The following is a 108460-nucleotide window of genomic DNA, read 5'->3' as shown; positions in this document are numbered from 1 at the left end:
CACGAGGTAGAATGTTTTTTTATTTTATAATGTATTTGATTATTATTTAATAATATTATTATTATTTTAAAAGGTTAAACAAAAAGGAAAGAATATTGTTCTTGTGGTGATGAGTCAGATAAAAAGGTGAAGAAGATATTTGAAAAGGAGAGGCACATCAAATGAGATAAGGATTGATTCCTACTAAATAAGTTTTAGGAGAGATTGATTGGCGAAGTCGAGGTAATATTTTTTTCATCATGATCAATTATAGTTTTTTAATTTACCTTCTTATAGAGAAATTATTTTATATCTTTTATAAAAAAGGGAATTGATTGGAGGTTCACAAAATTTTATATGAGAAATTATTTTATATTTTTATTTAGATTTAAATGTAAATGAGCCAAATTAAATTAAACTTACTTAATTAATAATATTATTATCTTTATAATTTGGGGAAAATAAGAAAAAGTCCCAAATTAAGAAAATATACGTTTCTTTTTTTAAAAAAATAAATGGATGTCCCATCAATAATTTTATCTCAAAAATACTCATTAACCCAACATTATTGTAGAAGCTATATAGTAGTTACTACAATGTGGATTTACACCATGTAAAAGCTACCAAATAGCTACTACAACATGTAAAAGTTATCCACAGTTGTTACAATATGTTTAGGATTAGTTTAGAGTTTATGATTATAGCAACTACATAATAGCTTCTACAACTATTTTAAAGTGATTTCGATGAAATTTAATTAATTTTGATCAAGTTGATAAATAATATTGTGATGTAATATTGTTCAGAGACTCTAAATCTTAAATCCTAAACTCTAAAATCACTTTAAAAACATTGTAACAGTTACAGAATAGCTTTTACATATTGTAGTAGCTATTAGATAATTTCTACACAGTATAAATCATAAAACTTAAACTCACCATAAATATGTAGCAACTATTGGGTAATACGTTGTAGTAGCTATTTGATAGTTTCTACATGTTGTAATAGCTACTAGATAGCTTCTACACGTTGAAAACCTAAATTCTAAACTCACTCTAAATACGTTTAGCAACTATTCGATAGCTTCTACACGTAGTAACAAGCTATTCAGTAACTTCTATATATTTATATATTGTAGCAGTTATCGATAGTTGTTAGAACAATGTTGGGTCAAGGAATATTTTCAAAATAAAATTATTGAATAGGCATCAATTTGACTTTAATTGAAAATGGGGTGCTTATTTAATGATTTTGTAAATGATGGACACTCATTTAATTTTTGTCTTTATAATTTAGAGCTCAACTAATATCATTGATGTACTTTATATATGAGTTAATGTCAAATCTAACACAAACAAGTTAGTTTGGGAGCAATTGATTCCAATGAGAAGAGATGAATCATGATTGATTTAGAAATATGTTATGCTAACTTAACCAAAGATATAGTTATGATAAATATATAATACTCTAACTGAGTTTTGATATTTAACTTAACCTTGAACTAAGAACTTTTTTGTAGAAGAGGTGAATCATTTTTTATAATTGATCAAAGTGTTGTTTTGAGTTAGAGTTTTTGATCTTTGGCCTTGAACTAAGAAATATTCATATAGGTTAATTGCTATATATACTTATACACGTTTTATAGTTAGAAGAGGAATGATTCCATATGGTTTAAAAACACAAATAGGTATTTGATTGTGAAATTTGATCCATATATGTTCATGTAATAGTTTTAAACAAAATTATTATATAAATTTAAATGGGAAAAAAATCAAATGGATGTCCATCATTTGTAAAATCATCAGATGGACGCTCCATTTTCAATTAAAATCAAATGGGCATCCTTTTAATATTTTTATTCTAAAAATACCCCTTGACTCATCGTTGTTGTAACAACTGCCGAATAGCTTGCTACAATATGTAAAAGTTATCTAGTAGCTTGTACAACGTGTTTAGGGTGAATTTAGGATTTATGATTATACTATGTAAAAACTATACAATAACTATTATAACGTATTTAGGATGAGTTTAGGGTTTATGATTTAAGATTTATACTACGTATAGCAGCTACACAGTAACTACTGTAACATATTTAAAGTGAGTTTAAGATTTAGTATTTAGAATCAAAATGTTATTTATCAACTTAGATAAAATTATTTAAACTTTTTCATCAAAATCACTTTAAAATAGTTATACAACTATTATGTAGTTGCTACAACCCTAAACTCACCTTAAATACGTTGTAACAACTATTGAGTAGCTTCGACACGTTATAGCAGATATTGAATAGCTTCTACATGATGTAAACCATAAATCCTAAATCATAAACTCATCCTAAATACATTTAGTTGTAGCAGTTACTCAGTAGCTTTTATACATTGTAAAAAAAAATGATAAATCCCAGTCAGTCTCATGGACTCAATCCCTGGGAGTGGCCGGTCCGGTCCCACGGAAGTTTCCCACCGACCACCAGGGTAAATCGGGAAGCGCATACGGCGGCCAATCCAGATGCCCAGCATCCTTTGATTGTGTTCCCCATTTGGAGGAAAAGTTTTTACACATTATAGTAGTTACTAGTAGTTGTTACAATAACGTTGGATTAAGAGGTATTTTTAAAATAAAATCACTAATGAGGTGCATATTTATTTTTTAAAAAATATTTATTTTGATATATTTTTTAATTTGGGAAGCCCTTCTAATTTTTACTCAATTTAAATTATAAAATTATCTAAACAGAAGAAAATGAAAGATACAGAAAAACTCTAATACGAGTTTTATAATATGTTCTAAAGACGACGCCTTTTGACTTTTAGTGAAAATGCTAAAAAAAATGATTTTTTTTGACCATATAAATGTATTTTTAAAAAAATAATTTTAGACATTTAAATATACCATTAGGACCATTTATTAAAATATTATACAATTTTAGAAGTCACATCAAGATATTCTGAAATTTAAATTCTAAATTTAAAAGAAAATTTTTAATTTATAAAAACACCACAAATTTTGTCAACTTGTCACTTTCACCCATCCACAAATCTATAGCTAACTCGATTAGTTATAGATGGACTAACCACGAGGGCAATTAGTTAATTAAATGCCTTTTTTCACCTTTTAGCGCTACTTAATATGTTTAATCGCATATACACCCCTTAAATCCAAACATACGAGGGCAAAAATTTAAAGGGCACTATAATTATAATTTTCTTCTAAAGGCATCCTTTTTCAACAAAAATAAAAAGTTACCTTACCTTATTTTTCATTCTAAAAATATTTTTATTTTAATGTCATTGTAGCAATTAGGACGTACTTATTATAATATGTTAAAATCAATTATTTGTTAATTTAATTTAATAAAAAATATTGTACGTAGAACATTATTTTATTAAAATTATTATTATAGTTGTAGCAACTATTTATTGTCTATTATAATGTAAATGATTATTATAATAATATAACAGTTAATGAATACCCTAATGGATTTAGGGTAAATTTGATCATGTTAAAGAGATTTTTAATCCAATTTAAATAATTTTAATAATTTTTTATATGAAAGTGTTTCATATATAATATTTTTTTAATCAAATTGAATTGATTTATTTTAATACATTATAACAACTACTTTATAATTTTTTTAATGAAATATAAAATATATAAATACTATCAAGAGATAATATTGACCAAGGTAGCTCCTCATGCCTAATGAATTGTCAAGTTCAAGTAGGTGCCTAAGGTCAGATATACATGTGACTATAAATCTTAAATATCAATTCTGTAACAAAACGTATATCATCAAATAAGAACGGAGTCACGTGTTAATCTACCTGGGCTTTAGCCCGAGGAGGGAGGGGCAACGACGTTTAGAAGGAGGTTACAAGTTAAATATGCGATGGGAGAAAGGAAAAACGTGAGAGATATAGGAAGGCAATCCGAGGGATTTTGTTTTCGATTAGCCTTGGATCAACCCGTATAGGATATCCACTCATATTCGATAAAGTATAGATCTAAATAGATGTCTAACATAATTGTTACCTGAGGTATTATTTTATTTTTAAAAAAAGGTATCTTTTTAATTCTTCCTTAAAAAATTGTAATGTTTATTGAGGGTAAAATTGTAATATAGACAAATAATAAGTAGGCATGCGTTAATTTTCGCTGTAAAGGGACAGGCTACTCCAAAGACCCCGCTCCGCCTTCGCAATCGTCCCCTGCTTCATGAGCTGGTTAACTTCTCCATCTCACTGCCCTTCGAAGCCACCCAACCCTCGCCGGATTCCACCATCCCCTCGACCTCGACCGAAGCTCCTCACTCTCCCTGATGGCAGACGTCGAGGCTAGCAGGGGCGGCGCCGGCAAGCGTCGCGGCGGCGGCGTAGCCCATGGATACGAGGAGCAGCGCGTCTGGACGCCGTGGCTGGTGCCGCTCATCCTTGCGGCGTGCGTTGCGGTGTTCGTGGTGGAGATGTACGTAAACAACTGCCCCGCTCACTCCCAGCCCTACGGCTCCTGCTCCGCCCGCTTCCTCCACCGCTTCTCCTTTCAGCCCGTCCGCCAGAACCCCCTTCTCGGCCCCTCCGCGTCCTCGTAAATCCACCTCCTAAAAGTTTGGATTTTTATTTCGTTTTGGGTCGCGCACATCGCGATTCTCCTTTCTGCGCTATTAAAACGTGTTCTTCTGATGAAATTTTGCGATTCTCCTTTTGCTCCAGTTTGGAAAAAATGGGGGCTCTTCGGCGGAGCAAAGTAGTCCATCAGCATCAAGCTTGGCGGCTTGTTACCTGCATCTGGTTGCACGCAGGACTCATCCACCTACTCACGAACATGCTTTGCCTGCTCTTCGTCGGAATTCGTCTCGAGCAGCAATTTGGATTTGGTATGTGCTCTTTCCAAGTTCAGATTGTTTCTTGAATACATCGACAAAGATCTCTCCTTTGCAGCTCGCATTGGAACAATATATCTTTTATCAGGCATCGGTGGCGCCCTTCTTTCTGCTCTTCTCCTGAGGAATGGCATTTCTGTTGGTGCTTCTGGTTCTTTGTTTGGGCTTCTTGGATCAATGGTTTCAGAACTCATCATAAACTGGACAATCTATTCAAATAGGGTAATTGTCTACCCTAAAAACGTCTCCAGCTTAGCTTGGCACCATGGTCTCTGATCGATTCGATCTCCTTTCGCAGGCTGCAGCTCTGCTGATTCTTATAATCATCGTCGCGATCAACTTGGGCATCGGCTTCTTTCCCCATGTCGATTACTTCGCCCATATCGGAGGCTTCTTGTCTGGTTTCCTCCTAGGTTTCGTTCTCCTAATCCGGCCTCAGTTTGGTTGGATGGAACGCGAGGATCATCTTCCTTTCCCAGCCCAGATTTCATCCAAATACAAAGCATACCAATACGTCTTGTGGTTGATTGCGTTGCTTTTGCTCGTCGCTGGGTGAGAATTCTTCATTGTTCTTAGTGATCATCTTTGTTGTTAGATCCTGCACTTGATGGACTAACACTGCTAGCTAGTTTCTTCTGCAGATTCGTCGTCGGATTGGTCATGCTCTTCACAGGAGTTGACGGAAATGATCGTTGCCATTGGTGCCACTACTTGAACTGTGTGCCGACGTCGAGGTGGGTTTGCGAGGACTGAACAACTCCGGCCTTTCACAGGGTGGAAGGGAACATTGAGGCAGTGAAACTATTAGATGCATCTTTTGTTATAGTTAGATGTTTCTTGTGCATAGCTCAAAATTTGGTTTTGTTGCTCTTTGATGCAAGTCTACCGCTTAGATACCAACTCAATTATGCCCTGCCACTCTTATTTGTAGCGATGCCACTCTTGTTTGTAGCGTGTTGTGTAGTCTTCGATGCATAATTGAGTTGATTATAACGGAACATATTTATTGAAATAGGCAAGGGTCGAATCTCAGCGAAGCCGAGACAATGTCTTTCTCGTTGTGGTCAATTGCAATTTTTCGATTTACTTCCTCACACATGGTTGTGGGACCGATTATGTGGGACAGTTGGATGGCAGATTTCACCTTTTGTTGAAGTAGCATGTTGTTTCATTTCAATAATGTTAGTGATGCAAGGGTGATACATGAAAAGTCGACCTTTAATGGATCATAATTTTTGACTCGGATATCAAAATGAGACACGATCAATTGCTTATCGAAGTTCTTTCAAAGATCTTTATTTGGTATTTGATAAAATTCATACCGATCTACTTTCGCATCCATCTGACATCGTTTAGTGCTCCATTTGCGGTTACGAATTTATTTTTTATTATTTATAGTAATTTTTTATTTTAAAATTTTTTATGTATTGTTGATTTTTTCAAGTTATAATTTGATTTATAATTTATTTATATGCATGTTTAGTCATTTAGGATTAGTTTGGATAATTGAATAAAATTTTTATTTTTTTGACAAAATTCTAGAGATAGTGTCATCGCGACTTTCTCTTTGTTTTTCTTTTTAATTTCTTGAATTTATTTTCTCCATAATTTTCTCTTATTTTTCACTTGCAAAATAATTACTATTATCAATCTGACATCAAAAGAAGAAGAAGAACAAAGAAGAGGAAAACAGTAAGGAATAGGGCATGACAACCATAACACATGGTTAAATTGTGAGGTCATAGTTGTGATGACCACAAGCAATTTGTGGCTTGGTTGCAAGCTTGCGTCCGCGGCAATCAAATCAATCTGGCCACGAGCTTGCGGTTGCAATGACCATGAGTGATTTTGCGACTTGACTATGAGTTGTGGCCGTAAAGGTTGCAAGTGATTCACGACCAATGATAGTGATAAGCTTGCGGGCGAAATGCCAACGATTGATAGTCAAATTGCAAGTGCGCGGCGGTCACAATAGTTGCGACAATCAAGATGTTCATTTTTAGGATTTAGGATTTATGGTTCATTGGATTTACAAAGAGAAAGATTTCGTTTTGCTTGATTTTGGACAGATCAAATAAGTCAAAAATGAACCGCAAATGAATTTAGAATTTTTATGTTAAGAATTAAGATTGATTTTTTTTTTAGAAACAAATTAAGTGGGATAAATAATAATAATAATAATAATAATTAATATTTTTTAGGCATCCTCTAATTCCACAAATTGTGCTACTATTGGACTGTGCTTGGGCCACGTAGGCCCAAACTAGCGCTCATTAAATTGGAAAGGGCTCTAACAACGTCAGTTTCGAATTCGGTATTCCATTTGTTCACCAAGTGGGGACCACACCTCCATCACTCGAGAGACCTGGGCACTCCATTGGCGGTCAAATCGACGGTCAGATAGCTACCGACGGTGGACCGGCGTCACGAGCGAACTTCATCCGACGGCCTGTATCGATCCGATCGAAGTGCATAAATTTAACCGATGGGTTCGTGACCTTTGGGTTTTCCATTTTAATCCCTCCACGTCCCTCGCCGCTTCTTCTCATTTTCCTTCGCGTCGCGTCGCGTCGCTTCTTCGATTCGAGCCCTCTCCGGCCTGGTGGTGGAGAAGAAGAGCTAGGGATTCTCGCGTGACGATCGGAGAAGGGAAATAGGAGGCGGCGATGGAGGAGGAGGAGGAGAAGCGGAAGGATGCGGAGGAGACTCTCTACAAGACCAAGGTGGTCCACTTCCTCGGTCGCGAGACCCCGATTGTGCTCCAGAACGACAACGGTCCTTGCCCTCTTCTTGCCATATGTAAGCGCTTTTCCCTCTCTGTGGTTTTCCCTAAACCATCAAATGCGGGCGCCATCGTATCCGATTAATCACATTCTGATTGCCGTCTGGGATGCCTGATGCGGGTTGGTTGTTCTTTTGGTGTGGGTAGGCAATGTTTTACTGCTGAGGAATAATATCAGTTTGAGCTTGGACGCATCGGAGGTCTCGCTGCAGAAACTGCTTTCTCTTGTCGCGGAAAGGTTGATTGATTCCAACAGCAACGTGCAGGTTAAGAGATGGAATTTGAGCCGGTGCAAGGATTTATGCATTTATTTATTTTTTCTAGTTGTATTGATATTGTGGTTGTTTTGTGCTCCTCTGCAGGACAAGGGTGATGAATACGTCAACAACCAGCAACAGAACATATCTGACGCAATTGATCTTCTTCCACGGCTCGCCACAGGGATTGATGTAAATCTGCATTTCAGGAAGTGCGTTGTCACTATTACTAATTTCTATGTATTGTTCTCGTCAAGAAATATTGTTATATCAAAGTTATAATAGTGCATGATACTAATTGTATAGGATTGACGATTTTGAGTTTACCCGTGAATGCGCCATATTTGATCTCCTTGATATTGGTCTGTACCATGGTTGGATTGTAGATCCCCAGGTAACATCCTTGGTGTTCTGGTTCCTTTTGATTCTTTTTTTTCAGTTAATGTATTTGCTAGAAGTTATACACATCACACATGGTTCTGCTATGCACTTGGTAATCTGAGCATGATTGACACAGTAGCTTGATACATCCATCTGGTGTCTTTTGTTAGTCTTTTGCATCCTGGTGATTGACACAGTATGAATTATTATTTCAATAACTTGTTTTATATGATTGCTTGATAATCTATTGAATTTTCAGGTGCATTTAAATGATGCCTTAATACAACTATTTTTTTTAGCTACCATGTTTTGAATAATAATTGACCGTCAGAAGGTTGGTTGTCACATATTAAGAACTGTCTGAATGATGCACAAAATGTTACATGTGTTCTTGAAGTTAGGGTTCTCTATCCTCGACAAAGATTTATGTTGTGTGCGTGTGGACATTTCAGTGTTCTCTTCTCATTTTAATTACAACACTAAATTTATCATGTTTCTTCTTTCCTTACTCTTTTCCTACTACCAAGTCTCCACTTTTTTGCTACTTGAGTTTTGTTTCCTTCACTGTTTTGTTTGCAATGCTGATTGTGTGCATTTTTTTTCATTCTGTCAATTATTTGAATTATGAATCAATAATAGGAATTAGGAACAGGATGTGCAAATGCTAAATTTGTTATTGAAATATTCAACTCAATTATTTTTTCCTACATTTCCTAGTTCTATTACCTATAATGAACAACTTATCTCTAGATTCAGCATCATGCCTGTTTTCTTGAAGTTAATGCAGGGCTACTAGTTTTTTTTTTTCTTTTTTTTTGTGCATGTATACATGTGTGTGTGTCTGTGCGCGCTTGTGCATGTCGGTGTGAGTGTGTGTGGGCAAGCGCATGTGTGTGGGTGTGGGTGCGTGGATATGTGTGACACATGTGCGTGGGTGTGCGCCTATGTGTGCTCATGTCCATACACGTGTGTGTGCATGCATGCATGTGTTCTCATCTGATTTTAATTGCAACACTTTATTTTATCATGTATGTGTGCGTGTGTGAGGGTGCTTGGGTGTGCGTATGTGTTGGTGCTTGGGTGTGCATGCTTGCGTGCATGCATGCCGATTAACGACTTAGTGGAACTGTCATTTGCTAATGCTTGGACTGCTTTAACTCCGACATATTCTTAGTTGGTTGACTGGATAAGCACAATGGAGAAAGTTTTGTTTGGACAACAAAAGGAAAGTCCTTGTGACATTTAAATTTCAGCTAAAAAGGATAAGTATAATGGGAACAGTTTTTGTACGGATAGGAAATTCACCAGGACATGCACATTTGCAGCTAAAAGTTGACTCATATCCATGATCCAGTATAATGAAGATAGTCTCACAATATCCATCTTCAGTCATTATCTTGAGAACAACTACCGTCTTGTTGTCATGCTTTTGCATAAATAGCTTCAGATGATTGACAACTCTATCTAGACTTCTACTGTCTTTCTGCACCTAGTTGGATGAAGAAAAAAAAGGGCAGCCCGGTGCACGAAGCTCCCGCCATGCGGGGTCCGGGGAAAGGATCCATTGTACAATGGAGAAAGTTTTATATGGACAACAAAAGGAAAGTCCTTGTGACATTTAAATTTCAGCTAAAACGGATAAGTATAATGGGAACAGTTTTTGTACGGATAGGAAATTCACAGGACACACACACTTGCAGCTAAAAGTTGACTCATATCCATGATCCATCTACTATGAAAATGTAAAGTGCAGTATAATGAAGATAAGCCCCACAATATCCATCTTCAGTCATTATCTTGAGAACAACTACCGTCTTGTTGTCATGCTTTTGCATAAATAGCTTCAGATGATTGACAATTCTATCTAGACTTCTACTATCTTTCTGGTTGGATGAAGAGCAATTCAAAAAAGAAAAACTATCACTGTACAAAGAAAAGTCATGTATATTTCCAGTATATAAGGCTTTTCTATGATTATTATTATTTTTAGCAACATCTTATATTCACTGTGCACTATTAAAAAAAATCCTTTCTTAACATACTATTTTTCCAGTCACTTCTATACCCCTTTGTGGAACTGTCATTTGCTATTGCTTGGACTGCTTTAACTCCGACATATTCTTAGTTGGTTGACTGGATAAGTACAATGGAGAAAGTTTTGTATGGACAACAAAAGGAAAGTTCTTGTGACATTTAAATTTCAGCTGAAAAGGATAAGTATAATGGGAACAGTTTTGTATGGATAGGAAATTCACCAGGACATGCACATTTGCAGCTAAAAGTTGACTCATTTCCATGATCCATCTACTATGAAAATGTAAAGTGCAGTATAATGAAGATAAGTCTCACAATATCCATCTTCAGTCATAATCTTCGGAACAACTACCGTCTTGTTGTCATGCTTTTGCATAAATAGCTTCAGATGATTGACAACTACATCTAGACTTCTACTGTCTTTCTGCACCTAGTTGGATGAAGAACAATTCAAAAAAGAAAAACTATCACTGTACAAAGAAAAGCCATGTATGTTTCCAGTATATAAGGCTTTATTATTATTATTATTTTTAGCAACATCTTCTTATATTCAGTGTGCACTATAAAAAAAATCCTTTCTTAACATAATATTTTTCCAGTCACTTCTATACCCTTTCCATCATCTGAATATTTCTTGATTTTGTGTGTGCTGGGCTCCTTGCTGTATTGGTTCTACACCCTAATGGTTATTTGTTTGTTTATGCCATTTGGTTGTTAATTCCAATGGCTCTGTGTAGCTTTACTATAATAAATTGTGGAATGCTTGTACTGGTTTAACCTCTGTTATAGATTAAAATTTGTAAAAAGAAATCTGTAAGTCTGGCTAATTTATGCTGTATACTAGGATGTTGACACTGCAGCAGCAATTGGATCAAAGTCTTATAACACTCTTGTCGCTGAGCTTGTTGCTTTTGAAGCAAGGAGATGTGAAGCAGATAATGAGGGCAAAGAGGAAGGAGATTGTGTTGATTTTGTTGCTTCAACTACTGCTACCTTAGGAGTTCCATCACCAAGCCTTTCAAGAGGTAGATCATTTGATGATCATTGGGTTTCAAATCCTGGTGAGCAACCAAGAAGTAATGGTAATATCCAAGAAGAAGAGGAGCTCATGAAAGCCTTAAATCTCCCAAGGGCTGAAGTTTCAGAACCTTCCAGTGCTTCCATGCCTGGTTTAGATGGAAAGGTTGATATTCAAATATCTACTTCTCAAGCTCATGCTGATGCTTTAGGGATACAAGCTACTGATGCACCTCACACCATTCAGCAACTGAGAGGTACAGATGATATCCAAGAAGAAGAGAAGCTGATGAAGGCCTTAAATCTCTCAAAGGCTGAAGTTTCAGAACTTTCTAGTGTTTCTATGTCTGGTTTAAATGGAAAGGAACATATTCAGATACCTACCTCTGAAGCTTGTGTTGATTCTTCAGTGGTGGAAGCTACAGATGTACATCATGAAACCAACCAGTCAGTATCTCAAGGCTGCAATGAATCTCTCGGTTTGAAGGAGAATATGTCTTCAGAAGATGGTCCTTTGATTGCCAATGAAACTACTGAGATTCATAGTGATTCTTTGCTTTTCAATGAAGCTACTGAGATTCATAGGAAGGAGGAAGCCCCTGAAGGACCTCTTGTTTATGAAAGATATAGCAAATCAGAGGAAATTGGTACTGCAATGCCTGACCAGGCTCCGAATGTAGAATCTTCTAGTCTAGTTAGCTCAGACAGGTGCTGCAGCTACCAGGACCTGATTAATGTTTCAGTAAATGGTCCTGGTAGCTTGAGCACAGATGCACCGAGTAGTTTGCAATCCTCAAATGGGAAGGAACTTTCAGAATTTTCTGAGATTTCTGCTTCAAGTATCCAGGAGCATGAACCTATATATGAAGGAGAAGAAACCATCTTTGAATTAGGAATTTTGTCATATGCAAATAGGGAGCCAGTCTATGAAGGTGAGATAGTACTTGCTGAGCAGGCTGAGAAAAAAGAAGACTGCCACACTGTAAACACTAGGGATGTTGTTGATCATAAACAGTGTAAGGCGATTCCTGGTCTTGATTTTTCAATAGATTCTTGTGTACTGTCTTGGTATTTTCATGGAATTCTCAACAATTATTGGTTAAAATTCTATCTAGGGCAACTCATGAAGAATTTTCTAGAACACAATGCCAGTCAATTGACAATTTACGGGTGAAGTTTCCTCACTTTTTGGTGTATAGGTAAATCATATCCAAACTAATTATGGATATACTTATATTGATTTACTGTTTGTCTTTTGTTTCCAGACTGTTTTGCTTGCAAGAAGATCTTAAGGAGAGAGAACTCTGTGTATTCTTCAGAAATAATCATTTTAGCACTATGTTTAAGGTAAGCAAATCAGTGGAGTCCGTGCTCTGTTTCTTTTATTTCTACTGGTTTGCTGATTTTGTAAGTGACAGGTTAAGATAGAGATAAATTTAATGAAATTGTTTTTTCATGACTTTTGACAAATTTTTTTTTTTTACTTCTATAGTTTAATGGCGAATTGTATCTCTTGGCTACTGATCAAGGTTATATGAACCAGCCAGATTTGGTTTGGGAAAAGTTAAATGAGGTATAGTTAGTCTGATGGAGTTATTGATTCATCCTTTTCTGATTCTATTTTCTTATTTAATGGAATATGATCTGTTTATTAATGCCATGTCAGCTTCAATTTTTTTTCTTTATTATATTCTTCAAAAATTATAATTTTGCTAACTTTATTTCTTGTATATCCTGAAGGTCAATGGAGATACTGTTTTCATGACTGGCTACTTTACAGAATTTAAGGTCGACAATCAAGTCCATGACTCGTGGAATGAACAAAGTGCTGTGACTAGTACAGCTGTATGTATTGTATCACCACAATTAGGTATAACTTTGAGTGTTCATTGCAAGTAAAAGTTTTGATCATGATGATTTATCAATATGCAGGATTATCTGGCAGAGCTTGAGAGCTCAGATCCCTCTAGTTCAGCTTTTAGGTATGCTTTCTTTGCTTTTATGCATAAGCTGAATTGCATGCATGCTCTCTGTTTAAAAGAGATAAGACGTCTGTTAATTTGTACAGTGGAAATACATACCACACATCCTTTTTTGAAAGGGGTTTTCTTAAGAAGTTACGGTTTTTAATCATTACTCTAGGAGTAGGTAAAATAAATCAGGATCAATCATATTTGAAACACAATCATTAAAAAGTATATAAATTGGGTGTGGCTAAACCTTAAAGCAAAAAAATATCACTGTGGAACTCATCCACAACACTAACAATCCTACTAAAATTTACACACCCTGGAACAAAACCTTATAATGAGGAAAACTTGTTAAATTTAAAGAATATTTTAAAAGAGGGGATTGGTTCCTTTTTGCTTATCCTACTTTCCTATTTTGTTTTTTGTTAAAAAACTTCTTAAAAACTTGTAAAAGCTTAACTTCCTACTTAAAAGTTTCAAATAAAAAACTTGCCTAATTTTAAATTGCATCTTCCCATCAAGTGGAATTGGATTCTAGCCGAGTTGTTAGCATCTTCAGTTTGGTGCGTCCTTTACCATAACTATGGAATAGAATTACACCATTTGAATCTTGACCTTCACATAACATAATTTCATATTTTCTTTTGGTTGTCCTTTTGATTATCCTTATCCTTCTAAACTTTTAACAGATTGATTTTGACTATATTGCTTTTTTGTCCTTTTTGGCTGTCCTTCCTAGTAAAGAAATGTCGTGACTGATCTAGAAGTAGAAAAGCTCTGTGTCTCTCTTGTAAAATGGCCAACCTATAATGATGGAGGCTCGATCTTCTCCTAGTAAATTAACATATTTTTAATTTGAAAATTGTACTAGCATTTAAATATGTTGAAAACTTAATAAGTAAGCATTAGAACCATATTTTCTAAGAGATGGTGGACTGAATTTAAATTTAGAGAAGTCATTAAGGGATTTCTTGGGCTAATGAATGTATAATGCATGTAGCTGTCCTTTAATCTATGATGTGCATCAAGATATTATTTGTAATAATTCTTCCCCTGGTATGGTCATATATCTCTCTCATGAACACAATAAAATTTTCAATTTGGTGGATGGAAGGAGAGATAAAGGAACCCAAATCAATATAATCACAAGTTATAGGCTCAAAAAATGACTAGGAAGAGCATATACTTGTGGATGTCTTAGCAGAATCTTTGTAAGTCATCAATTGATAAAAGAGAAATTTGTGTTCCTAATTTGTCATTTGTCTATATGACTTGGTTAATCCTTTTGGGGTCTTAGGCAGTCTGATAATTGTAGGTCTATGTCATGATTAATGACATGTGAAATGCATTTTTAAGGTGGTGAATTGTCAAACAATTCTATAGAAGACTTGAAGGATCGTCGGTCACAAGTGATAGATCACTAAAGCGGTATGACTAATGTCATGTAAGATGCTTCCTAAAAGGGGCAGGTTGTTAGGAGGTTCTTTTGGTGTTAAGCACTGGAGCCTATTTAAAGGTTCTTGGGCCTCTTGAGAAAGGGATTAGTCAGTGTGAGCAATAGATGTTTTTATGCAATTAAAATTAGTAGTTGTATTGAATGTTTCTTGATAAGAGCAAGTCATTAGTGAGTTTTTCTCTAATTAAGTATCAAGACTTAATTATTAGGAGTTTGTCTTTAAGAGAGGAAAATCACTAGGTGAGGTAGGAAGCATCTCCTATTGTACTAAGATTAAATCCATCTCTAGGTCTTGATGTTTGTTCTTTTTGCTCTATTTGTGTGACTTTGTAAGGGCTTGTTTGAGTTTCGAATATGATTTGGAAGCCTTTGTGGAAATAACATTCATACTACCATTCTATGTTTTGTCACCACATAATGCATACATATAAAAAATACTAGGATGCTTCCATATGTCATCTAATATGGGTGAGGATAGATATCTTACTGTTAAGTCTGTATTGGTTTATCAAAAGAGTGAATTGTCTAGAGTATCCAAGTTTTTCCTAAATGAAAGCTTGTTTTGCATTTTGATTTCAGAACCTTTTTAAGTAGTTATTTCTCTCATTCACTCATAATAGTGGTGCATTTTCTTTCATTATGTTGGTCTAATATGATCAATAAGTATCAATGCACTCATAATAGTGGTGCATTTTCTTTCATTTTTCTAAGATGATCAATGAGAACCAATGCATAATAGTGGTGCATTTTCTTGCATTATGTGTGATAGAAGATGATAAATAAGTATCAACAATTATAAATTTAAGTAATTCATTAACTAAGGCACAATGACAAAAATATACTGGATGGCGACTTATTATATGAACTAAAATAAGATGAGTGATGGTTGACTAGGTCAAAGCAAAGAAGTTATAAACATGAAGATATATATATTTTTTGATATGGAATGATGTGTTTATCTAAATATGATGGATGCTTTTTGATGAATAAGGTATACACTATATTATTGTGAAACTTTAATTAAATGTAAAAAATTTAAACTAATAATTTTCAAAAAGAGAGGAATGATTATACCAAAGTGATACATGCCCATCTATTGTTGCATTGCCCTATATAATCCTTTTTTCTCATAATTTGAAAGGTTACTTGCATCAAATCAGAAGTTCCTGTATTAGATGCCAACATGGTAGGCCTGCCACTTAATATATCTTTTTTCCTCTAGTTGGTTTTTTTAGAACACAACTTCAATTAATGAGAGGAGGGTGAATTACAAAAGGCTACTATAGCACATGTAGCTATAGTACTAATTGAGTAACCTATACTACGAGAAAGAGGGATCTACTACCGAAGGGTCTTTCTGTGATCTCTTCTGGATCATTGGTCATTGATATTATTTTTAGTGGCAAATCAGGCGAAGTAGGGCTATTGTCTTGTGGAGATGGAGGTTGGGCTGTCGGGTCAACATTTTTCAGGATAGGACTTGACAACTAGAATCTCATTGTGTCAGAGGAGAGATGGGTGGAGGTACTGGATCTCTATTGGCGGCAAATTTAGAAGATGGTGTGTCACTTGGTTTATTGGTTAGTTTGTCTAGATGTGTGACAGGTATTTGTGCTAGGCTATGCAAGATCAAGAGGGTGGTCTTCTCTAGAGAGGGCTGGCAGATCTCAAGTTGAGATGGGATTTGTTTGCAGGTGAAGATGGGAGGAAGTTGTAGGTCCCTCAATACAATATGTTGTTGATGACTCATCTCGTAGATGGTGGTAGCGATGGCAAAGATGCTGTAGTAGTGGTGGCTACATGTGGGTGGTGGTAGGTGAATGACGGCTATGTTGCAATAAATCACAAGATTATACACAGGATGACAGTACTTGTAGGTTACTAAACAAACCAAGGAATGTGGGTTGATGGGTGGGTCGAGGATATTTTGGCTTACAATGACTGTCAAATGAGGTGTAGGTCTCATATGTAGGTGAGATCAGAGTAAAATAGGTCGATTGAGGTGTGGCTACCATAAAGAAGGTGGGGCACTAGTGGAGAAGTTATTGTTGAGGAGTGAAGGAGTTTGTAGAGGTGAGGAAATACACGTGGCGGCAAAGTTTGTGGGAATCAACAAAAATTATCTCAATGAAAAGCTCAAATTTGGTGCCGATGAGATTCTTGTGGAAGTGTCTAGTTTAATGGCATGGGAAAAAATTGACTGAATGCTTGAGTGATTATGATGGTTGAGAATTGTTTCTCTTGCACTTGATTCAAGAAGAGGAAGAAGCAAGATGGTCAGGAGCACAATGGACAGGAGAGGGAACATTGTTGATAATAATCTCACAAAGAATACAAATTGACAAAAAGTTATGAACTTCAAAGATAAATTAACTAGTGTAGTTTGGGTCTCTTTTAAAGGCTCCAACATTGATCTGTTCTCCTAAAAATCGAACAAGAAATAATCATTCCCCTAATTACTTAGTAAACAAATAATTATTTGCTAAAATAACTTCTCACTAAAATATCATATAAGTTTTCCTGTTTTTCTTCACCACTTCAAAATAATACCTTACAACTTAATAAACATTTAAAGTATACACTTCCTATTTAAAACTTTCAAATTTAAAAACTTTCCTAGATTACTCCCTCCAGTTGGGGTATCTGTGCTCTTGTTTGTTACATAAACTAGATTAGTTATCACAAAACAAAATGATTAATACATGATCATGATGAAAAATAAAAATACATTGCTCACAAGCATAAGGAAAAAAGCTTAGGAAAGAGTTGATGAAGCACGTGGGCATCAATTGATTGATCTTCAGAGCGATTGATTGATCTCAGATCAGGACTTTGATAGAGAAAAAATGAAGCTATAGACGATGAAATGAGATCCCAAGAACATTAATGGACTTCTCCCTGTGGAGGCACATATACAAAAACACAGGAAACATATGAAAAGGAAGAACACTTGCTGTGGGGGTCCTATATGAAGATAGAATGAAAGGATGATATAATAACCTTAGAGACAAGTCTCTGTAGTGGGCTGCTGCTTGTGATAACACATAATAGCATTCAGAGAATAGATGAAATGGGAAAAGGAAAGCACTAAGTGAAGGCTTCATGGGCGAAGATTGACAGAAAGATGAGGAAACAGGAGATGAAGGCTGCTGCTTAAGAAGAAATTTAGTAGAGGAGAACAATTTTCAACTGGGACACTCAGCGATAAATTCAAGGTGTTGTCATGGTGGAGAAGAAAACTAGTAGAAAGGAGGCTCCATAAACCAAACAGCATAAAAGGATTCAGCAAATCATTGCTTGCTGTCAAAAAATCATGAGAAGAAAAGGAAAACAAGCAATAGAAAGGAGAGAAGCAAAGCTCCAAGGATGAGGAAAAAGTGAAGAGGATAAGGCGGACCAGAATTAATAACATGTACAGGGACTGCAACAAAAAAGACAGCATGACTGATCCTAAATTTTCAAGCAGCAGAGAACTACCCAAGTTGCTGCTTGGTAGGGCAACAGTTGGAATGTGAAGGTGAAGATTCAACAAAGGGATATCGAATTAGGAAATGGAATCAGAGCATTTGCTGATAATCTGGATTTTGATCTGACAGCCATACTGGGTGATGTGAAATGCGATGATGTAGCTACTGAAGGGGATATCTTGGAGGAATAGTCATATCAGGCAAATAGATGGCAGTAGATGTAGGTGAGCCTGATTCACAACAAAGAAAGTGGGAGATGATGCACTGCTGAAGGCCCATAATGTGGTTGTAGGAGTGGTGCAAGTACCAAGCGTTGGAGGCATTGAGATGAGTGCCAAGATATTCACTGGAGGAAAGGTGATATGCAATGGAGGCTAGGTGGAGGATGATAGAGGGGTAGATTGCAGTTGCAGTGAAAGGAGTTCATCTGAGGAACTCAGAGCAGAAAATGCAATATACCCTACGGCGTTGACAATTGCCAAGTGTCGTGGAGGTGTCAAATGATGGGGGCTGCAATTTAGATTACAGCCACCCTAGAATCAGATTGAAGAGAAAAAACCTTAGTTTAAAAAATATAGCTTTGATAACATATAGAAGTGGTTGAGAAAAATGATGTAAATCATATTTGATAGACAACCATTACAAAGTAAATGAGGCTCATGAGAAACTCCTAAAATACCAACATGAGATTAATAACATATCATAGTTGCATTACAAATTTTCTTACTAGTAAACTTTTTTGCTAGTTTAGCATAGCCTTTTCTTTATGTTATTGCAGTTCTGATTTGCAACTGGCGATAGCACTTCAACAACAAGAGTTTGAGCAGCAGCCACAGCAACAGCAACAGCAACAGCCGCAACAACCACATTCTCAACCATCATCTGGCACTGGCCGTTCAAAGCTTACCACTGGGCCTCCTTCGGTATGTGTGCTTTTTGCAGGCTTGCATCTACTTGATTATATTGTCTAACTATATTATCTACGGGGGCATAATTGTTGATCTTCAATAAACTTAGCATAACTATCTGGTGCTTGAACTTCTTTCTTGTTCTACTAGTGGTTTTGTGGACTGGACTGCTTAGGACAAAATTGGATTCCGACCTTTGTCTAATCAGGCTCCTAGATGGGCATGGATGTCTGAAACTGCTTGGGCTAGTTGTAATCTTGTTGGGTTTATACTAATTTATCTAGCAAGGTCTGTATCTTATCGGACTGAGACCTAGGTTCTATGTTTCATCCTATTAACGGCCAGGGCTTATGCTTTTTCCTCTGCTGAAATATAAAAATGTTTGGTTTGTTGCCCAATCCAACTCCGTCCTCCACTGCGTCTCTTATAAAAATGACTGCAGTTTTGTGGTCAATTTGTTATTTCTAAAGCAATATGTTTTAGTAAAAGCTTCTATGATGATCTGTCATTTGCTTAGTGATTCAAGTCATGGACTACTTATTTCCTACTTGAAATGTATCACTCTTGTTAGTATTCTTGTTCATTATACGCGTTCATCTAAATTATTATATTTTGCTTGTTATTCAATAAACTAGCTAGTTTTTACGGATTAACAAGCTTTACAATTCTGCAGGCGTCCAGGAACTCCGGTGCGTTTCAAAGGAGCGAGTCGAAAACGAAAGAGAAATGCTGCATCATGTGAAGTTCGCAATACGCCATGTTCACTTTTCTCAGTTTTGGTGTAGATAACATGAAGAGAATACTTTTGCAATAAATTGCAAATTTTGTGTTTGACTAGCAATTCTCAGTTTTGTTAGGTCAAATAAAATCAAATAACTTTCGCTTCTAATCACAAAATCTTTAAACAGCTTTATTCTGCATGCTTATTATCAGAATAAGATGTGCAGAAGAGTGACAAAATAGTACTGTAAATAAAAAGATCATATATGCTTGTTCTTTTTCTTTTCTTTTTTTTTTTGGAAAAAACATAAATCTCGGTAGGTTGCAATTTCCAAGGACCTGCTCATGTTGCCCAGATAAGCAAAAAAAAAAAAAAAACGAAAGCAAAAAAGAACAGCGGACTCTGGCGAGTTCGTGATCGCAAGTGAGGCCGCTGTTTGTATCCGCGAGTTGGCTTTGCGGCCGCGTGTGACATTGTGGTGCTGCTGTGAGAGATTCCAGTGAGGCATGGGTAGATGGCACAATAAAAAAAAAATCATAATTTAAGGATAAATTTCACGATGAATTTTATTAATAAATTTATCGTAAAAAATTTTATGATAAAAATTATGATAAATAAAATTTTGTTGTTATTAAGTCGTCGTTAATTTCTGTAATAAAAATTTAAAATTTTATCATAATATTTAACGACGAAAATAAATTTTATTGTTAAATTCGTCATCAATTTACGACGAGCTATGGTTTATCATCAATTGGCAAACCTGAGTTCGTTGCCAATGGACGATGAATTGGAGTTCGTCGTCAATTGGCAAACCATAGTTTAGTGTGATTGCCACAACCAGACTATAATGTTTCATTTGCATCACTCAATAATTCTTAAAATTAGATATATAATTCATTATTCATATTTTCACCGACTCTTGGTACTTTTGTCTCCTCCAACAATGATGCATAAGCAGTAAATATTTGTTCAACTGTTGGAGGAAATTAGAACTTGCACCATTCGATTCAACAATGAAATTCTAACCCGCTGCATCAATTATCATCTTCTAATATGGATTAAATTGATTATAATAACTTTGATTCCCACTGATTATGACTTGTATGTTTTGTCCATAATTCTCATCAAATATGAACGGTTCATCATGACAAGTTCAATTATAGTAATTGGGGTGAAATTAAATCTACAAAGATGTTCTCAAATTTTATCATACTGTAAAAATTTACTATTGTGATATTTTCTGTATGGACATCTTATTTTATCTTCATTCATAAACTCAACGTTACTTGAAGCAAAATTCAAAAATTATTCTAACTCAACAATAAATTTATCAGTTAAACTCCTACGTTCAGGTAAGTTCTTTTTATACATCCAATTTTTTTTTTTACTTTCTATATTGTTCCTAAATCTAAAAATTTTAAAATATTAAAATATAATTAATTCATACTAAATTGAAATAGCTTTTATCTACTACAAATAAAAACTAGTATAGACCTCCTCGTCAATTACATAAACATAATTAATTCCTACTTAATTGAAATAACAAAAATTAATATTCAAACAATCACGGTTATAACTAAATACTTTTCACTATCCAAAAATAACTATAATTGTAAATATACTTAAAGTCGGTGAACAAAGACGAGTATCTCTTCAATTACTTTAAGTCCACATAAATTATAGACTGCACAAACAACATTAGAAAATCAACAATTAAATATAATGTGCACAAAGAAATTATTTTAGTAAACTAAATTAATATCCTAAAAAATAGAAGTATTAAGGCTACTCAAGGCTTAATTAGTTCAGAGCTAGCAAAGTTCACGGCCAGGGATAAGCAAGCAAACATACGAGCTAGCAATCAGTCGGCCAGTCAAGCTTGTGGCCAGCAACCACCGCCCGCAGTTAGTGGCGACCACCAACCACCGCCAGCGGCTAGCGGCCAATAGTAACCAAGGCTAACAGCGAACACCGACTGCGGACGGCCGCCCCTGGCCAGCGGCCCGCGATCTGTGGCCCCTTGCCAACGGACGTCAAATCCCAACCAACGACTATCGGTCCCCGGCCCTTGGCCAGCAGGGGCTAGCCCCCGACACCTGGCCCACAGCGGGTCGTCGGCACCATGCGAGGAGGGGGGAGAGACCTCGATGGGAGAGATGCGACAGGGAGAGGAGAGGAAGAATACCAAAGGCAACGACGGACTTCACTTGTTGGAGAGATCCGACATCGGCACCGACACCAACAGCGGAGAGGCGATGGCGTGACAGCAACATGTAGGGATCCGGAGAGGCTATGCGAAATGGGAGAGAAAAAAAAAGGGACCAAGAGATTTAGGGTTATGTCCTAAATTTAACAACAAAATCACGTTTGTCGTTAAATTCGTCGTCAAATTGGGGATGAATTAATATTTCATCGCACATTCGCGACGAATAATTCAACCGTCGCCGAATTACCGATGAATTTATTTTTCATCGCTAAATTTGTGATGAATATTTTATTCGTCACAAATTAACGATGACGAAATATATTTTCATCGCTATTTGACGACGAATTTAGTGACAAAAATATTTTTCATAACAAAATTTACGATGAATTTAATATGTTGCTAATTCTGTAACAAAGTTATTTTCGTTGTAAAAATTTATCATAAATTTACGACAAAAATATATTTCATCATAAAATTTATTGCTAATTTATGACGAATATTTTTTGTCGCTAATATTCGTCCCAAATTTATCAATTTTTTGTAGTGCAGAGAAGGAAAGAAAAGTTTATTCCATTCGATTTTGAGTGAATAAAAAAAAGTTTAATTTTTTAATTTGTCCGTCTATTATTTTACAATGTGAAAGGATAAACGAGTCAAGTCAAATTTTATAGTATTTTAAACTTATTTGAGAAGGTAATCGAATCAACCGAGTGTAAAATGAATCGAACCATTGAAATGACTTAGTTTTTTTTTTTTTTATGAGTTTGAATTTGATTCACGCTTATTCATCAACATAAATAAATTCTTACCAACTCAAATACTAAACTTATTCGCAAGCATTTAATTCACTTACCATCCTAATGTCCTCTATCCCTTCTCTTACAAGCACTTCCATGAGATTCAGAGACCGATTTAGCTAGAGATATCGATCCTCCCTCCTCCTTCAACCGTTGGCCACCCAGTTTAATTAATGCGCGCAGACATAAATGGATATATAGATACTGTCGTCGCTGTGCCATTATTTTCTGGTCATGCACTCAAATTACGGCGGCAATTCCCATCTCACTACGATGCTTCCTACAAACTCTTCTTATCATTTAATATATTTCATTAAAAAAAAATAGGAACGCATTGCTCGTGTAGGGTTTATTAATTAATTTTTCTCCAAAACTTAAAGCTTTTCATTTCCCTTCTTTAATTTGCCTCATTCAATTAATGCATTGTGCTACGTGTGTGTGTGTCTATATATATATGGCCATGTTCTTAATGAGCTCTACCGATGCGTTCATTGTTATAAATCTATCATCTGAATATCAATTCGGCTACGTCTGTGACGACAAACAAGATGCATTCATGCATGGTTCTCACGCAGTGCTCATTTGGGCTGCACCCCAAGTTTGTGGCTTCTCTCCGCAACAACAGCACCAACCCTAGCAGTAATACCTCGCCACCACTCCCTGACTTTCAGAAGCAGCAAAAAATCATGAAACCCTATCGTTACCATGATCAAGTGAGTGCTTAAATTCGTATATATATCTCGATGTTACAATATTGATACTTCATCTTCGGTTAATATCATATTGTAATAATTATAAATCATAACTACTATGATATAGATAATTTTTTTGTAATCAATATTAGTCAATATTATATTATAATAATTATGATTATTACAATTATGTAATTGTTATTGGGTTGCAAGGGTGCAAACATAGTCTCACATTTAAAACACATGGAAAAGATCATGAGTTTAAAAGGATGAAAAATATCTCCATTGGTATGAGGCCTTTTGGGTTAAGTTCAAGAACAAAACCATGAGGACTTATGTCCAAAGTGGATAATATCATGTCATTGTGGAGATATTTTGATTCCATCGGTTCTAACAAGTGGTATCAGAGCGAGGCCGCTCTTCACCGGACTAACTGTGATTCAGATCTAACCATGTGAGTTGAACCTTAAATAAAGGAAGTGAGTGCTCCCGTGTTTGAATCAAGAGGATCAGACACCAGACAGAAAGTCCTAATTGCGGCTAGGCAGGAAGTTCTAGTAGGTCGGGTGGACTTATGGCAGAAAGTCAGAGACTTTCCGTTTGAGGGGGGCCTATGATCCTTTGTTTGAAGGGGGATTGTTGGGTTGCAAGGGTGCAAACATAGGATGAAAGATATCTCCATTGAAGGGGGCCTTTTGGGTTGAGCCCAAGAACAAAATCATGAGGGCTTAGGTTCAAAGTGGACAATATCAAACCATTGTAGAGATAATTTAATTCTATCGGTTCTAACAATTGTAACAGCATATGAAATCTTATTTTTAAAAACAAAAATGGACCCAGATAGAATGGAACACTATTTTAATATTAAATAAGATTCTAATTAAAAAAATACCCTTTCGATTTTTGCCCTTTTATGCAGGAAAGTTTATGCTCGAGGCACACTGATAAGGTTGAGGAAGTGAGAAGGATAGTCCATGAGACAAAAGGGGAGAAAGAGACACTGCTTTTGATTGATTCTCTTCAAAAACTAAGTGTGGACTACCATTTCGAAGAAGAGATTGAAGAAAAGATGCATTCTTTGTATGAAAAACGGTTGAAGATCATTAATGGTGAGGCAAATAACATTATGGAAGTCAGCCTTTTGTTTCGGTTATTGAGGCAAGCTCAATACCCTATTTCCACAGGTAGGGTAGTTACCTAATATTTAAGTCTTTTTATATATATTTTATAAACATTTTCACAGTATAATTCAAATCTATACAATTTACTGAACCGTGTGAGTAAGTTTCATTATTACCTATTTCACGTATCCAAATTTCAAAATACCTAAATCTGAAGCTAACTGATAGATTTAGAGAAGTCAGAATCACTTCAAATTAAAATAAATATACTCATGAATGCTTCTTTAATGTATTTATGCCTTTGGATCTGAATTCAATAGCGTAAATTGAGAATAGTGAATTAAATTTAGAACATATCTTCAAATTTTTACTTTGCTCATTCAAAAGTTCACTGTTTTAATTTACGCTCGAATTTAAGAAGGTTTCCATTTGATGTGATTAAGATTTCTCTAAGTCTATCAATCAATTTGTTCGAAACTGACTAATAAACCTATACCATTCAAAAATTTAAAAGTTTAATATTAATTTTTTGAATCAAGAGAGTCTTAGGAACCTATCATTATTCTAGATTTTTTAAATGAACTTGTTATAAATTTTATCAAGCCATTACAAGTTTAAAAATTATTATTCTCAATTTATATTATTGAATTCACTCATGAAATAGAGGAGGAGTATTTCGAAAATATGCTAAGCAGTTTAGATATTTTAAAACTTGTGTAGGTGAAATGGATAATAGTGAAACTTGCTCACCCAGTTTAATATATAAATTACCAACTTTAATATTAAATAATACTGAAATTTGTTTGTTTGTCTTTCTCTCTCTCTCAGATGTGTTTGATAGGTTCCTTGATAGAAGAGGAGAGTTCATGGCATCCCTCACAAAGGAGATTGAAGGATTGATAAGTTTATTTGAAGCTTCAAATTTAAATTTTGGAGGAGAATTAATACTTTATAGAGCCAATGAGTTCAGTAGAATCCACCTCAAACCCTACATGACATCTTTGGATGCAGATCTTGCAGTTCATATTAAACAGATACTGGACAATCCATATCATTTGACCCTGGAAAGATTCAAAGCCAGGCAAATTCTTGATAATAATACTTCAAAATTTTATTATAATTTCAATATTGTAGAACTAGGGAAGATGGATTTCTCCATGATCCAATCATTGCATCAAAAGGAATTAAAAGAAGTCTCAAGGTATAGTTCTTGTTTGGAAAGATTTTAGTTTTTTAAGTTTTTTTCTACTTGTAGAAGAGGAGTCTTGGTATAACGGTAAAGTTACTGATATGAACTTGAGGTCACAAGTTCAAATTGCAAAAACAAGTACCGTACAATTGATCTAATATGATTTGATCCTTCCTCGGGACTCCGCACTGGCGAGAGCTTCGTGCACATCAAGTTGCCCTTATTTTCTTCTACTTGTAATTATTTAATAGATTAATTATATAGGTGGTGGAAGGAGTCAGGGTTGGGCCAAGAGCTAGGGTTTGCGCGAGTTCAACCCTTGAAGTGGTTCACTTGGCCAATGACGTGCCTCCCAAATCCAAAGTTTTCAAAGTATAGGATTGTTTTGTCAAAAGTCATCGCGTTTGTTTATCTTCTTGATGATATTTTTGATGTCAAGGGATCACTTGATGAACTCTATCTCTTTACACAGGCCATCGAAAGGTAGTCGTGTTTGATAAACTATTTGTGTTTTGATAATATATGTTTGTTAAGGATCACTAGACCATTGTAGATGGGATCATTCTTCAATGAATTCACTTCCCGATTACATGAGGGCATGCTTCAAGGTCCTAGAAGACACCATCAATGAGATTGCTCGAATTGTGTTCGAGGAACATGGATGGAATTCAATCGAGTATCTAAAGAAATCGGTACGAATAATTCTTTTTTTAATGTTATTATATCTTTTATTATCACTAAAATTTCATTAAAATCTAACTTTTATTTTGTAGTGGATACAATTAAGCAAAGCATTTTTAGTGGAAGCTAAATGGTTGATAGAAGATGAAGTCCCCACAGTTGATGACTACATGAAGACTTCCACTGTTAGTTGTGGTGTTCCTCTTATCTTGGTGCACTTGTATTTTCTATTAGGGCATGGTGTGTCGGAAAATTTAGTAGAGAATCTTCGAAATCTTATATCTTGTCCTGCAAGAATTCTTCGACTTTGGGATGATTTAGGAAGTGCAAAGGTATATATCTAATTTTTATAAATTATATATATATATATAAGAAAATGATGAATTTGTTGTGGTTGATAATTAGGACGAAGAACAAAATGGAAGGGATGGTTCGTTATTGGCTTGCTTGATGAAGGAGAACCCGCATTGTTCGTCACAAGTTGCAAGGGGCAAAGTGATGCAAATGATAGATGAAGCATGGGAGGAGCTCAATAAGGAAAGCTTTAGTCTATCAACATCGATGTTCTCTCGCGATTTCGTAATAGTTTGTTTGAACGCCGCAAGGATGGTGAGAGTGATATATAATTACGATGAGGAGCATAAGCTCCCTATGCTTAAGGAGTATATAAACTTGTTGTTGTTTGAACAAATTTAACGCCTCGATCATAAGCATATTTAAAAAAATTTAGGTTAGCGATTTACTTACGATACTAGCGAGAAATTTATAAGGTGTAGAACATTTGTTCCTTTACACATGTTATCTTCGGTTATAACCCCATCAAACATCGCAATATGCATAAATGTTTTTTTAATATCGATTGTAATGTTATCTTTGGAACATTTGTCTTTCAAAGATGTAATGTATATGCAAGAAATATCAATTGTGTTAATCTATCTAATATATCTAGTCCAACATTTAGGGGGCAATTGTCTCATGAGCAAGCCAACCAACTTGTTAGGTCATGATGTTAAATTAAAGTAATCAAGTCATGGAGGGGAAACCTTGGATAGAGTCCATTCGATAAATCATAGAGTGTCATCTAGTTGTATAAATCATTGAAATAGACGAAAGGGCCGGTATCGGTGTAGTGCATTGAGTTTACTAGGCATTTGATAATTTGTTGTTGAACCTTTCTAGACATGGCATCAAGTGTATTTTATTGAAACTGAATCCTAACTTTTAGAGTTGACACAATACAATATAAGATTGTGTTTGAAACTACTCAACCTTCAAATCTCATCTAATAAGACATTATTTTCGTGCATATCCAAATGCAAACGAAAAATATAAATGTGGATATTAAACCGTAAGCTTTATTTGATTTGGACTTGTTTGAAAAACTCAAACTTATATTAGATTAACTCATTAATCTAATATATTAAAATAAATTTCATATTTAAAACTTAGATCCTTTAAGTCATAGATTAACTCATTAATCTAATAAATTTATGATCTAAAATAAATTTCATCATTTAAAACTTAGACTCACTTTATTTTAGTCATACTAAAATAAAACTTAAAAATCAATGCGCTTCTTTATGTGTAACCCAATAGGTTCTCATAATATTGACAGTGATTCTAAAATCTCATTTTAAAGTCACAAGCAATAAGTGACATTTAATTAGTAATACATCATGACTACTCAAGTGATGAGCATCTCGTAGATTCGACCTAACCTGCCTGTAACTATTTTGTTGTATAACTTAGTCCTTTTGTCTAATTTAGATTGATTTACAAGACAGATAGGATCATCCTCTCATCAATCTATATGTTTCTTGATCTAGACTTACTTAATCAAATAAGTTCAATATCTCATATTTTTTTCCAACGACATTTGAGCACTACTTAATCAAGAGACTGTTATACGAAAGTAACAAATTCTATTTGCATCGCTTGCATCCCTCTGCATAACTTATTGCGTATCAGTAAATGACTTTATAATCAATCTTGTTACAAATGATGTTTGTCGATATTAAAGTACATAACTTCTTATGTAGGAAACCGTAGTGACTTCAGATCAGATGATTATTTATACCAATAGTCACTATGAGAACGTTTATGATACTCATATAACATTCCATTAAATATTCTTATCGCAGATTAATCTAATACATATTCTCTAACATATACTCAAGTGTTAACTTGATATTTCATATCCATAACTTGTAAGATTAAGTCATTAGTTAACCTACATGCTAGTCTCAATGCATTAATATTGTCTTTATCTTTATATATTAATATTTGATTAAGAATAATTAAGAGTAGTATTTTATATATATCTATAGTCTCTTATAATCAATTCAAATAATCGATATATTATAGAACAAAACCTACCACTGTAAAGCATTATTATATTTATTCTAATTTGCACATATTTCAAAACAAATATAATAAACACAATATGCTACCTTTTTTATTAAAATATGATACGAAAATCCCAAATCATTCATCTCATGATTGTCTCTTAAGACTGATACTAATAGCTAGACTGACACTAATAGCTACCTAATAGGCACTTCATCATTTGAGTACTCCTTTGCGGGGAACTCAAGCAACTAACTCGTTGACGTGTTGATGTGCGTCGTTGCTGAAGGTTGAAGCTTTGGAAAGATGGCATATTGCTTTGGTAATGAAGGAAGCATCCAATTCATCCAGTCGTTACGTCGTCTTACTTTCTCACCCTACCAAGAACATATCAAGGAGTTCATGTTCTGGAACATTAGTGCAAGTCTAATAACAATCAGGCAGAAACATTTCCAAAATGAAGAGTAATCAAAGAATCCATATTTGAGATCAAACACTTCCAAAACAAGTGGAATTAATACCTGAATCTCCACGAGTGTCGAATCTCTGAGAGCGTCCACGATAAGGTGTATGTCATTTGTCAATTGTTTAACCTGAATACATTAAAAGCGCGAAACAAAGTTTCTCACCGGAGGAAATAGAATGTTCAGACTATGGAAGCAAATTTCTGTGATAATCATAATGCAAAAGGAATGTGCAATGGGTTTAAACCTTAGATAAACTCCACAATAAGCATACAAATGCAAATAAGTTGCTCTCAATATTACAAGATAGTCTAGGTTTCATTCGGTTATCAAATCTAAATGCTCCATTCACCATGAATAGGAAACTTGTTGAAACTTGAAACTTGTTGAAACTTAATTGAGTTATAAATGATATACTTTATTAGACTAATATATCATAGATAGATAGATAGGTCAGATGATGTGGTCATCTAGATCTTTAAACTCGTATCATCTGTTCGGCCAAAAAACCTAGCCCCAAAGTGGCATTCATGGTATCATCTTTAAACCTTAGAATGTGCAATGGGTTTAAACCTGGAGAAACTCCGCAATAAGCATACAAATGCAACTATAAGTCACAAACATAGCACATTACCAAGAAAGCATACAGTTTCAAAAGAGAAAAGATAACGATAAAGAAACATAAACAACTTCACCATTAATCATGAAATATGGTAAGGTTGTTTGAGTTATAAATATATACAGTATCTATGATATAACATATCATAGACTAATATATCAGGTAGATAGATAGATAGATAGATACTTTAAACTCGTATCATCAGTTCGGCCAAAAAACCTAGCCCCAAAGTGGCATTCATGGTATCATCTTTAAACCCATATGAGAAATGACAACCAAGTGTCTCTAACATGGAGAAACTCCTTAGGAAACAGGGCATAATCGATTCAACTTATCCAACTATATAGAGTCACAAACATAGCACACACCAAAGAAAATTTACAGTGCCAAAAGAGAAAAGATAAGGATAAAGAAACATAAATAACTTCTCATGCAATATGGTAAGGTTGTTTGAATCAATATGGTTTTGAATGAACAGAACATAATTGAAAAAAGAAACACTCACTCGATTAAAGCCTGCAATCAAGGAGATAGGAACCCATCCCTGGTCATCCATGTTCTTCTTCAAGAAAACATCTTTGTACAAGTTTTCATTACTGCACAAGCAACATAGGCATTTGAACAGGGGGCTGCTAGAAGGAAAGTTGTAGCCAATTCATATGATCACCTGAAATAATACTCTATTTGCTTCAGTAGCATAACTCTTGCATGATCCGATTGGTGAGCAATGAGAGGGGCATTTCTCAAGGCCTCACGAGATGGTGGTGGCACATAATACACAGGAGGAGCCTCTGATAGAAGATCACAAGGATCAGAAGAACTATGAAAAATGCATGATGAATTGGAACCCACAGGAAGTACAAGAGGCTGAGAATGTGCTTCCATGCTCGAAAATGGTGGCCATGGTGCTGCTACAGGTCGAGGTGCCTGAATGAATGGCATGAAGTAACCACGTTGTACAGGTTGCAGCATGTTTGTGTGTGGAGGTAGACTCCATCCATGACCTCCCTGGTCATGATCCTGCCGTTTCCCATGGCCTCCCCTGTTAGAGCCCCAACCGCCATTGTTTGCTGTTATGTTTGCCTTCCTGTTGCCATCGTATCTCCCATGGTGACCACCTACGATGCGGTTCCGTGGCACAAAACTGGCACCCTGGCGCTGGGGGAGGTCGTTGGGAGAAGATTCTGAAGCTACTCCCAAACCAATCGGATTCCTCTTCTTCAAGGCGGTGCGTTGGGGTGTTGCAGGTGCAGCATTGGCCGTCATGCCGATGCTGCCGACACTGACGCCGGCGCTCGTCTTCACCGGGCTTGGGGTTGGATTAGGTTTCTGGTGCGCAGGGACCAAGCTCGGGCTGGAGCTGGGATCCGGGATAGAACCCTAAGATCACACAAACACGGAGATTCAGAACGCGACTAGGATCAAGATGGCATCTTTCCTGCAACAGAACAATAAAAACGAAATGGAAGAAAGAAGCCGACCGAGGGTGAAGGGATTTTCGAGGGCGATGGTTTCGAGCGGCCCATGGCGGCGGACTCCGCGAGCGCAGGCCAAGAATCAGCCCCAATCGTAGCTACCCCCTCGCTCGCCCCGTTGGTCGGGAGTTTCCAAGCCGTCATCTTTCTGCCCAAACTGGCATCCTCGGGGCGCTCCCCGCTCTCCTGAGGCGGCGGCGGCGGCGGCGGCGGCGGATTGCCGACGGCGGCGGAGGCGGATGGCAAGGCTGCGCTTTCGGTGGTGGCAGGACGAAACATCTCCGAGGCCGGCGTTCTGGCTGCGCCGCCGCAGCTCTGGGAACCGGGAACTCCCAAACACGAGGAGGATTGCGATCGAATTGGATTACGGAAGCATGTTTCCAAAGATTGGATGAGAGAGAGAGAGAAGCCGCAAAGCAATGGAGAGAACTCCGTTACCCGCGCGTTCTTCTCTCTCGGCGTAGGGCAGATAGACCTTTTCATGATGAGCGTTATTCGGCATCTACTTTATAGTTTTATCTATTTATCTTAAAATATTTTTCACAATTTTCTTTACTATTTTTTATCATTAAATCATAATTTCATTAATTATGATAGGTTTTAATAATTATATTTAACAGTTTAGTAATTTAATTATAAATATTTTATAATTTAACATTAATTAAAATATGTGAATTATATTTATAACTACATGTACTATTAAAGCTATGATCAATATGATAGCGAGTTTATGAGCACCTCTGTATTATGTAAATTCCGAGGACAAATTAAATTCTTTTTTTTGAACAAATCAAACTGAACCAAACTTTTGCTATGAAAATCAAATAAATCAAACCGATAAAAAATCGATTAATTCGATTAATTGTTAAATTAATCGATCTTTTATATTAATCTATCATAATTCACATTAATCGATGATGATATATCAATCGATTGATATTGAAAAATCGAGTCAGAAATCAAAATTTAAAGAATTTTTTTAAATATTGATCTAATTAACAATATTAGCGGATTGCTTATAATATAACAATCGTGTTGTTCGATTTAATTGGTTTAATTATTTTTTAATTTAAAATTAAAATTAAATCGAATAAATTGAAATAATCATGATTTTTTTAAAAATTAAATTTTTAAATAAATTAAACTTTTAAATTTGATCGATTCAGTCAGTTAAACTAATATTTTGCTCTCCTAAATGGCTTGATCACCCCCATCCCATCATAACCTCTAGCTCTCTCCGCAACGGATGATCTAGCAGTCCAGTGTTCTTAGATCAACTGCCTAGTGAGGAAAATTCATTCAATAATTCATCATAGTTATGACTTGATCCTTAGATGTAAAAAACTACATAGACTGTAGCAAAAGGTAAAATACATTGCTTCAACTCAACGGCAACAAGATCGTCTGTGAGGAAATAAATCGAAAAGTTACAGTTGACTACTATAAGGAGAGCATTGCCCTCCCCCATAATCTCTCCATGCAACGGACAATCCAACAGTCTAGTGTTCTTAGATCAACTGTCTAGTGAGGAAAATTCATCCAATAATTCATCATAGTTATTATTTATCCCTAGATGTCTGCCAAACTACATAGACTGCAACAAAATATAGAATTTATCTTTTTACTGTGACAATAGCATTATTTCGATTTCGTCGAAATTGCAATTAGCTACAGTAGAAGAAAATTTATCCTTTAATAATATAGCAAATCTATCATACTAACCAACTTAATCATGCCCCAAAGGCTACATAGACGCACCATACATATATAACAATGATAGGGACTTTATCATCAAACAAGTCCTAAACCCTAAATTGCCGTCATAAATGTAGTGCGATAATAAAACTGATACAATAGGTAAATCAGGAAAAAAAATCAACTGAATTCCAGACACCTAAATTATAAAAAACAATAATAATAATGAATTCTTTAACTATGAGATGGATGGCTGATGCACTCCATTAACCTGTTCTAGTAATCACAAGGTTTTTATCTGAACAAATCCAACTCTTTATCAGGTCAGTCCTCCATGAACCAAACTGACCTGACTCCAAGAACAACAACAGATTATCAGACTTCTTTCTCTTTAATTCTTCAGAAAAAAAAATATATATAAATATATAATATTGAGATATAGAAAACTGATATCCTGCTCGACGGATTCGTACGCATCGGTGCGTGACATCGTCGACCCACCGCCACTGCCGCCGCCCTCACCGCGTCGTCCAACTACCGTCGGTCGTTGGCTCGGACGTAATCGACGTGCCGCTCGTCAGCACTTCGTCCAGCGTCGGATTCCGATCAGACAGTGGTCAGAATCCGACGTAATTTGATCGGAGTACAGTCAAATCACCCACTGTGCCACTGCGGAGTTCGATTGAACTGGATTCCGGTTGAATCGCGGTTGGAATCTGATGGAGGACGAGCCAGCGTCGCACACCGGTCCTTCCTCGTCAATCTCCGACCGTGACTCGATAGGAATCCAACCTGATTGCGCCATTGCCGACCACATAATTTGGCTGTTTTCGATCAAATTACGTCAGATTTCGACTACTATCCAGTCGAAATCCGAGAAGCATCGATGAATGGTATATCGATTACGTCCGAGCTAATGGCTGGCGGTAGTCGGATGGCATGGCGAGGGCAACGGCAGTGACAATGGATCGGCAATATCGCGCATGGGTGTGCACGAATCCGTCGCGCGCAGGATATCATTTTTGTTGAGATATATTCAGTTATCAATAGCTATCAGATGATTCTCCTGAAGCTTTTCACTTGCCTTTCTGTTTCTACTCTCCCTGCTTACATTCCAAGTACAGTCAAAACCATATCCTCCTCCCTCTTCCCTGAACGATTCCTTTCCTCCTTCAATTATTACTCTGTCTTTCTCTCTCTGCAGGCTTTTCAAATTTATTGCATCTCCTCGAGCATAAACAGCAACAGAAGGCACCATTGTTAACCCTGTGTCCTCCTTGTTTTCCATTTCTTTCTTCTTAATTTAATAATTTTTCCCTCTGTGTTTTTTTTTTCTGCCCTTGATTTCAGTTTTGTTGTGGTTTGGATTGCCTGCGCTGGCTTAGCTGTTCGATCGAAGCACGTTAAGTGTGCCTCAACTCTTTGATTCTGTTGCTTTCACGAGATTTTGATGATTCTTCTTCGTCCGCTGGATTTATAGTTTCTTGTTTGGGGAAGAGAGATCGATCGATCCGGCTGGCCATGGACATGGACATGGCCATGGCTGACGACGGTGCTGGAGAGTACTCGAACGCCGGTGTTGCTGCTGAAGAGGTCCATCCATGGATTTCTCCGCTGGCGGCCGGCGCTCGGAACCTGGCTTGGGACCTCCTCGTCGACAACCAGCCTCAACTCTACTCCCAAAATTTCGACTTTTTCAGGAAGGAAGATCTGCACGAAGGCTTCATCCCCGCCGGCGTTAATCCTCCGGCGACTGCTCTGCTGCAGGAGTCCTTGGTGAGCAGTTTGCACCGGGGGAGCCTCGGCGCGGAGTCGTCGGTGACTCGGGAGATGGCGGCGCAGTGCAAGGAGTGCTCGGTGAAGGCGGAAGGCGAGGGGCGAGTCGAGTCCGGGTCCGAGTTGGGCAGCGACGACGAGGAGGAGCAGGGGACGCGGCGCCACGGTAAGCACTCGAAGAACCTCCACGCCGAGCGCCGGCGGAGGAAGAAGCTCAACGACCGGCTCTACGCTCTGCGCGCGCTGGTCCCGAAGATCTCCAAGGTCGATTCTCCTGCGTTTTTTGCGGTAAAAAAACCATTTTTTAGAAGAAAAATCGCGTTTTTATTCAGATGGATAAGGCGTCGATTCTGGGAGACGCGATCGAGTACGTGATGGAGTTGAAGCGGCAAGTGAAGAATCTGGAGGACGAGCTCGAGGAAACAAATCATGACGGAGAAGCCCACGGCAAGCAGGCCGGCGAAATCCCAGCGAATCTGAATGCGTGGATGAGCCAGGCGGTGGATCGCGACGACTCCGCGAACAATTCGAGGATGGTCGCCGGAGACGCAGACAAACCACCGCCCGCCGCCATCAAAAGAAACCATGAAAGCATGAGCAACGGCGACAAGGACCAGCAGATGGAGGTAATCGATGAGATTTAATTTCACAAAAATTGAACACCTTGAATCCATCAAATCGATCGGTTGTTTCGAGCTGCAGCCACAAGTGGAGGTGAGGCGACTGGAGGCGAACGAGTTCTTCCTTCAGGTGCTGTGCGAGCACAAGCAGGGAGGCTTCGCGAGGTTGATGGAGGCAGTGAGCTCGCTGGGAATGGAAGTCAGCAATGCATCCGTTACCACATTTGGCAGCTTGATCTTGAGCGTCTTCAGAGCCGAGGTTTTTCATCTCATGCTCAAAATTGAATCTTTCCAAGATTTTTAGGCGAAAATTTTGATTTTGATTTTGTTTGTTTGTTGATCAAGAACAATGTTCATTTAATTTGCAGAGGAGAGAGGAAGAGGAAGTGGCGCAAGCAGAGGAGCTGAGGGATTTGTTGCTGGAGGTGACTCGAGGTCCGCCCCGGCGGTGGCCGGAATCCATGGAGAACTGCGGCGGCGGAGAGCAGAAGTGCCGCCGCCGCCTCCGCGACCACCCAATCGACTTCGACCACCAACAGTTCCAGTTCCTCCACCATCAACAACCTTGATTTGATCATGCATGGCTTCCACTGTTCTTGATTTACCTTGTTTTTCATTTGAATTAAAGATTGAATAACGAGTAGTTGATTAAAATTGCAGCATGAAACCTTACGTTTTCTCTAATTTTCTTCTTCTTCTTATTATTTTTTACAAACTATTAGTTTTATTATTTATTTAATCCTCATCAATTTTGTGTGGGTGTCTTACGAAAATTTTAATTTTAAAATTCTATGCATTAATTAAATAAGTATTAATATTTATAAAATATATATATATTACTAATAATTTAAGAAGTTTTAAAAATTTTAAATTATCTCCTTAGCCATAAGTCAATTGTGAAAGAGGTTTCCAATCGTTTTTATTTTTTAAAGCATGATTATGACTAATTAAAGATATTTAAAATGGTTTTATTTTCGTTTTTCGATCTCTAATTTAAATTAAAATACGACAATTTATAATTAGTTATATAAACAAAATATAATTATGACAATGATCATCAAGTAATAATAATTCAACTTAGTTTAAAATGAATTAAGTTGATAAAATGATTATCTAAGTTTGATTTTTTTTTTAATTTAAATTTGATTAGAGTTTAATTTGGATCAACAAACTCTTAATTTAATTTATTTAAATATTTAAAATATTTAAAAATTTATTTTTAAACTGATTTGGCTTGTCAAGAATTCGATATTATAAACTTGTGTATTCATTATATATATATATATATATATATATATATATATATATATATATATACGAAATTGATCAGCCGCGCACCTTCCCTACGCGATCCGTCCGCACCTTCTCCTACCCACGCCCACTACCGCCGCGATTTCATCGCCGTCCGGCCATCTCCGGCCGCCGGACCAGGCCCGATCGACGCGCCACTCGTCGGCGCGTCAATCGGGCCTGGTCCGACGGCCGGAGATGGGCGCCGGCGGTCCTTCCCCGGCCGGTCTCCGGCCGGAATTTGGCTGGATTCCGGCCGCGATTTGGCCGGAAACGGCGCCAGTCACTGTGGTCTCGGTTTCCGGCCAAATTCGCCGCCGTCCGGCCGTCTCCGGCCGCCGGACCGACGCCGGTCGACGCGCCGGCCAGTGGTGCGTCGATTGGATCCGGTCCGGCGGCCGGAGATGGCCGGACGGCGATGAATTTGACCGGAATCCGAGACCACAGTGGGTGTGGGTGGGAGAGCGACGGTTTCCGGCCGATTTCGCCGTCGTCCGGTCACCGTCAGCCGCCGGACCTACGCCAGTCGACGCGCCGGCGAGTGGCGCGTCGATCGGGGCCGGTCCGACGACCGGAGGTGGTCGGACGGCGAAACGGGAGCGCCGGCAGTGGGCGTGGGTCGGGTGGTGCGCACGGGTGTCACGCACGGGTGTCGCGCGGGAGATCAGTTCTATATATATATATATATATATATATATATATATATATAATTTATAAATTGGATAAAAATCAAAAGAATATCTTTTATCTCATTTCATTATTCTCTCATATATATTTACTCAAATACCCTTTAATATTATTATCTTTTATTTAATTTCTAAAATAATTAAATCCATTATAACAATTATAAAATCATAATTACTATAACATAAATAAAATTTTTTATCAAATAACTTACCTTTTTAATTAATTAAACATGTAATTCTGCAATAGTGCTACACGCACCGATGTGTCTATTTTTTAGAAAAAGATTGAGATATAGATTCATCCTTGGTAGAGCCATTGATTTAATTAAATCCCTTCCATCAAAATAATTTAAATAAATTAAATTAATATTTTATTAATATATTTTAAAATAAGTCCAAATAAATTGATTAGTCTAAACATGCAATCCATATAGATCGACACATAATGAATTTAAATGAATCATGGATTAAGAATTTGTTTTAATATAAAATAAAAATAAAAAATTTAATAATCGAGGACGTAATTCATTTTATCCGTAATTAAATTAAATAAAATTTTTAATATTTTTTATATTTTTTTATTTTTTATGGATATTTAATTCACTAGTGGAGTAATCTAAATAAAAATTTTAATTATATATATATAAAAAATTTAATATATATATATATATATTAATAAATTTATAAATTAAATTGGATTAGAAGATTTTTTAATTTGTCAAGATGGTATGGTCACAGATATTTTTGATGAATTAACTCGCCTTGCCATATATATTAATCCGTTTGACCAAATTAATCATTGGGTTGGGCAGGCTCATCTCTCTGGAAAACGTATCATTTCCCATTTCCAACACTTGCACGTACGCTTGGCTTTCCACCAAATTTGTCCGGTTGTTTAACTCCTAATCACGAAGTTTAATGCCATTAATCAAGTTTTCATCTCTGATCTGGCATGCGTGATTTTTAATCAAGCAATGGCAGCCGCAGAAGGGACAACAAGAATCTCCAAAATCATAATAAAACAGAGATTACTTACCTGAATTGATCGATCGTGCACACGTTTGCTTCATTTGACAAGTATGAGGAAGGCCTCCTGACGAAGTATAACTGAATTAATTACGATGGAATAGACTTATAGAAAAGGATAAGGATTTGAATCTTGATGAAATAATGATTCGAATCTCGACGAAGACGAACAATACCCTCTTCTGTCGTGATCAACTATAATTTTTCGATTTACTTCCTCACATATGATTGTGAGACCGATCATGTGGGTCCGCTAGGTGACGAATTTCCACCTTTTGTAGAAAAGACAAATATGAGGAAAGGAAGAGGTGACAAACTTAGTTTCAATCCCATCACAAGCAACTCAACTCATCATCCTCCATAATTTACCTTCCTCTCACCTCAAGCATGATTTCACAATGCTAGCACATTCAAAGTATCGAGAGGCTCAACTATCAATTTGGATTAGACATGTCGGATTAGTTCATCCTGTCAAATAATTTAAATGGATTGAATTAAAATTTTATCAATCCATTTTAAGATGAGTTCAGATGAATTGACCACGCAACGGATTTGGATTGACTTGTGAATTAAAATTTTTATTTATTTATTTCAAATCTTCAAATTAAAGAAGAAAACTCATTGAATTAATAGACTTAATCCGTCTAAATTATAATTCAAATTTAACAATTTCAACTTATCAACTTAAACTATAATCCAAACTTAAAATTTTTAATATTTTTTTATTTTTTAACAGGCCAGTAAGTTAGCCGCTTAATCCACAATCCGTCTTAAATTAGATTGGATTAGAAATTGCTCAACTCATCAAATTGATGAATCAATTTATTTCGATCCGTCATATAATAAATTTTTAATAGATTGATATGTCTCACAATGAATTAATCCATTGTCACCCTAACAAAGAATAGATAGAGAAAACTCACAATACCCTAAATTTATGATCATGACGACAGTTTTTCTAAATAGAGAGCCAATCAAAGGATATTGAACGTGATTATAAAATCGATCCCTGACGGTCGATAAAACCGTTGATCAAATTACAGATAATCAATTGGACTAATTAAAATTTATTATTTTTTTAAAGAATAGATAGAGAAGACCCACAGCATTAATGGACACTGCAACAACAAGCAACAAGCTATAAGGTTAAATGAACTAGGTACAGACAAGCCACGTGTTAACTTATTAGAGCTAACAATACAGTGGTCCTTCGGCATGCGTTGTCTTGCTACACGTGTCCATTAAAATATCGTCGTTGCAAAAATTTCCAAATAATATAACAGATATAACGTTATTATTTTTGTTTTTTTTTAAAAAAAATTAAAGATTCCGATCTCGAGATTGTGATTTGTGTTCCCTCTCCGCCTAAAACGGAGTGTCCTCTAGTTGCCTTCTTTATTTTGTGATGGGAATCTCACCCACCTCACCGCCGGTCCATATAAATACCACTCACCTTCCTTTCTCAACCATTACGAAGGAGGAAGCAAATTGAAGAGCGAAAAAGAAGGGTAAAGGCAGGGAAGTAAGGTTACCGCGAATAATCTTAGGGATCGCAACTGACGTCATGGTCGTCGGATTCCGCCGCTCCATCTCCTTGCCAGGGCTGAGCCCTAGCGCCAGCCCCGCCCGCGGCCGCCGCCGCGACGCCCGCCATACGCGCTCCGCCAGCTTCCCCTGCCACTCCCACCCGGCCCTCTCCCTCCTCCACGAGGAGATCCTCTCGCTTCGCGCCTCCTCGGGCCTCGGCTGCTGTTCCTCCTTGTCCGCGGCCTCAGATCTGGAGCGGCTCGATCGCCTCCTCGCGGCCATCGACGGCCTCCTCCGGCTTCCGCAGACCCAGGACCCCCTCCGCCGCTGCGCGGCCTTGACCGATCGCCTCCTCGACGGCTTCCTCCGCCTCGCGGACGCGCAGGGCTCCTTCCGCTCCGCCGTCCTGGCGCTTGCGCAGCACGGCGCGGACGCGCGCGCCGCGGCCCGGAGGAGAGACCCCGCGCGGCTCGCGTCCGCGGCCAGATCGCACCGGCGGGCGGAGAAGGAGATCGCGGGGATCGCCCTGGCGATCAAGGATCTAACCAGATGTGCTCCCACCGGCCCGGATCAGTGGGCGGACGCCGAGATCGCTGGATCCGTAGCGGAGGCATTGGCGGCGACGGCGACCACGATGGCGGCGGTTTTCCTGAGAGTAGCGGGGGCAGCTGCGACGGCGGTCGCCTCGATGGCGAAGGATTCGCGGAGGGGGATTTGGGTGCTGATGAAGAAAAAGGAAGCACCAGAGGCGACGGCGACGGCGAAAGTGAAGGAGATGGCGGTGGAGGGAGTGGAGGAGGGAATCGAGAGGGTTTACCGGAGCTTGGTGAACATCAGAGTCTCGCTCCTCAACATCATTACTCCTTTGTAACCACAAAAGCAGCATTGCAGAGTCGAAAACAAATGTTTATAGCCGATAATTTTTCATCAATTTTGAATTTTTTTTTATTTCCGCTCCTAAATTTTTAAATTTTGAGTGAAATTTATCTTAGCTCTCAAGATATAAGTTTATTATGATAAAATAGATTTATTGAAATGGACAAGGATCGAATCTTGATGAAGTTAAAATAATGTTCTCTAGAGCATTGTAATCAATTATAATTTTTCTTTACTTCTTGATAATGATGAAATTTGTGTAATTGGAAACGTTTGTTTCATGTTCGTTATGTGAATTAGATGAAATTTGTTTTATTCAAATCATTTGGTTGCATTAGGTTGGGCAAGCTATATCGACATAATTCACCATGTCGTATCTAGTAGTCGGACATGGACTTGGGCTTAAACTCGATTAGCCCATACTTGTGTCGACCTAAAGCTCACACATAACAATATTTATGAAAAGAATTCAATGCATTGAATCAAAATCAAATAATATATTTATAGGATCTAGTTATCATTTATCAGTATGGTTGAATTGTATATCGAAATAAAGACAAACAAAAGGCTCACTTGAATCTAAATAGTCAATGGCATTGTGATTTATTTGTCGTTGAATGAAGTTTTTGCAATACAGCGGAAGGTCTTCTGTAGGAGCAAGATGACAATCATCTCGTTTCAATGAAGAGAAGAGAAAAAGGAGCTCGTTATGCCCAAATGAAATTAAGCCTCCTTTTTTTATACAATTCTGCAAAAGTTAAAATCCGTCATCGCAGCGGTCTCATACGGTCAACTCCATGACTATATGTGAGGAGGTAAATCGAGAAATTACAATTGATCATGACGGAGGAGGGCAATATCTCGGCGTCGTCGAAATTCGAACTCTTATCTACTTCTGTAACTCTCCTCTGTCGTAACCAACTCAACTATATCTTGGAATCTCCTCTTCTTATACAAGCTCATCCAATAAGTATCATTCTTTTATTAAGTCCAAGCTCATCTTACAAGTATCATTCTTTTATTAGGTCCATCATTTCTTTTATTAGGTACGTCATTCATTACCATCCCATCAATATTAACGAATTATGTTATAAGATTCTACCCATGTAATCTACATCATTTAACTTAAACTACTTTAAATATATATACATGAAAATGATCTGCCCACGGTGTGCAATTGTGCCTCAGTGAGATTTTTTTCATTTTTTTTTGTTTTTATTTTGACTTATGATTAAACTATTTAAAATTTTACTTCTGGGTTATAGTATTAAGCATAAAAAAAATTCAACATGAAAAAAGAATTTAGATGCATGGTGAGATCAAATAGACTAATTAAAATGATCGAAATGCGTAGGTTAGTCAAGTCACAATGGTCGTTTAGGTTGGTTAGTTTAGTCAAGGTGCTTGATCCCTATCCAAAAGGATTTGTTACGTAATACGAGCAAAACGAGTTATTTGAGCCGATCAACTCAACTAGGTGAAATAGACCAGTTAGTGTAGTAGGGTCAAGTGATAGGTCACTTGACTTAGTCGAGCCGAACGAGCTACATGGGCTCAACATGCCACATTAATTGTACAAACTACATGAACTAATTGGGTCAAATGGGCTTATCAAGCTGCATAAATTAGTTCGGTCAAATGAGTCGCACAAGGTGCTTGGGTTGGACGGGTTGCACAATTGGGCAAGCCAGATGACCAATCGAGCCACATGAGTTGATCGTGACAATTGAGCCATAAGTTGGTCAAAATGGATAAGGCTAATTGGATTGGTTGGGCTAGTCGATTCAGACAATAGATTTAGTAAGTTGATTTGGAAGGGTAAGTCAGTTTAGTTGGCCCAATCTGTCTAGACGTGTCAATCAAACCGATTAACATAGATATATTGGAAGGGTTGATCAATTTTGGCTTGTTAGTTGGTCGAATCAATATGGAAGTGATAGTCAATCCGATCAATTTGAACTTGTCTGTCAATTAAAAAGTGTTGATTAGTATGATTGATCTAATCAGTTTGATCAATCGATTTGAACATGCTAATTGGATTAACTGAGTTGATCAATCCAAACTTGTCCATCATGTATATTGATTGGGTCTCTAGATGTGTCAAATGCACTAATTGGGTTGACCGATTTAGATGGGTCGGCCTATTGATCTTTGAATGTGCCAATCAAGTTGTTTAGCTCAAATGTGATCGAGTCGGTTTGGATGTATCGATCAAGCTGAATTGTTGATCCAAATGTAGTGATTATACAACTTTCCAATATATATACACTGCGGCGGTGATACAATGTGGCCGTAGAAATCCACCTCGTATTCAAGAGCGATGACGTCAAAACATTCTCTTTATTTCCTTGTTGTGACATGACAATCCTTACGGAGAATAACAAACATCAAAAGGTTCACCGGTAGTTGCCCTAGCAAAACCACTCTGATGTCTAAGTCATCATGGTGTTTCTATAGTAGAGTCAAAAGAAAAATACTAATACGAGAGGTTCAATTAGAGAGAGTGCACCTTCCTGCTCAAAGCATATACCTGACCTTTTGTAAGGTACCCCAGGAGATCATGGAAAGGTGGAGAAGAAAACATGTGAGAGTGGGAATCATGCCTCCATATCTATTTGTGTCCTGTTGAACCCGATTAAGACTGGACTAAGGGACTCAATCCTACCAACTCGTCAAGTTAGGAGATCAGACAAACTTGACGGTGCTTGGGAAGTCGGGAGGTCGACGACTCAACTAGTTGAGTCGGCTCGATAGGTCAGATTGCTCAAAAAGTCGGAAGATTGAACAAATTCGACAGTGCTCAGAAAGTCGGGAGATCGACGACTCAACTAGTTGAATCGATTCAATGGATCAGACTGCTCGAGAGTCGGCAACTCAACTAGTAATTGAGTCTGTTCAGTCGGTCAGACTTGACACACCACATAAAGTTTATGTTGATGTTGTCTTAAAGCATGCCACTCGAACTCTTTGTTGGCCGAGCTAACTGTTACATCACCTTTATAAAGATAAGGATGTCAATTCAGATGGGTCGGATAGATTCAGGATAGATTGAAATAAAAATATTATTAAAAAAAATTTCAATCTAAAATCTCTAAATCCGAATCCTGTATAACTTGCCTAACCCAAAAAATTTTTTTAATATTTTTTTTGATAATTTTTTATTTTTATCTTAATATTTTATTATTATCATACTAATATTATATAAAATATTTTAATTTTTAAAATAAAATTTAATTTAATTCATAAAAAAAATCTCTTTAAATTCTAAATCCAAATCAATCCGAATTGGACCTAAACTCTAATCCAAATTTAAATCAATTCAAAATTTTCAACTTGAACTTGATCCGAATTCAAAAAAATATCAATCCTAACTTAAATTTTTTTTCAAATTGAATAAAATCGGATCCGGGATTGGATCAATTTTTGACACGCTTATCAAAGAGGAGTAATTAACTTGACCAACTTCTTGCCATGCAACAACCAAATCTTGGTGAGCCAAAGTAGCCAGCCCTGGTGCATGCACATGAAACACTACTACATCAACTATTCCCACCCTATCTAAAATCCTACATAATCTTCATTAAATATATAAATTATAATCATAATACACGATCGAGATGTTCAGATCAATCTGGGGAAGCAACAAGTAGCTGCGAAAGCAGGAGATAAAGACCCCATTACACACAGTGGCCATGGTTCTTCCCCAAGTCCCTCTCCAATTAGCTTCTGCCCTTTCCACGACGCAATCCAAACTGATCATCTATCAATCTCACTATTAATTATCCACTGACAAATCGATCCCACTGTAAAAGTTGTGCACGTCGAAGCTACACGTCGACGTCGACGTCGACGTCGAGCTGCATGGATCATGCACCGTGGATGAATCCTGGCCGCTCGTTGCAGGTGCCCGTCTCTGTCTAAAATAAATCTTCTGAAAATCAACTTCGCGTCAAATCCAATTAAATACGCCGTGCCGCCGCACGCTCCCGCTCACGTGCCAGAAATCCGGCGCGATATCTATTCATTACGCGATGTTACCACTCGGAAGAAAACGTCAAATAACGGTCGGATCGTTATAAATGAACCCGATACGATGCGCAAGTGCAATCATGACGGAATCGGGATGGTGACGGGGGAGGCGGTATACTGTGCGTAGCAGCGTTACGCACACGTACGGCTGTAACAATAATAGACTACTGTGGCGGCGGGCGGCTGAGACCGGGGTCCAGAGGCGGTCCGGTTCGGTCCAGCTTCGGTTGACAGAGGCCGAAATGGAAAGGCGCATGCGGGCGTGCGACACGCGTCGTGCCGTCGCGTTGCGTGATGATGAGCGCGTCCCTTCGACGGTCAGGATCCTGACGTCACTCCTCTCCGGAATGCGTATGCAATCAACCGTACCAGTCCTTCCGTGCGACTAGCTTTATCATAACCCGAAGCTTAATCTCTGTTAATCACGATTAAGTCTCGTCTTTGAGACATTAATTCGAACAGATGGAGGATCTTCAGCAGTTCCCGTTGCAGAGCCTTGAAACCGAGGGAGAATCCCACCGTGATTCGATCCTCCGGAAGAGGTAAGGAAGATCTGCAGTCACCAGACGGCACTCGCCTCCGCCATTAAATTTGCTCGCGACCAGGATTCGATCTCCAGCAGCACACTCACAGAGGCACCCCACCTCTCTGCGACAATGAGGCAAATGAATGATTCCTTGCGGCAAAATCATTCATCATCGTCCTCTTCCCTCTAATTCCAGTAATCTTCACTCGCTAGGTTACTTGCCTACCTGCTTCATAGCTTCTGGCCTCTAGCATGAGAGTTAATGGCCGCAGAGGAGAGAGATTGCAAGTTCGTAGGCGTGTAGAGGTCGAACAGTTGGATGTGCGAGTTTCTAAGGGATGCTGATGGTCTACACGTGTGGACGACCATGGAGGTCATGATTACCTCGTGCTAAGGCCGAGGCACTCTTTCGCTCCCCTGTTTCTGGTGGAAAGTACGCAAGAGGGTGACATTGCAGTTACGTAGCACGGTAAAGAGGAAGCCACGCCTCTTCTTCTTCCCTTCCTCGGTGGCTTTGTTTTCCTTCATAAATATTAGATAGGAATAAAAAAAAGATAAAATGAGTTTCCTCGATCGAGTCGAGTGCTATATATACGCAGCTTGTTCGGCCTCTGATCCGTGGCACTTCGGAACTTCAGACAGGAGAAGCCATAGAGAATACTGACGAGAAGGGGCGGCGGCTGCAGCAGAAGAACAAGACTAGTTTTACGTGATCGATGGAGGCGGTGATGGAGGCGGAATCGAGGTTCAAGAGAGTGTGCGTGTTCTGCGGCAGCAGCCCCGGGAAGCGGAGCTCGTACCAGGACGCCGCCGTCGAGCTCGGCCAGGAACTGGTGACTCGATATCTATTCAATCAGTTCTCCATGCAAGTAGTTCCTTTCTTTGATGCGTTTTTCTCCGTTCAGGTAGCGAGGAAGGTGGATCTGGTGTACGGCGGAGGCAGTGTAGGCCTCATGGGGTTGGTCGCCGAGGCTGTTCATTCCGGTGGCGGCCATGTGATCGGGTCAGCAAGCAGACAACAGTGTTCTTCAATTCCCTTCGTTTTGAATCCTTAATCGCTTCCCTAAAATCCGTTCCTTTCTCGCCCAGGATCATTCCGCGGACCTTGATGCGCAAAGAGGTAGTCTCAAAATCGAATCTTGCTTCCATTCCTGCATTGTTTCAGTGTCTGTTTTTGTGGATAGTTGACCGGAGAGCAGAGGTTCGGGGAGGTGAGGTCGGTGGCGAGCATGCACCAGCGCAAGGCCGAAATGGCCCGCCACTCTGACGCCTTCATCGCACTCCCTGGTCGGCCATTTCCTTCCGTCCCATACTTCCTGTCATTAATTGACTTCTGCGCTCATCATCATCTTCTTCCTCCGTTCCAATCTCCAGGCGGCTACGGAACGCTCGAGGAGCTGCTCGAGACCATCTCCTTCGCTCAGCTCGGCATCCACCGCAAGCCCGTATTCTCTGTCTCCCCCATTTCCCTCCTTGAATCACTTCTCGTAAGCTTGATTACATGCTCAAAATTTAATCTTGATCGAAGGTTGGCTTGCTCAACGTCGACGGCTACTACGATGCCCTGCTCGCCTTCATCGACAAGGCCGTGGAGGACGGCTTCATCCAGCCTTTCCAGCGCCACCTCTTCGTTTCAGCTCCCAACGCCAAAGATCTCGTCCAAAAGCTCGAGGTGATGATCCATTAATTACCTCTTCGAAGATCCATAACCGCAGAGCTTTTCCCCCTCATGTCGCCCTCATTTTCCTGCTCCAGGAATTCGCCCCCGTCGACGACGCCGTAGTTTCCGAGCTCAGCTGGCAGCAGGAGCAAGTGGGACTCAACTCCACTCTCCAAGCTGAGATCGCCCGGTAGCAAGCGTACAATGTGTTCCGATACTCCGATCATGTTTTGTCCCGCCATGAATCCTCCTTGTTCCCCGCTTTTGCCATGGCAAATACAGTCAATTCGCATGTTCTTCTAGTACTTAACGCCTGTTACCGTATGTTTGATAAAATGCCGCTGTGGGATTGGCGACGCTGAGCTTGGTACGAAGCCATGGCTTCTGATTCATGTCCTGTCACTGTTTCCCACAATTCATCTACGCTTAAAACTGAATCCCTATGCACTGTAATTAACGAAGCTTGATCCCTGCGTGTTCGTTGTCGACCTCGTGGCTCTATAGGTTGTCACCTTGAGCTCGTTAATGGCGGAGCGGTAGTTCCCAGAAGTGGGGAGGCATGGACGGAGGTGGAAGATCTCTGCAGAAGCAGGGGAAGCGCCATCTGTTTCGGCTTATGTTCATTGGTTGAATAATGAATTTATTAATGAATTATATATTTAAATAATATTATAAATTTAAATAGGTAATTTTTTTTAGATATTCTAATAGATAAATGTAAAAGTATAATTTATTAATACACGATTTGTCATTGTATTTAAATTTTAAAAAATGTATAAAAGTAGATTAATTACTTTATAATTATATTTAAATGAAGGATTCTAAAATTTGGTCAATCTCATGAAGAAAAATAATAAAAATGTTAAGATGGATATGAAAAATATTAAATTGGATGTGAGAATAGTTCACTCTATTTAATAAGATATAGATGTAATTGTTAATATTATTATTCATTTTTTTAAAAAAATACTCATAAAGAAATTAAAGTTATTAATTACATTATTTAGAAGATGATATTTACGATGTTGGACATAGTTGAGTTGATTACAATGGAATATAATGGTAGAAGAGGATAAAAATTTAAATTTTAACGAAGTCGAGATAAATACCCTCTTTTGTAGTTAATGGCGGAGCCAATTTGGATGATTTATCCGAGCTGATTTCGAATTATGGATTACACTATCGTAATTCCTTCAATTTTTTCTTTTTTTTACCCATAAATCAAAAAAAAAATTCTTCTTTAATGTTGTCAGGTCCTCGGGCTATAGCTCTCTACAAGGTGGCTCCATCTTTGTCCGTAGTGACAAATTGCAGTTAATTTTATTCATTTAAAAAAAAAACACTCATAAAGAAACTAAAGTTATCAATTACCTCATTTAGAAGATGATATTTACGGTCCTGAACATAGTTGAGTTGATTACAACAGAGTAGAGTTACAGAAGAGCACAATAGTTCAAATCTTGACGAAATCTAGACAAAAATTCTCTTCTGTAGTGGTCAATTGTAATTTCTCGATTTAATTCTTCAAATATGGTCATAAGACTCATCATGTGAGGTCGCTAAGGTGGCGGATTTCATCTTTTACCGAAGAAGATGATATTTACAAATTAATTTTAAATATATAAAATTATAATTTAGAATATTAATATCGTTGTGAACATTATAATTTTATAAAAAAATTAATATTCTAAAATCTCTCTTTTTAACTAGATACTAGATATATTTAAACATTTGTATTAAAATAGTGGCTACTAACTAAATTTTATCGGGCCATTTTGATATTTTTAAACTTGTAAGGAAATATTTTAAAAATGTTTGGGAGCAGGGGGCAAATTGAAAGTTTCCCTGTGATATCAAGAGTACCTTCGGGCCGCCACGTCGGACCCACGCAGCTTCCTCCTATTCAAAGCGGTGTGGCGTTGGCACTTCGAGCTGCTCTGTTTCTGCCCTAAAGATCCAAATCGACGATCGATCCTGCGACCATGTAGGCTTCCGCCAGATCGTAGACGAAATTGGAAGGCTAACAGAAGTCTATAGGCGGATCGAAGGATCTCGGAGTTCGTAAGTTTCCTAAATCCGGTCCTTGTTTATTTCCCTTCGATTTTTCTTTTCGATCCTTCCATTTTCTTCGCAAGGTAATACTTTTAGTGTGATTGAAATCCTTTTGCTATCGCTTGCTATTTGATTTTTGTCAAAGTGGAAAATTCATCGACGTTCAGATTGCTGTTTCTAAACTAGGGGAAAAAGATATTTGTTTTTGTGGATAAGATCAAAGAAATGACTCAGCTTTGTCTTTATCGTTGTCTCTGTCTAAGCTAGGATCATCTGTTTTGGAAGCAATACAGATAGGAATATCACTATCCTAGGGTTTCAGCTGGCATGGTCATTGGGGATCTCTTGAAATGTGAATATTCAGTTTTATTTTTGCAATCTTTTTGCTTGAATTTCGAAGCTTTAGAATTGATTGTAGGACAATCGTTTAGGGTCATTTTTCATGGGGCGTGTTCTTCAAGCCTGCGTTTATGTCCTCTTTGTTGATTTCCATTTCATATTTTTACCAAGCAAGTTTTTGTAGGCGGCAGAATCCTGGTCCGTCTTTTTCACTGATTCTGTACTCTTGATTATTATAGTTGTTATATTCAATTGCTTGCGTTCCTATCGATTGCAGTTTGTGGTACCGAAGTGCAACAGCTCGTTGTGGTAATTTGTGGAGCTTATTTTTCTGTAGTTAATTAATTTCTGATTTTTGTCTTGCTGCTGATATCTTTTCTCTGTGTGTGTGTGTGTATTCCCCTCAGTTTAATCCTTCAGCAGTTCACCATCCTCGTCCACATTGCATATTATAACTCCAGCACAATATTTGCTTCGTTGGAGATACTTCCATCTTCTATTATATCAAAGTTTGTTTTTACGAAGCAAGCCTCTGGTTGAGTAGTCTGATCTTTTTAGGCTGTTTCTTTACACTGTGTTTGCTTGGTTATGGTTCAGGACATTTGAATGGTTGTGCTTATTTTATTTTATTTTTTCATGTTGTTCAAAGTTCAACCATAGTCTTAGATGGAGTTTAACCCTCTCACACTAGCATACATACCTTTGTAGTTTCTTCAGTCTTATCCTAATGCTTATCTATGTTTTGTTTTTAGCTTAATAAGGAGAATGGGTGTGGAAAAACAAAGGAAATTCCTCACAGTTGCACCTTTCAAGTGTGTTTGGTGCGAGGAGCTGAGGTTTAGGGAAGCAGGGCGTGGCTGCATAGCCTTTGAAGCATTTGCTCAAAATGATGTCACCTTGGTTTTCAGGGCACAAGCAGGGAGTCAACATTATCATTACAAAATGGACAATAATCCTAACTATACCATCATTTTGGGAAGCCATAGAAATCGAAGGTTAAAGATCGAAGCAAGTGGAAAGACTGTTGTTGATGTTGCTGGAGTAGGTTTGTGTTCCTCTTCAGCATTCCAGAGTTATTGGATCAGCATATATGATGGCTTGATTAGTATTGGCAAGGGGAAATATCCTTTTCAAAACCTTGTCTTTGAATGGCTTGATTCAGAACCTAAATTTAATGCTCAGTATATTGGTCTTAGTAGCTGGGATAAGCATGTGGGTTACAGAAATATTAGTATACTGCCCATGCAATCACATAACAATGCCATTTGGAGCCACATTGACTACAAAGTTTATGAAGGGGAGGATGATGAGTGCGATGTCACGGAGGAATTGAATCACAACTTAGAAAAGCATGGGCTGATTAACTTTCTGGAGAACTGGGATTTATCTGATTTAATGTTTGTTGTTGGTCCAGAAAGAAAGGTTGTTCCTGCACATAAGGTCATTCTATGTGCTACTGGAGTCTTCTCAGAATTAACTGATAAAAATGTTATAGAACTACCTTTAACATCATATCCTGTTCTGCATGCCTTTTTGGAGTTCATCTATGCTGGACAGACGCAGGTAAGTTTTACAGGATATTTAGGAAATATATTTTGTATTTTTTTCCCTTTTGATCACATGCTTTGTAGTTTTTAAAATTTTTTCCCCCAATTTGACCTAGATTTCAGAATGCGAACTTGGCGCTCTATGGGATTTAAGTGTCCAATTTAAAGTTACAGAATTAGACAAACAATGTGAAGAAATTATGAAGGGTTTTAAGATAAGCAATAAGAATTTGGATTCTGGCAGTACTGTGAAAATCACAAATCTGAGCTCCCACATTCAACAGTTCGGCACCTTTCCTCATGAAGTTCCTCTTGATGTGGGAAAGCTAAAGTATTTCCTTGATACTGGTGAGCATAGTGATGTAAACCTACATATTGAAGGCCATGGCCTTGTTGCTCAGTCACACAAACTCGTGCTTAGTCTATGGAGTTCGCCATTTGCAAAGGTATGTTTGTGCTTTTGACTATTCTTCACTGATAGTTACAACAATTATCCACAGTGAGGTAACCTATATTCATTCAGCCAATTGAGCGTTAACTTATTGATTGCATATTTATATAGCATTTGAACCAATCACTTCAATATAAATTTACTGTTTTTGTTGCAGATGTTCACTAATGGAATGGTTGAAACCAGTTCATCAGATATATATTTTAAGGATGTTTCTGCTGAAGCTTTCTTAGTCATGCTTCAGTTTATGTACACTGGGGTACTTGACATGGACATATTAGAGACAGGTCCCATTCTCATTCTACTGCTACTTCTTGCCGACCAATTTGGTGTTACTGTTCTTCAGCAAGAATGCTGCAAACGTGTCATAGAATGTCTTTCAGAGGTAGTTTATCCTATCTTTCTTATGTAGTTCTACATTTATTTTGTATATTTATTTTTTCCCTTCAAGTTAGTTTTCAAATGAAGGCAAAAAGAGAGCAGAATATGAAACAAGTTGGTGGTTTATTTGAAAATTAAAAGACAATGTGGTAGGTCTAATGTTTCAGACCAACGAAGTTCATTAATTCCCTTATTGTTTGGAAACTGGGAAATTGAAGATTATGTTTGACCAATAAATTTCACTTTGTGCTGATCTAGTGAAATTGTGCTTATGTCTTGTGCTCTTTTGGAACTAATTTACATATATGCAATCCTAGCAATGTCTAGAACTGGGTATATTGGACATGTCTTATGAATTAAGAACATGCTGTTCAGTCATCATGAAAAGTGAAATTTATGGATTTAGTAAAATTGTACCATGGGGTTTTCCTACTCTATTGTTAAGTTGGTAGTTCAGCAAGCATATTTGAGTCGAAGAGTAATGCTATAGTGATCATCCTTTTCAGCAGCATAAGCATCCTAGATTTACATCATGTACCTATTTGATTCATGTCACATAGCCCAAGGATCTGGTGGTGTGGGATATCACAGATGAGGTCAATTCTATTAGCTCACTGCAGAAAATGCAAGATCTTAATCATCTTGTATACATATTATTGTGCAGGGTCGGTGTCATACAACTGGAAATTTAATGGACAAGGCCTCAGAAGATTTTGGAGAAATTGCTAGATAATTGTTGAGACTAACCAATCAAAGTTTGTTGCAGGATATAGTTTGTACCATTCTGCAAGCAGTTTCATCAGTCCAATCATATAAACTGCTTGAAGAAACATGCAAGAGGAAATTTGCAATGCACTTTGACTACTGTGCAACTGCAAGCACTGATTTTGTCTTGTTTGATGAGGCAACCTTTAGGGATATTCTTCAGGTATGTTATGTTTCATTAGATTTACATGTGTTTTAAGTTGTTAACCTGTCGTCTTCTTTAGGTTACATTCCTTTTTAAGTTTTATATTGGATATCGCCATGGGTTCTCTATTATAACAGTCTCATTTCTCAATGGTTAAGCAATACTTTGTCAACACAATCTTCCAAGTGATTATCCTGATCATGAACATCATGCCTTTCTATCTACTAATGTAAAGCATCTGGCCATTCTAGTAATATCAACTTCTCCATCGTTTTGATCCCTAGTGCAATTTATAATGAATCACATTTTGACCTAAACTTTGCTTATGATTAGAGTTAGCCAAATCATTGTTTATATTGTTAAACTAAGAATATCTAGAGCATCTGGCGGATAGTTTCCTGAAACAATCTGAGCGCTGTGAATTTGAACACCATTGGATGCTCCCAATTGTATTGTAAGTTATGGGATATATCTTCAGTTGTTGTATATCTTACATCGAATCAGTTGCATTGTTCTGACAGTGGTTAAAAGGGATTCAATGTAGTGCAACTGAATAGTTAGTCATGGTAAAAAATGATTTGGTTTTTTAATACCTAGGAATTCTTTACTTGGAGAGAAATCATAGAAAGGGATCCCTCTTCAAAGTTTTGGTTATGCTGACATATGAGCTCCTTATCATTTTTTTTGTGATGCTCTTTTCAGCATGCCGATATGACTGTAACTTCAGAAGACAAGGTTTTGGATGCTATATTACTTTGGTGCATGCAAGCCTGTGAAGTATGTGGCTGGGCTACAGTCGATGAACTAATGAGTTCTTCCACACCTGAACAAATTTTTGGAGACAGGCTTCATTCACTTGAGTCTCTGCTACCATTTGTGCGTTTCCGATTGATGTCATCGCTTTTACTTGAGAAGGTATGCTCCAAGTCTTCGAGAATAAATTCGAATGGTTGCTTCTTGTGAGCTATGGGGCTATTTAATTTCAACAGTACACTATAATGTTCGCAGCTGGCAGATAGCAGTCTTAGCAAGCACATTCCTGTATTTCATCAGCTGGTGAGTTATTCATGCAAGTCTACCGGAATTTATTCCATGGTTTTAATTTTTGAAGAAATTTAATGTCTTTATGATTCAAAAGGTGAACGAAGCGATCACAGGAGTGAAGTTACCAGAACTCAGTAACAAGTGAGTTATCTCATCTAGACCTTGTACTTGGAAGTGCAACTCCTCTAGCAATTAAATTTATGTGGTTTTTGTATCAGTGTGAGATTTCAGCACAGACGATCAAGTTACAAAGAGCTTCAATTCATATGTGATGGTGACCGAAACGGTGTAATATATTTTACCGGGACGTCATACGGGAAGCACCCGTGGGTAAATCCTGTTTTAGCTAAGGTATGATACACTACACATATCCCTGTTATATGTGTATGTTGCCTCGACTCACTTCTTTATTTAATGTCCCAGAAAGTTACTGTAACAGCCAGCAGCCCTCCTTCTAGGTACACAGACCCAAAGGCATTGGTATCACGGGCGTATCAGGTAACTCATAGGCACACATAACGCAATCCCTTCAAAGTTGGATCTGCTGTAACTAAGTTGTATATTGGTATTCGATAGGCCACCTCGTTTGCTGGACCTCGGATCGAAGGCGGTCAAAGTTCCTCATGGTGGATGGTAGATATTGGTGAAAATCATCAGGTATTTTTCATAACTCTGAAAGTATTCTTCTGTTCTAAGTTAATACCGATCTTTTGTAGTCTTGATGTTTTTATATTTTGAACTTGTGTTACATGTGTCGAAACATATATAGAGGTATTACTTGGTTCTATTGAGTAGAGAAACTTAATGCCATAATCTCTGTGACGACAAATGCAAACTGTTTAGTGTCGATACTGAGATAGTTTGGAGGTGGAAGGTGGATAATAACTAAACAGAGAGCCTATGCTATCATGAAACCCTTTTAAACATTTTTACGCGCATCACTTCTGCTATTGACTCACTTGCATACTCAGTATTTTATCCACACGAATCATCGGCTTTTTTTGTATGTTTTATGCCCAGCCTATTTTCACCTATCCTATGTGCATTATTCCATTATATCTTCTTATATTTTGCCTACTACTAACTTATTTAGGAATAATGCACATAGGATAGGCGAAGATAGGGCATATAACATACAAAAAAGTCAACGATTCCTGCAGATAAAATACTGCATACGCAAGTGAGTCAATAGCATAAATGAATTGCGTCCGGAGAGTATACGATGTCAGTAGGTGCCCCATCACCTACCTTATGCGTATGTCAAGTCTACTATTTACGATTAACTTCTCAAGTCAAGGGTGTCTACAATAGTCAACAGAGTCGTCACCGGTGTCAGCAATAGCAGATGTTAGGGCCGTATAATGCGTAGTGTCAACGTAATTTAGTGGCATTACAACCACTACCCCCCAAACATCGAAGCCTTTGCTTTATATAGCGACTTCCTGTTCAGTATTCCATTATTGGTTGTGGTCACAAACCTCTAACGTAATCCTTAGCGTTATGTCACTAGAACAACTAGAACAACTCGTCTACTATTGGCGATGAAAACAATCTCTACATCTCGTCTTCTTTCCCCTAAAGGTGGGAGTGCATTTAGGCGTAAAGTGTTTTCTTTCTTCGGATCGGGTTCTTCTTTCCCCTAAAGGTGGGAGTGCATATTTGGCATGCTCGATTGATGCATCTTGCATTCGTTAGTTCGAAACACCCACCGATGTCGCCATCTTTTCTATGCTTCGACTTGTTTCTTACCGGTCTTGAATGTCGATTATCGTTCGGCTCATTGTCTCCCTGCTCTGCCTTCACAGCTGATGTGCAATTATTACAGTGTGAGGCAAGATGGCTCCTCAACGTACATGAGATCCTGGTCTTTTCAGGTAACACTTACTCATACCTTTCTTCTTCGATAATTGCTTCGTTAGGGTAAATGCGAAGGCGAAATCACTGACTGACTAATGTTTCAACAGGGATCCATGGATGGTGAAAACTGGAGTAATCTAAGAATTCACGACGACGAACAAACGATTTGCCGATCTGGCCAGTTTGCATCATGGCCGATAACTGGTTCTATGGCACTGCTCCCATTTAGGTTCTTTCGAGTCATTTTAAGGGGCCCTTCATCAGGTGATGCAAACGTTTGGAACCTCTGCATCTGCTTCATCGAGTTGTATGGCTATTTCATCTGAAGAGAGCAGATTTCAATCGTCATGTCGATCTGAATTGTGTATGAAGGGGACAGAAGAATAATCTAAGTTTCTCTGTTTGAACAATACTAGCTAAGCAAGCCAATCTATGACGGAATAGGTTAATTTATCAGAAATTCATCAGATAAGATGGAATGGACTGACTTATCAATTTGACAAATTGAAAAATCTTTAATCCAATTTTGATGAATTATAAATGAAGTGGATCAATTTATGAATCTATTAAAAAATTAAAAATTTTAAATTAAGATTATAATTTAAATGAGTCAAATTGAAAATTTTAAATTTAAATTACATTTAGATATATCTAAATAGATCAAGTTTATTAATTCAATTTTTTATTATAATTTTAAATTTTAAAAAATATATTTTTAATTTGTGGATCAATTGAAGTTTGATTTATTTGAATTCATTGATAAAATTTTAATCTAATTTATTTTAATTATTTAACGGGATAAATTAATCCGATGAATTTACGATTTTAATATTAGCATTATTTGTGCATAACATTGGTATGTAAATAGTTGGGCATTTTTTTCTAAAATTTTAAAATATTTTAGACATATTTATTAAGGATATACTTCTTTTTCAAAATGTCTTTTTATTTAAACATACTGTATATAATTCTTACAAATCTTAAAAATAGTGTAGGAAAAAAAACAAATAGGAGTTATTTTAATTAGAAATTTTGAAATCCAAATTAGAGAATTAATGCATGGAAAAAGGCATGGTAACTATTGCCTCAGTATCTAATTATCTCAACAAATAAGTTAATATGTAGTTAAGTTCGATAGTTAACTAACTCAATGCGTAAGTTGTTTTAAGAGGTAAGGGGAAGATGGATTTTCAAGTTTCAAGGAAGCTTTGCAAAAGTATGCTTTCATAAACCTTGAAAAACAAAAATCTAATTTAAAAGTAATTTTGAATATAAAAAAAGCTATAAGTAACCAAAAATTTTATATAAATTTAAAATTCTATATAATTATTATAATATATTTATTAATTAACCCTAAGTAATCCTTTGTAATTGGCGGTCTTAGTGACGTGTTGTGATGTTCTGAATTCACTGTTTTTGCAATGCCATTAGAACCCTCAATTTAGATTGAACGTCAATCCCATCAAATAATTTAAATAAATTAAATAAAATTTTATCAATTTATTTTAAAACAAATCCAATGAAACCAATCTACACGGTTTGTGAGTTCAAATGGATCGGCTTGTGACATGCTCGGATTGATTTGGAGTTGAAAAGAATTTTTTTTCAATATTTAAAATTAAAATAGAAAATTTAATGAGCTTACTGATCTGTCTAATTTACAATTTAAATTTAAATTTAAATTTTTAAATTTTTTAAATTTTTTTATTTTTTTTAATGAACTCATTGGCTGACCTATCAAACATGCAATCTATCCTAATCTATCTTGGATTAGACTGTATTAGAGATTTATCAACTCACTAATATGAGGGAATTTTTAATGAATCAATCCATCAGACAACTCTATATGCAATTAAATACCAAACTCAGTTTATTTTTCATAAGATATTAATAAATACTGTTTTCTAGATTTTATTTAGTGTCATATAAAATTATGTTCATAAACAAAAAATTCTGTTGGTCAAAGAAAAATAAAAACATTTTAAACAAAAATGACTACTTTAAAAAGATTAGAAGTTACTTTCTTCGAAGCCTTTTTTTCCTTAGTCAATAAAAATGGTCTTCCCTCTCTAACCTCCACACTCATTCGCTTTCATCCGAGTCCTCCAGGAGAAAAATTCCTCCCACCTCTTAACCACTTGACAGTCGATTATAAATTGATCCTGTAATTTACCTCCCTTCATATAACCTATGGATAGACCATGAAGGACGTTTGAGGTGAGCATAATTACCTTTTTGCTACAATTTCATCCTTAAGCCTTTCAATATCATGAACTAATGAGATTGCCCAACCTACATGCCTTGCCTGACCTACCCTACTCGCCAAAATACATTGACTTGCTTAGACCACTCAACGTGCCAAATGACTCGACCTACTTACCCTCCGAACTGACCAATTTACTCGAACCATCTAAAGTGCCAACCTCAGATAGCCAACCTACCATACTCATTAGGAATGATAATCAATTGGATTTGAGTTAGAATTCATATCCTTCATCTCCATCCCCATTTATCATATTCATCTTCAATGAATATTCAACTTTCATCTCCATCCCCATCAGAGGATCAAATATCCATACTTATACTCATAAAAAGATCAGATATTTTTTATACTAATAAATTTTTACATTCCATCCACCTATTATCATTCAACAAAATCATATTATAATTAACATCATATTCAAAAAATTAAATAAAATAAACATATGAGAGGAGAAGTCGAGAAAGAGAACAAAAATAAAAATATTAATGAATATATATATATATATATATATATATATATATATATATATATATAATTTAATCAAATATTCAAGTCGGATATGAGTAATTTTAACAGATCCACCTTTATATCCAAATCTGAAAATCCTCGTATCTAATTATCTAATTATTTAATCGAGTCTAAAAAATCTCTCCATACCCTTTTTCATTCAAATCAAATATCAAATCCTCTATCAAATTCGGAGGAAATTGTCATCCCTAATACTCACTCAGGCTAAACCACCCCATTTAGACAGCTCAACTTGCCAAGCTCGATCAATTTGCAGGGCTCACTTGACTCAATTGAAACACCCATCTCACTTAGCTCAGACCGTCCAACAACCAAAACTCCTGGCTCGCTCGATCCACCCTATACGACCTGACCTGACCTGACCAGACCTAGCCTGTATACATCACTAATACCACTAAAATCAACCTGCATTCTTTTACCGACCAAATCAATTGGACTGGTGCCCGCTCTCCTTGACCTAGAAACATGAATGAATACGAGTTTAGTTACTCATTTTATCAATCCAATTTAGAACAAACATATTCTCCAACTCATATTAGAGTAAGAGGAAGCATGGATTATTTCGTTTCATTTTACCTAAAACAAATTTACATTTGGAAAAGCAAAAGGTATGCACAGCAAACATTTAACCCAAAAGAAAATGACAAGTCAAGACAATCAATATAGTTAAATGGAAATCAAATTGAGAGAATGTCAAACAATGTGCCTACTAAAGATAAAAGATAGAGATGCATTAGTTGTTTCCACACCAATAGTTTAGACATCAAAGATTATGTATAGAAGAGCTTGTCGTCTCGAGGTGGTTCACTCGATATGCATGTTCAACTACAAGGCTCTATACAAGAGCTTACCTTGCATTTCGATTCATGATCTTTGCGAACCACTCGTCGACTTTGGCATTTCATAACACAGGCAGGCAATACACAACTAGTTTCTTGTCACTTGAATTGATACGTAATAAAATTATAAACAGCTCAAACTAAATTTATGACTTGGGTAACTTGGAAAAGAGAGAAAAAAAGGAGAGCAATTATGGCATAAGATCCATATAAGTGATCCAATAGCTAATCCAGATATAATTAAAAAACAATAATACTTGAAGAAGTTCATTTGATTACCATAAGAACTCCACATTACAGTTCCTAACTTCCATGGTATGTATGAGATGTCCTACATAATCTTGCTGTAATAACCTGGTTATACCATATTGCCGCCTTTTATTCAAATTGAGTTTACCAGGATAACAAAAGAAAGATATACATTACTACTCCATTAGATGGAACTTTATAAAATCAAAATCTTCATTTTGTGTGTGATGCTTTATCTTGAATCAATGTCAGATTTCATTGTATAACATAGTAGGACTGGTTATGACTTTTATGCCAAAGCAAGAATCATATCCTACTTTAGGAACAGAGAATAAGAGGAAAAGAAAGAAAAAAAGTAATATCCCACTGAAAACGAGGAAATAGGATTCTCAACAATCATATCAACCGGACTCCTAACCTTTAGGAGGGATGGTGCTGGAACAAAATTTTAGCTTTGAAAGATTTTTTGTAATAGAGCTACAAAACTTACATCTCTGCATTCCAGTAAGGGATTGGTAGCCTGCAGTTACCTTTGACTGGTATAAATTTACAACAGAGGTGATCCAAACTTCAATCGATCCAGCTGATCTATCGTCTTATCAAGTTCTCTGGCAAAGCACAAAATTAAAGCTTAACAACTCGGAAGCTGTGAGAAAACAAGAAACATGGTTCAAGCTACAAAGCTATAGCGTAACAAATGAAAACACTTCAATAACTGATGCATCTAATCAATTGGTGTATGATCTCTTAAGGTCAATGTATACCCGAGTGGCAATATCAGTATCGGTATTGAAAATTCAGAAAAATTAAGTGTTGCCCGTATTTGATCTGTGGGATAGGTGACATAAAAAAAAATCAGAAGAAATTGAAAAGAACAAAATAAGAATATTTACTAAATAAGACAACAAAAAATATATAAAAAGTCTAAAATTTATGCATCTATATTTAATTAAATACAAATATATAAAAATATTTTTTAAAAATGTTATTCAAACTATTGATTAATTATTAATCAACCATTCGTAAGTAATTAACTTTCAAATTATAAATAATAATTAAAGTTATAACTTAAATTGACTATTAATCCATTGTTTTATTAATTATAATAACTTAATTAAGTTTAATTAACTATTACCTAACTTAATAGATAATTAAACATCATTAATTAATAATTATTTACTAATTATCTAAATTAAATTAAATACCGGATTATGGATTGTGTCACACGTATTCTGAATCGCCTCAAGGAGCTCCCTTCCTCTCAAATGCTTGCTTGAAATTTCAAGGTAAAACTCTAGATCTATCTTTCTATCACTTCTTAGAGGGGTGTTTGAGATATCTCGAAACAAGATCAACATCTGTTGATCCTAATCCAACTCGGCTGATCCAGATCGGGATCGGCCAATGTTGCCAGCCATAGTATACCCATCACTAATAACTAAGAATCATTAACAGGGGGAAATGGAAATGCTTATACAACATTCTTACATTCAACTTTAATGGATTTACTTGTCTAGTTATGGATTCTATCAGCAATCCATATTAACATCTTTTCTCATTTTATGTGAAGTAAAATTCTTCCTCCAATGGAATCTGAATTATGTAGAATTTTTAGTTACAGTGTCAAACTTTTTTCAGTCAACCTTTATCATTCATGCCTTTAACCTAGTTATCAATTCACATTTGTGAGTATCATCTTAATCAATTTTTTTTCTTCTCATTTTACCACAAAGTAGGGGAACCAACTAAATGCTTTCAAATAATAAAATTCTTTATTTCATCTATCCTACTAACTCCACATATCCATGTCATCTCTACCATTGATTTTCTCTACTGCTCATAAATGCTCAATTGGTCATACAACAACCAGTGTTCTAAATGGCAATTGAGGCACCTGCCTAGGCAGGAGGCAGGCATCAACCGCACCGCCTTTATCTTAGGCGGTGCTTTAAGTGGTCAAAGTCAACATAGGTTAAAAAATCCCAACGATGCTTTAGGTGATTTCAAAACAACTCACCTCCTTCCGCTTGGAACCGCCACCGCCGCTATCGCCAACATCGACGTGTCTAGAAGTGTCGCCTGGACCCAGCAACGAGTCCAGACGTGTCATGCGCCTAAAAGCATTGCTCGAGGACAACGACTGGCCCGGAAGAGTCGCCCAAGCCCGACGATGGGCTTGAGACTGACGACGCGTCCGAAGCCGAAACAGTAGTAAGAGTTAGGTTTTTAACTTAGAGTTTTATCGAATAACTTTAGATTAATAATTTTAATCAACTCCTAACTATGATTGAGATAATTTAAATAAATTTAATTAAAGTCAAATAAAATTATCCTATTAATTTAATATATAAATATATTTTAAAAACTATTTATTATTATTATTTTTAATATTTAGATTTTATTTTTTATTTTTTAATTAATATATTTTATATTAAAAATACCGAAACTATATCGGTACAGTACAATACGGGAAAAGTAATGATATTCCTTTTTTTAGTATTAATATGGTGATAAATTTTTATTAATCATCTTGTTAGTTGCATTTATATATTATTTGTATTTTATATAAATTGTATTGTAATTTATATAAAATACAAATAATATATAAATTGTATTGTAATATAGTGATAAACGGTAAGGTTGCTGCCATGTGACCTAGAGGTCACGGGTTCAAATCCTTGTTAAGGCTGCGTACATCCTTTCCCCGGACCCCGCATGGCGGGAGCTTCATGCACCGGGCTGCCCTTTTATAAATTGTATTGTAAGAAACTTATTTATGCATAAACATCATAAAGAATTATGACTATTTATAATATTATGTATAATAAAAAATATTCAACCGCCTAGGCGGCCGAGACAGTAGGTGGCCCCTGACCACCCCGCCACCGCCTACTGCCATTTACAATATTGACAACAACCTTATACAACTTTCCTTTTTTTTTTTTTTTTGTATGTCATTTGTTTATTATGCATGATGAATTTTTGGTGATATCTCCAGCTATTCTACCATCTATTTAGGAAGAAGAGGACAGATTGGTTCTATTTGCTAGAACTCAGGATGGTGATGGTGATATAACTTCCTCTTGAAAAATGAGACCTCCTTTAAATCTTAATGATGTAGGGAGGAGGTTTTTCTGTCTTTTGAATAACAAGAGGTGGAGAACTCAGTTATTCATATTGGTATCAGTATCAGAATTAGATTATCAAAGTATCAGATTGGTAGGATCAACAAAACCCGTATAGTTAGGAAAATTCAAAAATCAAAGAGAGAAAATTATAATACATTTATTTTATATAAAAGACATTTTAAAATTTTAAGAAGAATACTATGTGTTATTACACATCAAATTAAATAGAATGTACAAATAATATTATATTTATTAACATAATCTTGATGAGATAATAAAAATATATTATAATTAATAAAAAATCATGTTCTGAATTCAATAATACCAGATTTAGAGTATATATTTTTTTCAATAAAAGTCATTATTTAATATTCCATTCTACAGTGTAAATCCTTGATTACATTTGGATCATTTTAGTGGAAGGAAAGGGAGTTTTAGGATTATTATTGATCTATAGAGATTAATGTGTTCTCTCTCAATCAATAATATCCTCTTTGATCAAATGTGGGTGAGAGAAAGATGGGTGAGGGATCAGTTCTAGTAACTAGTAAGTGATGTGATTGAGTGATCCTCAAGCTCATGGCAAATCTCTATCTTTAGAGCAAGAGAGAGATGGGTGAGGGATCAGTTCTTGTAAGTGATGGCAAGGGTGAATTAATGACACTCGAGCTCATGGTAAATCTCTAGCTGTGGCAAGACTAAGCAATTTATATAAGCAATAAAAAATTTCTCCTACCCATTCGAGTCATCTAGGAATTAAACTGGGATCAGAAAGAAGGCTTTTCAAAGACATCCCGATTTGACAAATTTTCAACTTCATTGCATCCATTCTATATCTCAATTTGATCAAATTTCAATTGATTCCATTAATTTTCTAATGGAGTCTAACTAATTCCTAGCTAGTTTCTTTAAATCACTAATTCCTAACTGTGAAGTGAAGTAAAATTATAGTTGATAATTGAAAATTCCTATTGTGTATGGTCAATCAGAGTAATTCCCATCAAATCTATACCTGATTATTTAAGACTCCTAGCCTCCTAGATTACATGAAATGTGGATTTCGTTCCACTATAGTTAGGTAAGAATAGGAATTCCAAAAATTTTGAAATCACAAGACGATTTGTGGAAAATATAAGGTTAATAGACTTTGGGGGAACTTGATATATCAAACATAGAATGGAATCCACATCATGTTGAAACATTCAAACTTTCAATGGGCATAAAGTGTTTGGTGCATTAGTATACAAAAAACAAAATAGTCAGACAGAGCACTTTGCAAACCTTGCCAAAGCAAATTCCAACCAAGATAAGCACCATGTAGGCATGTAGTACATTGAAGTCTGCTTTGTAAGTGTTTCCTTCTAAGTCAGAAAAAGAGCTTCCAAGAATTCATCAATATATGCAAGACATGGCCAATGATCAGTTCTTATTCGTACCAACGTGGACGAATGGCCTACTTCCATCTGGAAAAGGAGATGAAACCTGGGTGGTAGGAATATCATAATATAAAAAGTACCCATTGTTTTTTTATTGATAGATGAACGGCGCTCTGCAATATCCTCATCCTCAAGATATGGGAGCTGAAGAGGTACACTTTCAGAATATGGCACCAGAGCAGTAATATCATTGGCAACAGAACACTTAGAATCATTTTCACAGATGATATCTTTAATGATTCCATTACCCATCACTATACTCACAAGTGGGTCACCAACAACACCCACAACATATGGAGCTAAGTGTTGCTCAATATTCTTGACCAAAGAATCCAGATGGGTTTCCAGAAGTTTCACAGACCGTGTGCCATGAATTGCTGCCGCCCCTTTTCCTCCACTAAGAGGAAAGATCTCCCGTCCTGTTTTTTCAGAATTACCACAGGCTTCCCACAATGCATGAAACAGATTATACATATATTTGGACATCTCACACTCTTCAATATCAGGCGGTATACTAACTTTAAGAAACATGTCTTCAATGCCAACTGGAATACTTTGGAGCCTGCCTGAGATAATTTGCCCATTTTCTGCATTTGCCTTTACAGTAACATCAATAAGACCTGGCGTTGGCTCTCTGGGTTCCAGTTCTACTACTACTGAAGCATGGTAAATTGGTTGCTCCTCGGAATTTCTACCCACAGGCACAATGTCTAGTTTGTTTCTCAAAGGTTCGCCAAGAAGAAATGGTACACGAAAAGGTGGAATTGAACCATATGATGATGAAGAAAATGTGACAGTAGTTGCATACATAGCAGGCAAGGTATCCACATCTTCTGAATCAAATGTAGATAAAGCATCTCCCCAAATACGGTTAAATGTTTCAGCATCAAATCTTAATATGCAAGGTATTCTAACCTTGAATGCAGGCATGTGCCGGTAGTCAGGAATGCAGGAGAAGTACTTCCTTAGGACTCCTAAAATCTCAGCGACCTTTGAATCCATCACTCTGAACGGCTCCTTGATTGTACTGATTGTCTCAAAGTTTTTTTCATTCTCCATATCTGCTTGGTGAGAAGGCAAAACACTGATATCATTAATACCAACAGTTTTATTTGTTTCAGCATTATCCTCAACACTTGGTTTTAGCAATACTAATGACCATGACTGTTCGACAAGTGGTGGAACTACCCTGTCAAGGAAAATATAAGAGGAAATGCCACCTGGACTCTTAAGGTCCTCTGAGTGGCTAGAAGAAGTGTGAAAAAATGAACCAGAATGAGGAGATGCAGGCACAACTGAGGGCTGTTCACCAAGATGCAGCATCGGCCTCAGCTTCTTCCCAGGGATAGAGACAAGCATCCGCAGGTAGATCCTGAAAGTGAAAAGAATGCATACACAGAGCATATTAATGACAAAACTATGAATATACATAGGGCATTAACTAGAATAACTGGAACATAAATCTCAGAAACTATACCTTCATTACCTTGCATTGTCACGAACTTCCAAATCTGGGAAGAATTGGCAGATAAATGCTAGAAGGCGTGACAAAGGAAGAAAAACTCTTGAGCTGTGGTGATGTTTAAGCATTATTCTGCAAATGCCCAACACTTTAGTCCCCTGAGACCACAAACTCAAGGCAGAATCTGGACCATGTTTTTCCATTAGAGCGACAATATGACGGGTAAGCACTTCTAACAAACCACGAGGTGGTATTGTATTATTCTCAGCTATCTTCTCAAAAATTGGGTAGTAAGAAGTCAACTGATAGTCCACCACAAGTTTTGGAAGCAGATGTTCGTCAAGTTTGTGGAGCAAGCACTCCCCTATGGATTGGTGAGCCTTACATCCCAACAGCCGATCAACAAATGCGACAATGACAGGAACCAGACCTCGATGCTCCATCGCCAAACTTACCAATTTACTCTGCAGTTGGTCAAGTATACAAATAAGAGCTTGGATATACGAGAGGTCCAGGTTGGGAAAGGGAGCAAGTAATCTATTTCCAAAGAAAGGAAACTATCTCACCTGAAGAGTACTGAAAATGGTAGAATCAACGAGATAATCATACCCACATTCCTCTGAATAATCACCGCGATGTGGAGCAACTCCAATCAAAAATTTGTGAAGCATACGAAAGGTGACTGAAGTCTCAGTGCTCCATGGAGGAAGCCACTGAAAAGCAGAGACACATACCAAACCATCCTGGAAAAGCTTTAATATTAGAGCCCCTCGGCCTTCCTCCTGCCCTTTCTTCCTCATTTCTAGATCATCCAAGTTTGCTGCGATGCGCGCTAAAGCATCAAGCTTCTTAGCTTTCAGAGACAAGGCATCAAAAACTGCAGGGTATAATCTAGGTGCTAGAGGAGCAATATAGTCTTTTCGCTGGCCAAGACGAGGCGACCCAAGCAACCAGTGGAGCGCAAGAATACGAAACGGGAGGGGCTGGTAGGCTTCCCTAGCCATAAGAGCGAGGCGGAGAGCAATGTTGCGCTCGTCCTCACCGGAAAAAGCATCTGGGAAGCCGGAGTAGAGCATGAGAACAACATGGCAGAGGATTGGATGATACGAGTAAATCAGGCCAGAGAACTGCACCTTCAGGAGTGCCCCCAAAGTCGGCACGTACTGCTCCAGCGTGCTTGCGATACTGGTCAAGATAGAGACCAGCTCCATCGTGGCGGCAGGCGTGAGAGCCTGCGGTCGCTCCCAGAGGAATGCGAGGACTCGCTTGATCTCCCTCAAATTCACCTCCGAGGGCTCACGGTCGCGATCGGCGGTAGCATCGGAGAAGAGGAAACCGGGGACGTTAAAGGGCACGAGGGGAACAGCAGTGGAGAGGATGGAAATCGGAGAAGAGAGAAGCCCAGGGCTTAGCACGAGGTCCCGGACGACGGCGGCGAGTAAGAGGAGGTAGCTCTGCGCGACGTGCGTACGCTCGGCCTGGGCGAGGACCCAAAGATGCCCAACAACGTCTTTAAGGAGGCAGGGAAAGGCGGACTCGAGTTCTCGGAGGCACTCGCAGGCGGTGGCGCGGGACTGACGGTCATGGCCGTGGTTGGGGCGGTTGGCGATGGCGAGGAGGATCTCGACTAACGGCTCAAGAAGAGCAGATGAATCGGGATCAAGCGGGGCGTCGAGGGTTGAGATGGAAGCGGAAACGGTGGTGACCATAAACTGATCGCGCAGGGCGGCGGCGGATGGGTCGGCGGAGGAGAGGAGCGAACGTAGGGCGTCAATAAGAGGGGGCAGTGCTTGGGATGGCGGAGGGGCGTCGGACGGGGAGGAGAGGAAGTCGTCGATGAAGAAAAGGAGAAGGGGCTTGAGGTGAGAAGGGAAATCGCGGCGGAGGAGGGAGTAGAGAGCGAGATCGACGAGGGGGATAGGAAGCCACCTGGAGCGACGGGAGGCGGAGCCGGATCCGAAGTCGTCGAAGAGAGACTCCCACTCCTGCGGGGAGAGGTTGGGCGACGGTAGCTGCTTCATCGAATGCTGCTTCTCCATCAGCCTTCACTGATAAACCCTAAACCTGCTCGCAACTATGAAGTGGATCTCGCCGGGGAGGAGGTGGCGGCGGTGGCGGCGGCGGCGGCGGCGGCGGCGGTGGCGGAAGGGAGAGGACAGCGGCACTTGCGACCGGCGAGGAGAGGAGAGGGAGAAAATGGAAAGGGATCAGAAATTAATAGATGCGGATTTATAACGGATCCAAACCCGAACCGTCCGCGTCCGAGGATACGTTTTGGGCCGGTGGGTTGGTTGGGCCGGTGTAGGTATAATCTTAGTTGGTTGGGTTCAACTAGACCAAATGTCCGGCCCAACCGAGTTGCCTATGCTTGAGATTGTCAATGACCCAATTTAGGAGTGTCAATCCGATCCGATCTAATTTAAGATTAAAGATTTTCGGATTCGAGTTGGGATTTTAGATTGGATTAAATTTAGATCATATTCGGGTCGGATTCAAGTTGACTCGGATTTAGGATTTATGGATTTTTTTGAGTTAAATTAAATTTTATTTTAAAAATTATTAGTATGATAATTAAAAAATATTAAGATAAAAATGAAGAATTATTAGAAAAAATAATTAAAAAATATGAGTTATTCAGATTTTTTGGATTGATCGGGTTAGGTTCGGATTTAGGATTTCAGGTTGAATTCGAAGAGTCGAGTTCGGATTAGATTGAGATTGAGATTTTTTTTAATAATATTTTATTTTAATTCGATCTGAATCTATCTGATCCATCCATGATGAATTGACACTCATATCCCAACAAGTGCAGAACTGAGAGAATAAATAGAGTAGAAAAGTGTGCATATTTAATATTTAAATAGATAAAAATTAAAAAAAACATTTTTAATTATCAAAATTCTCTCCTTAAAAAAAAATGAAAGCAACACTGGCATATATTTCAATACTGTTATAATAGCTATTAACACTATAATATATTTTTAAAATATTATATATAAAATACTTTTATATAAATATTTTTTACTAAATTGATCAAAATTATTTAAATTTAATTAAAATTATTTTAAATCCTACATTTTTGAACCAAAGGTAACTCGTGTGCAAGCTCGATCTATGTGCGTCGAATGCCGAATCAGTTGGACTTGGATTACATTGAACCAAACTTTGAATGCAGGACCGATCGGGGGTAAAATTTGCCCTTTTATTCGACCATTTATTGGTATTAACTTAAATTTCATCCACTTCGTCCCCCGTTCTCTTCGAGTAACCCACTCGGTAATGTTAGAACCTTGCATGCTAGAAAAGGAGTTGAATAACTCAAATAACTTCGTTGAGATTGAGCAACAAAAACTTCACTCTACCAAACTTTGAATGCAAGACCGATCGTGGGTAAAATTTACCCTTTTATTCGACCATTTATTGGTATTAACTTAAATTTCATCCACTTCGTCCCCCGTTCTCTTCAGGTAATCCACTCAGTAGTGTTAGAACCTTGCATGCTAGAAGAAGAGTTGAATAACTCAAATAACTTCGTTGAGATTGAGCAGCAAAAACTTCACTCTACCACCCATATTGATTTCCTCTTTCTGAGACCAAATCCGAAGGTGGAGAAACTTTTTTACAATAAGATTATAGAATACAACAGTAAAATAAACCAAAAAGAAGTTACAATGAGTTACTTGAGCGATCTTCTTCTTCAAATGCTTGCAACAACGAAGCAGGTTGAGCTCAAGATCTTTTCAACAAGGAGTTAGAACAAAAATGTTGGCTTGAGATGGGAGTTATGTTGTACCTTCAAATATCAGTCGATTGATATGGTCTCTGACAATTGTTCATGTCATTGAACAACTTCTAAATCTTCTAAAATCTATCTGATTTTGTCATTAATCGACTATTAACAATCAATCGAATCCCACAATCTGTTCAACCTGCTTCTGTGCGATAAATTTTAAGTTGATTTCATTTGTAATTTCAAATAAGTATATTCCCCTATATCTCTGACGAGATTGTCCAACACCTTTATCTTCTTTATCTATTATAAAATAATAGGTGGATAGATTAATAAATTCATCCATGGATTAATTTTTTAATATTTTTTTCATCCGCCTAGGTCGAGCAAAACAAAATTTCCTTTCCTTCATTGTCAAACCTAAACCCTTAGCTTGAATCTCTTATACGCATCAAAGGTAGCTCACAACCGCGAGAGAGACAACTCACGACCAAGGAAGACCTTATTTATGATCGTGAGGCCTTGCTCGCGACCACAGGTGGCCACAGAGCCGTGAATGTAGTCACGAGCAACCTCACTTGCGGTCACGGGTGGGGGGCAAACGAATCAAATCGAACAAAATAATATAAAAATATTGATATCTGCGTTCGAGCTTGAAAAATATATATGATATTTGAATTTGATTCGAAACTCAAAAATACAATTAATTTTGGCTCGAGCTTGGTTCGAAATAAAATTTAAGTGCAAGTTCGAGTTTGATTCGAATTGTTCAAATTTTGATTTGAGGTGAATCGAATTATATTTCGAAATGACTTAAATTCAAGTTCGATTCAAATTATTCAAACTTTAATTTGAACATATTTAAATTAAAATTATATAAAAATAAGTACAATTCAATTTGTGTTTGGCTTGCGAGCGATTCGTGAACAATCAAATAAAATATTATGAGTTCAAATTCGACTTGAAAAAATTAATTATCAAACATGTTTGAGTTTGGCTCAAATTTGATAATTATGAATATGAATCAAATATTTTTTAACTGGCTCGAAAAGCTCGCAAATAGACTTAATTCGTTTGTCCCCTAGCCACAGGGGTTCACTCACGGCCACAGGTGGCCACAAAGCCGCAAGCAATCGCTCGTGGCCATAAATGGGCGAGCAATGCTATCAAACGAGCAATGTGGGGCAGATCAACTCACTAAAAATCCATCATATGGTGGAGCGGGTTGGTCGATCCACCATTTTGGCGGATTGAAAAATCTTCGACCCCATCCAACCCAAGGCCGATTGTGAATTAGTTGGGCTAGTCCACGAGTCCGTCAAAAAATTAAATATATATATATATATATATATATATATATAATATTAAAAATTTTAAATTTGGATTATGTATTAGGTGGATCATGCCCACAAATTTATTAAATTTTATTATAGTTTTAAATTTTGAAAGAAATTTTTTTTCCTAAATCTGCGGGCTAACCTAAGCCCACCACGAGTTGATCCATATGAGCCATAGGCCTACACTGATCAGCACACTTGAATCCTTCTTAAAATGAAATTAATAAAATTTCAATCCAATTCATTTAAGTTGTTTAACAGACCAACCTAGCTCGTGACCCCTTGTGACCACACATAGTTGGGAGTAGCCTTTCTCACGACCGCTCGCGGCAACATAGCCACGAGCGGCGTCGCTCGCAACCACAGGTGCCTACGGAGCCACGAGTGACCTCGCGGGTGGGCCTCGCTTGCAATTGCGGGGCCATTGCCTCGCTTGCAATTGCAAATCCACAAATTTATTTATTTTTTCTTTTCTTTTCCCTTCCTTCTTGAATTACACCTACCTCGAACCAACAGAGCTCTATCATATTTATTTATTTACATTTATTTATTTATTTATACTCAATTTAAAATACAATCGACCATATGAATTACAACATTTGTCGTACATCACATTTATGTCGTACCCACTCCACTAGGGTAAATCGAGAAGTGCATACGGCGGCCAAAAACTAATCCTTTGATTGCGTTCCTCACGTAACTTTGGGCGACAACTCCCTAACCATTGACCCAGGACCACATTCCACACAACTAATACCACGTTTTGGGCGATCCAATTGAGGTCCATTGTATCCAACCAACTAACTCTACGCGCCACCACGACCGCCACGTGGCTCTTCTTTCACCGATTCCGTTATTTTCAAGAAAAACGTGCATTTAATCATTTCGAAAATATCAACGAACAGGGCACACGTGGCCGACCAGTCGACGGTGCAGATACTCCACCACTCACCTTCCCAGAAACAGACACTCACACAAGAATCTAATTTGGATCGTCCCCAATTGTTGCTATAAATGCCCCAAGTCAAGTGTCCGATTAGTGCCATCACAGAGCTTGCAGCAGCCTTCATTTAGACCGAGCATGGCAGGAGGCTGCTTGTTCCAGTTTGCCACGGAGGTCGTGCCGCCGGCGATCATCCCGGTCGAGAAGCCGAAGGTGCCAAAGGTTCTGGAAACAATCGAGGAAGAGGATGCAGAGTCGATCGAGAAGGAGGGTTGACCTGAATTGTTAAAAATTTTCAGAGTTGATATGAGCTTTTGTGTAGTTTCCTTGCTTGAATGGCTTGCTTTTGTGTAGTTTCCTTCCTTTCATGTCTTCTATGGAGTTTTGAGCGCATTTATGTGTTGCGTCTTCTTGACCACTCTTTATTGAGAACTATTAAACTTCCCTAAGGGACTATGCCAAGATGTTAAAAAGAGCACAATGTGAGACGACAAATAATGTTTCGAAGATAAACACCCGAGTGATCGTGGAGAATGAGCTTGAATTCTCCTCGAAATACCATAAGAAACGCTAGACAAGGGGTTCTTGGTTCGACTCGACCAACTTGGCCTAATGCCCTCTGCTTGTCCACTCTATTGCAACTAGAGCACACATTAGGTCAACTTGGCTATCAAGAACGCAACTGAATTCGTTTCACTTGTTTGGGAAGCTTTAGTTTTAGGAGTCGGAAAACTATTAGCCTTCATTTACTCCTCTTATCCTTCGTGGATAAACGGTTCGAATTGGTTGTGTTCTTGAGTTGGCTATCATGATGCTAATAGTATTCAGCTTTTTTTTGGGTTTCCTTCGTGAAATTTTAATTTTTAAGATTAAAGTTTGAATATATAAAATTTAAGTTGAGTAGTATTAGACGTAGTAAAAAATTTATTAGTATTGGGACTAATGTGATGTTAAAGGAGATGAATAACTTTAATTCGTCAATTAGGTTGCACAGCGAAAATTTAAAATGAAATGAAGACCACAAAACAATATCAAAATTATATTTGATTCATAGCCCCTCATGGTTGTTAATCCAAGGCTTAGTCTTAGCACTACCACCACTATCGAATTTTCTCTTTCTCGGACAAGATCTAAAGGTGAAGAAACCTCTTATAATAAATGCTACAACAAAAATTAAAACCGAAGCAAGGAGAATGCAAAAAATTACTTGTAGAAATAGACTTCTCCTCCTTCAAACTCTTGTACCAAGATTGGATGTTCAGCTCAAGAAATCTCATAAAATCAACACCAATATCGAGCTTGACATGAGTGTTGGTTCTGAAACCAAGGATGATTCCCTTCTTATATGAATGTAGATCCAATCACCAATCGAAATTGATGATTCTTAGCAAGTTGACCGTTAACCTTAACTATTTTGAACAGTTAAGCTAGTTCAAAGCTCGAGTCACAGTTTACCACAGTTCAAAATTATTATTATTTAAAATTATAAATTTATTAAAAAAATATAAAGAATGATGTGTACTCATTTAAGTTGCTTACATATCGGTTACAATTTTAAAGGAATATCTCAAATCTTAAAAGTATCATCATCAATACTTCTTTATGTCTCGGATGTTGAAACTTGCTCAGGTTTATTATCGATAAATTAAATATTAATCCTCATTTGAATTGACTATTTTCTTACCTCTCCGAGATTGAGATGATAAATCTTCTCCTTCCATTATAATTGAAGAATTCAAGTAGAAAGCGATCGAGATTTCAGAATTGAGAGATGAAAGTAGAGAAGATGGCGTGGATCAAAAAATAATTAAATAATATCAATTCGTCTCCTCCAACAATCAGAATTGTTTTTACCCTTTCTCTCTAGCTTTTAAATTACACTAGTATAAATGAAAGGTTACAGAGTTAAAAGAAATTACTTACTCTCTTATTCTTCTTCCAACTATTAAGAATAGCACAAGAAAACTATTGATTAGTTATTAAATAATTAACTAACATATAGGATGTTAACGGTTGTAATCTAATTGTTTAATACTTGGTTCTCATACTTAGTCAATGGAATTTTTTTAAACAAATTTTGCATCTATAAAAAAAATCCATGATTGTTGGTTCTCCAGTTAAATGGGTCATTGAATTGTAGATGACCCAACCCCTACTAGACCAGTTATGATTCAAGCTTGATGATCTAGGTCAACGAGTAATCGACCCGTTGACCCAATTATGAGGCCGAATTGAGTCAAGTTATAACCCAATTATGGGCTTGGGTCGGGTTCGGTTAGGACGCAACCCATAGTAGGCCTATATGAATGCTCAATTTAAATAACTTTTCTTAACTTTCTTTAGACATCAGTCGACTAATTAATCGATTGATTTGGTCTGTTACAAATAATTAATTCATTGAAACGATCTACGCACCTTCTGAACCTTGTATGATTTTGTCAATAATTCAAACAACAACTGACTATTACTATTCATTTGTCATCAATGATCTCAATCAATCAATGTAATAGTCGAACCCTAAATATTATGTTCACTTCAACAGTAACAACAATCGATTGATGCCCATGAATAGTCGACTAATAACAATCAATCGAGTTAAGCAGTTGATCCAAAAACTTTCTATTGCTTCATAATCGACATCAATTGATTGATACCTATGATTATTCGACTGATATTGATCAATCAGAATTGGACAATTGATTGAGAAATATTTTATTCTCTTCACCATTTGATCAATTGATTAAATGACTCGACTTTTAGGATTATTGTACAAAGCTCTCAACCTGCTTTTCGAGGTTTTAGCACATCAGTCAATTGCCACACAAGTAGCAGTCAACTATTATCAACCCTTCAACATAACTTGGGGTTTTGCAAACCCTGAACCACCAAACATAAAATCCCCTTCTATTTTATAGTGCATCAGTCGAGTGATACACATATATAAGTCGACTGTTGTATTGTTCTTAGTCATTCTAATAGCTTAGTTCGCCTAAACTTTAACTACTCTTGACTCTCGTTTACCTCATACCAGAAAACCTTGTTCCCTGGACTTTCATGCCTAGAGCCTCTATGTTTCTAGGTCTTCATTTATCCAACACCGATCTCTTGATCTGTCCAATCTTCTCTTCTTATAAAGAATCTGGCTTTCAACTTCCTTAGACTTTATCGCATTGCATCCGATCATCTAACCTACGAGAACTATCTCTTTGTCAAGAATCCGACCTACAACTTTTTTGGACTTCACTATCTTGCATCTGATCATTTGACCTACTAAGGCTTTCTCTTTCACTAAATTAACAATTTATGCACACTTGACAATCAACTTTAGACTCTAATATTTTGTCTTAATTTAAATGTTGTCCATCATCAAAACTATATGTACTATAACACATACATGCATGATTGCACTAACAGTTAGGGCAAGAGATTGAGAGTTTTAAACATTTAAGATTATTTTTGCAAAATAATAGAATGGTTGATAGTGACTTTTTATATAGAATACAAGTAGTATAGTTAAATTGGTGAGAACATCATATGTTCTTTGTAATCATAAAATATCTTTAAAATTAAAAAAATTATAAATTAACTATTAGACCTCCTATATTATATAAAATTAAATATTAAACTATAAAACGAGCATGCCAACAAAAGATAATAGTCACATAAAGATAAATAAAATAAAAAATAAAAATATTAAGGAGAAATTGAGGTGACATGTTAAGGCTGCCTTTTGTCCTCATCAGTAGAGATTATATTACTGATCAAGCAGAACTGACATCTAGTTGTTTCTTGTTCTTTTATTTTATTAGTGAGGCAAGACTAATCAGATGCTCAAACGTGTACCAAGTTTTATTGTACTTTAGTGTTCATCATCATCATTGGATGTAACATGGAATCCAGCAAGCTCTTTGCATTACTTAACTTTTTAAAAAATATATATAATTTATATATAATTAAAAATTAATTTTAAAAATATTCATCCCTATTAAAATTTAAATTATGTATTACACTATCTCACAATTGTGTGTGGGGGACAAGGGGTTGGCTTGTCTCATGATTGTGTATGCAAGCTCCAAAGAGCTGCTGGTGCACCTAATTTAATCAAATAATTGAAGGATTGTGTTGTTATTTGGAAGGAGAAGCTTTAAACTTAGCTCCTTGGTGAAGCAATTTTTTATTAGATATTTAAATTTTACGATCTAACTAATCTTGGGACATACAGTTCTGTTGGGATCGGCTCAATGCGTTGTGTGTATTTACACGTTTCGCAAATGCACTTAAGCTGCACTGAGATCTTTATTGACATATGTATAGAACTATATGAAGTCTCATGACATGCCACTGTAATAAATTAGTTACCTTTAACTAGCATCTACGTTTAACTCTCAACATCAATGACTTTAACCAACAAGAACAGCTGCTTAGTAAATCAAAGAGTTTAAAACATGTTAGTCTCAACAAAATCGATGACGTTTGTGCTCATCAAATCATCAACTACAGGATAATTTCAATACATTCATAATTACACATGTAGAGATGCTTATCAATTGTGATCCAATCATAAATTCTTTCATGCACTATGAATCGTATTATGGGTATTTAATAAATGAATTTAAGATCCAATCAAACACATAAAGAATGTGCACTCAAATAGTAAAGTGCTATTTATTCAATAAATAGTATAATTATAAGATGATTGTCTTATGACACCTCTCGAATATAATAAGTTTGATCTCACATTCCACTCATCAAGTAAATCCAGAAAAGTATAGTAACCTCTGATGTAATGTTCTAACTTCATCAATAGTTCAATTGTCATAAAGGTGTCCTAGATTGTGTTGTTACTTGCAAGGAGAAGTTTTGAACTTATCTCTATGGTGAAGCTTGAATGGTGTATATGGGCAACTAGTGTTTGCAATTGGTTAGCAAAGAGAGGTTGTGTATTTGAAGCTGTCTAAATTGGCTGGTCATTGAGTTGTTGCCTAATTAGCTGAGTTCTTTTCCATCAATCTCCCTGTGAAATAACATAGATTCCCTCAAATAAATTGTTTGACATTATTATCTCTTACTATACACATTAAATTCTAAATCGATCAATCAATTATATGAATAGGATAAATCCACATTGTAATAGTTATGAAATCATAATTACTATAATATTGTAGTAGCTGTCCATGTTGTAGTAGCTCAAAACTTATAGTTGTTATAATTATGATGACAACTACGAAATCATAACTGTTATAATGTAAACTTGTCATATTCATACAAATAATTGATTGATTCAGATTTAATACATGTGGTAAGAGATAATAATGTTGAATAGTATATTTAAGAACAGTTGTATCATTTTATATTTGATAAAAAAAATTGAAAGACGGATGTCACCTGATGATTACATTTTTTTTCAAAAAACTTCACTTATTAACTATATCAAAATTATTTAAATTGTTTCTTAATATAGTGGGTTCTATGTAAATTATTTTTATCAAATTGAGTTTAAAATGATTTATAAATGTATTTTTATAATAAAAAATATGGTGAAGTGCTATTTTAATTTTGCACTTAATTTCAGTAATAATAAAATAAAATGTTGAAAAATTGCTAAATTTTAACAGAAATGTAGTAGAAAAGTGAAATTGGTATGTACGAAAGTAAAATTATATAATAGAAAAGTGAAATTGTTATACAGAAAAATGAAATTACATAACAAAAAAGTAAAATTGCTAGATAGAGGAATAAAATTATTATATAATTTATGATTATTCTAATCGACTATCCACTGTTTTAATATATTAAGATCGACCATCCCAATATAAAATCGATATACTATGATTTTCAGATTTATTTCCTCATAAATCGACCGATCGTGTGAGACCGTTATTATTATTTTTAAATTTATTTCTTCATAGATGATCGATCATGTAAGACCGCTAAATGGCAGAAAATGTAATATCCTTCTGCGTTGTGATCGATTATAATTTTTTAATTTATTTTTTTATAGATGGCTAGGGGTCGGGGGTGTATTTACTGATCACGGACGCGTAGGAAATCGACGCGCAACCGAGCATTTCTGTATATATATATATATATATATATATACCGGATTGTGGCCGCGTCTGGCCGGAATCCGGCCATTGTTGGCCGATTTCAGGACTTCCGGCCGAATCATGGCCGGCACTCCGCGGTCGACTTTTACCGCGGCCGGTCTCCGGCCGGTGGTGGAATCCGGATGATCGACCACCGGACCCGGCGCCGGTGAGTTGCGCATCCATCGGCACCGGTCCGGTGGCCGGAGATAATCTATATCTATATATATATATATATATATATATATATATATATATATATATATATATATATATATATATATATATATATATATATATACATCATTTCGGCCGACCGCTCCGATATAATAATAAATAGCGTTAGCTAACACTTGGAGCAAATCTCTCCCCATTCTCCTTTGTTCTTCTTCAGTTTTGAATCGAAGAAAGGGAGTGATGGCGAATCCGCCATGGAGATTGCGAGCAGGTGGATATGCGACAGCGATTTGGGCCGCCAAGATCGCGTTTTGCTTCCTCGGCGTGCTATTCGTCGGCGCCGCCGCCAGGGCCGCCGTCCCCGCCGCCGCAGCCGCTTTGGCCTCCTCCCTCCCTGGACTCCGGGCGTCCCTCCTGTCCTGGATCCGGCCGATGTACCTCTTCATCGCCGTCCACTTCATCATCCTCGTCATTTGGAAGCTCTCTGATCAGAAGCAGCAGCGCGAGCAATGGTCCGCGGAGGAGTTTGGGGATCCCGAAACGTTCAGATCTTTCGACAATTCGCGTTCTTCAAACATCACTCGTAAGCTCTCCCCGGACATCTGGAGCGACGAGATTTCGCAATCTCCGTCGCCGGCGGCGGTTTCGTCGCCTGATCTCGCTGACTCGTCCCAGTCCGACGCGTCCTGCCTCACCATTGACTCCGTCGAGAGGTCCACCGCCTCTTCCATGACTTCAATCGAGAAGAGCGCCGAACCGGAATCCGATAGAGGAACTACGGTGGAGGAAGAGGAAGACTTGGCCGCTGCGCTGGCAATCGCCGACGTAGAAAACGACTCGATGGAGGCGACTTGGAAGGCGATAATGGAGAAGCCGTCTCGGACAGCTGCCCCGCCTTCAGCGGCGGCGTCGCCTTCCCCGTCGTGGCGGGACTATAGGCGACAAGACCCGCCTCCACCACCGGCAGGTCACGACGAAATGACCCAGCGATTCGACGAGTTCATCAAGAAAAACCACCAGCAGATCCGGTTCCACACTAGCCGACGCCGGTAGTTGAAGAGTGATCATCTTCTCTCCTTCTACTCAGTAAAAGCTTTCTACTGGAAGGAGGCTGCTTGGCTGCTAAAAATCATGTTTTTAAGGTATTTACTGTGTGATTCATCCTTCAAACTTAGTTAAAACCTGTCCTTGTTAACAAGTCCAGAATGATTCCAGAAAATTGATTGCTGTTTCTGTTTTCTTCCTGCTTTTATCTGAAAGTAAGCAGAAGCCTCTTTTGTATTTGATACTTTTGCTTCTTGGGTTTTTCAGGTTTTTCTTCAAATGCAGGGCTGCTTCTCTGAACTGGTGTTGCTGATAAGATTGGGTCGTGACTCGAGGTGATCGACGAGGTGTTTGGTAGCATTCAGAATCATCTTTCAATCGTTTGCTTGGTACTATTCTCTTACTGTCTGCTATAGTTTTGTTTACTAATGTCACAGGATTATTTCCTGCCATTGTTCAGAGTTCATGTGGAATACTGTGTTTGTCGATATTAAGCTCTTTTAGTTTGTGATTTAAATTAATCAATGTGCAGTAAGAAGACCAACAAGACTTGTAGTCCATTTTATTACCTAAATATTTGTTCCATTGACCTAATGTTCATGGTTTTGTGATGCCCTTTGTTTCAAAGACAAAAGAGTAGTCTTCGGGAACAGACTTGTTGATTCTTTAGCATTGACTGCTGACTATTGACTAATCAATGGATGAACAGTGATGTCTATCTGGTTGACCATTTCTTCTTAGGTTTGAAGTCCTCTTGCTATATTAGACAATTAGTGTCTATCACCTTCAAAATTGTCTGATATGTTGAACCTACTCGAGTTAAAGAAACCATAATCCCCTCAATTGTGTAAATGGCATTGCACTTTTACTTGGAAGAGTGGATCTAACAATATCATGGTTCAGTGGTGAGATTCAGGCTCGGAGGGGGAATTGCCACCTCAAGTAGTGGTGGCAATGGTGGTTGGGTTTATCACAATCTTTGATTCGCAGTGAAAGTTCTGCGAGTTCGTCGGATATAGCATTGGCTTGATAGACAATGTTCTGAGAGAAGGATAATTTGGTCCTTCTATTCTTATATCAGAGTTAATAGCCTAAACTAGTATTTACTGATCCATGGAAGATGATGAACTCAACTTTAAGAACAAGAGTGAATATTGCTCTGAACCGAGATCGGTTGCAGTTGAAAATTTACCAAGCACATTTCCTCCATCCAAATGTACAAAGTAGGATGAAGTTAGCTTCCAACTCTCATTCATGAATTCAATGCAAATCTTCTAGTTGCGATTCTGAAATCGCTCTTCTCAAATACTTCAGTGATCTCTGGTAACAGAGAAAGCCCATAAACCAAAACTCGAATTCGTCAACGGTCACTATTTGGATGTATTTTTGGTTAGTCTCGTGTGAGTTCTCGCGCAGACTGTTTCTTTTTACCTTTCCCAGTGGAATCAAAACCTGTGTAAATTAATTCATTAGTTAAGTTTCAGAAGGTCCTAAGCCCCTAGTAAGGTAAGATTGATCAAACAAGTACCTTGTAGGGAACTCGTACCAAACTTCCTTCTGGAGATGTGATTCTGATCGATTGATCACTGCAGAAAGCAATCTTATTTATCGAAATGAAGAGCAGGCCCGCAATAGGACCAGCTGTTGTTGATAGGTAGCACTGGAATGCATGGAGAAGTTTCTCTCCTTTTTCAACTGTGAAACTTTGTCTGAAAACACTCTGAACTCCACCAGCTTGAAGAATTTTTGCTCCCAAGCTCAATTTTCCCTTAACAGTCTCCGAAATCTTGGACCCTAAACTCACTGAAATTTCCAAAAAAAAATCGAAGTTCTAGTTCAATTTGATTGGTTCTTGCATTCCATTTTTTTAATATAAAATAAATAAATAAATTACATACCATGATCTCTGATGCCTTTCATATAGCTGTCTGCTTTTTTAGTGAGCTTGTTCATCCATGCAATTGGTGAATCCAATTCTGCAGTTTGAAATTATAGATTTAGCTTCTCCAACAGAATGGAAGTTCGAAGAATAGCTTCAAGTAGAAAGATGAGTTTACTTTGTTTGTATTGGGCGGCATCGTAAGAATTGGAATGAAGACAGATTCGATTAAGCTCCGAAACAGCAACAGATTTTGCAGCCGCTTCAGCTCCATATCTGACTAATCGAAGAGGAAGCTCTGCAACTTGATCAAGGTTTGTGTGCTTCATTCTGAAGTGAGGGAAAGAAGTTTGAGGGATTCCTTGCTCCAAGACTAAAGGGGAAGATTCCTTTATATAATAAGAAGAAAACTTTTGTACTTTAGACAAAAGCAAAAAATTGCAGTAGTTTAAGAATCAGCATGGAACCTCAGATATAAAGGCATTCTACAGCTAGCAGACAAGAAAAAGAAAAGTGGATCGATCAATCGGTTCATCATCAACTATGGACATTTACGGCGGAAAAATTCAATGAGGTTCCCCAGTTTAGGAACTTGCAAAGAGCACAGCACATTCTTTGCTTAGCTGGAAAGACAAATATTGCTGTACTAGAACCAACAATTCACAGGGATTGGAAGAAGAAAATTCATGAGGAAGCCTTCTAATGGAAGGAAAGTGCACGAGATCACATCGAAGGAAACACGAAAAAGCCGGACGCGATGGAGCACCACATAACTCCCTCTCAATTGCCTTAGGATCCTATCTGTAATTCCAACTTCTACCATGCTTTTCTATCTTGATAACCTTCCACTATGTTGCAGCTTGTCATCTTTTTCAGATAGGGAATGTGCTGTCTAGATATGATCTGCTGGGGGGCCACATTTGACATCCATGTCTGTGCAAAAGGAGAGAGTATCGAAAATTAGGGTAAATTTTACCAGAAACTGCAAAAACAACTACTGAATTCGAACCATAATGCAAGCTTCCCGATATATATAATCTTACCTTTTGAACAAGATCCCATCAATTAGCAAGAAACTCTGAGCCCTCTTTGTATTTGGGTCTGTTGGAGTGGTCCCTTCTTGCAGATATACAAGCAATTCCGATCGTCAATCCGACCTAACTACCAGTTCAGGCTCTTCTCCCTGCAACACAAGTGATGAAGCAGAATCAAATCTCAAAGAGTCTCTTGAGACCCAGTCTGTCAATGAGCTAGCTAAGTTGGCCAGTTCATCAGCCTTGCTGTTTTCTTCTCGGGAGATTACTAACTGAGAATCAGAATATACTTCCACCCGCGAGACTCCCACATTCCAAGTGCCTAAGAAGAAAGTGTTGTGCACCAGACAACTATCATAATCAGAATAGATCCCTTGCAGCTATCAGCTATCAGCCCTTGAGGATTTGATCCATCTCCACTGCTTGGTAGGCTTCTCCGATCTTTGTTCATCGAGTTCTTGCAATTACATCCAAGAAGAAACAACCTGTAGAAGATCCAGCAAGAACAATGGCAGCCATTTGATTTCTGAACAATAGTGAACCAGGGAATAGGTAAAAACAGCCAACAATTATCCAGTTCTATTCATAATGATCAGTGGAAATCATCTCCATGAGCTCATATGCAAACAGTTTGTAGTATTTCAAATGTACCGAGTTGCAGTTCGATCGGTCTACGGTCACCAACAATGAGAAGAAACAACTTCATAACCTTGTTTTCATGGTTTGTCAACAAACAACATCGATCAAACAACCTTGAAGCCTAAATGACTACTGCTGCCTTTTCTGCCATGATCACTGCCACATGAGGAAGATGGGTGGGACTCGAAGCTCATAGTGTTCCTTCAAATCTTCAATAGTTTTCCCAGGCACATCTGCCCGCAATCGACCGAGCAGGATGCTAAAGCATTCTCAAATGCCTTCTCCTCCTCTCTAGTCCAAGATGAGCTATAACTATCTAGGGTTGAGTCAAATTTTATATTGGTGATGTAGGGATTCGAGTTTCCAAAGGTCATAATTTTTATTCGGGTTGAATCATAGGATTTTTATAATATGTCAAATCGAAACTCATTCAGAGATTTATATTTATTATTGGGTGTAATTTGTAACGACTCAATCTTAGGATAACAAAATATTATTTAAATTTTTTTTTTGAGGCTCCAAATAATTTTTGTCATTGTATTAGAGTTATTTTCGTCTTTTGCATCGTTAGAATTTTGAGACTATTTAAACTTTTGTTTAGTTGTTGTTAGGATATTATTTTTTATTTTGAATCAATTTTATTTGGTTAAATCTGACGGCTTATCTTCATTTGATGAATTTAGTATTTTCTCTGAAATTTTATTGTGAAAATGAATCTCTAAAATAATTATTATTCTGTCCGATGTCAATTGTTCATGCTTGTTCAGGCTTGATTTTTATATTTTTAAGTTAATTTAGTTGGTTAATGAATTTAATATTACAAGCTTGTTTATTAGTTTTGAGAATTTTTTTATCTATTTATATAATAAGTTTAATAAGAACTTTATGGACGGACATGATTTATATAAATTTTATTCGTGTATATATTATTTATGAATATATTAACAAACTAAATCTATATATTTAAATTTAGTCATTCAATTAATAAATTATTTAAAGAAAATAAAAACCAGCAATTGCAAGGATTGAATTCAAGAAATAAAAATTATAGTAAAAAATCACAACATGTTTCTACTAAATCAACTTAAGGTGCAAAGTTGTCTAAGATCACGGTGCAATAATTAGGCACTCCAACGGTTAATCAAACATCTAAGATTTGAATCTCAACTATGGCGTACTATAGAATATTTTTCTCCAGTAGGATGACAAACCTAAGATGGTGGCTCCAGATGGCCAATCATGAGTAATTTTCAATTTATCTTGGTGACCAATAACAAATTTTGTAGAGCTCAAAATGTTCATAAGCATAGGAGAATATTCTTTTGTTGATATTATCATGAGTATTAGATATTGGGTCATTCATAACTTTACTATACCTTCCCTATTCATTGTGGGTTGGTTATTCGTGTAGATTTAACTTGTGATGTGTTTGGAAGTCCTCATCCAAACAAGTATTTCACATAGAGCCGACGAGAGATTCCATTGATAATTGAGTGTTTTTATTCGTTAGAACAACTTGATGAATTAAATTTGAATTACAATTAATATAATTTTAAACAATGCGGCGGATAGATAGCAGGGACCACATGGTAGGCCTATGACTCAGTCAACGTGGATCCTGATTAGTTCGAGACGAACTCAAATCTAATCAGACCAACTCTTTTGATTTCAGATCCAATCAACCCGACCTAGGACTTGATCAACACACTTGGGTTGAGTCAGTTAACTCATGACTAAACTTGGGTCCAATCAACATACTCATGGTCGAACTCAACCCGAGTCACATCCAAGTTAAGACCAACTAGACAAAGCTCAGGCGCAACAATGCAATTACGATAGCACAAAATGACAATGCAATTACGATAGCGCGAAGGCACACGATAGTTACAATAGCATGAAAGGACACGACAATTATAATAACGTCAGTTATAGAAAGATTGCACCCTTTAGTAAAGAAGAAAGAGGTACGACCTTTGAGAATCTTGGTCATCCTTTCGATCCCTTCTTTAGCAAAAGGTGGAATTCGCCACTCCAGCGGTCCCACACGGTTGACCCATAACTATCTGTGATGAGGTAAATCAGAAAGCTACAGTTAGCCACTACGGGAAGGACATTGTCTCGACTTCGTCGAGATTCGACCCTTGTCCACTTCAGCAAGTCTGTCCTACAGTAACCAATTCAACTATACCTTGGATGCCTTCTATCCCTATATAAGATAATGGCAGCAACATTAGGAGGTACATTATGATATTGACATTTACAACTTTCACCCCATTACTATTATCTCCTCTAAACGTTGACTTGAGCAATTTATATAATTTTAAAAATCGACCATCAAAATATTCATCATCTTTGAAATACTACATATAGCACCTCAAAGGTATTTGCATATTATTTTCTCCATTTTGTTGAGCTTCATTTCTCTGATTGAAAGAATTAAGATGCAATTAAGATAATATTGCAGACCTTCAGATAAGTTTGAGTATCATTCAAAGAGCATCCGGGGCATAGTTAATTGATTACAATGGGACAGACTTACTAAAGTGAGCAAGGGTCAAATCTTAATGACATCGAAACAATACCCTACTCCGTCGTGACCAATTGCATCTTTCCGATTTATCTTCTCACAAATGGTCATAGGACCGACCGTGTAGGATCACTGGGGTGATAAATTTCACTTTTTTGTTGAAGAGTGTTATTCAAGGAAAGTAGTGGATAAAAAGGATGAGTTTATATGCATTTGATCACCACACCAAAATCCTGTGGAGAAGGAAAAGGACTAGTTCTCATAGATGTTTCTCTTCTGAAGGTAGTGCTTGATACACTAACAAAAATGTCAATTATTGTTGCCCAGAGTTCAAATTCAACTAGGATGAATATCTTAAAGATCGACTAAACTATAATGGTAGGCGAGAAAGTAAAGTCATAAGTCATCTATCTTTAAGATTAGTTGGACGAAACACGAACACTTAGTTATTAATCAACAAATTTTGCTTTTGTTGACCATGCTATAAAATTTAAAATCTTATTGACCCATATTTTATCATATCAAACATTAAAGAATAGAGAAAATACTTTCTTATGCAAAATAATTGCTACAATAAATGATTTTAATTAAAATTTTAAATAATTTTAATTAATTTTTTTTTAATTATATAAAACTACTCTCTTATATAATATTTTTTATTAAATTATATTTATAAAATGATGAAAATGACAAATTGAGTAGTAGAGGATAAGGTGTAAGAGCTTTCACCACTTGATAATTGGTTGGTTAAAGATCCATCTACTAACAAATATATAATCTTTATACTTTTCTAAAGGATATAAATTTCAAATGTATGAACTATTGATGATTTTGGTATTACTATCAAATTCATAATCTCTTCAATTAGTATAAACTAACTTTGAATATATTTCCTCTTCTAAATTCATTACAGAGATCATTAGCTAGTTTATGCTAATGTTTATCCAATGTTTAAGCATCATGGAATTGAACCTATTTACAAGCTCTTTCAGGGTTTAGGACAGCAGCAAACAGACCACTGCACAACAGAAGAAGAAAACCCAAATCTGATGCAGAGAGTTCTCCACCTGTAACTGCTGCCTTTGAAGCCTCGGATTGTTGCCACTTAATGTTAGAACATACTGACGACTGTGAACCCAGGGGAGTATCGCAATCGCTAAACCGCCAACACCGGTCATCAGCGGTGAAGAATTGTAGGCAATACTATCATTGAAGTGGTGACGAAACTGAGACTCTTGTGTCAAATTTCTGGCTGAGTTATTGTGGTTGAAGTTGATGGCAGGACGGAGCGGGACACCTGAATCCACCTTGGCACCGTTATCTCTGCCTCGGCCAAAAAGTGGCACGATGGTGTCCCGAGAGAGGAAGGCCTTGCACACAGGGCACTGCTGGTTGGACATGGTCTTCGCTTGCATCCACTTGTATATGCAAGGCCAGCAATAGAGATGACCACAGAGGGTGACCACTGGATCCACCACCAAGTCTAGACAGATGCTGCAGTCGAAGCAGCTACTCATCGTCGTCACTGGAGCAGTGTCATCTTTGGCATCGCAAGCCGGTGAATCTCCATCCCGAGGCTTGTCTGTTGTGCTGCTGACCATGCAAGCATCAGGACTACATGGCTCAGGAATGTATTCTGCTTCCATTCACACTTCAGAATCCTGAAGAAAGCAAAGGTAACAATCATAAATCAATAAGTTACTTTCCTACAAGGCACAGCCAATTCAAATTGAAGTGGGGGACAGTGATGAGATAAGAAGATAGCATTTGTCTTTTTTGTGGAAGGCAAAGCTAAGTTGTCGGCGAGTAGCAAGAGCTCGCAATCGCTTAAGGTGGAATATGGTGGACCACAGATGAGTCACAACAATCTAAATCCAAGTTCCATCCATGTCTTCTTGCTTTAAAAAGAACATTAACCAATGCATATGGATTACCAATTCAATGGCAAACAAATTCTGGTGAGCAGATTCATAAAAAAACAATAGTGACAAAGGTAGGTCTGAAGCTTATCCAGAGCATCCATATTATTTATTGGCTCAATGAGCACTCATCAATGTCAAACTACAGCATCTTTTTGTGCTCTACGAGGGACTTGCACCTAGAATTGGTTGAAGCGTCAGCATCCAAATACTATAAACCCTAGAGATAATCATTGAAGGAAATGCAAGGTTGCTTTCACTTCATTTTTGTGAACCATGTGAACTAAAATTCAGACTGTAGCAAATAAATATCAAATCTGTGCAAGGTTCCTTTCACTTCACTTTTTTAAGAGCATATGAACTCAGAAAATTAACAAAAACCTGCGTGCTTCAAAGAAAATTCTGATTGTAGTAAATCAATACAGGAATTAAACAATCAGTGGAAGTGACACAGGGTCAGATCAGAGAATGAACTGACAAAGTTATTGTTTTGATTTTTGGTGGGTCAAATGGTTGAACCAGACAAACTATTGTGAATATGGTTTATACTTCTATATCAAACATATAAAATTAAGATAAAAATTGGGTAAAGAAAGATGGAATTTCTAAAACTGAGATTGTAAGTTCTACCTCAAATTAAAAGGCCTTTGGTCAATTATCAACCAAATCAAATAAAATAGGAAAAATCTGAAATTTTCATGGAGGCGATGCCTTTGAAAGGAAAGCAAATCTGATATGGGTATCATATTTCAGGATAATTTCTTTTCAAAGAAGAAAATCTATAGCACATAACTAATATGGATTCAGGACAAGAAATTTTTTGCCAGAGTGAGATTTCCTGACTAGTTCAACAAGCTTTCAGGGGAAGAAGAGCATGGTGGTACATGCTAATCGCCCTGATCACTATCAGAAGCACCAAAAACTCCTTTCCCCCATCGATTATGATAAGCTAAGAAAGAATTAGAATAAATCTGAACAAAAAACAGTCTTTTATAGTTAGTATAAAAAAGGGGGGGCGACAGAGGTCGATGAAACACGTTGAAGGGGAGATTAGAGAAGCAAGGAAGAGCAATCGACATACCTATTTCAACACAAACAACAAAGCGGGCAGATCTACGGGTCCCAGACGATAGCGCCTCGAACGCAGCACTAAATCGAAATCGCCAACTGCGAGAAAGGACCACGGTGCGCCAGCCAAGTGGACGGAGAAGCCGGTGGGAGGCGGCGCCGTCGAGAGGAGGAAGAGAACCAGCGGCGGAGTTGAGCGACAAAGCTGGAGGAGCGCGATAGATATAGCAGCTCTGCAAGCTCGCACTGGCCTCCGATCGGGTCGAAATTTATGAAGGGCACCCTGGATTTACTTTATTCCAGCGGACGCCCCCGGATTTCTTTAATTCCTGTTGGCGCTTCGGTATTTTTTTAATTACCTTCCTTAATTAAGAAAATGTCTTAAATGCCCTTCATAATTTATTTGAAGTTTTTAAAAAATGTTTAGTTTTTCTAGAAATATTCATTAAATTTTATTTTAAAATTATAATTTTAGTATAGTTTTTTATTTTATAAAGGATAAATTATGTTAAAAAAATATTAAAATTTCATATAATGAATAGTAGTTGAGTTAATATAATTTATAATTTACCTTTCTCAATGATAATTGATAGCTTTCTTCTAAGTGTGGGAATCTTATTTTTATTAGTATCAAGGTTCATTCTCAGTCAATCCTAAAATAAAAAATGTAAAAGAGGATGTACCAATTGAAATAAATAAATAAACCTAACCTAAGTTTCACAAAAAGAAAAGCTTGAATAATCTTGCGTAATAAATAGAATTAAAGACTCAGCCCCTATGATATAGCTGAGTTGGTTATGACGGAACAGAGTTACAGAAAAAGGCAAGGGTTCGAATCTCCACGAAGCTTACACAATACTCTTCTCTCGTGGTCAATTGCAACTTCTCGATTTACTTCTTCATAGATGACAATTCCCTTCTCTCGTAGTTAATTGCAGCTTCTCGATTTACCTCTTCATAGATGGTTATAGGACTGACCGTGTGGGCCGCTAGAATGATGGATTTCACTTTTTTACAGAATAGAATTAAAGGCCCTGCCCTTGGCTAATAGTGCAACCGTAGGATATACTATTAACAAATAAATTTCTTTTAATGAACGATTGATCTAAGAATGTTAGATTAATGGGTCATTCACTATGAAGTGCTTCTCAATTTACATTATAGTTGGTGGGAAATTTTAGTGGATCGGATCTGTCACCTTTAGAATTATTTGATGTAAGTTAGATACCTGATGCCAATTAAAAAAATTAAAAAAGTATTCTTTTTTTATTTTTTTTATCAAAAGAATATCGCATCCATCGATCCCTTTGTAAAATGACAATTGTCCACAAATACATTATTCGATAATATTTTCTATATCACATATATTAAATCCTGAACCAATCGATCAATTATATAAACAGGATAAATCCACGTTGTAGCAGTTATGAAACTATAACTGTTACAACATCATATTATTGTAATTATGATTTAGTAGCTGGTACAATATGAATGTTGTTGAACAAAATAAATTCAAATGGTAACAACTACAAAGTTATAATTGCTACAATATAAATATTAGATGAATATATTATATTTGTATTATGATAATTATGAAATCGTAACTACTATAACATAAATGTTATTAAATAGGTTAAATATACATTGTAATAGTTATGAAATTATAACTATTATAATTTAAATATTATTGAACAGGTTAAAGTTCATCCAAACGATTCAAAGTTTAAATTTGAAATCGATATGTTAAAAAATCAATATTAATCTATCAAAAAAATCAAAATTAACTAAATAGTGCACTTAAAGGATAAATTGTATAATTTTATAAAATGTTGATAGAAACAAAAAAACGTGCTTCGTGATTAATTCCAATAAAAAAAGACGCCTTTTGATTATTATTATTATTATTAAATCTTTGATAAGCACGATGTTTCTTTCTTTATTTTTTTCTTTTCATTCGATCCAATAAATAAGACAGGAGAAGAAAATAAACGAAAGGAATATATAATATTTTTTTTCTTTCTTAATATTATTTTTGTTGGCTTGCCAGTCAAACACGCAATCGCTTTGTGTTTTAAAATCTAAAAGTTTAATTTAATTAATTAGATCATTCTAATTTATGAGATTCATTAAAAGGTCAACTCAAAACTAGTTGACCTCGTGAGCAAACAACCATGATTAAGGGTTTATTAATGCACAAGATCTACTCTATGCAATAAAATATAAAGCAATATATTCTAAATTGTAGGTTTATAACTAAATAAGAATACTTATTAAGATAGGAGAGGATGAAGTAATCGAAAATTTTAAATGTTTAAAATTATTTTTATAAAAGATAGAGAGATCAAGAAAGATGTCTTACATAGAATACAAACATGATGATTAAAATGGAAGAGAACATTAGACATTTTGTGTAATTGTAAAGTATATCTAAAATTTAAAAAAAAATAATAAAATAAGAATTAGATATGCTATGTTATATGAAATTGAATATTGGACTATGACTTTAGCTCATAAATATAAGATGAGAGTTGCAAAGATGAGAATATTAAAGTGGATATACGGACATATAAAAATAGATATAATAAAGAATAAAAATTAAAAAGAAAATCGAGTTCCACCTATTGAGAAAAATTTTAAGAGACATTTAAGAGGATACGACTATGTATTTACTCAATCAATAAATACGCTAATTAGACGATGCAAAACTATAATAAATGTGCACAATAAACAAGCAAAAGGAAGATTAACAAATTAATTAGTAATAATAAAATAAATTAAATATATTTAAATATAAATAATAATATAATAGGGGATAGAATTCAATGACATATAATTAATCTCATATGAGAGATAAGACTTAATTGTTATTGTATGCTTCTAACTAAATAAATAAAAAATACTATATGAACATAAAATATGATTTTATCATATGCAATGAGATTTGTATGACTAATAAATTATTGATCAATTTGTTTAGCTCATTGGATTTGAATGACTAGACTAATCCACTTTTTTATTTAAAAAAATCACATGAATGAGATGTGCACCTAATCTCCTATAAATATTTTAAAATTTTACTAAAAATTCACATAAATATTTTTTAAGCAAAACTTCATGATTAGCGTACGACTTAAATGCGATTGCTTTCAAGGATCAATTAAATTATTTAGTGACAACACAAATTGTCAAATTGCAATTTTTTGATAATACAAAAATATACAAATTTTTTTTAATCAAAATATTTAATTTTTACGATGTAATTAATCTTAAAGATAATCAATCCGATCTTATAAAAAAATTTCATATATCATTCAGATAGATTGAGAAACATACTTAAATTTTAATGGACGAGACAATATATAATTTTTTAAAATTTTTTAAATATAATATAATTTGAGTGAGATTTATCCTGATTACTTAGAAAATTCAGTTCAAATCTTACCAACTTATCATAAGATAGGGGCATAATTTTATAATTTTCGGGACATAGTTGAGTTGGTTATAACGGAATAAACTTATTGAAATGTGCAAGAGTCGAATCTCGAAGAAGCTGAGATAATGTCCTCATCCATTATGGTCAATTGCAGTTTTTCAATTTACCTCTTCATAAATGATCATGGGATTAACCGACCGAGTAAGCATAATTTTATACATTAATATATTTAATTAAAATATACTTTCAACCAAATTTAGATAATATCCAACCGGGGACCTAACTCACTTTCCGTAAAAGTTGACGTTGACATGTTGAGCGAAAGATTTTTTTTTTCTAGAAACGTTATCGAGAACTTAGTCAACAATTTGACGACACATGTATTTATTTTGGCATACTCTTATGTTAACTTGTGAGATATCAATTCAAAATAAATAAAAATAAAAAGGACACAAATTAAAAGAACATTTTTATTATCCTTATTCAAAACAAAAAGTCAAAACATTGCACCTAACATATTTTTTATTTCAAAAATATTTTTATTTTAATATTATTATAACCACTACAATCATAACTATTATATATTAAAATAAATCAACTTAAATTTAATCAAAATTATTCCATATAAAATGCTTTTATATTTAAATACTTTTTATTAATTTAGTCAAAATTATTTTAACTTAGTCAAAATCAATTCAGAAATGATTTTGATGAGATTTAAATAAATTTAACCAATTACATAAGAGTATTTTAATAAAATAATTTCTATATATAATAATTGTGATCAAAATGGAGTAATTTTATTCTAAGGTTATTTTTTGAATGAGAAATATAAATTATTTTGATATCATTTTAATAAAAATATTAGATTCAATGTCCTTTTAATTTTTATCTTAAAAATATTAGATTAGAGCATTTGTATGTATATTTATGGGTTGAACACAACCCAATTAAGCCGGACTCTTAGGAGTTATCTGATTTTTTGAATTTACTTAATAGGCGAAATATAGGATCGGATTGTCTATCCCAAGATTACTCCATAAGCGTATCGGATCCCATCAGAATTCCAAAATTAAACATGTTTGAAAGAGAACATTACTAAGATGGGTGATCCTTGGGAAGTCATTGTATTGCACCTACTCTTTATATTTATTTACATTTTGCCCCTTGGGACATGGTAGGTGGTAATGGTAGACAAGACAGTATTTTTTTCCCAAGTAACAAGGTTCAAAATCATATAACACATGCTTACAGTATTTGAATAACTAGTAACGTTGAAATGTCACATCAAAAGCTATCTCACTTCTTGGATTTATTTGATAGGCGGAATGTTGAGTCGGACTGTCCATCTTAAAATTAATCTGTGTAAACTGAATATCTTTCAAGGAAAGATTGGTCCTTTGTAAAAATATCATGCAATCCTTTGAATGATCGTATTGATTTTCATTTAACTTTTTTTTTGAATGAAGTATTGATGAATTTCTATGGACTTTGTTATGTCATGTTGAACTATAAGTTGCTAGCGATTTCTACTTTACCTTTGTTATCACAAAAGTAAGAAAGAAATCTTAGGTTAGAGCAAATCTTGGATATCTCTCACAATATTCTATTAAAGAGTCTAGAATCTTATATTTTAATTATTTTTAAATTAATATAATTTTCAAATTGATTTTTCTATATGAGATTATTTTGGTTGGCTTTATTCATTTCGTTCCTAACTTCTAGATGATTTAATAGGTCAATTTTGATACGGCATCAATTGAGCTAATAAAAAATACGCATCTTTAATAAATAAAAATCTCTATTAAAATTAATATATTTTATTTATTTAAAATATTTATTCTAGTAAAGAGTCTAGAATCTTAGATTTTAATTATTTTTGAATTAATATAATTTTCAAATTGATTTTTCTATGGGAGATTATTTTGATGGGCTCTATTCATTTCGTTCCTAACTTCTAGATGATTTAACACGCCAATTTTAATGCTGCATCAATTGAGCCACGTTGATGCCTAAAATATATCTTAGTTCACGTGCACCTTTTAATTCAAATCTAGCTGATTTTGGAAATCTATCAGTGTTTTAGTGAATTGTTAATATTATAAAATTTTCTAATAAGTGTAATGTGCTTTATATAAGGTTATAACTCTCGCTACCTAACCAGTCTGTTCCATCATCATCGTATCATAATCCTGAGCATCCATATGTATCATTAATATTAATCTTCAATGACAGTTATATGTTCTTAGTTTGAGGGCCAATCCTTTTTTTTCCGAAGTGATTTATCCCAAGTGGTAAGTATGGAGACATGATTCGAGTACTCTTAGCAACATGTACTTGTTGACTGAAGTGTTGTTTCACAGTAGTTCTTATCAACATATAATTGTGCGTCAAAAAATCTCTTACAGGAGTTTTCTGACTATGAAGTCGTTTTAGTAGAGGAGCCGATCACTATAAAAAGTTTACCAAGATAATTTTTTTGCCCCCGGGACATAGCTGAGTTAGTTACGACGGAGCAGACTTACAGAAGAGGACAAGGGTTCGAATCTCGACAAAGTCAGACAATACTCTCATCCGTCGTGACTAACTGTAGTTTCTTGATTTACCTCCTCATAGATGGTCGTGAGACCGATCGTGTATGGCCGCTGGGGTGATGAATTCCACCTTTTGCATAAGAGGACCAATCTTTTTCTTAATTTAGCAATTGCAATTTCTCGGCATAGTTGAGTTGATTACGACGAAGAAGAGTTGTTGAAGTGGACAAAGAGTCAAATTTCGAAAAGCCGAGGTAATGTCTTCCTTTATCATGGCCAACTGAAATTTTTCGATTTATCTCACAGATCATAGATGATCGTGTGGGATCACTGAGGTGGTAGATTCTACCTTTTACTAAAGAGGATCAATCTTGTGAAATTGAAAAAAATATTTTTTTTCGTAGTGAAATTAAATTTCACAATCTTTAGATGATCATCAGACGGATCATATGAGCTAACTCTTTTATCTATAGCAAACGAGCATAATTATAAAGTCGTCATTTTTTCCGCTGGTAGTCTTTTGAAAGCCACAAGGGAGACAATTGGATAAAGTAGAATGCAAATTGTCTATGCCACTTAAAATATGTGGTGATAATGAATGCAATAGAGACTTGTAAAGGTAACTGATTGGACTGAATTAATTCAAAATTTTAATTTGATTTATTTAGAAATTTATTTATTTATTTTTTTAAAAAATATTGATTATTTTGATTAAATTAGTTAGGTTTCAATTTTGAATTTTAAAAATCATTTATTAAAAATAAAAATTTTTTATTTTTTAAAAATTAATTTTTTTTGTATTATCTATATTTTTATATGATTAATTAGGTAAAACATCCACCTCATAGCATCAATGTTAATTTATCGAAGAAGAAATTTTTTTATTCTTATGTATGATTGTCTTTCAAATAATTGAAATAGATATGCTTATATGATAATTTTAGTTTTCAAATAATTGAAAACAAGATATGCAATAATTTTCTAATCCAATCCAAGACTATTTGAAGATCTCTAATTTCTTAGAGTGAAATCAAGAGGAAATTATCATGAATACCTATGAAATGTTGACTAGTGCATCTAGTTCTAGAATATGATGTTAGCAAATCATCACATAATTCGAGTAAAATGTTATTAAGAAAAATGATAAATCCCAGTCAGTCTCATGGACTCAATCCCTAGGAGTGGCCGGTCCGGTCCCACGAAAGTTTCCCATCGACCACCAGGGTAAATCGGGAAGCGCATACGACGGCCAATCCAAATGCCCAGCATCCTTTGATTGCATTTTCCATTTGGAAGAAAATTCTTGTAAATACGCCGTAGCTGAAAATCGAACCGTGGGTCCCTGAGTCACAATCCGAATGTCTTACCGTTGCACCAGTGCCCCGGGGACGAGTAAAATGTTATTAAGAAACATATATATTATTATTATGATGAATGATTCTACAAGCATTTAATAAAATAAGTTTATACTCAGGGGACAGGGCGGCAGCAGAAGTTCAATAGACTAACCAAGCACTTAGGGATGATAATTGTTTTTAAATTTGATAGTGGACCTAATATTTGACACGAATAGAAAAGAATATAGAAGAATTTTTTTAGATCTGATTAAATAATCGAGTGACGCCGGATGGGATAGCGATTATCTCGGAGATAATATTAAATCTGTTGGTTCGACTACGATCGCTGAAAATAATCTTCTAAAATATGTTAATTCGGAAGAATAACACGAAATAGGGAAATAAACGATATTATCAAAATTATTATTAAACCAAAATTTCTTCTCCCCAAATATCAACTCATAAGATGTTTATATAGACTCAAACCTTAAGAAAGATTTTTAATAAAAAGAAATATTTCTTAATCGACTCGAAATACTAAAAAACCTAAACGGACTCCAAATATAAAATCATAAGAAAATTTCTTAACAGACTCGATCTTAAAAATCTTTAAAAAATAAAACTTTTCAAAACTACTTTAAATACCAAAAATTTTAAAAAATACTAAAAATAAAAATTATCAAAACTAATAATAAAATCTTCAAATTCTCCTGCATTAGTCACCCCAGGTTGAAAAGAACTTGTCCTCGAGTTCATAGAAGTATTATCAACATCCTCTAAATACGAACTCAAATGTTTCACATTAAAAACGTCAAAAGTCTTCAAATGACTCAGAAGGCGCAACCTGTATGTATTGTCATTGATCTTCTACAGTATCTCACACGGCCCAATCTTTAGATCTTCCTGCATCAGTCGCCCCAAATTGAAAGAACTCATCCTCGAGTTTAGAGTAGTGTCTGGTGATCGCCCAGGAAGAAGATCATTTGATATCAATTCGGCAAAATCTTCTAGTAGTTGTTGGACTTCAGGAATCCTTGTTGATCTGCTCATGAGTATAACATCAGGAGGCCACGCCCCAAATTGAAAGAACTCATCCTCGAATTTAGAGTAGTGTCTGGTGGTCGCCTAGGAAGAAGATCATCTGATATCAATTCGGCAAAATCTTCTAGTAGTTGTTGGACTTCAGGAATCCTTGTCGATCTGCTCATGAGTATAACATCAAGAGGCCACGGATTGATCATCTTCCTTGTCGATAGTCTCAATCATCCTTTTTCAAGACCCAAAAGGGAGGTTGGTAGCCTTCGAGCTCTTCTTGTCACAGCTCGGAGGGGAATATAATTGTATCAGAAGACATGAACGAATCATGTTGCTAGATGCTACTGTATCAGACGACCCAAGTTGAAAAGAACTCATCCTCAAGTTCAGGATAGTGTCTTCAGAATAAAAAATCTTTAAGTGCTGATGAATCAAAAGTCGTCGTATAAGTGGTGGAATGGGAGGAAGATCTTCTAATATTAACTCAGTCAAATCTCTAGGCGGTTGTTGTACTTCTAATAGAACATAAACTGTATCCTTAGATATCCTGTCATCTAAAATCTCACAATAATTATCATAAAATACCTCGTCATACACTGGCTCCTAATTGACTCGGTCTCGTCTTCATCATAAATTGGATCACCGACTATTTCAATCTTGTCGTCCATATCTTTCTCAAGAAAAATTGTATCCAAGTAAACAGAAAAGAACTTATGACCTTTAAGATTTTGGGCACTACGGTCATAGTGTGAGGCTTCCTTATCTGGAACTTGCCTATCATGATCTTGACCACGTACCTCACGATCTTTAAGATCCTGCGCCGTTAGCTGGAACTCGATCTTATTTTCTTCATGCTGAATGAATTGAGATGTCGAATCAATGCAAGGTGAGACGATGGAGATTTGGACTTCGTTGATAGATGAACCATGCTGCTGATTGTCATCGGACATTTGATCTTCGATCAATGCTTCGTCTAGGTCTATCTCCTCTTCGTCAACATTGTCATAAACTGGATAACCAATTATTTCGATCTTGTCGTTATCTTCACCGCCTCCTATGATTGGACGATCGGAAGAGTAGGACTAATCATATTTGATGTTGTCGAGTTCTGCATCTTCATGGTTGTCCTCTGCCATAGGAGGAAGGCGGTATGTAGAGGTGCTGTGGAGTTGGCGTTCTCTTGAAATTGTAGGTGGTGGGGCGGTTGATCTCGAATTTCTCAAAACCAAACTTGTGCTTCGACATCTCTTCTCGATTGAAAATTAATGAATTTTCAAAAGGAGAATCAAAGAACTTACGACTTTTATGATCTTGCGCCTCTAGACGCTGGAATAACTTTGCGACATGTCTTTATAGATCTTGAAGTATCTCATCTCGAGTGCTATGATCATAGTGCGAGGCTTCTTCAGACGGAACCTGCCTATCACGACCTCGATCACGACCTCGATCCATCGGATCTAAGAGCTGACTTCTACGATCTTGTGCTGTTAGACATTGGTATAACTTTGTAACTTGCCTCTGTAGATCAAGAATCTCGTCTTGCGTGTAACGTTCACGGTGTGAGATTTCCTCTGTTGAAACTTGTTTGTCACGACCACGATAACCACCATGACAACGATCCATCGGATCTGAAATCTCTGATACCAATTGACGTCGGGTGGGATAACGATTATCTCGGGAGCAATATTGAATCCGTGGGTTCGATACGAACACCGAAAACAATCTTCTAAAACCTGTTAATTCAGAAGAATAACAAGAGATAGGGAAATAAACGGCATTGCCAAAATTATTATTAAACCAAAACTTCTTCTCCCCTAAACATCAACTCATAAGATATTTATATAGACTTAAACCTTAAGAAAGATTCCTAATAAAAATAAAAATTTCTTAATAAACTCAAAATACTAAAAAACCTAAACGGACTCCAAATATAAAATCCTAAAAAAATTTTTTAACATACTCAATCCTAAAAATCTTTAAAAAATAAAACTTTTTAAAACTACTCTAAATAAAAGAAATTTAAAAATTACTAAAAATAAAAATTATTAAAATTAATAATAAAAATCTTTAAATTTTTTTTACATCATCGAGTAATTAAGTATTGAAATTTCCGTGTTTGGGTGGAGATTGGTATGATAAAAAAATGTAAAAGAAGATGTACCAATTGAAATAAATAAATAAACCTAATGTAAGTTTTGCAAAAAGAAAAAGTTTCCGGTGAATTAATAAATAAATTTCTTCAGCAGATTAGATCGGTCACCTTCAAAATTAGTCAACGTAAATTGGATATCTAATGTCAATTGAAAAAATTAAAATGCATTTCTTTTTGATTTTTTTTATAAAAAAAATATCTCACCTATCGATCCCTTTGTCGACACAGTTATCCTCAAATACATTGTTCGATAATATTTTCTCTACCACACGTATTAAATTTTGAACTAATATCGATTAATTATATAAATAGCTAGGATAAGTCTGCATTGTAACAATTATGAAATCGTAACTGTTACAATGTCATATTATAGTAATTATTATTTTATAATTGATATAATATGAATATTATTGAATAAAATAAATTTAAATTGTAGCAACTAAAAAAAATACTATTATTACTATTGAATCTTTGATAAGTACAATATTTCTTTTTTTATTTTTCTTTTCATTCGATCCAATAAATAAGATAGGAGAATTAAGAAAGTAAACGAAAGGAATATATTATATATATTTTTTCTTTTTAAAAATTATATATTTTTGTTGCCTTGCCCGTCAAACACGCAATCGCTTTGTGTTTTAAAATCTAAAAGTTTAATTTAATGAATTAGATCATTCTAATTTATGAGATTCATTAAAAGGTCAACTCAAAACTATAGATGACAGCGTGAGCAAACAGCCATGATTAAGGGTTTATTAATGCACAAGATCTATTCTATGCAATAAAATATAAACTAATATTCTAAATTGTAATTTCATAACTAAATACGAATACTTATTTTATATATTAACATAGAAGATACGCAATCAAAAATTTTAAGTACTTAAAATTATTTTTTAAAAGATAGAAGGATTGAGAGATGTCTTAAATGAGAGCAAGATGATTAAAATAGAGGAGAATATAAAATGTTTTATATAATTGTAAGTACTTTTAAAATTTAAAAGAAAATTTTATAAAATGACAGTTAGATTGACTATATTATATGGAATTGAATATTGGGCTATGACTCGAATGCATGAACAAAAGATAAAAATTATAAAAATAAAGATATAAAGATGGATGTAATGACAGATAGATATAATAAAAAATAAAAATATTTAAAAAAATTGAAATTGTACTTATGAAGGGAAAACTTTTGGAGACATATTTAAGATTGTACGAATATATATTTACTCGATCAATAATATTTCAGTTAGTATTAGTACCAATGAAATCAATATATTTCCACAATAGTATGATATTGTCCACTTTGGACCTAAGTTCTCATGATTTTATTTTTGGGCTCAACTCAAAAGATCTCATTCCAATGAAGATATCTTCCATCTTATATACCTATGATTTTTTTTATGTATTTTTAATATGAAACTTTAATTGTATTTCAATAGTTAAACGATTTAAAACTATGATAAATATGTATATTCCACAATGATGATATATAGGAGATATAATTCAATGACGTATAGACGTATAAGGATGATATAATTCATCCAACCTCATGAGATAAACTTAAGTAGTAATTATTGTTGTGTGCTCATAATTAAATAAATAAAAAATATTATATGAACATAAAATATGATTTGATATGCAATGAGGTTTGCATGACTAATAAATTATTAATCAATTTGTTTAGCCCATTGGATTAGCATGACTAGACTAATCGACTTTTTTATTAAAAAATTCACAAATATCCTCTAAATATTTTAAAATTTTACTAAAAATTCACATAAATATTTTTTAAGCAAAACGTCATGATTAGTGTACGACTTAAATGCGATTGCTTGCAAGGATCAATTAAATTATTTAGTGGCAACACAAATGGTCAAATTACAATTTTTTGATACTACAAAAATATGTAAACTTTTTTAATCAAGATATCTAGTTTTTATAATTTAATTAATCTTAAATTATCAATTCGATCCTATAAAAATTTTTTACATACCACTAGAATAAATCAAGATAAATCGAAATCGAGAAGCGTAGATGAGTCTCAGTGGACGATCCAACATAATAATTTTTTCAAACTCCCTAAATGTAATGTAACTTGAGTGAGATTTGAATCCTGATTAGGAAATCAATCTAGAGTCTTACATGTAGGAATCTTTTTTGAAAAATAACAAATAAATACAGCAGAATAAAATCGATCCCTTTAGAGATCCATGTGAATATAATATACATGTTTGATCGAGTTGTTGCCCTTATTGTGCAGTGATCATCCATCAAATGCATAAAATTGACCTCTTGTACTCATCCAATGATTACAAAAAATCATTCATTGAATACCAATGAATACAAAGAGTTATCTAATGAATATAAAATTTTTTTACCTTTTGCTCTCCTTTTTATTAATATTTTATTAATCTTTATTAATGATATTAATCCTCTTTAGTGGTTGTGTCTAATTCAAATTAAACCCAATCTAATAATATAATAGTTGGATTCATTTGAGTCTAACTTGGATTAAACTTAACCTTTTAATCTTATAGTCCATCATATTTTAGTCAAACTAAAATATACTCATTTACAAATCAATATGTCTACAATCTTCCACTATCAATTCAACCAATTGATATGTAAATTACAATCTAATACCCTAAATCAAAATATCTCCACAATGGTATGATATTATCTACTTTGAGTTTAAACCTCATGATTTTATTTTTGGGTTCAACCCAAAAAGTCTCATACCAATGGAAATATCTTCCATCTTATAAATCCATGATCTTTTTCATGTTTTTCCAATGTGGAACTTTGATTGTATCCCAACAATTCTCCTCTCAAAATAAATGACCACTGGGAGCCCCCTATCATGGTCCGGGTCCGAACTCCCCATACTAGGAGCCCCTTACTATTATCCTCATGGCTCATGGTTCGGGTTCGAACTCTCCTTACTGGGAGTCCCCCTACCATTATCCTCATGGTCCGGATCTGAACTCCCCCTACTGGGAGTCCCTCTACCATTATCCTCATGGTCCGAGTCCGAACTCCCCTACTAGGAGCCCCCTACCATTATCTCTATGGTCCGGGCCTCCCCTACCTCCTTCAATTTTCCTGAGGGTTTGCACATAACTCTATATAGACCATGACTTTGATACCACTTGTTAGTATCGATGAATAAAAATATTTTCACAATGGTATGTGTCCACTTTGGGCCTAAGTCCTTATGGTTTTGCTTTTGAACTCAACCCAAAATACCTTATATCAAGGAAAATATCTTTCATCTTATAAATACATGATTTTTTTTTCATGTATTTTCAATGTAGGATTTTGATTATATCCTAACAAAAATATGATATAAATAGTTTTTTATCAATCATCTCATAATTGACTCTAGGACGAATACTAACATTACTATCGTATCGTGGCTGGGGGCGTAATTTTATACATTAATATATTAAATTAAAAAGAGACTTTCCACGATAATATCCAACCAGGGATCCAAACTCATTTTCTGTAAAAGTTGACATTAACTTGTTGGCCCCCGGGGCATAGTTGAGTTGGTTACGACGGAGTAAAGTTGCTGAAGAGGACAAGGGTTCGAATCTCAATGAAGCTGAGACAATGCCCTCCTTCGTCGTGGTCAACTGCATTTTCTCGATTTACCTCCTCACATATTGATCATGGGGCCGACCGTGTGGGACTGCTGGGTGGCAGATTCCACCGTGTGAGCAATTAATTCAAAAAAATAAAAAAAAATAAAAATTAAAAAGAACATTTTTATCATTCTTATATATCTAAATAAAAAAGTCAAAACATTGAACCTAACATATTTCTTATTCCAAAAATATTTTTATTTTAATATTATTATAACAACTACCACGATAACTATTATATATTAAAATAAATTAACTTAAATTTAATCAAAATTATTACATATAAAATATTTTTATATTCAAATATTTTCTATTAATTTAGTTAACATTATTTTAACTTAGTCAAAATTAATTTAAAACTGATTTTGATAAGATTTAAATAAATTTAACCAATTTGATAAGATTATTTTAATAAAATAATTTCTATATATACTAATTGTGATGGACTAATTTTATTCTAAGGATATTTTTCGAATGAGAAATATAAATTGTTTCAATATCATTTTAATAAAAATATTAGATTCAATGTCCTTCTAATTTTTGTCTAAAAAATATTAGATTAGAGCGTTTGTGTGTATATTTATGGGTCGAACACAACCCAACTAAGCCTGACTCTCAAGAGTTATCTTGCTTCTTGAATTTACTTAATAGGCAGAATGTATGATCAGATCATCCATCCCAAAATTGTTATATTTGGGAGGTGTCCTAAGGCAATCGCCTTATGATTATAATTTGTATTGAATAAATTCACTGTTTAAGTGCATATTTTATATGTTTGATTGGATCTTAGACTTGTTCACTGAATGTCCACAATACATTTCATAGCATGAGAGAATTTGTGATACGATCACAAACTGTGAGTTTCTCTACATGTGTAATTATGAAAGTATTGAAACTTTCCCTAGTCGATGAATTGATGAACACGGACGTCATCAATTCTGTTGAGACTAGCACGTTTATACTCCTTGGTTTACCAAGCAGTAGCTCTCACTAGCTGGAGACATTGGATGTTGAGGGTTAAACGTGGATGCTAGTTAAAGGTAGCTAGTTCATTGGAGTGACCTGCCGTGAGACTTCATGTGGTTTCCTTTTATGTCAATGAAGTTCTCAGTGAAGCTTAAGTGCGAGTTTCCTTAGACTTGCGGTATTCAAGTCACCCTGGTCGCGGAAGCTTATACTTTAACATCTTAAGTAAGCATCTCCAAGGAGGTGTGGACCCGAGATGATTGAGTATGAGTTGAAGTGCCCGAAGGTGTTTGAATAGCCCACAGAGGATTCACCGCTCTTTATAAAAGAGACGTATACCCTACGGCCGCTTGTTTGGATTGTTACTGAAAGTCTTTGGCCAAAGCAACACGTATTCTTGAACACGTGTACAAGTAACTCGAATCCTCAGAACAAGGAAGTAAACTTGGGCTAGGTGTGACGTAGTCAGCCTAGTGTGGACTGACACACACAGACCATGTCCTGAACCAAGCGGGTATAAGACGGTGAAAGGAACGAGGCACGTTTCAGTAAAGCTGCTGAAGGGTTTAGAAACTGTTCTGAAATCAGTTATTGATTTTCCGGTCAATTGGGGATCATGATGTACTACTAGGTACCACTCATGATCGATTCGAAATTAGGAGTTAATTTCGGACGACCAACATAACCGGGAACCTATTGGGTCACACGCATTACAAGTTTGAAAGGACTTAAAACGAGTTTGGGGATTAGATTCTCAGAACAGAAGAAATCCGGTTAGACCGGACAAAGGCAAATGATGGATTCTATCTTATGAAGATAGATTAATCGAAATCGGAAATGATCTAGTTGTTGAACCGGATAAACCGATTTTGAACCAAAGATTGAACCAACTCGGTTTGGTTCGTGTTGGAATGCATTTTAGCAAAACGGAAGGCATGACGGGCTTCGTCTTGAGAAGACGAAACAAACGAAACGTGTTTGGGTTAAATCGGAGTTCATTTGGCTAGTCAATTAAAAGTTTTGGTTGTGAACCAAGTTGAACCAAACCAAATGACATTGAACCCGGTTCAATTGGAAAACCTAAAACCATGGTTTATGGAAAAACCGGTTCATCCCTTTTGCCCTTTTCTCCCTCACGCGTCTTCACCGCTTCCTCCTTCTCGCCGACGCCAGCTGCAAAGAAGGAAAGAAATGAGGGGTGGCCGGATCTTGAGCAAACAAGGAAAGGGATTATCTTCTCCATCCTTCACGCGCACAAATCAGGAAGAAAACATCTTGATAGCTGCTGATGGCACGGTAGAAAGGAAGTGATTCGATCCTTTCCAAAACTCACCGGTAAGAAAAGGAAAGCTTGGGTGGCCGGCGTATCCTAGGATTTGATCCTAGCTCTTTAAAGGAGGGGACGCCGACTGGTTTGGAAGGTGAAAAAACTTCTGTTACTACCTCCTTTTAGCCGCCCCTTCCTTGCCCCTGTTTTCGGTTCGTTCACGCGAGGAAGAGCAAGCTTGCTGTTCGGGTTTTTGTTTTCTGCTCGCCGGAAAACCCCCTTGCTGCCGGAGCTTCCTGTTAAGCTCTGTCCGTTTGCTGCCAACTGCTCTCTGCCGGCCTTGCTTGCTGCCACTGGTCCAGCCTGCTGCTGCCGGCCAAGTTTCTGTTGCAGCCGATCAAGAGCCATCGTGCCTTTGAAGATCACCGGAAATCAGATTACCGGCGATCGTTAGAAAACCCCGGAAACGAAAGCAACGTGTGTTGTTGCGCGTTTCCGATTTTAGGGTATTCTTCTGTATCGACCGTTGTTGATTTACGGCTAGTGACGTAACCAACAACGCGACTCGTGCTCAAGAAGCTGTCCCGACAAACTTGGCGTGGATCACCGATAGAGCAACTCAACGGTTCATGCCCTTTCCGCTCAGAGTCATACAACAGGTATACCTAGAATACAACGACGGAGCGTCGTTATGGCTGGACTGGGCTGTAGCCCAGTCCATCTTCAAAAAAAAAATTGAAGCCCTAGTCTCTGACCTCTCTAAGCCTAAGCCCATTGAGAAATCTGCTTCCAGACCCCCCATCCTTGGCCTTGCGCGCGGAGTGCCGACTGCAGCACCAAGCCTGAAGCCACCACTCTCAGTTCTCTTCTCACCACACCAGCAGGCAGCACGGCTGCGTCAAATTTCTGGGCGTCAATTGCAGAGCAGTGCTCTGCAATTTCTGGGCGTTCCGAAGTGCTCTTGCGATTGCCGACGGCCCGACTGCTGCATCTCGAGTTTTCAATTTCAGTTTTCAATTTCAGTGAAATGAGTTCCGATGCCAATTATAAGGTATGAATATGAATTCTTCTGGGTTCAGTTCAGTTCAAATTCAAAGCCATGCTATGCTGTTCCGATTCTTGTATGTTATCTGTTGATTACCATTTTGATTTTTTAGTATGAATTTTCAGGGAAAAAAGAAGAGAACTCGAAGTCTATTGTCTTATTTTAGTTCTACAAATACCACAGAAGATGCAAATGGACATGGGATTGGGAGTTCTTCAATTCCCTCATTTGATGATAATGAAATCACTCCTGGAAGTGGAATCGGCGATGGTAATAGAGAGGCAGAGGATTCTGAGATGGAAGAAAGAGTCCGACCCCGAGTAGAAGCAGTATTTTATGATGGTGTAGAGAAATTAGAAAGAGATCCTAGTTTAAGGCCGCAAATATGGGAGTATCCGGTTAGTCAAAGAGATGAAGTTCGAAGAGCATACATTATGTTAGGACCAATGCAGCCGAAGTTGGAAAAAAATCAATATAAGCCAGTTTTTGATGGACATCAATTCAGACGTTTTCAATATGCTTGGTTTAAGAAATTTCCTTTGTGGTTGGAGTATTCGGTGACAACCGGTTGTGCATATTGTTTCATTTGCTATCTATTTGCTGAGAAAAATAAGGGGAAAGGTGCTTCTGATGTATTCATATCTGCAGGTTTCTCTGGATGGAAAAGAGTGAATAATGGGAAGCAGTGTGCATTTCTAAACCATGTAGGATCCGAGCCTTCTTCACATCATAATAATGCTCAGAGATCATATTATTCTTTGATGAATCAAGCAGGACATGTTGAAAGTGTTTTTCATAAACATAGTCAAGAAGAAAAGAAGAACAATCAGTTACGGCTGAAAGTGTCAATTGCAACTACAAGGTGGCTAGCATTACAAGGTTGTGCATTTCGAGGGAATGATGAAAGCAGTGAATCAAGTAACCGAGGTAACTTCCTTGAAATGATTAAGTTGCTAGCGGACTTTAATCCTGAGATTGATAAAGTTGTTTTACAGAATGCTCCAACAGTTTGTAAATATATTTCTCCGGATATTCAAAAAGAGATTCTTAGTATCTATGGATCATTAATACAAAAGCACATTCGTGATGAAGTAGGAGATTCAAAATTTTGTGTTATTCTTGATGAGACTTGTGATGTTGCAAAGCGTGAGCAGATGGCTTTGGTTTTGCGTTTTGTTGATGTGAATGGAGAATTACAAGAAAGATTCTTTGATTTGATTCATGTTGCAGATGCAAAAGCAGAAACTTTGAAAACCCATTTGCTTGAAGTTTTTTCTAAGCATTCTTTAAGAGTAGAGAATATCCGTGGGCAAGGTTACGATGGTGGAAGTAATATGAAGGGGAGATTGAATGGATTGCAAGCTCTTATACTTAGGGAAAATCCTTATGCATATTATATACACTGTTATGCTCATCGTCTACAACTTGCTCTAGTTGCAGCTTCGACTCATGTTATTCCAGTTGGAAAGTTTTTTAATCAATTAGGTTTTATCATTAATACAGTTGACTCATCTTCTAAACGACATGAGGAACTCCATGATTCTCAAGTTAGGAATTTGAATAATCTGTTTTCTCTCGGTGAGCTTGATTCAGGTCCTGGAAAAAATCAAATTACTACATTGCATCGTGCAGGAGATACAAGGTGGAGTTCTCACTTGGCTTCAATTCGTAGCATTTTGGAAATGTTTGATTCTGTAAGTTCAGTTCTCGGAAATATTGTTAGTGATTCTTCTTCAGGTTATCGACTTCGTATTGATGGTGATACAGCTCATGGCTATCTATATTCATTTGAGTTTGTATTTATCTTATGGTTGATGAAAGAAGTCTTGACAATTACTGATTTGCTATGTGAAGCTTTACAAAAAAAGCAGCAAGATCTAGTTAATGCTGTGCGCCTTGTGAAGTCAACTAGGCAAAGACTTCAGAGAATGAGAGATGAAGGATGGGATAAATTTTTTAATGAAGTGATAACATTTTGTGGCAATCATGGTGTCGATGTTCCAAATATGAATGATATTCATATTTTGCGTGGAGGGCGTCAACGTCATCAGGCTGATCAGTTTACTAATGAGCATTTTTATCGAGTTGAGATCTTTTTAGTTACTATTGATACACAAGTGCAGGAAATAGATCTCAAGTTCAATGATAAGGTGATGGATTTGTTAACATTGATGCTCATGCTTCTACCTACATGTGAGTCCTATCCTGTTGACATTTCCAAGGTATGTCAATGTGTTCAGAAGTATTATCCAGACGATTTCACTGCTCTAGAGATAGCGGCATTAGAGAATCAGTTGGAGCATTTTCTTATTGATATTTCAGATGATGATCATTTGAGGCAAGTGGAGACAATAACTGAATTGTCTCATAGTTTGGTGAAAACTGGAAGACATGTTGCTTATACTTTGATTTATAGATTACTTCATCTACTCATTACATTGCCAGTATCTACTGCAAGTGCTGAGCGTGTCTTCTCGGCTTTGAAGATTGTAAAAACAAGATTACGGAACAAGATTGAAGATGATTTTTTGAGGAATGCTTTGTTGGTGAATGTTGAGAAGGAGATTGCAAGGAAATTCAGCTATGATGACATTATTACTTGTTTTAAAAATATGAAATCTCGAAGAGCCGATTTGTAAAACTCGTATTTTGTATTTGAACTTGATATTCGACTGTATTTTGTTTTTGTTTGACTGGCAGCCCAGTCCCTAAATTTGGTCACGCTCCGCCACTGGTCGAACCAAGTAAATGCCAAAAATATAATATAAGGAAAGTTTAATATTCTTTCCATTCTTTTTCTTTCCGAAATAAGACTTCGCGATAAATTTTTATTTAAAATTATTTTAATAATTAATTTCTCATTTATTTAAAATTAAATATTCTAAAACTAATTTCACAAACCTTCTTTCTCTTATTGCTTCAGATCTCCCGTTTAATTCTGCAGGAAATTTTCAGTTTTATTTATTTATTTATTATTATTTATTTTATCTATGTTTACTTGGAAGGATGGAAAAAAAATT

The 108460-nt window shown here is 36.3% G+C and overlaps 13 protein-coding genes across 20 annotated transcripts; 9 read left to right on the top strand and 4 right to left on the bottom strand.

Moving 5' to 3' along the window:
- The first annotated feature begins 4183 nt into the window (after positions 1-4183).
- LOC141847288 (RHOMBOID-like protein 3) lies at positions 4184-5731 on the top strand. The gene is made up of 5 exons (XM_074735296.1): positions 4184-4563; positions 4689-4852; positions 4917-5080; positions 5157-5410; positions 5500-5731. The coding sequence occupies exons 1-5, from the start codon at positions 4298-4300 to the stop codon at positions 5609-5611; spliced, it is 960 nt and encodes a 319-aa protein (XP_074591397.1). The 5' UTR covers positions 4184-4297; the 3' UTR covers positions 5612-5731.
- A 1636-nt stretch (positions 5732-7367) lies between these two features.
- LOC141847424 (uncharacterized) lies at positions 7368-20019 on the top strand. 2 transcript variants are annotated; one of them, XM_074735466.1, is made up of 12 exons: positions 7371-7657; positions 7788-7906; positions 8003-8109; positions 8204-8291; positions 11157-12345; positions 12445-12499; positions 12595-12676; positions 12822-12902; positions 13070-13174; positions 13262-13311; positions 19001-19145; positions 19804-20019. In XM_074735466.1, exons 1-12 carry the CDS (start codon positions 7525-7527, stop codon positions 19870-19872), a joined length of 2223 nt encoding a protein of 740 aa, XP_074591567.1. In that variant the 5' UTR covers positions 7371-7524; the 3' UTR covers positions 19873-20019. The 2 variants fall into 2 exon arrangements, with proteins under 2 accessions (XP_074591568.1, XP_074591567.1); XM_074735467.1 differs by lacking the exon at positions 19804-20019 and having other exon boundaries at positions 7368-7657; positions 13070-13199.
- A 3334-nt stretch (positions 20020-23353) lies between these two features.
- On the top strand, positions 23354-27290 carry LOC141847912 ((3S,6E)-nerolidol synthase 1-like). The gene is made up of 7 exons (XM_074736021.1): positions 23354-23567; positions 24466-24730; positions 25496-25868; positions 26121-26339; positions 26410-26548; positions 26630-26869; positions 26943-27290. Exons 1-7 carry the CDS (start codon positions 23403-23405, stop codon positions 27231-27233), a joined length of 1692 nt encoding a protein of 563 aa, XP_074592122.1. The 5' UTR covers positions 23354-23402; the 3' UTR covers positions 27234-27290.
- A 1680-nt stretch (positions 27291-28970) lies between these two features.
- On the bottom strand, positions 28971-31924 carry LOC141847066 (la-related protein 1C-like). The gene is made up of 5 exons (XM_074735051.1): positions 31448-31924; positions 30634-31346; positions 30472-30562; positions 29405-29476; positions 28971-29260 (listed from the first exon to the last, which is right to left on the bottom strand). Exons 1-5 carry the CDS (start codon positions 31922-31924, stop codon positions 29135-29137), a joined length of 1479 nt encoding a protein of 492 aa, XP_074591152.1. The 3' UTR covers positions 28971-29134.
- A 2195-nt stretch (positions 31925-34119) lies between these two features.
- Positions 34120-36101, top strand: LOC141847065 (transcription factor ABORTED MICROSPORES-like). Its single transcript, XM_074735049.1, has 5 exons — positions 34120-34123; positions 34581-35176; positions 35245-35538; positions 35615-35795; positions 35893-36101. Exons 1-5 carry the CDS (start codon positions 34120-34122, stop codon positions 36099-36101), a joined length of 1284 nt encoding a protein of 427 aa, XP_074591150.1.
- A 3997-nt stretch (positions 36102-40098) lies between these two features.
- Positions 40099-40954, top strand: LOC141848100 (uncharacterized). The gene has a single exon (XM_074736222.1). The coding sequence runs from the start codon at positions 40099-40101 to the stop codon at positions 40930-40932; it is 834 nt and encodes a 277-aa protein (XP_074592323.1). The 3' UTR covers positions 40933-40954.
- Positions 40955-45594: 4640 nt separating this feature from the next.
- Positions 45595-47825, top strand: LOC141847267 (cytokinin riboside 5'-monophosphate phosphoribohydrolase LOG1-like). 3 transcript variants are annotated; one of them, XM_074735265.1, is made up of 7 exons: positions 45595-46325; positions 46398-46495; positions 46582-46612; positions 46677-46779; positions 46867-46937; positions 47021-47164; positions 47248-47825. In XM_074735265.1, the coding sequence occupies exons 1-7, from the start codon at positions 46209-46211 to the stop codon at positions 47344-47346; spliced, it is 663 nt and encodes a 220-aa protein (XP_074591366.1). In that variant the 5' UTR covers positions 45595-46208; the 3' UTR covers positions 47347-47825. The 3 variants fall into 3 exon arrangements, with proteins under 3 accessions (XP_074591366.1, XP_074591365.1, XP_074591364.1); XM_074735264.1 differs by having other exon boundaries at positions 46867-47164; positions 47248-47817; XM_074735263.1 differs by having other exon boundaries at positions 46677-46937; positions 47248-47817.
- Positions 47826-49053: 1228 nt separating this feature from the next.
- LOC141847629 (BTB/POZ domain-containing protein At2g30600) lies at positions 49054-56143 on the top strand. Of its 3 annotated transcripts, none has more exons than XM_074735682.1 (13): positions 49054-49213; positions 50296-51106; positions 51207-51536; positions 51699-51926; positions 52689-52850; positions 53535-53747; positions 53841-53888; positions 53971-54017; positions 54095-54227; positions 54300-54374; positions 54453-54533; positions 55682-55750; positions 55841-56143. In XM_074735682.1, exons 2-13 carry the CDS (start codon positions 50309-50311, stop codon positions 56057-56059), a joined length of 2403 nt encoding a protein of 800 aa, XP_074591783.1. In that variant the 5' UTR covers positions 49054-49213; positions 50296-50308; the 3' UTR covers positions 56060-56143. The 3 variants fall into 3 exon arrangements, with proteins under 3 accessions (XP_074591783.1, XP_074591782.1, XP_074591781.1); XM_074735681.1 differs by lacking the exon at positions 49054-49213 and adding an exon at positions 49539-49556; XM_074735680.1 differs by lacking the exon at positions 49054-49213 and adding an exon at positions 49601-49741.
- A 3803-nt stretch (positions 56144-59946) lies between these two features.
- Positions 59947-67738, bottom strand: LOC141847631 (uncharacterized). Of its 2 annotated transcripts, none has more exons than XM_074735684.1 (4): positions 66205-67738; positions 65663-66102; positions 64022-65548; positions 59947-60258 (listed from the first exon to the last, which is right to left on the bottom strand). In XM_074735684.1, the coding sequence occupies exons 1-3, from the start codon at positions 67675-67677 to the stop codon at positions 64102-64104; spliced, it is 3360 nt and encodes a 1119-aa protein (XP_074591785.1). In that variant the 5' UTR covers positions 67678-67738; the 3' UTR covers positions 59947-60258; positions 64022-64101. The 2 variants fall into 2 exon arrangements, with proteins under 2 accessions (XP_074591785.1, XP_074591784.1); XM_074735683.1 differs by having other exon boundaries at positions 59947-60220.
- A 10396-nt stretch (positions 67739-78134) lies between these two features.
- LOC141847654 (uncharacterized) lies at positions 78135-81070 on the top strand. 2 transcript variants are annotated; one of them, XM_074735712.1, is made up of 3 exons: positions 78135-79053; positions 79223-79344; positions 80969-81070. In XM_074735712.1, the coding sequence occupies exon 1, from the start codon at positions 78152-78154 to the stop codon at positions 78962-78964; it is 813 nt and encodes a 270-aa protein (XP_074591813.1). In that variant the 5' UTR covers positions 78135-78151; the 3' UTR covers positions 78965-79053; positions 79223-79344; positions 80969-81070. The 2 variants fall into 2 exon arrangements, with proteins under 2 accessions (XP_074591813.1, XP_074591812.1); XM_074735711.1 differs by lacking the exon at positions 80969-81070 and having other exon boundaries at positions 79223-79487.
- On the bottom strand, positions 80124-81184 carry LOC141847655 (GEM-like protein 7). Its single transcript, XM_074735713.1, has 4 exons — positions 81013-81184; positions 80854-80931; positions 80484-80758; positions 80124-80407 (listed from the first exon to the last, which is right to left on the bottom strand). Exons 1-4 carry the CDS (start codon positions 81161-81163, stop codon positions 80216-80218), a joined length of 696 nt encoding a protein of 231 aa, XP_074591814.1. The 5' UTR covers positions 81164-81184; the 3' UTR covers positions 80124-80215.
- A 4720-nt stretch (positions 81185-85904) lies between these two features.
- LOC141847818 (E3 ubiquitin-protein ligase RMA1-like) lies at positions 85905-88231 on the bottom strand. The gene is made up of 2 exons (XM_074735907.1): positions 88035-88231; positions 85905-86695 (listed from the first exon to the last, which is right to left on the bottom strand). The coding sequence occupies exon 2, from the start codon at positions 86678-86680 to the stop codon at positions 86030-86032; it is 651 nt and encodes a 216-aa protein (XP_074592008.1). The 5' UTR covers positions 86681-86695; positions 88035-88231; the 3' UTR covers positions 85905-86029.
- A 16793-nt stretch (positions 88232-105024) lies between these two features.
- On the top strand, positions 105025-108079 carry LOC141847064 (uncharacterized). Its single transcript, XM_074735048.1, has 3 exons — positions 105025-105350; positions 105447-105516; positions 105566-108079. The coding sequence occupies exons 1-3, from the start codon at positions 105025-105027 to the stop codon at positions 108077-108079; spliced, it is 2910 nt and encodes a 969-aa protein (XP_074591149.1).
- The last annotated feature ends 381 nt before the right edge of the window (positions 108080-108460 follow it).

This window comes from Curcuma longa, chromosome 16 (genome assembly GCF_044706935.1).
Source record: "Curcuma longa cultivar G26 ecotype Majalengka, Jawa Barat chromosome 16, ITB_CL_G26_1.1, whole genome shotgun sequence".
Classification (NCBI taxonomy): Eukaryota; Viridiplantae; Streptophyta; class Magnoliopsida; order Zingiberales; family Zingiberaceae; genus Curcuma; species Curcuma longa.
This window is presented reverse-complemented; position numbering and strand designations above follow the sequence as displayed.

Bases quoted from the DNA above. Each gene is read 5' to 3' on its own strand.
- LOC141847288 (XM_074735296.1), top strand. From the start codon at position 4,298: ATGGCAGACGTCGAGGCTAGCAGGGGCGGCGCCGGCAAGCGTCGCGGC. The intron at 4,853-4,916 runs GTATGTGCTCTT...TCTCCTTTGCAG, and splicing joins CGAGCAGCAATTTGGATTTG to CTCGCATTGGAACAATATAT. The intron at 5,411-5,499 runs GTGAGAATTCTT...TTTCTTCTGCAG, and splicing joins TTGCTTTTGCTCGTCGCTGG to ATTCGTCGTCGGATTGGTCA.
- LOC141847424 (XM_074735466.1), top strand. From the start codon at position 7,525: ATGGAGGAGGAGGAGGAGAAGCGGAAGGATGCGGAGGAGACTCTCTAC. The intron at 7,907-8,002 runs GTTAAGAGATGG...GCTCCTCTGCAG, and splicing joins ATTCCAACAGCAACGTGCAG to GACAAGGGTGATGAATACGT. The intron at 12,677-12,821 runs GTAAGCAAATCA...TTACTTCTATAG, and splicing joins ATTTTAGCACTATGTTTAAG to TTTAATGGCGAATTGTATCT.
- LOC141847912 (XM_074736021.1), top strand. From the start codon at position 23,403: ATGCATTCATGCATGGTTCTCACGCAGTGCTCATTTGGGCTGCACCCC. The intron at 23,568-24,465 runs GTGAGTGCTTAA...CCTTTTATGCAG, and splicing joins CCTATCGTTACCATGATCAA to GAAAGTTTATGCTCGAGGCA. The intron at 26,340-26,409 runs GTAGTCGTGTTT...AGACCATTGTAG, and splicing joins TTTACACAGGCCATCGAAAG to ATGGGATCATTCTTCAATGA.
- LOC141847066 (XM_074735051.1), bottom strand. From the start codon at position 31,924: ATGAAAAGGTCTATCTGCCCTACGCCGAGAGAGAAGAACGCGCGGGTA. The intron at 31,347-31,447 runs GTCGGCTTCTTT...GTGTGATCTTAG, and splicing joins CGAAAATCCCTTCACCCTCG to GGTTCTATCCCGGATCCCAG. The intron at 29,477-30,471 runs GTGAGTGTTTCT...TAATGTATTCAG, and splicing joins TGATTGCAGGCTTTAATCGA to GTTAAACAATTGACAAATGA.
- LOC141847065 (XM_074735049.1), top strand. The intron at 35,177-35,244 runs GTCGATTCTCCT...GTTTTTATTCAG, and splicing joins TGGTCCCGAAGATCTCCAAG to ATGGATAAGGCGTCGATTCT. The intron at 35,796-35,892 runs TTCATCTCATGC...AATGTTCATTTA, and splicing joins CGTCTTCAGAGCCGAGGTTT to ATTTGCAGAGGAGAGAGGAA.
- LOC141848100 (XM_074736222.1), top strand. From the start codon at position 40,099: ATGGTCGTCGGATTCCGCCGCTCCATCTCCTTGCCAGGGCTGAGCCCT.
- LOC141847267 (XM_074735263.1), top strand. From the start codon at position 46,209: ATGGAGGCGGTGATGGAGGCGGAATCGAGGTTCAAGAGAGTGTGCGTG. The intron at 46,326-46,397 runs GTGACTCGATAT...TTCTCCGTTCAG, and splicing joins TCGAGCTCGGCCAGGAACTG to GTAGCGAGGAAGGTGGATCT. The intron at 46,613-46,676 runs GTAGTCTCAAAA...TTTTGTGGATAG, and splicing joins GGACCTTGATGCGCAAAGAG to TTGACCGGAGAGCAGAGGTT.
- LOC141847629 (XM_074735682.1), top strand. From the start codon at position 50,309: ATGGGTGTGGAAAAACAAAGGAAATTCCTCACAGTTGCACCTTTCAAG. The intron at 51,107-51,206 runs GTAAGTTTTACA...AATTTGACCTAG, and splicing joins TCTATGCTGGACAGACGCAG to ATTTCAGAATGCGAACTTGG. The intron at 54,375-54,452 runs GTAACTCATAGG...GGTATTCGATAG, and splicing joins TGGTATCACGGGCGTATCAG to GCCACCTCGTTTGCTGGACC.
- LOC141847631 (XM_074735684.1), bottom strand. From the start codon at position 67,677: ATGGAGAAGCAGCATTCGATGAAGCAGCTACCGTCGCCCAACCTCTCC. The intron at 66,103-66,204 runs GTGAGATAGTTT...GACCAACTGCAG, and splicing joins CCATTTTCAGTACTCTTCAG to AGTAAATTGGTAAGTTTGGC. The intron at 65,549-65,662 runs GTAATGAAGGTA...TTTCACTTTCAG, and splicing joins GAAGTTCGTGACAATGCAAG to GATCTACCTGCGGATGCTTG.
- LOC141847654 (XM_074735712.1), top strand. From the start codon at position 78,152: ATGGCGAATCCGCCATGGAGATTGCGAGCAGGTGGATATGCGACAGCG.
- LOC141847655 (XM_074735713.1), bottom strand. From the start codon at position 81,163: ATGAAGCACACAAACCTTGATCAAGTTGCAGAGCTTCCTCTTCGATTA. The intron at 80,932-81,012 runs GTAAACTCATCT...TTCAAACTGCAG, and splicing joins TGCCGCCCAATACAAACAAA to AATTGGATTCACCAATTGCA. The intron at 80,759-80,853 runs GTATGTAATTTA...TGGAAATTTCAG, and splicing joins GAAAGGCATCAGAGATCATG to TGAGTTTAGGGTCCAAGATT.
- LOC141847818 (XM_074735907.1), bottom strand. From the start codon at position 86,680: ATGGAAGCAGAATACATTCCTGAGCCATGTAGTCCTGATGCTTGCATG.
- LOC141847064 (XM_074735048.1), top strand. From the start codon at position 105,025: ATGCCCTTTCCGCTCAGAGTCATACAACAGGTATACCTAGAATACAAC. The intron at 105,351-105,446 runs GTGCTCTTGCGA...GCCAATTATAAG, and splicing joins CAATTTCTGGGCGTTCCGAA to GTATGAATATGAATTCTTCT. The intron at 105,517-105,565 runs GTATGTTATCTG...ATGAATTTTCAG, and splicing joins GCTATGCTGTTCCGATTCTT to GGAAAAAAGAAGAGAACTCG.